The 135,241-nt window shown below is 35.9% G+C and overlaps 6 protein-coding genes and 1 long non-coding RNA gene across 14 annotated transcripts in view; 5 read left to right on the top strand and 2 right to left on the bottom strand.

Moving 5' to 3' along the window:
• LOC130054772 (uncharacterized) overlaps positions 1-1,208 on the bottom strand; it is a 5,001-nt gene extending 3,793 nt beyond the window's left edge. The window contains exons 1-3 of the long non-coding RNA XR_008803102.1: positions 766-1,208; positions 121-511; positions 1-43 (exon numbers count right to left, since the gene is read on the bottom strand). The exon at positions 1-43 is cut by the window's left edge and continues 195 nt beyond it. This is a non-coding gene — a long non-coding RNA (uncharacterized LOC130054772). The remainder of the gene's footprint in view (positions 44-120; positions 512-765) is intronic.
• Positions 1,209-17,128: 15,920 nt separating this feature from the next.
• On the top strand, positions 17,129-19,303 carry LOC130054920 (uncharacterized). Its single transcript, XM_056166024.1, has 2 exons — positions 17,129-17,207; positions 18,210-19,303. The coding sequence occupies exons 1-2, from the start codon at positions 17,129-17,131 to the stop codon at positions 19,301-19,303; spliced, it is 1,173 nt and encodes a 390-aa protein (XP_056021999.1).
• An 8,839-nt stretch (positions 19,304-28,142) lies between these two features.
• Positions 28,143-71,247, top strand: LOC125650096 (signal-induced proliferation-associated 1-like protein 1). Of its 6 annotated transcripts, none has more exons than XM_056167203.1 (26): positions 28,143-28,242; positions 33,454-33,530; positions 37,331-39,378; positions 45,462-45,607; positions 46,955-47,146; positions 47,340-47,415; positions 49,366-49,464; positions 50,226-50,329; positions 51,009-51,166; positions 51,387-51,493; positions 51,692-51,826; positions 52,158-52,255; positions 52,368-52,513; positions 52,665-52,779; positions 54,477-54,727; positions 55,528-56,067; positions 56,958-57,199; positions 64,092-64,132; positions 64,348-64,714; positions 65,940-66,081; positions 66,227-66,383; positions 66,663-66,841; positions 67,220-67,395; positions 68,270-68,405; positions 68,543-68,636; positions 70,090-71,247. In XM_056167203.1, exons 3-26 carry the CDS (start codon positions 37,962-37,964, stop codon positions 70,231-70,233), a joined length of 5,262 nt encoding a protein of 1,753 aa, XP_056023178.1. In that variant the 5' UTR covers positions 28,143-28,242; positions 33,454-33,530; positions 37,331-37,961; the 3' UTR covers positions 70,234-71,247. The 6 variants fall into 6 exon arrangements, with proteins under 6 accessions (XP_056023178.1, XP_056023180.1, XP_056023182.1 ...); XM_056167205.1 differs by having other exon boundaries at positions 28,158-28,242; positions 66,666-66,841; XM_056167202.1 differs by lacking the exon at positions 28,143-28,242 and adding an exon at positions 32,658-33,015.
• Positions 71,248-78,123: 6,876 nt separating this feature from the next.
• LOC125652728 (ribonuclease Oy-like) lies at positions 78,124-96,254 on the top strand. 2 transcript variants are annotated; one of them, XM_048882111.2, is made up of 10 exons: positions 78,124-78,305; positions 78,564-78,622; positions 81,730-81,796; positions 84,428-84,483; positions 86,982-87,057; positions 90,447-90,514; positions 90,778-90,891; positions 91,311-91,359; positions 93,400-93,471; positions 93,567-96,254. In XM_048882111.2, the coding sequence occupies exons 2-10, from the start codon at positions 78,570-78,572 to the stop codon at positions 93,738-93,740; spliced, it is 729 nt and encodes a 242-aa protein (XP_048738068.2). In that variant the 5' UTR covers positions 78,124-78,305; positions 78,564-78,569; the 3' UTR covers positions 93,741-96,254. The 2 variants fall into 2 exon arrangements, with proteins under 2 accessions (XP_048738068.2, XP_048738067.2); XM_048882110.2 differs by having other exon boundaries at positions 78,136-78,444.
• A 3,102-nt stretch (positions 96,255-99,356) lies between these two features.
• On the bottom strand, positions 99,357-103,737 carry LOC125652725 (KIF-binding protein-like). Its single transcript, XM_048882100.2, has 2 exons — positions 102,902-103,737; positions 99,357-100,406 (listed from the first exon to the last, which is right to left on the bottom strand). Exons 1-2 carry the CDS (start codon positions 103,688-103,690, stop codon positions 99,450-99,452), a joined length of 1,746 nt encoding a protein of 581 aa, XP_048738057.2. The 5' UTR covers positions 103,691-103,737; the 3' UTR covers positions 99,357-99,449.
• A 142-nt stretch (positions 103,738-103,879) lies between these two features.
• Positions 103,880-123,348, top strand: LOC125652727 (cytoplasmic dynein 2 light intermediate chain 1-like). The gene is made up of 16 exons (XM_048882109.2): positions 103,880-103,957; positions 104,142-104,194; positions 114,571-114,626; positions 114,791-114,825; positions 115,191-115,260; positions 116,600-116,688; positions 117,135-117,321; positions 118,807-118,875; positions 119,081-119,158; positions 119,531-119,610; positions 119,811-119,881; positions 120,418-120,463; positions 121,745-121,796; positions 121,940-122,032; positions 122,175-122,255; positions 123,132-123,348. The coding sequence occupies exons 1-15, from the start codon at positions 103,947-103,949 to the stop codon at positions 122,250-122,252; spliced, it is 1,068 nt and encodes a 355-aa protein (XP_048738066.1). The 5' UTR covers positions 103,880-103,946; the 3' UTR covers positions 122,253-122,255; positions 123,132-123,348.
• Positions 108,638-114,554, top strand: LOC125652730 (uncharacterized). 2 transcript variants are annotated; one of them, XM_048882113.2, is made up of 4 exons: positions 108,638-108,836; positions 108,977-109,057; positions 109,136-109,416; positions 109,665-114,554. In XM_048882113.2, exons 1-4 carry the CDS (start codon positions 108,638-108,640, stop codon positions 109,770-109,772), a joined length of 669 nt encoding a protein of 222 aa, XP_048738070.1. In that variant the 3' UTR covers positions 109,773-114,554. The 2 variants fall into 2 exon arrangements, with proteins under 2 accessions (XP_048738070.1, XP_048738069.1); XM_048882112.2 differs by having other exon boundaries at positions 108,638-108,842.
• Positions 123,349-135,241: the final 11,893 nt, after the last annotated feature.

The raw sequence follows: 135,241 nt of genomic DNA, 5'->3' as shown, positions 1-135,241 counted from the left end.
TTTCTAACATTAGTGGCCCACATTGCCATCTTTCTGCCATGGCCTGAAAAATTCAAATAAATTTAAATTGTGTAAGATATAAAAATAATAATGTGGTTAATATTGAAACGTTATAAGTACCTGCAATTGTGTTTGTTATATTCTTTGTGGAATCCATTTTCAAGATTGTGCCAAACTGGGATGTTATAGATGCCTTGATGTAATCCAGTGTGTTTATAACATCCAGTTGGGGCGGTGGTTGGAAATGAGGAACGCCTACGAAACCCTTGTGAGCAGAATATTTGAATCTCTTGCAGTTGGAGAAGTAGCTCTCTAAGCTGGTGACATACTTCTCTCCATACTGCTCCTCTACCGAGTTGCACACAGCACTGCTACTGTTTTCCAGTGTTCTTTGACGTAGAAGCCCGACAACCCTCATATCACATGTATATTTTGAAGTTAAAATGCATGGAAATTGATTTCTGCTGGTATTATCAAGCTGCTTTAATATACACTCACTCTAACTGATGACCTAGAATGAAAAGAAAGAATTTTATCAGAATACAATATTTACCTGGAAAATATAATATATTACCTTCATCAAATAGAGAGTAACAGAATACATAAGACCAAAATCAATGAAACAGGTGATGGAGGAGGCAATGTCAGAAAAAGGACAACACTCCTATCTCCTCTTGTCCAAATGTGACAACCATAAGAGGGAGAAGGGAAAGAGGTTAATTTACTTTTAAGCTTAAAAAGAATGCAAATTCAGAAATAAATTACCTTTTTGGAGCACTTCGGGCAACTAAGGTACTCGCCTGCCATCTTATAAAAGGTGTCTACATACAGCATCATCCGGGTTTTTTTATGGACCCCTGCATTTATTAATTTCCCATTGCAGTCTTCCTGAGGACAACAAAGGGGTCCGTGAACAAACAAGTTGATGGTACAGGGGTTTCAACAGTCTCGATTGAAGTCAGCATTTCGCAAATTCTATGGTCGTTATAACGATTTAGTTCGTCAATACAACCTATCATTGGGTCAAATGCTGTCTGACGTGTTTCATACCGATTGTCAAGTCGTTCTTGGCACACTGATTTTGACTGCAGATAAATCCGTTTACCTGATCAGGATATGGGGCTCACGGCGGGTGTGACCGGTCAACAGGGGATGCTTACTCCTCCTAGGCACCTGATCCCACCTCTGGTGTGTCCAAGGGTCCGTGTTTGCCCAACTATCTATTTTGTATTGCTTGTAGGAGTTACGAGATTGATCACTGTTCATTATCTTCACCTTTCATGGAAAAAGATGGCCGGGCATCCGCAGGAAAAAACGATGTACAAAGTAGCGATCAGGCTTGTTCAAGACACTTGCTGATAGGCTTGGCTGTGGTGGCTCATACCAGAGCTTGGATACTCTCGTAAAGTCATATTCCGGACACCTTTTCCCCAAGTTTGAAAAAGGTATCGGAAATCCACCTATGGTCTACATCAGGCAGTGTCTTCTTCCAACCAGCCAGAGTGTGTGAAAGAGAGTGATGTTTATTAGGTCTACTACAAACGAAATACATATACAGTGTAAATATAGTGAAAAGTGTACTTGAATCAAACAATGAAAGTTTAAAAACATTATGGGGATCAAATGAAAAAGGTAAAATGATGCACTGGTATGGGGATTACTAACTTACCTCTACTGCCTGCTGATTGGGCATCAAGATCATGCTCAAGAGGGGTAGATGTTGTGGCAGACACTGAAAGGTAAATTATCATATTGTCAAAATGTGTAGAATGGCATCACGATGCCTGAACTCACTCGTTTAAAGAATACACAAAGATTACATAGTCTTGGCTCTGTAGTGGAAGTTGCATATGATGTGGCAACACTAGCCGAGGCTATCACCGAGGGCCGAGGCTCGAACAGCAGCAGACGCTATCTCTGAGGGCAAGGCTAAAACTCGCTGATAAATGTCAGGAAGACAACAACAAAAAGAATTATTAGAAATTCAAATTTCGGAAAAAATAAAATGATAATTTACCTCTTCTGATTTTGGAGCTGGGAAACTTGTACAGTTCGGGTAGACGGTTCAGCAAACACTGAGAAGTAGAGTATCATATCATTGAAGTGTGTAGTGTGGAATTACATGGCTTGAAACCTATCACTATAGGAATACACAAGCTTACATTGTCTTGGTTCTGCAGTGGGAGTTGCACATGGTGTGGCAACACTAGCCGAGGTTGTCGTTGAAGCCCAAGCAAAAGCAGCCGGGTTGTGGCCGAGGGTCGAGCAACAGCAGTCGAGGTTGTGGCCGCGGTTCCAGCAACAACAGCTGAGGTGGCCAAGGGTCCAGCAACAGCAGCTAAGGTTGTGGCTGAGAACATAATAAAATATAAACATGAAATAATTCTCTTCTACTCAAGATGCATTAAAAGTACATAATAAAACAAAAGGAATAAGTTTGCTTTATGATTATTTCCTGCATTACTTTTAAGCTATAAATTACCATACACATATGGAAAATTAATCTAAACAATGTAGATGTAATTTACCAGATTCTTGCAGAAGCTTTCTTTTCACTTTACTACCTTGAGCTGTAGGAGACGGTAAAACACCACAAATTATGCAAATTATAAAAATCCTTCATGTGAAGGTAAGAAATTAATTGCTAATGCAAGTGTACAAGTCATTCCAATAATGAATCTAAAGTATGAAAGTACTGAAGAGTGGTTAGCATGCTCTTCCTACTGTAACTGTATATGACAATTCCTTGTGCAATTACTGTGGTCAACTGATAAAACTTGTGTGATGTCACTGATTGGTCATGAGCGAGGCAGGGAACCAGTTATATTAACCAATCGTAGGAAGCGCTTTGTCAGCATTTGGTTGAGTAAGCTAGAGATAAGATACAGTGACAGAGTTTAGCTAATCGCTTAAAAATTGGCACACTTGATTTTTATAATAAATCAATAACAATTTATGAGTGCCTTTACACTACTAATCAATCCTATTGTTTTGAAAATAGTTCAAGTATATATTTAACTATTAAATCATACATTATTTCATCTGCAGGGATAGGCATTCACTTTTCATCTCACTTGCCCTGTCAACCAGTAATTCTAATTATCTTAATTATCTCTCTCTGTCAATTGGTGATACAGTATGATCTACTAGAATGGGCCTTTGCTATAATCTGACGGCTCGGTAAAGAAAACAACACTATAGGAAGTTGGGTTTTACTTTTTAACATTCTATATTCATCAAGCTTAACACAATTATTATAATAATAATATTTCCTACTAAAAATATCACTTGCCCCATCGGGCAAGCGTGTATTGAGTTTCACTTGTCCGAACTGGGTTTTCACCTGCCTCGGGCAATCGGACAACCGTTAATGTCGATCCCTGATCTGTTTTAACCAAAATTATTTGATTTCAAATCGATGTTTACAAATAACGGCGTCACTCTGCCATTTCAAGTGACAGTCACGTGACCAGTTCAAACTTTCAGATCATCGGTGGTCTTATCTGTAAAGCTGTGTATTTTGTTACAACAGTACCGTGCCATAAGTTTAATAGAAATAGAAATATCAAACACCTCTTAGTAATTCGTTGTTTTACGCTCTTTCAGCCTTAAACTAGACAGTTGCGTATGAGTTAATACATCATGTTGGGATTCCCCTGACCCACGTGGGTCTATTAATAGACGTCTAACACTGTATAATTTATGCATTATCTGGAACACCTTGGGCCTTTCACCGAAAACACCGTGTTTTGGGTGAAAAGCCTGAGTTTTTCCGGATGATTTATATATGTACCACACTATATTTACTTTCTAAATAATATTCTCACTGTTTTCTTTTACATGCAGATGTTTTCAAGCATGTAATTAAGGGAAAATTAATAACTTTATAACGTAATTAATCTGCTTTAAAAGTAATTATGTAGAAAAATAATACATGAACATCGGGTCATACAGTTTTAAGCAAAATACAACCACTTCTGGCCACAGCATCACACCTATACAAAAGACTACATCAATTCACTTGTAGTCAGGCCTGGGGTCAGTTACTTTGAAATGTAATGCATTAAATTACAATTACATTGGAATTTTCACCATTACAATTACTTTCATTCATATAAGTAATTAATTAAATTACAATTACTTTGCTAAAGTAATGAATTACATTACACATTACAATGAGAGAGAAAATACAAAGAAAAATTTATGAACACAACTTATTTGAAGTTAACTTTTAAATTAGATTATAAATAAGTATACTAAAAATTCCCATTAAAAAATCATTTGAATTATTCATAAATGACCATTGAATGAACACGTTAAAAAAGAAATACTGTATGTCTTTATTTTAAACAATGCATTTTTAATGTATCATGTCTTTAAAATTCTCAATCATTGTCATTGAAATAAGAAATTATATGTTCAAATGTAATAGAAAAGTAATGGTCATTACCACAGGCAATTGCATCGCTTGGGGTCGAATTTACTATATAAAGTATATAGTAAATTCGACCCCAAGCGATGCAATTGCCTGTGGTCATTACTGGCATTTTTATGAAAGTAATGCATTACATTACAATTACTCGTAATTCAAAAGTGGGTCCATTACACATTACACCTCATTACTTTAAAAAAAAAAATGTAATGATTACAATGCATTACACATTACCCCAGGTCGGCTTGTAGTGTACTTCATTCATTGCCATAATAAGTTTTCAGTTTAGTTTATTTCTTACTACTGTTTACAGTAGAGTAAAGATTAAGGTTTCAAAAGAGTTTTAAAGATCGTTTTCATTTTCTGAAATAAAAAATTTCTTATCTCTTAAAACTTCACAATTTTGAAGCCATATGGCAATGGTGAAACTCTCTTAACTTAGATATTTCACATGAGTATTCCTTGTGACAAGACCTTTCCGTGGGTACCAACATTTTTGACCCCGTGACCTTGACCTTGGAGTTTGACCTACTTTTTGAAATTTTTAACCTTGCTAATAACTTTTGAACAATAAGTGATAGAGCTTTGATATTTCACATGAGTATTCCTTGTTACAAGACCTTTCCGTTGGTATTGAACCTTTTAACCTTGACATTTGACCTACTTTTATTTTAATTTTTTTACATTGGTCATAACTTCTAAATGGTAAATATTAGAGCTTTCATATTGTACATGAGCATTTCTTTTGACAAGATCTTTCTACTGGTACCAAGATATTTGCCCTTGTGACCTTGGCCATCTTCGGAATTGGCCATTATTGGGGGCAATTGTGTTTCACAAACAAATCTTGTTAATATGAGAAACTATCATCATTCAATGCATAAATTATGTTTGTGAAAGACTTAAAACAAGAAATTTACGTATGGCCACTTTCATCGAACAAATTAAATCCAACATTTTCATTTCTTTACCCATGTCAGAATATTTAATTTGTTCGTTTAATGTGACCAAACTGAAATTTTGAATTTAAGTTCCAAAATTTGTCATTTTTAGAGAAAAATGTGCAAACGTCACGTGTTATGACATGTACGGCAGAATTATGACATCACAGAATCAACATTTTGATATGATTACATTTACTACAATGTTTATTGACAATATTTAGTGCAATATTTGTTTGTTAAGTGTCATAATTTTTCATAAAAGTGCAGGCCGATGTTGACCCTTCGTGGCTCTAGCTCTTTGAACTTTCCTTGCCCAGCAGTTTTTGAGATTTTTAATTTACTCCTCCTTTTTTGTGATTATCTCCCCTTTAAAGGCAGCATGACCCTTCATTTCAACAAACTTGAATTCCCTTCACGCAAGGATGATTTGTGCTAAACTTGAATGAAATTGGCCTGCTTGTTCTGGAGAAGATTTTTTTATAAGAATATTTTTATATAAATACCCTTAACTAATTATTTTATTGAGCTTAATTGAAAGTTATACTCAGTGAATTAATTTGGCTCTTTATATATATATATATATATATATATATATATATATATATATATATACTACCCATCATAAATAAGTATGCACAAAAGTTTTTTACACATTTTGTCATGAAATATATGCAATATAATGAAAAAGAGCCAGGAACGAGGATCCTCTTGAGGAGTATACCCAACTTACCCCATAGTAATATCTAACTCTGAAAGAAACTCATTTTTTGGCTAAGTTTGAGGGGTTTTTTTATCCTTGGATTTTTAGGGGGATCTTTACCCTGGTCCGAGGGGCAATGTTGGAAAACCTACCCTCCCAAAATTGCAGCCCGATCCTCCATCTTGGGGGGTGGGGAGAGACTTTTCATTTTTTTGAAGTCACCCCACTTACCCCTCCGTCGCCTAACCCTGGTTAACCCTAACCATTTTTTCGACCCCCACCCCGGGTGTTAAGCCCCCCCCCTCAGAGACTTTTTCGGGGTGAGGTTCTAAAGAGCGGGCCCTGCCCTGCGGATCTGGCAAGTTTCGCCCCTGAAATCACTCGAGAAAGGGGGACAGGATGACGTTAGACTCAGGTCGCCACTTGCCCTTAAGGTGCAGGATCTGCCCTCAAAGGGTTTTTGGAGGGTTGTGCCCCTTTAGAAAAGGGGGCTGAACCCCTTTTTTCGACCCCAAAGGGCCCCCAACATTTCAGGTCGGCTCCTAGAAGGATATTACAGAAGAAGTCAAAGGCGACGGGTGACACTCCATTTACTTCCCGGAGGCCTTGTGGGGTGGTCTTGGCCCCTAGCCCTTATTTTCCACCACGGGACAATAGAGTGGAGCCAGGCCATGTTGGGGTGCAAAGGGGTCCTCGGCAGCCCCAAAGACTTGGGCTCAGTGAAGAGTCTAAGTCGCCGACTCGCCCCCAAAGGGTGGGGCTAAGGTTGGGGTCAGACGGACCCTTTGCCCTTGACCCAGGCCCCTGATTTTTGGGGCCCGCATTGCACTATCCTATCTAGATTGTCCCTGTAAAGAACAAGCCGATCCCTCAAAGGATGTGGGAGATGGCGTCTTTCAAAAAGGGCCGATTTTTGCCATTCGGGGAATCCAGTCCTGACCCCATATCTCCGTTACCCTGTACGACTCGAAGCTGTCCTTTGGAGATCTGACAGGGGACGTTTTGGGGGCCCATCTCACTTGAATTTCAATTCCCTAGCACGAAGGCTTCTAGGACTTCCGGCCCTGCAAAAAAGTCAAAAATTCGACTTGGGCCCTACTTGGCCCTTGATTTCAAGGGGCCAAATTTCCCCCATGGGAGTCGAGGGCGGTCCCTTAAGAGGACCCTCGCAAAATTTGGGACCCTGCAACCCCCTCGACCTTAGGGCAACGACTCTTAGAAAAAAGGTCGAAAATGGAACACATGGGGTCGATTGGGGAGTTGTTGTTACAAAACCCTTCAAGGACAGACAATGCCCTTCAAGGGACGGGTAAAGCAGGGATGGGGCTCAAAAGGGGCCAGAACTCAGTCTTCTCGCACGCTCGGTTTCAGAGTTACGCCCCCTCCAAAATGACCCAAAATTCGAAGGTCACCATATGGGCCCTTCGACCCCAAGGGGCCAACAGATCCCATGAGGGGCGACTCCCAGCCCTTTTAAGGGTCCTCCGGTAATTTCAGCTCTGTAGCCCCATCGGTTCCGGACCCTCGAAAAAATGACGTTGAGGTGAAAACCGGAAAGGGACAAAATGCCTACTTTTCCAAAAAAAAGGGGCTCACTGGCCCCGGACCGGTTGGGGTCGCGGCTCCGAAGGGCCCTTAAGCTCATACTAGAACCGGCAGCCCCAACAACCCCTCCCAAAAAAGTTATTAAAAAAGATGATCACTCGTGCAAACAATGCTTGCATGGGGCAAATTGGTCCCATGGGGTCCGAGGGGCACCCCATGGAAGGGGCCTCGAACCGATTGGGGGCCCCTTGCCCCATCCATTCACGAGCACCAAACCTTAAAACAAAAGGAGTACTCCCCAGGGGATTCCCGTTGACCGGAGGGGCCAGGTCACCACATGGGGATTTCGGATCGCCCCCTTCCGAGGGCCCCTCTTTCGAATTGGGGACCCCTTGCCCCAATTCGTGAGGTAGCCATTTCATCCCTTTGAGGTAGCCATTTCTGCCCTAAACACTTAGAAATACTTCAGGGTAAATAACAGGTAGCCATTTCGGCACTCATAGGTAAAAATAGTAAAAAATGTAGCCAATTTTGCCTTCTAAGTAACCTCGGAACCCCGCTAGGTAACCACAATTGCTCCTTGAGTAACCGATTGGCCTTCAAAATGTAAACGTTATTTCCACCCTTTTTTCAAGGGGTCATATATCCTAAACGGAAGTACTTGGCAACGCCATCTTTTCAGCCGATTCTCACTGGGGTGGAGTCTATCGACTCTGTAAAGGTCAACTTCGAATGAGGTAAAATGAGAGACATTCATTCTATGCAAAAAGTCTCTTTTTGGGCCGATTTGCAAGAGCGATATCTCAGTACCAGAAGTAGGTAGGAACTCCATCTTTGCAACATATTGTTCCCTTAGAACGGACAGTAAATGCTGTGCAGGACAATTTTTAAATAATTTTTTTAATGGGAAAAACATTACTCTAAATATTTCGGAGATGGCAATGTTTACCCTTTTTATAGGGGTCATATCTCAACACCGGAAGTACTGACCGATCCCATCTTTTCCGCCTATTTCCACCTACTCATGCTCCATCTAATGTGTAAAGGACGTCTTTTCAGTGTTAGAAACGAACGAGTTATTATCCTTCCAATAAAGTGCATTTCATGAGGTTTTTTTCGGAAAACTTGCAAAATTTCAATTGCTCATATCTCTGCACCGGAAGTAAAATAATTGCTTTTTTTTAAATAAAATAATGATCGCCTTGGAACCTACTATCGACCATGTGAAGGGGACGAAAAAGCAATGCGTTTTCGGGGGTCTACGACGTCGTTTTAAAAAAAAAATCTTTACATTTTTCCAGAAAAAAACCGGATTTGCCTTCTTCCCCATATCTCTTGCTTTTTGGGTTTTTTAAAATTATGTTTTCATGCTCTTTCGCCTTAAATTATAGTTGGAACTAGTTTTCATAAGGATTTGGGGTGTTTTGGGTGAATTTTGTTGGTTAGGGTTAGGGTTAGACTGACAGTGTAACCGAGAGCTATATAAGGCCGGAAAAAGCACAATTCAGTCATTTGATGTTCGGCAGGCGAGATGGATGCATCAACCGATCTGGACCAAACCTCGAGTATGACATGGAGGATTGCTTGAAGGCTCCGGCACCGTGCAAAGAGTCATGGTCTTCCTCTTCGGAGTCCTCCTCCGCCTTGAAGCCTCCTACATCATTCCCTGAGTTCTCATAATCCTCCTCTTCGAGCAGGCAAGAGTCACCAGCCACGAAGTCACCAGCCACGACAAGGAAAGCATCTCCTTCTTCAGAGTCCTACTCTGCCTCAAAGGCTCCTGCATCATTCCCTGAGTCCTCGTCTTCGTCCTCCTCGACAAGGCAAGAGTCATCAGACGCAACAAGGAGAGCCTCTTCCTCTTCGGAGTTCTCCTCCGACGACGAGTCCAAGTATGCGAGGGATCGCTCCTACGGCATTTTGAAGGGTCCATACAACATCGTAACCCTGCCTTCGACATCAGGGACAAGGACACCCTCTTCGTCTTCGGAGTCCTCCTACTCATCTTCATCCGAGGCCGATCCTACCACATCAGAACCAGAGCCCACACAACACCAACCTCGACCGAGACAGCGCCAGAGGCCCCCAGTGCGGGTACGACCGACTTGCCGCTGTACCAAGTGCAACGCAGTCGTGGTGAATTTGCCGCGTCACTGACGGCAAGTTCACAGGAGGGAGCCGCCAGCCAGACCCACCCCCATGAAGAGTCAGGGATGCCACCTTTACCGAGAGTGCCCGGTGGGAGGGTGCCACAAGGCTGTGGCATGCCTCGGTCAACACCTGACAGCGGTACACAAGATACCAGCAGGAACCATGCGCAAGCAACTTGTCAAGAGGGGAGGACCTTCACCGCATTTCACACGGGAGGACAGCTGCAGATATGGCCACCTCTGGATCCAGCGAGGGCCAACACGCAGGGCAGGTAGGAAATCTTTCTGCTATATTTTCTTCTTCTCATCTCTTATTGGTCCTGGTGCAAGGGGGGGGGGGGGCTTATTCTGATGTTGATTGTACATCCAGGACATGGTAAGGTCACTCTTCTTTTTTTCTGTTATAGGAAAACCAGATTGGAGAGGATGATGGATCGACCCTCCTCATCCGATTACTCCTCCTCCTCCTTGTCGTCGGATACCTCCCCTGAGCGCCAGCATCTAACCCTAACCCTGGGGAAGAGGACGAGGGACTCCCTTTCGATGTCCAGAAAGAGATCGAGGTTCACCTCCATACCAGCAAAGACAAGGTAAGATCATGCTTTTCTGGACTTACAAATTTTTATCCCCCAACTCAAGTAGCCAAGTAGCCCTGCAAGTAACCACTTTAGCCCTACAAGTAACCAGTCTTGCCGTCAAAGCAGCACCATATGTCCTCAAAGTAACCAATATTGCCCTAAAAGACTTTGAAATTTTTTCCCCACAATGAAGTAGCCAAATAGCCCTGCAGGTAACCACTTTAGCTCTACAAGTAACCAGCCTTGCCCTCAAAGCAGCACCATTCCGCTAGCAGAGGTCCAGGGACCGCCAGTGACCTGCATAACACCCCCACCCCAGCGCACGTCCACCCTGGTGATGACCACGTAAGAGCATGCTTTTCTTGACTTAGAAATTTTTATCCCCCGAATGAAGTAACCATGTAGTCCTGCAGGTAACCACTTTAGCCCTACAAGTAACCAGTCTTGCCCTCAAAGCAGCACCCTATGCCCTTAAAGTAACCAATGTTGCCCTATAAGACTTGGACATTTTATTCCCACCATGAAGTAGACAAGTAGCCCTGTAGGTAACCACTTTAGCCCTACAAGTAACCAATCTTGCCCTCAAAGCAGCACCCTATGCCCTCAAAGTAAACAATGTTGCCCTAAAAGACTTGGACTATTTCCTAACTCTAACGACATATCATTTTCTTCTTTTAGAGCGACCCTTCCGCACTTTGTTAGCGAGGTGCAGGGACCGGGAGCCACCTTGAAAACACCCCGACCCCAGACAGCAGCAGCCCACCCACGACCAGCCTCTCCGCAAGTCCCCTCCGATGTGACAGGGTTTATGGCAGGTCAGTACTATTTGTCCATTTTCTTACCATCATTAAGTATTTACGCAGCAGGCATTGGGATCGGGATACGTAGTCTACATTTATTTTCAACATTCACTTCTTTTTCAGTACCCCTCCTCCGACGTTATTTTCGCTGGCTGATGTCAGCGGAGATGGGGAAACCACACCCTGTGGGATACCAACATAGCAAGCAGACCTTCCACATCTGGACCCACGTTCGTCAGGGGGAAGACTACGAATTGCACGCCCTCCTGGACGTTCAACGCGTTAAAGACGACTGGATGCAGACAACAGTTGGGATATTCGCCCCAGGTACTATCAAATCCTACCTGGGATCCCTCATCCAGTTCCTGGAGTTCACGGTGTCCACCCACAGGGCCGAGGACATTGACCAGACGGAAAGGGCCATCTCGGAGTTCAAGAGGACCCAGAAACGCCTGCATCGGCGAGCCCAGCAGAGGAGGTCTGAGATGGAGGTGAAAGCCGTGGGTGAGTTCCTTTCTTTTATTGTTGTCTGATATTTGTGTATATGTAATTCCATCATTTATTCATCTCTGCTTTCCTTACAGCCAACATGGTGACACCGGAACAGATCGTCGAGGTCCTCAACTCAAACTACGTCCGGGCAATCAACATCAGACTTTCCAAAGCAAAGACTTTCACCAATGTTGATGTCCTTCGACACGTCAGGAACTTGATGATGTTTCGCATACTCATCGATAACGGCCAGAGGATAAGAGCCCTGATGGCGATCACTCCACAGGTCGTAGCAGACGCAGAACTCAGAGAGGAGGGAGCGATACTAACGGCAAGTTATTTTTCAAAGATTACTTAGTTACTTTTCTTGATATTGATTGGCATGTTTGTAATGATTTCTTTATTGACAGGTCGCCAGGCACAAAACGGGTTATGTGGCGCCTGCCGTTCTCGCCATAATGGAACCCTTATGGACCATGCTTCGCAACTTTATTACTGGCTACCAGGGACTGGCAGGGTATAATTCCAACAGGATGCGAGAGGAGTCCATCTGGATCACGCTGGACCAGATTAATGGACCCGTCCGGTCACTTTCTCGACAGGGTGTTTACTCAGGACTCAACCAGGTATGGCGTGCGGTGCACAGACAAGAGAACCCGCTCTCCGCCTCCCAGTACCGGAAGGCAGTGGCGACATACACGCGGCAGACTGATCCTTGGATCCGGGATATGCTGGCCCGACATATGTCCCACGCCCCGGGGACAAGCGACAGATTTTATAATCTTGCCAGGGCCAGAGACTCGGCCTTCTTCGTGGCGGTCAAGATTCAGGGAGCCATGACCGGGCGGTCGAGGCCCCTGCCAGAGGTAAATCGTTTCTTCCAATGATTGAATTGTGTAATACTTTCTTGAAAACTTCGTTATTTTTATTTCATCCATTTCTGGTTACAGAGCCAACGTTTCCAACCCTCCTCCGGGTCAGCCTTCACCCCCTGCTCTGCCTCGGTACCAGCAAGCGCCTCGGCAACCCAAACATCGCAAGCGCAAGTCGACCCACCAGTCCCCCCGCCGACACTTCCAGAGGTAAGACTCTAATCTTGAACAGGTTCCTTTATCATGACAATGATAACTTAGGTAACCCTCTATAGAGGAATCAGACAAGGTTGTCCATTGTCTGCCCTGCTTTTTATTTTTGTAGCAGAAGTCCTTGCCTGTAATATTAGATCAAATAAAGATATAAATGGGTTTAAGATCAAAGAAATGAAACAAGAAATAAAAATAGTTCAGCATGCTGACGACTGTACGATTCCTATTAAGAATGAAAAATCATTACAAATAGCGTTAAACACAATTGATATTTTTTGTACACATTCAGGATTAAAACTAAATAAAGATAAAACAGAATGTTTATTATTAGGAAAGCTTAAAGGAACAAAAAAAGAAATTCTTAATCTGAAAGTAAATGAAAATTCAATTAAAGCATTAGGTATCCACATTGGTCATAGTAAAGAAGAGTGTTTTGAAAAAAACTGGATACGGTATCAAAGAGATATAGAAAAATTATTAGATTCATGGAGAACCAGAAAACTTACAATATTTGGAAAATGCTGCATAATAAACTCTTTGGCAATATCAAAATTAGTATATGCAGCAACTTTATTACCAATTCCTGGTGATGAATTTATCAAAGAAATAAATAAAATAATATTTAATTTCATTTGGAATAAGAAAGACAGGATTAAAAGAAACACCCTGATAGGAGATAAACTAAAAGGAGGAATACACATAGTTGACTTAAAATCCAAATTCAAAGCGCTTAAAGCATCATGGATCCCAAAAATAATATCGTGTAACCATAAATTAAAAGACTTTTTCCAGAGCTTCTGTCAAAGGAATCAATATGATATTTACTATCTATTAAAGACAAACGACTCATTTTTGAGTGAAAGTGGAATGTTACATAAATACATACCCTATTTTTATAGAGAAATTATTACATATTTCAATGAAGCTAAGGGCAATTCGACAACATTACAATTTTCCCAAAATATTTGGAAAAATAAAAGATTTACTTATAAAAATGAGACACTTTGTTTTACAAATTGGATGAAAAGTGGTGTTTTAAAAGTAGATGATCTGTTTAATGAAATTGGATTCAAGGATATTACTGATTTTTCAAATCTTACAAACAAACATAACTGGTTGTGTGAATATAAAATACTAAGAAATGTTTTTAATAAAATAAGTCATAAGACAGAATACCATATAGAAAAAGAAAACGTGTTTTTATTTAAAAATGGAAAAATTGAATCTATAATTGGCAAATCTTGTAAATTCTTTTACGACATTTTTGTTGATGACAAGTTTCAAAGATCATATATGGAAAGTATGTGGGAAAAGACTTTTATGTTGGAAAAGTCAGACTGGACTAATATTTATAGAAATAATGTATGTAAAGTTGTTGATAAAAATGTTGCTGAATTTAACTACAAACTTTTGCACAATCTTTTATGCAACAATTATCTACTTAGCAAATGGAAAAAAGATGTTCATAGAAACTGTACATTTTGTGCTGATGTCATTGAAAACAATGCACATTTAATTTTTGAATGTCAAAATGTAAGACAGATATGGAATACTGTTGAAATGGTGCTTGAAATTGACATTCGATGGAAACATATTGTTCTCGGCTTTTTTCATGAAGATAATCCTAAAGTGCATACATTTAACTTTGTGATTTCATATATTGCTTTCAGAATTTACAAAAGTAAAATGATGTTAAGACTTGAAAACAAAACTGAAAGTGTGAATAATCTCTTGATACAGGTTAAATTAGACTGTTATAGAACATACTTAACATTAAGAAAATCAAAGTACGATTTCCTAGATCACAAATTATTTGAGAGACTTTCTTTGTTACTTTAATGCTTTATATTATAACACATGTATTGCAATAATCTGTATGTACTATGTATCTGATATTCAGTTTCCAACAATAGCATTCTAACAGTACTTGAGGGTGACCTGTTCCTCAATACTTGTTGTTAGGGGAGTGGTGATCTGTTTGTGATTGTGTCTCCCCTGCAACAATATGGATCAATCATTGCTTTATATGTATTAAGTAGATTAGATTTTGCATACTGATATAATTTTGACATCTAAATATACTTTGCTTTTTTTTAGTTGAAAAATATTGCTATCTAGCATGTAAATCTTTTAATTGTAAAAGAAAAACAATATTATCAACTATACTGTTTGATATCATGTAGATATGTTTCTTAAATATGCATACATGTATAGTTAACACATATATATACATATATCCAATCCATGGAGCCCCTGGCACCCTAGGTGAGGATTATTCGGGGGTCTCTGCGGAGACATTACCCCCAAATATCAAATGTATGTTAGCTAGAAATAAAAGATATTGAAAGGGAAAAAAAAAAAAAAAAACTTAGGTAACCCTTCCGGGAGCATTGCATTTGGTAATTCCATTTCCATCATTTCTTCTTACAGTCCGCCTACACACTGACGCCGTCGCCGGCCCCAAGCACGTCCTGCAGCATAACCCTAGACGAGGTAAGATTCTCTCTTCTATCGAACATCTTCACTTCATTTCAAAATTACATCTTTGGTAACAGTTGTCTATGTCTTCTTTTACAGTCGTTTCCCCAGCACGGAAGGCGATCCTTCACGGGCCCTGAGGTGGACACCCTAACCAGATTGTGTAGGGAACTCATTCCCAGAGGCCACTGCGTGCAGAGCCAGGTCCGCGATACCCTCGAGAGGTCGGAGGAAGGACGCTCCCTGTTGGAGACCCTCCAGAGCAGGATGGGAGCCAGTTGGCTAAAAAGGACCACCGACCGACTGCGGACGGAGATGAGGCGGATCTCCGAAAAGGTAAGCATATTTCTTACTTTGAAAACATTACTTCCATTTTTCATCATCTTCACTAACGGTTGTTTATGGTTATTTTAGAGTGCCCTCTCCTCACAGCAGTTCCCGCAGTAGTTAGGAGTCGGTGAAGTCACACTGGACTAGGATTCGCAGACATTTTAAATTCTTGTACTATTTGGTGGTGGGTTATATGTTCTGAATACAATTTATTTTAAACGTCTTTGTATTTTTTGTCTTTTATTTCATGGGATAACGCCAATACATTGAAAGCCCCAAGAGGAACAATGGGGTCGGTCTTGCCCCAGTAGGGCTCAACAGCAAGTCTAAAAAGTTGACCCAACACACATGACTTATAAAGGGGCAAGTTGGCCCAAAAAATATCATTATTGTACCCGTTGGTCCCTCTTTCGAGTTGGTGACCCTATGCCCCACTTTCGAGAGGTAAATATTTTTGGACCTAAAACACTTAGAAAATTTGGTTAGATTTTAAGAAGGTTGTTATTCAGGTAGCCAAAATAGCCCTTAAATGTAGCCAAAATGGCCCTAAAAAACGTTACAAATACAAAACTTTCGATTGGTCATATCTCGGGACTGGAAGTACCTAGCGACCCCATTTCCTGGCCCTGCACCCTTCGAAGGACCTGCTATCGACACCCGGAAGGGCAGGTCCCTAGAGGGGCCGACAATTGGTTTGGGGTCACCCTCTTAAAAGGGTCATGCTGGGGTAGGGTTTTTAGCCCTTTGTCCCCAATTGACCCCATGGGGCCATAGAGTGGGGCCCCTTCATGTTAGCCCTCAGAAAATATTGGGGCTGACCCCATCAAGTGGGGCTCAGTCACCAGTCTTAAAATTCGTAACCCCGTTTTGGGAACCCCTGACCCCAAGGAGGCCAATTTGCCCCACAGGGGCCGAGAACGGATCCCTCTGAGGCCCCACCCCAAATAAGGGTGCTCTTGCCCCATCGACCCCAGACCTACATGTCCTCCAGTAAGGGGTGTCACTTTAGACGACTTTGGCCCCAAAGGGGCAAGTTTGTCCCACAGGGGTAAAGGGCGTTACGAGGGAAGGTCCCTCCCCAATTATGAGCCCTCTAGCCCCACTCGTCTGGCAGCTGGGGCGATTGGCAAATGAGCCAACCCTTCTTTTTTTAAGGGCAATTTTGGTTACATTTTAGGGCTAATTTGGCTACCGGAATAGGAGATTGCCCAATTTACCCCACCTTATTTTAGGGCAATTTTGGTTACATTTAAGGGCTAATTTGGCTACCGGAATAATAGCCTTCCTCCAAGATAGGTACCTCGGTACCCCCTTTTTTAGGGACCCCATTTTCTCCACAAGGATCCCCTAAGGCGCCCTCTGAAGACCCCTGGAAAGGTAGGCCCCAACAAGGTCCCCAGAAAGGGGTCAGAGTGAATTGGGATCAACCTTTTAGGAAGGAAAAGTCACTGAGGTGTTTGGGGCCCCTTGCCCCCAACGGGTCCCAGGGGGGCATTAGAGTGGGTCCAGGAGAGTTTTCAGAAGAAAAAAGTTAAGTAGCCAAGTAGCCCTGCAGGTGACCACTTTAGCCTTTTCTTTAAGGGCATCGGGCAAAATGGTTACTGCCCTAAAAGACTTAGCCATTTTCTTTCAGGGCATCGGGCAAAATGGTTACTGCCCTAAAAGACACAGGGGTCAGACCCTCGAAATGTCCGGGAAACCCCAAAAGGACCCGAGAGGGGGTGGAGTCTCCCCGGGAGCCCCGAAGGAAGTTTTCGAATGTCCTTACCCTCGGGACCGGAAGTCCCTAGGGACCCTTTTTTCAACCAGACCAGCCTGGGGAGCCCTTTACTGACCCCTTGCAGGGCAAGCCCCAACAAGGGGCAAAAAAGGGTTTGACGTCACCTCTTTCAAAGGGTGACGTCAGAAAAAGATGTCAGGCCCCTAGCCCCTAACTGGCCCCATGGGGCCCGAAAGTGGGGCCAGCCCTTTGACCCCACCCAAGAGGGTTAGGTCTGGCCCCATCGATATTGATAACCAGTATTAATGAACTTATTGTCGTAACACATTACAAATCATGTATTATTCGTTTTTGAATGAATTATTGAAGTGCTGAAATGAAATTGTTTGAGTAAACCATTTGAATCACGCTTTCATTTTATACAATGGCTAGTGTATGAGAAGAAAGTCTCAGTTTTGTTATCTATTTTTGTTACGGATTGTTAGGATTGGCCTTTCTTACGTAGTATTGTTTATGAAAGTCATCGATTAAATAACTGCTTATGAGATAAACCTATTCCATTTCCACGTAATGGACCCACCCGTGTACGACCTGTACCTCCCCCACGACAACGTCCGTTCCCGGCTCCACGAGCAAGGTTGCCTTCAGCAAGCCACTTGAAGGAAATAGTTTTTGAAATATTACCGAAAGCTTCACGTAACAACAAAGACATGCTTGTGGACAACCACGGTTACTGCTACAATTTGAAGAGGACCGTTCCTAATGGAAGGGATTGGCAGTGCGCTGTTCGACAGAAATCCATTTACTGCATGGCAAATGTAAAAGAGCGTGGCAGCTCTTTCACAATGGGAAAACGACGCCATTGCCACGAGGGGACCCCAGGCCTGCTGACAGCTAAAAAAAATTACATCGACCGTAAAAGAACAGTCAGTTAAAAATGTGTTTGTAAGCGCAGGGACAATCGCTGAGAAAGCCTTGTTTTCTCTGGGTGATGCCAACCTTCCGCCACAGAGTCACCCGAAGCTTGCCAACCTAGTTCGCATAGCTAACAGGACAAGGGAAAAGTTGCGACCCCAAGAGCCGAAGTACCCTGACTTTGTCCTGGTTGACGGCTTCCTGCCCACGGGATTCCTTAAGGCCGACATATCTTCCGATGGTCAACGCTACTTGTTATTTGCGACAGAGGAGCAACTCGACGTCCTTGCTGACCTCCAGACCTGGTTTGTTGACGGGACTTTCAAGGTTGTGAGATCTCCTTTTGTGCAACTTTTTTCAATTCATGGGTTTCTTGGAAATCAGCAGAAGCAAGTTCCCCTTCTGTTTGCTTTCATGACAAGGAGACAAACGTCGGATTATATCACAGTTTTACGTGAAGTAATCAACATCCTCCCGAGACGAGCCGTTGTGCAGACAGTAGTAGCAGATTTTGAAAAGGCAACGTGGTCTGCAGTGCGAACAACGATTCCTGGAGTGTCCCTTTTCGGGTGTAATTTCCACTGGTCACAGGCAGTCTGGAGAAAGGTCCAGGAAGTTGGTCTACAGACCCTGTACACCGATGATCGTCATGTATACACCAAAGTGCGGAACATTCTCCCCCTCCCATTCCTCCCAGTTGACATCGTGCAGGAGGACTTTACCAGCATCAAACAGGATGTAGAGTCAAATCCAGCATTGACCTCACTTGTGGCCTACGTGGAGAGGAACTGGGTGGAAAGCAACACCTTTCCAATTCCATCATGGAACGTTTATAAGAAAGACACGAGGACAAATAACGATTGCAAGGGGTGGCACAGGAGGCTTAATAATTGCGCCATGGAGTCTACGCCACCATTCTATATCCTGGTTCCCATGCTGTATAGTGAGGTTGAGAAGTTACCGCTTCAAAGGCAAATGGTGGCCGAGGGATCTCTCCAGAGATTACAGCGGAAGGAGGTCCGAGAGAGACAACAGAGTTATGAGGATTTGTGGGGGCAATATGAGGAGGGTCTCCTGACTGGACGTCAGTTACTTCAGCAGTTTTCCAAGGTCTGTGGTCCCAGGCGTGGTTGATGAAAAATATCCACAAAATTATATGACAGTATCCAAACTTTAAAGTCTACCTTCGTACTTTGAATTTACTGTTTTCAATATGCGAATAAATTTAAAATTGTTGAACCACACTACCCTTGTTATCATATTACTACTTAGTTTGTGAATGTAAAGCATCAAAGTATAATTCATTGAATTTGACTGAGCAGCACAACACATAAATAAATACTAATTGACTGATCTAATGTATGCAATCCAAACACGGCATTTTGTATCGACAATTATATCAAATACCCGATATGGATATGAAAATCAAGTTGAACCATATTTCTTCAGTTGATTATCATTAACTTACAAGTGTACTAAAATTTATAATAGTATTGTTAATCTTTTATTGTATGTACATTTATTTCAATAATGGTGAATATTCATGAAGGCAAAGTTAGGAAATAATTACGTAAATTATTTGGAGTGTTCGTATAATTCGATTCGTGGAGCGTTCATGCATATACTAAGACTTTGGCGCTTTTCTGTATATTGATATGCTTGATTATAATAATTATCATGTAATTCTTTTTAACTAGATCAATATATAACTTTTATTAACGATGGCCACGATTATTTGTGAAGGCAAAATGAAAGAAAAAAATTAGTACATCGGTACATTATTTGGGGCGTTCGTAAAGGACTATTTTCAAGTACGCTTTTTCTCCCACTGATGCCGATTATTTATACAGGCAAACTGAAAAAATAATCCAGCATATTATTGTGGGTGATCGTAATTATGACTTTACATTATTTCAAGTACTTTTTTTCAATGGTGGCGATTATTTATTATGTCAAAATGATAAACTGATCTAGTAAATTATATGGGGCGTTCGTAAAAGACTTTTGGGGCGTTCATAGTAAGACTTTGGGGCGTTCGTAATTGTAGTTTGGGGCGTTCAATATTCGACTATGGGGCGTTGTGGATTTGTTTTGGGGCGACCATAAAATACTTTGGGGCGAAATGCCGATGGGGCGACATGACTGTAACCCCATGAATTTGGTCACTTGATCAAATCCTATAACGCCCGAAGGGCGTTATAGTAGATTTGATCACGTACCAACTTCATGTCATATCCCAATAATATTCAAAAATAATATATTTTATTTCTTATATTTATATTTTCTATTTTGATTTGTGTTCTTACCGAGCTTCCATGATTATGTAGCAGATGACCAAAATAACGATCGTAGAACACAAAATATAGTTCGTTAGAGTTTTATCGAATAAAAAATTAGGAACAATATAAAAGAGAATATAAGATAGAGATATTTAATTGAAAAATGTTTTAAAAAAAGACGAAACATGTGTAAAATAAAGGTAATTTAGAGCGTAAAGTTAACTAAAATGACGACAAGAAGAGCGGAGTAAACTACATCCGTAATGTGATTTGGCGCGATCAGCGATGGAGAAACTTGTGTCGGTCTAGCTTACTAAGTTGAAAACGCTTGTTGATCACAGATTTGAACAGAAATTCAAAGGATCGGAGAGAATTGATGGTGGATATGATGGGTCAAGTTAACGTTCAGCTCTTAGTCAGGTTTTTGGAAAGAAACAACGGTATGTTCATCGTTAGGACTCGCGGTAAATGTAGCCATGCAGGAGACGATTCAAGACAGTAGGACAGATTTAGACAAAGTGCTGGTAGGTTACGTCTTTTATTTACCTTCAGTGTGTGTAAAAGAAAACAAGAGGCCCAAGGGCCTAGAATCGCTCTTCTGATAAATTGTACAACCCAACCATTTCTATTCTTAGCCTCTTAGTATTCTAAATCTTTAGTTAAATCCTAAGAATTCAAAAAAAGTAGGTCAATGTGACCTACTTTTTGGTTTACACATTTTGAGAACCCAAGAAATATCAACTGACAAAGTTTGATGATTTTAAGTCAATTAGTATCTGAATATTGAAATATAGCTGTCAAATTCCAATCGTAGGTCATGATGACCTACTTTTTGGTCAGCGAACTCCGAACATGCAAGACCCATCAACTGACAAAGTTTGATGACTGTAGGTCAAATAGTATCTGAATATATAAATATAGCCGTCCAATTCCAAAAGTAGGTCAAGGTGACCTACTTTTTCGTCAACACCCTTCAAACATGCAAGACCCAACAACTGACAAAGTTTGATGACTGTAGGTCAAATAGTATCTGAATTATATAAATATAGCCATCCAATTCCAAAAGTAGGTCAAGGTGACCTACTTTTTGGTCGACACCCTTTGAACATGCAAGACGCATCAACTGACAAAGTTTGATGACTGTAGGTCAAATAGTATCTGAAATATATAAATATAGCCGTCCAATTCCAAAAGTAGGTCAAGGTGACCTACTTTTTGTTCGAAACCCTTCGAACATGCAAGACCCATCAACTGACAAAGTTTGATGACTGTAGGTCAAATAGTATCTGAAATATATAAATATAGCCGTCAAATTCCAAAAGTAGGTCAAGGTGACCTACTTTTTGGTCGACACACTCCGTAGACTCAAGATGCATCAACTGTCAAAGTTTGATGATTGTAGGTCAATTAGTGACTGAAATATATAAATATAACTGTCAAATGCCAAAAGTAGGTCACAGTGACCTACTTTTTGGTCGATACACTCCGAAGACTCAAGATGCATCAACTGACAAAGTTTCATGATTGTAGATCAAATATTGTCTGAAATATAGTAATTTAGCTGTCAAATACCAAAAGTAGGTCACAGTGACCTACTTTTTGGTCGACATAAACCGAAGACTGAAGACGCATCAACTGACAAAGTTTGATGATCCTAGGTTATACAGTCCCCAAAATATGCATCTAAAATTGAAAATGTGAAATTTGAATATCTGCAAAATTCAAAAAGTAGGTCACTGTGACCTATTTTTTTTATAAATATGTTTCAAGGCCTCAAGATGCATCAACTTACAAGATTTGATGATTCTAAACCTCTCGGTATTTGAAATAACAACTTAAAATATATCTATAAATGATAAGCCATAAAATTCAGAAAGTAGGTCACGGTGACCTATTTTTCAGTTGACGCATTTCAAGGTCCCATGATCCACCAACTGACAAGTTTTGATGATCATAGGCTTCAAAGTGTCCAAGATATGCATCAAAATTAATTTTAAAATAAATACCTGCAAAATTCAAAAAGTAGGTCACCGTGACCTACTTTTGAGACAACTTGACACAAGGTCCTAAGATGCATCAACTGTCAAAAGTTGATGATCCTAGTCCTTATAATGACTAAAATATCAAAGATTTAAGGAAATATAAATTTAGGTCAACTTTGAAGTGACCTTGAGACCACGCCCTTTGCCCAAGGGTAATGCCTTGAACAATTTTTAATCTACAACATATCCTTATCCTTATGTGTAAGTTTGGTGATAATCTGCCCAGTGGTTCTTGAGAAGAAGATTTTTTAGCAACCACTACTTGTGTTTGTATTTTCCTGATTATCTCCCCTTGTTATAGGGTCACACCCCTCTATTTAGTATGTATGAAAGCCCTTGGGCCAATGATACCCTGTAACAAATTTGAAAAAAATTGGCTAAGGGGTTCTTGAGTTATAGCCCTTTTTCTAAAAATTTACGCACACCGCACACCGCACAAATGGCCATAGGCATTAGCTCTTTGAGCCTTTGGCTCAAAAGAGCTAATAAAAACGAACTGACGGAGTTTTTGTTCACTTGAGAAATTTCTGTTGTAGGATTTTAATGAAGACTCGCACCGGTACCCTGACATGAACATCTAAATTTTTCGAGCCTCGAAACCAGCCTCGCTTATGATCATGCCGAGTCATAGCCGTAATGGAAGTTGCCAAGAAACAACAGGTTAACTTATCATCATAAAGTAAATAGGCTTATAACTCTGTCTACATGTCTTCGCTTCCAATATCATAGAACTTTATAAAATCGCCATGCAGAAGTTGAAGACGGTATTTAAAACTGTATAAAATGAAACAACAGAATGATATGTTTAATGTTTCTCTTTTATAAATGGGTGAAATTCTTGTTTGTTTACAAAATAAAATCTGTATAAATATCCTGCTGCGTTTGTTTCTGTTATGATATCATTGCAGTGGCGGATCCAGGTTTTACGAAGGGGGTGGGGTGAGAGTGAAGTATTAGCCAAAATACTCAGCCATTTTGGGTGCCAATCTGGAATTTTACTCGCACTATTTCTATTATTTAAATTTGTGGGGGGGGGGGGGGGTCTAAATCCCCCACTGCATTGCATAAGCAAGAACCCAGGTGAAAATACAGGAACTGACTTTTGAAGCGGTGATTGTATTCATACGTAAGAACTGATCACGTGACCAAATTCATGTCATACGAAATTGAACATCGATTTCATTAGTACTGTCATATAAGGAAGTGCATCGGCAAATGTAAATATTTGTTGATATCATCGATGCATTTGAAGAGAGCAACAGTTCAATTATATGTATATAGCGCGCATCAATTCAGCAGAATAATACACGTATCAACACTTTGCGAAAGTTACGTCCCTTGTCTGCCATCTCCCGGATAAAAATCGTATTTCCCTATATTGGCCTTTGTAATTTTCCTATCTGTAGCTTTGACATCTGTTATTTTGCCATCAATTACAGTCAACTACAATAATGCCCCAGATTGGGACAACCCATTAACTTGTATGAAAACTTGGTAATTGGCTAAAATTCAAAGTAAGAACATCTTACATTTGGTAAGGTAAAGAAGGAAAACTTGGTTTTTCACCGATTGACCTTTGGCTGACCCCGCAAAGGGACGTAACTCGCGGCGAAGTGTTGATACGTGTATTAACTCCATCACCAATTCAATTCATGCGCGCAATAATTCAAAATTGAAGGTATCATTAATTATTTGAAGAGTGTTACACGCAATAATTGAGTTGATGATAACTTCAAATGATCAAATATATCTTCAATTATTTGATTGTATCTTGATTTGGCGCTTCATAAAGGACACTTGCTACAAGCAAATCGAACAAAAGTATAATAAAAACAAAAATAGCAATAGTACGTACAAACTGAATATAGTCAAGTTAACCATTTTACTGGGTATTTGTTTTCAGTGCTTTCTTGTATAGAGACACTCTATAATCGCTTGAACTTTTCACATTAGCACATGGATTAAAAAATTGCTCTAGGTGCATCATGTTGGTAAATAAGTATCAATAAATACTCTACGGTTTAGGAAACTTTCGAGCACGCCCGAATTTTTGTGATTTTATTTTAAAAATCTTCAAAAGGAAGCAAAAAATTTAATTGTAGCAAGTTACTTAAATAATATTACAAAAAGCACTAAAGCAACCCATAGCAGGAACAAATGTCATCTTCTTCGGGAAGACCTGTCCCTGACCCTGTTTAAGGACAAAAGAACTGGATTATTTATATTAACTCTCTCTCTCTCTCTCTCTCTCTCTCTCTCTCTCTCTCTCTCTCTCCCCGATGAACCTTTTAAAGTGAGGACGTCCTCACAATATCTAGAAGAGAATACACGGATATGTTATTGCAAAGGCATAAATGCACTGTGTTAGGTATATCTAAAGAGACACCTATAAAAGTTTATCTAATGCTCTCTTTCGAATTGTGGAAAAATGGTTTTGAGAGAGAATATAAGTGAGAACATGTCCCCACACCACTTGTCTTCACTAATCTAATATTTTGTATTTACATCTTTCACATGCTGGGTATCACGTTTATGGGGACGTAATTGTGAGGACAGAATTTCCTCCTTATAGTGTACTTTCTGTCCTCACAACTTCTATCAAATGATTAAAAATTCTCATCATTTACACGTTTTATCTCTCTCTCTCTCTCTCTCTCTCTCTCTCTCTCTCTCTCTAGCTGGCTGGAGTTGATCCCCAGATAGTTTCTCATGTAAACAGAGTTACTGCTCTTTTCATGCCTTGGGAGACGTTTAAAAGTTCTTTTTAAGTTTAGATTTTAATTCATTTTTATTGTAGTGTAAATATCACTATAATTCGTTCAAATTGGCCTGGTTAGCTAAGTCACTAGCAATGTAGAGACAAAAGCAGTCTCATATCCAAACTCAAATTACTACATGCACTGGTCATTTTAGTCTTTCTGTATGCATGCGAAACATGGACGCTGACAGCAGAACTGCAGAGGAAGATCCAAGCAGTAGAAATGAGATATTACAGAAAACTACTCATAGAATAAGTCACAAACGAGGAAGTCCGGAAGACTATCAACCATGTGAGCCACTATGAAGAGCTACTGGTCACTGTAAAAAAAAAAAAACAAAAAAAAACAAAAAAAAACAAGAGGCCCATGGGCCACATCGCTCACCTGAGTCACCTTGGCCCATATCTGAAGACTTTCCATATATATTTGCATGTAAAACCTAATAGTCCCTATTATGGCCCAAACTACCCTTTGCAAACTTGAATCTACACTATGTCAGAAAGCTTTCATGTAAATGTCAACTTCTTTGGCCCAATGGTTCTTGAGAAGAAGATTTTTAAAGCTTTTTCCTATATTTGTATGTAAAACTTTGACCCCCCCCCCCCCCCACTTGTGGCCCCATCCTACCCACACACCCCCACACCCCGGGGGGCCATGATTTGAACAAACTTGAATCTGCACCATGTCAGAAAGTTTTCATGTAAAAATCAGCTTTTCTGGCTCAGTGGTTCTTGAGAAGAAGATTTTAAAAGATTTTTCCTATTTATTTGTATGTAAAAATTTGACCCTCCCTTGTGGCCCTATCCAACCCCCGGGGGCCATGATTTGAACAAACTTGAATCTGCATTATGTCAGGAAGCTTTCATGTAATCTCAGCTTTTCTGGCTTAGTGGTTCTTGAGAAGAAGATTTTTAAAGTTTTTCCGTATATATTTGTGTGTAAAACTTTGATCCCCCCTTGGGGCTCCATCTTATCCCCGGGGGCCATGATTTGAACAAACTTGAATCTGCACTATGTCAGAAAGTTTTCATGTAAAAATCAGCTTTTCTGGCTAAGTGGTTCTTGAGAAGAAGATTTTTAAAGATCTTTCCTATATATTTGTATGTAAAACTTTGATCCCCTATTATGGCCCCATCCAACCCCAGGGGCCCATGATTTGAACAAACTTGAATCTGCATTATGTCAGGAAGCTTTCATGTAAATCTCAGCTTTTCTGGTTTAGTGGTTCTTGAGAAGAAGATTTTTAAATGACCCCACCCTATTTTTGCATTTTTGTGATTATCTCCCCTTTGAAAGGGACATGGCCCTTCATTTGAACAAACTTGAAAGCCCTTCACCCAAGGATGCTTTTGGTCATGTTTGATTGACATTGGCCCAGTGGTTCATGAGAAGAAGATGAAAATGTGAAAAGTTTACAGACAGACGGACGGACGCCGGACAAAATGTGATCAGAAAAGCTCACTTGAGCCTTCGGCTCAGGTGAGCTAAAAACAAGCCGAACTGGACAACTGGTATGTCCATGTCACCAGAGGTAGTGGACTGTCAAATACCATCCTCCAGGGCACTGTGGAGGGGGAATGATGACGAGAGAGACAGAAAAAGAGATGGACATGACACAACATTGCGGAGTGGATAGGGGAGAATTTCGGCACGACCCAGTCCCTAGCCTATGATCGTCACAGGTGGTAACAGTTGGTGCAGCAGTCAGTAATGCAGTGTCCCTACGACCCTAGAGGGTTGAAGAACCAATGACAGTGAGATATGGTACTATGTAATTTTTCCAAAATTGAAAGTACTCGCACCTCATCAGTTAGAGATAAAATAAAAAGTTAAACGTCAGTCTGATTAAAACCAGACCTTCAATCTCGCGCCCCCTTTTTTCTATGGACATAGATAAAGGGGGAGCGAGATTGAAGGTCTGACTGGTTAAACGTCTTCCTGCTTTCAACTTTCTCTGCTCATTCTCTACCCAGAGTTCCGTTCGCTAGGAGCATGCGTAACGCGCCCTCTGGTGAGAGAAAGTTTTGATGCTGTGTAGCAATATTCCATTATCACCTGCATGTGGTGTTTATATATCTCAACTGCTTCGATACGCAAGAGCTTGTTCTGCGTACCGTGTAATATGACAAGTTTTTAAATCGAGGCAGGCTACTGACACACAAGTTGATGGTGCAGTGGTTTCAACAGTTTCGTTTAAAGTCAGCATTTCGCAAATTCTATGGTCGTTATAATGATCTAGTTTGCCAATACAACCTATCATTGGGTCAAATCTATCTTACTTGTTTCATATACCGATTGTTAGGTCGTTCTTGGCACACTGCATGGATTTCAATTATTCCGTATACCTGCTCAAGATATAGGGCTCACATGCGACGGGTGTGACCGATCGACAAGGGGTGCTTACTCCTCCTAGGCTGCACCTGATTCCACATCTGGTGTGTCCATCATTATTCAGGGGTTCGTGTTTACCCAACTTTCTGTTTTTTATTTCATAAAGTTTTAATTCGTCTGTCCGTTATCTTTCATGCTAACCAATAAACCGTTTAAAGATGTACCAGTCAACCCGAAAGTCCACTTCAAAGGGGAGGCGAATTTCATTTAATATGTGGTAACTTTCACAGGGGCCTAAGGTGCTCGCCCATGTTAATATAGATTTCCTTTTGTTTCATTTAATTTGTTTTGTTTCATTTCGCATTTTACAGGTATGCGTATTAACGATTTTATCAGAAAAACTATGATAAAAGTATGTTGAAAAGTGACACATGTAGTTTTAATTTCTTATTAATTGTTATTTCTATATTTATGAGCAGTTTATTTACATTGTATTAGAGTAAAAGTTATCGGAAAGATAGGTGCCGAAATGCTCTGGTGCCGAAAAGGTATTGCACCCAGTAAATCGCAAGGTAGCGCTTTCCGGAACTTACCTGTGTCACGTGACTCAAACATTGATGGAAGAGAATCTAGGCTGAAGTTTGGATTTTGTTGTTGTATGTGTAAGTATTCCAGCATTTCATTACAACCACAGAGAGGGAAAATTATACATTTTAAAGAGCCAAATCTTTGTAGTGTTAATAATGTGATCCATCCATGAATGGTGTTTTTCGACTAAATAATGCTCAACTTCAAGTGTGTGTACAGTCCTCGAAATTGTATAGCATGTAATCATACAGTATTTGTTTATTGATATTTCATGTAATCAAACAGTACATGTATATTGATATTTCATTTAGAACATGAAACTGCATTTCCAACCAGTTCGCATAGTTATGTTTATGAAAACGTCTTCGTAGAGTTGGAAAACTGCATTTAATGATAATTGTACTATTGCTGATTATAGATTTAAAAGAAAAATATGTATATTGTACAGTGATATGTAAATTTCTGTACAGTGTATATAGAATCGATCAGTGTCGGTCGTATTCTGATTAATTTTCACATTTAAAAAGTCACATTTTCTTAATAATGCGTTTATAGGTATCTTTATTGTAAAGAAAATAAAGACCTGTCGATAAATGTATATAGCTCATTTACATGCCATTTTATATATATATATATATATATATATAGGTAAAAAATAAAAAAGATACACGAAGATGTTTAGTAAAGCTTTAGCGCTTTCATTTCAAATCTTCAGAAGCTTTACATTTAGTAACATAGCGACGTTACGTTATTTTATTTTGTAACGTAACATCACTATGTTACTAGATGTAAAGCTTCTGAAGATTTGAAATGAAAGCGTTAAAGCTTTACTAAACGTCTTTGTGTATCTTTTTTATTTTTTACCTATACTTTTACTGATCATTGCGAAAAGTAATTTATATATATATATATAAAGAACTATTCTATTTAGAGAAGTGGACAGACATAGCCTACATCCACTTCTCTTCACAAACCTTCATGCTTTGATTCTGGAAAACATGTCCAAATTTTCCTTTAGCTCACTACTGAATAAACTACAATAAAACTGCATGTAAAATGCATTAGTGCTGAAAACTCAACAAAAACTATGCCATACAACCTTGACCTCTTATTTCTGAATTCTGCAGATAGCTTATTTCTGAGTAACATGTTGAAATGTTCAACTTGTTACACTGAGACATGTTTGAGAGATTGTGACAGCTATGCTTTGGTTTTTCCTTGACATTCCGCTGGCACTTTTAGATTTTGCATTTATTTCATTACTGTCTTAATTATTGAACGATTTGTTTATCATTATATCATATTGATAAGAAAATTGCATTCTTATTTTGACTCTTTGTTTGGCTTTACATATTAATGCATTCTGTGTTTTGTTTCTCTTTGAATAACCTATTGAAGACACTTTTATCAAACAATGATACACTGATTCATCAAGAACATGACAACTGTCTTCACACTTCATATGGATATAATGTCAAAGCATGAGAACTTCATTATTCAAAATTTCGACCAGGCCATCATTAAAATTTTTTTGGTTTGATGTACTCCGACCCACATTTTTCAAGTCGGCTAGGTAGGTCGGTATTATTATTTTTTTTTTTTTGGAATGTCATGAAAATTAGATTTACAAATTTACTGATGTTTTCATTAAACACATAATGCTGCCAGACAGAATAGAGTTTAGAACATTCATTTTGTACACGTATATTATACACATACATGTACATCTTCCAATGTCTTCTGAAATTTTCTCAGAACGTTTTGTATTCATCACGGATGGGGACCTCAAACCGTTGTTAAGAAATAAATTAACACCCCTTTTTATTACCACCGATTGATTCTTCTATTTGTGGTTTGACATTCATAATAGTAATCACTTCAACACTTAAATGTGACCCATGAATAAGTGAATTACATGATGATGGCAATTTACAATCAGTTTTAATATTGCCCAATATTATAATTTTATTGCCGACTTCTCCGCATCGTACAGTTTGTTGTGCCGATCATGTTCCATTCGTGTGTCTCAGTTTAAGAGCAAAGTAAAAGTGCCTTTCACCTATTAAATCGTCATAACATTTAAATAATCCCATATCAAAATTTTATGCGTGCTTTTTCAGAAATATATATAGACCATCAACTTGAACGCAGACTCGTGGTCCGCCATAACTTTGGTGCGCTATCTCAGGTGATTTTTGATTTAAGTAACATGGCTTTCAAACTTTTGTACACAAATACGATCAGGCCTCGACGGGGGAGTTCGTAGCTCCTTGTTCTATCTTGTTGGTAGATAATGTGGTAATTTGGAGCAGAGATGCGGGTAGATTTGATCGTTCATATAGATAAGTGTTTGAAAAGTTCCCGGATTAACAAATGGTCATTATCAAAGTGAAAGTAGAACCGAAAGACGCCCAAAGAACATTTTGATACAGTGTAACAAAAATTCTGTAAAACAGCTATCCAAAAAAATGGCATCAAATTTAAAACTAATTTGAAGAATGTCTACTTTCCAGGGAGCAAAAAAAAAAATTAAATTAAAATTTCGAAGTGTGGAAAAAACGATTGGGTCGGGGCAAATTTCACGGGTCGGTCGGAGTACATCAAACAAATCAATTTTTATTTTAAGCCCCATCTGTATGACATTTGACATAAATTTTCTGGATTTCATGTACCTTGATTTTAAATGAATAAGCAGGACATTTATGTACTTAATATGGACATACAATTTGAATTTGATATATTTGTAATCAGATAGAGGTTTCAAGTATATTTGGTTAGATTGATTACCTTTCACTGAATTATTTCGAGGTATTCTGATGATTACATTGAAATTTTAAATATGCATATAATGAAGTAATATATAATAAGTAATATATTGTTTCATTATAATTAGACTATAGATGGTTTCATTATAATTAGAGAATACGTAATACATACATGTTCCCAAATCACACCACATCAGTCCGGGGGTTGAATACCCAAAAGATAATTTTTATACTATCTTTTTTCACCGTCATATAATTTAAAAATCATTGAGTTAAGAAAGATAGAGAGAAATCACAAATTGAATTCTAAATCCAACAATGTAGAGGGGAAAGGGTTGAGGTGTAGAGTATTCCAGTGGTCAGCTCTTGTTTGGTCAGACACCTGGATTTTATACATTTTAAAGTAGAACTTTGCACATCAGAAGTCAGTGAGAATTTTATATGTCAATTCCTTCCCAGGAAGTCTAAGTGAAATTGGGTCAGAGACTAACCAAGAATGGAAGTTAAAATCTGCAGCAGAGACTGGCACACATTTACAAGTAGATGGGGTGGGACATTGTAAATATATATATATATATATTGTCGTGTCCAGGAACACTTCGCACTATACAAATCGGAGATACATTTTATTTTCATTGTCAGCCTTGCACAACCATGCTTCAGTCTGAGTGATTGGGAGGACAGACACTGGGTTCTCGTAATGTAGATAGATCTGATGAATTATTGCATGTAATGTAAATGTGGAAAGTGATTATACATAAATGTTGCATAATTCATTTTGCAGTATGAAATTATTCTTATTATTGAGTTCGTGTTTTTGTACAGAAAAGTTTATGACTGTGTGTACTTACATGTGTAGAATTTTATAAAAATCTTGCAAAAGTTGGATCTGATGATAAGTGCCAGGGGTTAGATTTTTGAATGGATTAGATTTTGGAAAGATCTGGTTAAAGATTGCGGTCAGTCTTGGTAGAGGTGTGTCGATATGTGTGCTTAGTTTGTGTATTTTAAATGTGGTTGAAGAATTAAAGAAATTTCTGGGGGTTTTTTTGTGATTGATATAAAAAGAATATTTCTTCTATGATAATCAAATATTCCCATCATAGATGTCAGATGATGTACATATAATCTACTAGGTTAATTTATTTTGCTATCACAAGCAGATACTACGGACCATTTTACTTTGTAAACAGACGCTTACTAAATAAAGTTCCACATGTTACAAGTAACATAAGACCCTATTTCTGTCGTGACAAGTAACATCTTGTCAAAGGGAGAAACAGAAGTGTCCCGAATGGGAATATTTAAATATTGAGGTGGTATTTGATCAAGAAATTATCTAGTTAAATCCCCAATGTTCTCTCTGTACAAACAAACTCCTGACGAGGTGGGGGGCTATGTCCTCCATTTGTTCACAATGGAATGTATCCAAAAAGCAAAATCCAAATGTGACATGACAAAGGAAGAAAATATGACAGTGTTTTGCCTCAGTGATTTAGGTCTCATTTGCATAAGAATTGTTACACTGTGGAATGTGTATTTCATCAGGGCTATGTTTACCACCTAACAGTTACAAACTCTTCAGGTAATGTTTAAGAGGAGAGTATTCCATTAAAGTGTGAAAGTTAGATGAAGGTTTTCCTTCATAAACATGACGAATTTACAGAAATACAGCATTAAAAAAAGTGTATGGATCATGATAGAAATGTCCCACGTTCCAAGATGATAAGGAACTAGGAGAAATATGTCTGTGTAATCAGAAGCACTTGAATGCAATGTATGAGAGTGTTAACTGTAAATACTGAGGATATATACTAAGTCCTACAACCTTTTGATATATATGTGTGTTAGTGAGTGTAAGATTACCACCTCCACCGACAGGTCCCTGATAGTCGATCCATAATCAAACCCTGCTCTGGCCTCGGGCTGTACAGGAGCTGAAAACTCCAGAGCTCGTGTGACTAATTACTAGACTAGGACAGAAAGTTCCTAATCTTAAATCCATGTGTTTGTTTTTATTCCTTTTTCTAAAGGGATTTGTTATCCTATTACAGGATATTTATTCCTTTCAGAATTGAAATGGTAAGTATTAAAAACAGAAGGAGAAATAACCCTTGATTGACAGTGATTGAATGTTGGGTATAGAGATATTTTGACCATTGTGACGTATCTGTGTGTTTAAAGGTTTAAAAGCTAGATGCTTGTGTGAATTTGATGCACATACCATGACTGTATTAACATAGAGGATTTCCATAGAGCAAGTTTTTTCTTTGTTGATGAAAATGAAGAACTTTATGTTGAGTGTGAGGATTCTTGTACTTGTCGTGGGGAGAGATGGATCATTGATGCTTAATGTTGTGATTAGGGAGAGAAAGAGACAGCCCAAGCTTGCCACTCTCTCAGCATGCAGTGATAGCAAGGCCACATGTTCAATCTCAATACAAACCCAATTAAATCTCAATACAAACCCAATTAATGTTCTAAAACTGTGTATACAACTGTCATTTATGTTTTTTCCAGGATTAATGAATGTCAAAAGAAGTTAGTACAAAGGAAAAAGGAAAAGTGATTGGAATATTCTGAGAGCATTATTACAGGTACAAGTTCTAAATGGTGACTAGATGCTTATACATGTGTATATATATATATTTTTCTTTTTTGGTCGATCTGTGTTTCTTTGTTTATTGCCATGTGTGAAGGAGTTGTAATGAATCCATTGTTTGTTTTCCTAGCTAAGTGTGTAACAAAGACTTGGGCAGTGTGAAAGTCTGCTGTTCTCTGTACAGATACTAATATTATGATATGAATAAATCAATTTCTCGCCCCCTGGGCCCAAATAACTACTAGTTTGGATGTTCATAAATTCATCAAGGGGTCAACCAGGCTGATATTATCCAATTTGTTTGTTTTAGAGTTGACATCTGGATGTTTGATGTAGATTTTTATCAATTCATTGACCAGTTTTTGTGTGTTAGATTCCTGGGTCACTTTAACCACTATGGCTCAGGAAGACAAGATCTTTATACCAATAAATCGTGGTCTGTCAAAACAAACCAAGTATACACATTATGTGTCTGTCTTTGGACAAAATTCTCTAATTTGCTATGGTACACACATTAGACATGTATATGACACATTCTGTAATTTGCTATGGTACACACATTAGATATGTATATGACACATTCTGTAATTTGCTATGGTGTACACATTAGACATGTATATGACACATTCTGTAATTTGCTATGGTGTACACATTAGACATGTATATGACACATTCTGTAATTTGCTATGGTGTACACATTAGGCATGTATATGACACATTCTGTAATTTGCTATAGTGTACACATTAGACATGTATATGACACATTCTGTAATTTGCTATGGTGCACACATTAGACATGTATATGACACATTCTGTAATTTGCTATGGTACACACATTAGACATGTATATGACACATTCTGTAATTTGCTATGGTGTACACATTAGACATGTATATGAGACATTCTGTAATTTGCTATGGTGTACATGTATATGACACATTCTGTAATTTGCTATGGTGTACACATTAGACATGTATATGACACATTCTGTAATTTGCTATGGTGTACACATTAGACATGTATATGACACATTCTGTAATTTGCTATGGTGTACACATTAGGCATGTATATGACACATTCTGTAATTTGCTATAGTGTACACATTAGACATGTATATGACACATTCTGTAATTTGCTATGGTGTACACATTAGACATGTATATGACACATTCTGTAATTTGCTATGGTGCACACATTAGACATGTATATGAGACATTCTGTAATTTGCTATGGTGTACACATTAGACATGTATATGACACATTCTGTAATTTGCTATGGTGCACACATTAGACATGTATATGAGACATTCTGTAATTTGCTATGGTGTACATGTATATGACACATTCTGTAATTTGCTATGGTACACACATTAAACATGTATATGACACATTCTGTAATTTGCTATGGTACACACATTAGACATGTATATGACACATTCTGTAATTTGCTATGGTACACACATTAGACATGTATATGACACATTCTGTAATTTGCTATGGTGTACACATTAGACATGTATATGAGACATTCTGTAATTTGCTATGGTGTACATGTATATGACTCATTCTGTAATTTGCTATGGTACACACATTAGACATGTATATGACACATTCTGTAATTTGCTATAGTGTACACATTAGACATGTATATGAGACATTCTGTAATTTGCTATGGTGTACATGTATATGACACATTCTGTAATTTGCTATGGTACACACATTAGATATGTATATGACACATTCTGTAATTTGCTATGGTACACACATTAGACATGTATATGAGACATTCTGTAATTTGCTATGGTGTACATGTATATGACACATTCTGTAATTTGCTATAGTGTACATGTATATGACACATTCTGTAATTCATCTTATAACCTCTTTTTATGTACCTATTTTGTGTGCTGTCACTTTGACATGGTAATCATGTTCACTTCCCTTCTGTACACCATACCATGTAACGCTACACAAGTCATATCTTAAAAAGTTAAACAAATTAGGTGCTGGCTACAATGTCCATATTTTCCCCCCACTTGACATTAAGCAATTAAAAGCTATTGAGAGAATTTATAGTACCCTTCAAATTAACACTCACAGTCATTGTATTGGGTTGGTCATTGTTATCAGAATTTTTTGGGGGCCAACTTTAGGGCTCCACATACCTACAGAAATTGTTTGATCCTTATCACTGATGTGTCAATATCAACATAATCATTGGAGGAAAGAATAGACCCTGTGTGTTAAATCACAGCTGGTAAAAAGTAATGTAGGCTTTCTGTTGAGAGGCTTTTGTGTTGGAGGTGGTTATATTGTAGACTTTCCTTCACACCACTTGGTGTTGGAGCTGATCTGTTGGTTTAATGTGAGGTTTATGATGTTTTCTAAGGCCAAGAGAGGAGGTGTTCATTTTTCCCACTTCAGCTGACACTTGATATTGAGTGTATACCTAGATACATTATTGTTACATCCTGTCCAAGTTGCTTTGTCATTTCACATGTACAAACTCTTGTTGTATGTAAAATTCATGCATGTACTTTGTAGAAAATGTGGTATGTCATAGTATGACCGTTACCTTGCACAGGAAAAGCGATATGTCGATTGGGGGAAAAATTTGGGACGGAATGCAGTACTGATTCAGAGTGCTAGGGCTCTGCTGTAACTGTGCAGGAAGATGTAGACTGGACATTGTTGTTGTACACCAGGATATACAGTCACATCCCAGACCATTCCCCCGAACTCATGTTAAACAAACTTAGATCATTTTCACGTCACAACTCATTCTGAGCTTCTCTTCTCTATATTTAATCGTATTTGTATATATATGACAGTTTGTGATTTTTGGGTGTACACTTTATCATCTTCACAATTGTGGATTATTATTTACCAAGCACTTCAGCTAGTCTACAGTCCCAGCTACATGCTAGTGGAAAGGTATAAATCAGCTAGTCTACAGTCCCAGCTACATGCTAGTGGAAAGGTATAAATCAGCTAGTCTACAGTCCCAGCTACATGCTAGTGGAAAGGTATAAATCAGCTAGTCTACAGTCCCAGCTACATGCTAGTGGAAATGTATAAATTTGAAGAAGAAAGTTCTACTTTAATGGTAGATAAATTTTTCCAGTATCCATTTTGTTTGTGCTGTTGGTGTTGATGGATGAGATATCTGGAAGTAAAAGTTTTACCGAGGTAAATTGAGAGATAGAGTATAAAGTGCTGTTCTTCTAGAAACTGGTACATTTATGATGCTGTCAAACATAATGTTGATATTGTTTCAGAAGATGACAACTGGCGAGGTTAACGTGGGTCTTCAATGTAGGTTATCATCACTGGAATGTGAGAAATGCCTTCTGGATCTGTTTTACATATCATAAAAATATCTGAAATCGGTACACTGTCAATTTATTTCTAGATCTCTATATGCAGTGTGGGATTATCATGCATACATGTGATAATGACAGTTTTTTTCTGTAATAATCAGTTGTGGTTATTGTTTACTGTGAAATATTTGTAAATTCTTTTCATAGTGTGTTTAAAAATATTACTAGATGTACCTGCAGGGTTGGAATTTTCTGCCATTCATTTGATAGCATGGTGGAAGTAGATGAAGTAAAACACTGCTATAGCCACAGTGAATGAAAAATTACTGGAATAATGAATTACGCTTTGTTTTCAGTCCTAGTTGTTGTTATATTGTGTAAGTGTTGGTGTAGGTAAGGATTTGATTTTTGGGTACTACTAATCAATGTTTTATGAATTGGATAAATTTTACAAAAACTTTTTATCTATTTTCAGAACCCATGTCAGGTGCGGTAAATAAGGATTCTGGGGTGCCAGCCAGAGAAAACACAATGGTAGGCAGCTGGACACTGTGGACCTCATCTGCAAGAAACAACAGGGCCGACTGCACAGATGGGATGGAAAGCATTGCTGGAGAGTGAAGGCTTCAGGAAGTGGGAGTCGTTTGTATTCTTCAAATGATGGAATACAGGCATTTGTTTTAATCTTTGAAAAAATTTATCTTCCCAAAACACATGTTGCATGCCACAAAACAAGAGGCGACTGGAATGAGAATATACTCTTAGTTTGAAAAGTAGAAACACAGACATCAGTGTTTTATTATGAGATAGTACATCGATAAAGGATGGATAAAGATTTGAAATTTTAATTTAATGGAATTTAAGAAGCACGTGGACCTGACTTTGAGTGTTCTTGTAGATATTTTTTATCTGTGATATTATGGTTTAGAGTGAAGAGTTGACTTGTTAATGGGATGATAAATATTTGATGAAGAGCCATTCGTTTTTCTGATGGGTACATTCATACAAAGGATGCTACTGAGAGCGAGGAGTAGTATTTTAATGTTGGATTAGAAGAAATGTGTGTATATTTCCCTTTATCACAAGTGAATTTTTCTTGATAAAAAATGGCAAATTCTGAACGTGTTCCATTGGAAACCATAAGAAAACGCTCTGAGAGAGCTGTGGAATATTACAAAAACTGTGTTGTTCCTGCATATCATGGAAGGGGAAATGCAGGGTCACCAATGATAACTCAAGGTCATGATTCCATGGAAAACATGAATGGAATATATACATCACAAAATGGAAATACAGACCAAGATCCCAGGGGAACAAAAGGAGGTGTGACTTTTCAAGATTCTTCGGGATCATCAAACAGCACAGTGAAACACAATGATAGTTTTACCAGAGGGGGTCATCGGGCCACATTTCATGGAACTCATTCCTCAAAATGGAAATCAGGAAAATCTCGTTCAAAAGAAAAATCCAAATCTCCTGAGTCAGATTCCAAAAGTAAAAAAACTAGTCAGGGTCTGAGTAGAAGCAATAGCAACTTGGAAATGGACAGCATAGATTTCGATGATGCTGCTGATTTTCATAATAGCTCCATGCGAAGAGACTATGGAAGCACTTCCTCGTTAGATGTACTGAGTACAAGTGGGGATGCCAGCTTTTTTGCAATGATCAAAGACTTTGGACATAGAAACTTGGATCAAAGGAGTCCAGCTCCTGCCCAAATGCAGGAGTTCTTAAGGGGTAGAATAGACAGCAACAAAGAAAGAATAGGAGGCAGAGGGGACAAGTTTTCAAATGGTTCCACTACTCCAGACAGAGGAGGTGTAGATGATGTGGATGGAAGTCCTCGTTCAAAGAGCATGAAAATGAAAAGTGGAAAAGAGCGGAAAACAAGGTCAAAGTCCATAACAAATGACTCAAGAACAGGAAATATTCTGAACAAATTCCGAGGGAAACAAGAGGTTGAAATTGGTACAAAAATGACTGATTCCATAAACTCTGAAATAAAAGCAGAGGAGAGACTTAGGAAAAAGGCATTTGTTCACTATGATTGTCAAAGTTTGGGCTTTGACATACAGTCAGTAATCAATAAAAAGTCAAATTCAAATGTGTCTAAAAATACCTCAACTGGTGCTTCAGCAGCATCTGGTCAAGTGAGAAGTAGCATGGCAGGGGAGAGGGACGCCCCAGACATTTCTACCGACACAGACGACGGTGATGGAAAATCAAATGCCCTTGTTCAATCATGTCCATTCTTCAGAAACGAACTTGGTGGTGAAGAGGAAAGAACCATAAGTGCAGGGCGAAATGTGGCAGGCAAGTCGTCCAACAGAAACAATAATATTTCTCCAGGAACTAGTGCAATAACGTCCACCAGGTCTCCTGCGTGTTGTGGACTCTCCATTTTAGACTCTCTTCCCACTCCTACGGGACTCATCCTGGCTCATGTGGTGTTGCACCGAGGCCATGTGATTGAGTATGTTGACCATGGTTCCAGCTACTACCGACATTTCTTCTACGGATATGGTAGGTGTCATAAATTAAAACATGAAAAGATCATTTAATCATGACATACATGGTTTACGGTAGGAATTTGTAGAGATGCTTGCATATATATGTGTTTATGCAGTATACATGTATATGGCAGCAAATTTAGAACAAATTTTTATGTTTACACACACATGTGCAAGCCAGCAGGTCCAACACATGGACATGAAGGTAATAGAATAAAACAATTCTTGTTCTTCATAAATGTCATGCAAATGCTGTAAAGCTGTGGTGAATGAAGTACTTCAGAACTTTTTTATGCCTGTGTTCAGTAATGAACAACACATATCACGCCCAGTTTTACTTGTTCATTAACTAGGTATGTATAATGTTTCTCACCTGGGCCTTTATTTCATTCATAAATTGTGATAACTACCAGCTCCTGGTGTCACTAAATACCATGTTTGATATGAGCAAAGATAAAATTCACAATACATGGGGCCTAAGATAATCCTAGTGTAACATGCAATAGTGAGTTAGATACAGGTATAATGTGCATCTAGTATCTACACAGACAAATTTGGATATCGCTCATATTCTGGTACTTGTACCTCTGCTGTAGGTCTGTGCTATATTTGATCACTAAGGTACACAGACAGTTGTAATGAAAGCAGCATCACACACTGGGTTCCATGTTTTTTAAGTAAACACTTCTTCTGTAGTGCTACCACCTGTTTGTCTCAGTCTCAGACATACTGGATTGAGGAGGGGCACCTGCTGATCTGTACCAATCTCACTCTTAGGCCATGCAAAGGTCAAGGGCATTAACAACATGCATTATTCATGCATTCCATTCAATTTTATCGGCATGTTTGAAGTTATTTAATGTTCCATTTATCAATGTTTATTAGGGAGTTTGTCACCATAAATCAAAAAGACCAGGGAAACAGAGAATGCATCAGAATAAGATAAATGAGTAATTTGGATTGTACTGTATTGTAATAAGTGTAGTGGAAAGTATCTAGGTACAGTCTCAGGGTGAATCAATAGCCAGGTATGAAGTATGCCAGGAATGTCGGAGATGTGACATCTGCTACTCCCGATTCACCAAAGACGATTACTCAAGCCTTTCTCAGTGTCTCTCTACAAATAAAAAGGTGGATTCATTGATTTCAATGTTGTTGGTGGGATTTTCTTAGATTAAGAAATGGAATCATTTAACTGAAACACTGTCTGCATGTCCAAGTTTGCAAGCAGGACACAGGTCTTTTGACTGGAGGGGGGGGTGTAAATACACTTTGATGATAATTTTTTACTTGAGAAAATTTTACTCCAGGTAGTTCTATCAATTACAGTCCTGTATTGTCAATTAACAGTTGAGTGAATAAACAGATTTATTGATGTCAACATTAGACTTCTAGAACACGGTCATTTGATCTAAAGGACATGTTTCTAGATCTATAGTTATGATCAGCTCATGTATTTACTTGTAATAAATAAATCATCAAATTACAAATGCTATCAATTTGTCAAACTCAGAAATGATCAGTCAATTTTCTGTCAATAAAACATTGTGCAAGGAGACATTGATATTTTGCCCATTGTCACGTCCTCGGGGTCAAGACTCAATCGTCCTTAAAAACTGGCTGAGGAGAGGTGGGGGGTGGGCTCTTCATGCTGAAGTCCTGGATATCTTCTATGAAATCATAATATTCCTCTTTCTCTTCCTTGATTTAGATCTCTCTATCTGAGCAGTAGTTTTTCAAATACCTTGCAATCTACAGAATGCTATCAAATTCCACTGAACACATCTAGGAATGCTAGGTAGCAGATCAAGGAGAACCTATGTATATGATAAACCTCTAGTATAGTGGATTTGTATGCAGTTTATGAGGTTGAAACTAAGGTTAACATTACAGAGGGGAGAAAATTGAACTAGTTATTCGATTCTGCTATATACATAAAATATCTTTTCAAAGATTAATGGTGTGGTTTTTGTTTTTGATAATTAATCATGGTCACGAGCTGGTTTGGAATGGAAAAGTGTTTCTGCATTTCACAGGTCTGAAGAACAAGATTGTCAGTTATTCAATTCTTTATTCCTTATGCAATACAGCATATTGGTTAACATACTATTAGGTGTAAATATAGGTGACAATATGCAATGTATATCAAGAGATAGATTCTCTATTAACAACGTAAATAAAGTTCATCAAAATATATATTATGATGCCTTTACAGAGCTATGTTACATTTGAGCATATCACATTCCTATTCAAAACCATTTACTTTGATTGACGACAAAATACAAGTTCCTAGTTGTCATTCAAGTATTTTCATGTGTAAGACAATACTACTTATAGTTTTATAGGGACATGGAAACCTCAGTGCTAGGTCAAGTAAACATTTTTAAGACTTAAAAGACAAGCAGAATTCCCTTTAAAAAGAAGGGATTAAATTCATGTTAGAATAGCTGTTCTTTGAATGACGCAACAGCCGATCAGTCTTCTCAATTGTTAGTAGTGGACGGGTATTGAGATAGTGATCAACTGCAATCACAAAGTGAAGTAATGACAAATCGTCAACTTTATTCAATCTGTGACCACAGACAATCCCTCAAGTTTAATGTCATTCATTCATAGATGACCTGGAGGTACCGATTTTCTCAGTCTTTGACGTTAACCAGTGGCCCGAGGCCAGTAAATTCGGGACCTGACTTCTTAAAATATTAAACCCTGGTGTCCGGCGGGCCTGTAAATATTTTCTTATATGTTCTATATATATTACAAATAAAGCGTGAGATTGACTCAGACTAAATGTCATGACTTAGTAGTCAAATTTCGCATAGAAAAACAATCAACCATGCTGCCTTTTCTGAAGTATAGGGAGGGGGCTCGTCTGGGAAATTCAAAACCATGCCCAAGCGTATTTCACAATCACAACCATCCGATAAAAACAAAAAACCCAAAAAATTGTCGTGAGGAGAAAAAAACAAAAATTCATGCCCCATTGGACCGAGGGTAGGCCTTGGCTAACATTTGATTCTGGAGAAAACAAAATATTTTGTATGCGGTGTATACAAAACAAAGTTGAACATGAGCTGCTGATGTATCTACGAGATTAATATGTTGAAAAATAAATAATCCTTTTAATGTCAATTGTTCTCTAACTATGATAATCTTGACCTGTATTTTCCTACAGTAGAACATGCATGTATCTATATAGTGTAGAATCAGCAAATGACAAGTGGTCAGATTAGAAAATAACATTTTGGGCCTGTAAAATATTGTTCGGGCTTGCACAATTATTATACTGGAAGGCCCGAAGGGCCTGTCCTTTACAAAGTTTTTCATGAAGACTGTTTTCTTTGTACTAAATTACATCAGAATGCATGCACACTGTAAAACAAATTGTAGGATATGAACGTCATGAACATGATGAAGTATGAAAGTAAGAGAAATAGCCAAGGACATATATATGTTTTATATCTGAGACATTTAACCATACATTCCAGTGTAGAGATTGAAATCTATGAATTAAATAGACCCATTACATAATACAAAAGTACATAGAGCGCATTGACTCTTAGTTGTACTTGCTGTAATGAAAACATTTTTGGTCTTATATACATGTATTGTTTTTATTTGCATATACTCAGATACAGGATTGTCTGTAGCTATATATAGTATAATTACAATACTTACACTGTCTATAGCTATATATAGTGTAATTACAATACTTACACTGTCTATAGCTATATATAATATAATCACAATACTTACACTGTCTATAGCTATATATAATATAATTACAATACTTACACTGTCTATAGCTATATATAATATAATTACAATACTTACACTGTCTATAGCTATATATAATATAATTACAATACTTACACTGTCTATAGCTATATATAGTGTAATTACAATACTTACACTGTCTATAGCTATATATAATATAATTACAATACTTACACTGTCTATAGCTATATATAATATAATTACAATACTTACACAGTCTATAGCTATATATAATATAATTACAATACTTACACTGTCTATAGCTATATATAATATAATTACAATACTTACACTGTCTATAGCTATATATAATATAATTACAATACTTACACTGTCTATAGCTATATATAATATAATTACAATACTTACACTGTCTATAGCTATATATAATATAATTACAATACTTACACTGTCTATAGCTATATATAATATAATTACAATACTTACACAGTCTATAGCTATATATAATATAATTACAATACTTACACTGTCTATAGCTATATATAATATAATTACAATACTTACACTGTCTATAGCTATATATAATATAATTACAATACTTACACTGTCTATAGCTATATATAATATAATTACAATACTTACACTGTCTATAGCTATATATAATATAATTACAATACTTACACAGTCTATAGCTATATATAATATAATTACAATACTTACACTGTCTGTAGCTATATATAATATAATTACAATACTTACACTGTCTGTAGCTATATATAATATAATTACAATACTTACACTGTCTATAGCTATATATAATATAATTACAATACTTACACTGTCTATAGCTATATATAATATAATTACAATACTTACACTGTCTATAGCTATATATAATATAATTACAATACTTACACTGTCTATAGCTATATATAATATAATTACAATACTTACACTGTCTATAGCTATATATAATATAATTACAATACTTACACAGTCTATAGCTATATATAATATAATTACAATACTTACACTGTCTGTAGCTATATATAGTATAATTACAATACTTACACTGTCTATAGCTATATATAATATAATTACAATACTTACACAGTCTATAGCTATATATAATATAATTACAATACTTACACTGTCTGTAGCTATATATAGTATAATTACAATACTTACACTGTCTATAGCTATATATAATATAATTACAATACTTACACTGTCTATAGCTATATATAATATAATTACAATACTTACACTGTCTATAGCTATATATAATATAATTACAATACTTACACTGTCTATAGCTATATATAATATAATTACAATACTTACACTGTCTATAGCTATATATAATATAATTACAATACTTACACTGTCTATAGCTATATATAGTGTAATTACAATACTTACACTGTCTGTAGCTATATATAATATAATTACAATACTTACACTGTCTATAGCTATATATAATATAATTACAATACTTACACAGTTTATAGTTATATATAGTATAATTACAATACTTACACTGTCTATAGCTATATATAATATAATTACAATACTTACACTGTCTATAGCTATATATAATATAATTACAATACTTACACTGTCTATAGCTATATATAATATAATTACAATACTTACACTGTCTATAGCTATATATAATATAATTACAATACTTACACTGTCTATAGCTATATATAGTATAATTACAATGTCATGTGCCATTTCTGATGATCTTTCACCTTGACCTTTTATGTAAAGGTCAGATAATAGAATTTTGGGGTTAGGGGACCTTTATAAAAAAAAAAAAAGAACTATGAAAAATGAAAGGAGAGACATTAGTTTTAGTGTGTTAAAACAATTCTTCCTGATTACAATTTTTATTGGTATTTTTTGTGTAATTAGTATTCTTTCAATGTCTTTAGGTATCTGTTGCATAATTACAATACTTACCATGTCTACGTATACATGTAGATAGTGTAACTTCCAACACGATTTAAACATGGTGTCCCCTGAACTTCACATGTCCTATTTAACTATTATTCAATTTAATCACAGATTTTGTCTTTAAATGTGTTTAGTGTGCTCTATGAATTTCATTGAGAATGACAATGTTTGCTTGTCTTTACAGAGCACCAGAACTATTACGGTATTGATGATGCTGTAGGTCCAGTGTTAGGGTTAGGGTTAGTGTGCTCTATGAATTTCATTGAGAATGACAATGTTTGTCTTTACAGAGCACCAGAACTATTACGGTATTGATGATGCTGTAGGTCCAGTGTTAGGGTTAGGGTTAGTGTGCTCTATGAATTTCATTGAGAATGACAATGTTTGTCTTTACAGAGCACCAGAACTATTACGGTATTGATGATGCTGTAGGTCCAGTGGCCATTAGCATTAGAAAAGAGAAGGTGGATGATAGGGAAAACAACCTCGGACGTGCTGATTATGGATCCAACCAGTTCCGAGTCATTGTTAGAACCAGTGAAGTAAGAGAAATAAGTTGTTATTAGAACCAGAAATAAATGAACTAGAATACACCAAGCAACACATGTGTCACCGGAGCTGCAATGGTATCATCATTAAGCATGGTATATAGGAACCATCATACAAGAAATACACATGCTAAATGTCAAGTCTTATTTCTTATGGTTCCAAAATTTAAGGGTGTAACAGATGGATAGACAGACAATGAATTTAGTAATCCCTAACTCTCGCTATGTTTCGCAAGCAACAAAATGTTGACACGCATAATTTTATACAATTATACAGTAAGAAATGTAGGGTCCACATGAGTTAGTCACTGGTTTTAGCTTACCTGAGCCGAAGGCTAAAATGAGTTTTTCTGATCAAATTTGTCCATTGTCTGGTGTCGGCGTTGTAAACTTTTCACAATTTCATCTTCTTCTCCAGAACCACTGGGCCAATTTCAACCAAACATGGTACAAAGCATCCTTGGGTGAAGGGCATTCAAGTTTGTTCTAATGAAGGGCCATGTCCTTTTCAAAGGAGAGATAATCACAAAAATGTAAAAATAGGGTAGGCTCATTTAAAAATCTTCTTCTAAAAAACCAATGAACCAGAGGAGCTGAAATTTACAGGAAAGCTCTCTGACATAGTGCAGATTCAAGATTGCTCAAATCATGGTCCCTGTGCGTAGGATGGGGCCACAATAGAGAATAAAAGTTTTACATACAATATATGGGGAAAGTCATTTAAAATCTTCTGAAGAATCACTGGGCCAGAAAACTTTACATTTACATGGAAGCTTCCTGACATAGTGCAGATTCATGTTTGTTCAAATCATGGTCCCTGGGGTAGGATGGGACCACAGTAGGGGATCAAAGTTTTACATACAAATATATAGGGAAAGTAATTAAAAATCTTCTGAAGAATCACTGGGCCAGAAAATTTTACATGAAATCTTCCTGACATAATGCAAATTCAAGTTGGTTCAAATCATGGCTCTTGGGGGGTGGGGTGGGGTGTAGAATGGGGTGCCACAATAGGGGATCAAAATTTTACATACTAATATATAGAGAAAATCTTAAGATATGGGCCAAGGCGAATCAGGTGAGCGATATGGCCCATGGGCCTCTTGTTCTTTAATTCACAAAATATACAAGGCTTATTATAGTAAAAGAGATAGTGGTTAACAGTTGCAAAATCTGTTTTTCCACTGACCAGGTGTTTACCATTACATTCAGAGGACATTGATGCAGGTCAAAAGTTGGAATGAAATGAAATGGACACACTGTCCAGAAGTGATGTAATATGATGCAGTAATAGGAGAGGGGTTTCCTTGGTTGATTGGTATATGGTGGCTTATTTTACAGCTCACTACACTGCGAGGTGTTATTCTGGAGGAGGCTATCCCCACCTCAGCTAGCCGACTGGGTGGCTCCAGGACCACCACAGTCAAAGATGTCATTGAGTACATATGCCCTGACCTTCAAAGTTCATGTCTGAAGCTGGCCTCATCAAGTCAAAAATCCCTGGACCAACTCCTCAAAGTTGACCAACAGGGGGTAGGTGTAATGGGCGTCCCATATAATAAACAAATGAAAATTGTTTCTGGCATACATTTTAATCTAATCATGTTAGAAATATCCATTGTGATACACATGAAAAGCAGAGAGAGATTAAGGTTGTTATGTAGCTCTCTGTATATGAAATGATTTATATACTAACATATGATGGTAGCATGCTGATTTTCTTCAGGTGAATCAGACATACAAAGTAGGCATCATGTACTGTAAGGCTGGTCAGTCCTCAGAAGAAGATATGTATAATAATGGTAAGTTCTGTCAAAAACACTTTTATTGAATTGTATAAGAAAATGAGTGTCCTGTTTGGCAGGGTCTTCCTACGATAATAACATGAGGAAATTATCCTGCCTGGAAGCCTGCCTCAGTAATGGGATGTACACTAGGTTATGATGATACATTTCCTACCAATTATTAGATTGTTCATATGTCTTAATTAAATTGGCTGATTGAAGCCAGCAACCTCTGGAGAATTCTATATTTGTTACATGTCCTTTGTGTTTGACCCTGCCATCTGGATAACAGTAAACATGGTAAACAGGCTTTCATACTCCACAGTAACTGATAATCAGCAGGTGCAAGGGAAGAAGGAAAATTTGACTCATAAAACCTTTTTTTATGGTTTAAACTTTTTATGTCATCAACCCTATAATTTGGAAGTGACATGAAATAATTCCCTTTGTTAAATGCTGTATTTAGCCATTTTTCCTAAATTGCATTTATTCAATTTGAAAGGCAAGGACAGCAAGTCTCTGTGTAATCTGATATTGTTCATGATGTCTGTTCGATGAAGCATGAAATCGCCAATGTTTTTAAGTTGTGGGATGCTCTAATTACCTGGGGCTATATCCTACAAATAAACCTTATTTGTTGGTCTCAGTTAAGTCTGCTTCTGCTAATAACAAACTGATGTACACAGTCATATTAATTGATTTTTATTTCAAAACAATGTTTTGAAATTCTACATTTTACTGTGGGATTTTTCTCTCATCTTTATGGGGCTTTATTTCAGTATTGCTAACATAGCTTTAATCATTTTAAGTGGCACATGTCTTCTTTGGTCAGGTGAACTGACAAGTTGGCTGAAAGTATCCAAAGCTACTTGATATATTGTAGATAGTTTTATTCCGAGGTAGAGGTTTTGAAAAGGATGTCTTTTCAGACATCTCCATTAAATAAATGATGTATGATTATTTCCAGGATGGAAATTTTACCAGCAGCTCATGCCTGTTAGATAGATAAAGTCTGCTTTTCAAATCATAACATTTCTTCTAAAAATACAGAAAAGTGAGGGTTTGCAATGGAAAGATTCTGTTACAGCGAGTTCAAGAAAACACCATTAAGAATAGAATGAACAATTCAATTACTTAGTAAAGGGATTAGGTATGACCCAAAAAATGGCTACAGATTTAGATTTCCTATCATTTCTTTTTCAATCACCAATTTGAAAGAGCTCAGTGTTAAAGAAAGAAGTTTATCAACAATTGATTTAAACATCGCAGGCTTGTCAAATTCTTTTGCTTTTCATGAAAGATTCTCTGAAATTCCAAATTCTGAAAAGATATTCCCTCTTCCTGGAGTTTCTTTGTGCCTTGCTTGGCTGTACTCCAACTGATGATGTTGATTATGTATACTTTATGAAAGATTCCTGCATATAGCATCCCATGAACAGTTATCTATTAAAGATAATATTGCATAATCACACCGCTTCTAATTTTGCCACATTTTTAGAATGACTTTGCCACTTTGTTTTTGAACGTCTTGCAAACAAATATCTCCATTGAGGAGTGAATCATGAGGAGGCTGTGAAATTCCTCAGAAGATTCAATCCCTGCCCATGTATTCATAAGATTTTTATCCCTTAGATCTTTTTGAGGTGGTTTATCATTTAATTGAGGTAATTACAGGGTTATTGACAGCACAGCAGTTATTAAACAGAGTGTGCACTCCACCAAGATTGATAGAATTAGCTCCCTTAAGAGAATCCTGTGTGTATTTTGTTGATTGAAGTGGAGCATATTACATAACATACATGCATATAGGAAACTTTTCCCTATTGATTTTTTTTCACTTTCAAATTTTAAGGAATGCCTTTTTAAAGCATTTTGATAAGCTACACACAAAGTTTACCTATAAAAATAAGTTGGTTACAGAAAGTATATATATTATCTGTTATAAACATATTCATCTTCTCTTTGCAGAGCATTCTGGACCAGCGTTTGAGGAATTTTTGAGCTGTATAGGACAGAAAGTTCGACTTAAAGGTTTTGAAAAATACAGAGCACAGCTAGATAACAAAAGTAAGCCATTTATTCGATACATCGCTTACACTTCTGTGATTATTTGGTGTATATGTCTGTTACCATGGTGCCATTTGTTTTCATGAGCATCAAATTTTCTGTTGGTAAATAAATTCATGTACCACTACGCAGTTTTCTCTCTCCATAATGTTACTGGTTCTTTGTTGATTACGTGATTTTGTTGTCATACTCAACAAAACTTAATGAATAATGATGAAACCACTGTACATACTGCTTATTATGATGTGTCTTATACTCTCCTTGTTCGTGAGTTAGTGGTGTTCTTATTATGATGTGTCTTATACTCTCCTTGTTCGTGAGTTAGTGGTGTTCTTATTATGTCTTATACTCTCCTTGTTCGTGAGTTAGTGGTGTTCTTATTATGTCTTATACTCTCCTTGTTCATGAGTTAGTGGTGATCTTATTATGATGTGTCTTATACTCTCCTTGTTCGTGACTTAGAGGTGTTCTTATTATGTCTTATACTCTCCTTGTTCGTGAGTTAGTGGTGTTCTTATTATGATGTGTCTTATACTCTCCTTGTTCGTGAGTTAGTGGTGTTCTTATTATGTCTTATACTCTCCTTGTTCATGAGTTAGTGGTGTTCTTATTATGATGTGTCTTATACTCTCCTTGTTCATGAGTTAGTGGTGATCTTATTATGTCTTATACTCTCCTTGTTCGTGAGTTAGTGATGTTCTTATTATGATGTGTCTTATACTCTGCTTGTTCGTGAGTAATTGGTGTGCTTGATTTTGCAGCGGATTCTACAGGCCAGCAGTCGGTGTACACCACCTTTAATAATTGTGAGATGATGTTCCATGTGTCCACCATGTTGCCTTACACCCCAAACAACACACAGCAGGTACCACTGACCAGCGTACATGTTAATGAACAAATCATTGTATATCTAACAACAAACAGCAGGTACCACTGACCAGCATACATGTTAATGAACAAATCATTGTATATCTAACAACACACAGCGGGTACCACTGACCAGCGTACATGTTAATGAACAAATCATTGTATATCTAACAACATACAGCGGGTACCACTGACCAGCGTACATGTTAATGAACAAATCATTGTATATCTAACAACACACAGCGGGTACCACTGACCAGCGTACATGTTAATGAACAAATCATTGTATATCTAACAACATACAGTGGGTACCACTGACCAGCGTACATGTTAATGAACAAATCATTGTATATCTAACAACATACAGCGGGTACCACTGACCAGCGTACATGTTAATGAACAAATCATTGTATATCTAACAACACACAGCGGGTACCACTGACCAGCGTACATGTTAATGAACAAATCATTGTATATCTAACAACATACAGTGGGTACCACTGACCAGCGTACATGTTAATGAACAAATCATTGTGTATCTAACGTGTGTGTTAGATGTTAATGATCAAACAATTTCATGATGCCAAATGTTAAAAATTTTTGTGTACACATAGCAGCTTGTAACATCATTTCTCTATGATACTGGTGTATTGATTGCAAGGAGTTTTGTCTTTCAGTTATTACGCAAGCGTCACATTGGAAATGACATTGTAACCATAGTCTTTCAAGAGCCGGGGGCTCTACCCTTCACCCCTAAAACCGTCAGATCCCAATTTCAGCATGTTTTCATTATTGTCCGAGTCCATAATCCTTGTACAGATAATGTTCACTACAGGTTGGTCATTTATGCTATCCATTTATTCTGTCTGTTCATCTATGCAATACGAAATATCAGGATTGAAATCCAGTGCATTGAAAGATATACATGTGAAATGTTTGTGAATCTTCTCATAAATATATCCTTATTTAACTTCGCTTTGAAATCTGTTACTATATTTTTTAATTAAACATGGATACATTGATGTGAAATTATTGTATGTTGGATTCCTTTTCAGTATTGCTGTCACAAGGTCTAAGGATGTTCCTCCTTTCGGTCCTCACATCCCAGAGAATGCAATGTTCACAAGATCAGACCAGTTTGCTGAATTCCTTCTTGCCAAAGGTTTGCTTAAATATGAGTTTTCCAACTTAGACACAAGATATTTGTCTAATTTGACTGTTTATTCCTATCATTTTTGTACCTGCCCAATTTCATCTGAAAATTTGAAGTGTTCTTTAAATCAGCATGATGCCCATTTCTGTTTGTAAACTAACCCCAGTTCCTAGATATATGTGTGATTTTATTTTTGTCATTTTATAGTCATTAATGCTGAAAATGCAGCTCACAGATGTGAAAAATTCATTGCTATGGCAACCCGCACCAGAACCGAATACCTCAAGGATCTAGCTCAAAACCATGTCACCACAACCACACTGGATTCTGGCTCCAAGCTCAGTATGTTGTGTCCTTAAGTGAATGAAATATTGTAATTGCTTATATATTGACAAGTCACAATTTGAATCCATTTTTACTCAAAACAAATGAAACTGTTGCGCTGTGGTGTTGATATGTACAGCTGAAAACACTGTAGATCTTAAATATACACGAGGAATATTATCACCTAAGTTAGGGAAAACCACCACTCGCGAAATAAAATTACTGACTTTCATTTTTATATTTCTTTAATATATGTAAAAACTCTTGATCAAGTCATTTCATGATTTTAAGTATTGCATAAAATACGAAATCTATGGTAGTTAACCATATCTATGTTCAATTTTGACAGGTAAGTTTTCTCTTGGAAGCGGTCGTAAGAAAGACAAAGTAAAACAGAAAGTTGTGCCGGATATATATGCATCAGGAGCCATTATTTGGAATGTACAGGTATGTGTTTTTCTAGAGGAGACTTTGGTTTTGGATATTAAATGAAGGTTGTAGCACATGCTTGTGGGTGTGTGACTGTAAAATGACTACTAGTGATACACATCTGTTGCAGGTGGAGGACTTTGGTTCAGGCTCCCAGACAGACGCCGTGTTAGCCATCTCCTCAGAAGTCCTAGTCATTCAAGAAGAGAGCTCTAAAAGTGTTATCTTTACCGTACACTGTGGAGCCATTATTGGCTGGACAGCTCAAGCTAACAGGTCAGCAATACCCATACAGATAAAGAATTAGTTAAAACATTAGATAATCAGTAATACCAATACAGATAAAGAATTAGTTATAAAACATTAGATAATCAAACATTTTGTGATGATAATTCATCTCTTAATTTCAACAAGTTTTGTTATTCAGTATCAAGATATACTTCAATCAAGAGGAGAGTATTTTGATACGGCCCCTCAGTGGTGAGATGGAGGAAACAGAGGAGATCTGCATTCGGCTTAAGGCTGTTACTCCAGGATGTCCAGTAAGAAGTTTAACAGAATGTTGATCAGAATTTGCCATCCTTGAAAAAAAATAATCTTGTACTGTAAAGCAATGCTACCATTCAGAAATTTCTTAAAACTGTATTAAAACAAAAGTTCTTTAAATCTTAACTGCATTTAAAGGTACATACATGTATGTACTAGTGATTAAAAAGTAAATTTTTCCAAACTAACATTCTTAATGTATCTATAATGGCAAAATGTAATACCTTGTGCAACGTAAACTATTTGATTTCATCCCAGATGATAGGAATAGGTCAGATTTTTAATTCATTCTTGACTAATTTAACTCTCAGACGTCTTTAGTTGACCTTATTATACCCCCCGCAAACGAAGTTTAGGGGGGGTATACTGGAATCACTTTGTCCGTCCGTTTGTCTGTAGACGCAATTTGTCTGGAGTTTATTTCTAATACCGCTGGACATATATCATTCAAACTTTATGCACATCTTCTATATATTATGTAGTTGTGCATCTCCTATTTTCATTGAAATATTTTAACAGTTATAGAAGTTACGCACATTTTCTTTTCATTTTGGGGGTTGCGCACTTTGTCCAGAGTTTAATTCTAATACCGTTGAGCAGATTTGATTCAAACTTTATTCTCATCTTATATATCATTGCAGGTCAGTTTAGAACGTACAAATGTATTATATTTTCTCATCCACATACTGTATCTGCAATCTTGTGACTTCTCAGTAAAACATAAAGTGGCTCATGTGTGTTGAATACTTATTTGTCAGATAGTATTTATAATCTCAACTATCCCTGGCAATGGGATTCATAGTAAACTGCCTTTATTGCAGCTACTTAGAGTTGTTATACCAGTGGAAAAGATTACAATAATACCAATACTTGAGCTAATGTCATTTATTTACTGACAAAATCAATGACAAAGTAAAGTTTGCATAACATAATGATCTTTAACAAAGTGAATATAAACTAAAGACTAGAAGAGTTGATCAGGGATTTGCAATCATACAGCCTAAAATGTGCCAAATAGTATTCATTGTTTATATTAAGCATATTTTTAATATTTCATGTACTGCTGTACTGTAGAATATACACTTCTGCATTCACATTGATTGCCCTGTAGATAATGTGAAAATATCCAATGTGCTTACATTAAATATTTCCCATCATCTTATATGCCCTGCGGGGAGTATTAGTCCCATTAGGACAGTTCTAGTTTGTATAATGTATGTATTGCATGCACCTTCTTTGCACGTGATCAGAAAGTAAACAATAGCGCCGGTAAATTTTAACATCAAGTTCATCGACTGTAGATATTGAAATGAGGACATATCAGGCTAAATTCATTATGCTTTATCGTGTAAAACACTAAAGGGTAGTTAGATATGTACAGACCCAGTAATTACTGGGGAAAAGCACGTGGTATGCTAATAAGACAGTCATGTGGTCAGCACTTGGCTTGTTTCGGATAGAAAATATTCAAAAAGACCAACTGTCATTTAAAACTATTTTCATTGATATCTCAACAGCCGTAAATTTTTGTATGCATATGTAACAAGAGTTTTTTGTTTCATCTCATTCATAGAATACCTTGATATGATATCTTTATTAAAATCCAACATGAAAATTGGAGCATTGTACCTTTAATGAAGCAAAAAACACCAGTGTTTACTTTAACAATGATGTCTACTATTTTTTTTTTAAGACTGAGGAAAAAACCCTGAAGAGAAATGGCCTTGGTCAGCTCGGGTTCCACATTAATGCTGATGCCATTGTGACTGATGTTGAGAATAACAGCTTTGCTCATGAGGTGGGACTGCTGAAGGGAAGTCGTCTTGTGGAGATCTGTAAGGTGGCATCCACCAATCTTAGCCATGAGGATATGGTGGATCTGTTGAGAACCTCACAGACAGTGAAAGTGACATTGATATCACCAATGGCAGATGGAACGCCAAGGTACAGTAGTAGAGAAACAGTCAGTCAATATTATGGTTTTGCTGAGTCCCACTGACAGTGTTTGAATAGGATAACTTTATCATTAATGCATATTGATAGGTACCTGGTACTAAAGGGTATATAACCTTGCTAAATATATAAGTTGTATTATGTACAATATACAATCTAAAATACATGTATGAAAATAACATTCAGGTGGGGAAGTGGGTGTGGCTGAACTTGTTGATGTGAAGATATGATAAAATTTCTTATATAATCCAGGTCTACTCATTTTTAAACTTCTTATTTTTAAAAAGAAAAATAATTTCCCCTTCATATTTATCTGTTACTTGTAGTATAGCTAGAATTCATATCAATCATCTTTGTATCATTTCAAAAACTTATCATTTTCTAGTAATTGCTGTTTCTTTTTGACATGAAAAACATTAACAGATGCACAATACATTTTCTTATGTAGAGTAGAGATATGTATTTTATTTATTATCATAATAGTTTTATGTCTTCTACTATCCTTTGTTCATGTGTACATTTATCTTATCATTAAAAAATCGTGTCATCCATCAACATTGTTCAAAATGCATGCTTGTACTCAAGTCATATACATGTAATCATGAAATCGTCATTAACCATTACCATGTATTTTCAGTCATCAAATTTCTGTATAAATGTGTTGTTTGAGTGCTTTTTATTTTCAACTGAGAGTACTGTTGTTGACAGAGACCTCTCTGTACAGATATTTTTACATGCTATGGAATCTGTATGCACTGGGTTGTGTATTTGGTATTGATTGCTTTTGGCAGGGGTGTCACCACATTACTCACTAACTGCCGATACACGTCATTAAATACCCTCAAGGCCGCCTGCAAGGCCACACAAAATGTGCAACAGAGACAAAAAGAGGCTCTGATGGGACAAAAATCGGTCCCACTTAACTTCTTAAATGGCTCCCACCACAGTCTGTGTAAGACGTCCTCGGATTCCTCCGAGTATGCACACCAAAGACATCAGACAGACCTCAACATTTCCACAGAGATGTTGAGCATGGAGTTTTTACGAACCGAGTTTGCCAGCATTTTTTCTGGCTCCAATGAGAACTTGTACTCTCCTGATGAGCAGCCATCTCAGTTATCCAGCAGCTCGAGTGAGCAGTCATTCCATCTGCGTGACTCGCTGACCTCTAACTCAAGTCTGAGACTAGACATCCGAGATTCAAGACTGTCATCCAGTTCCAGTGAGTTTGCCACAAGTCCCACCCAGAAGGAGCCCCCCTCAGCAGAATCCCCAAGTCAGAGGGGGTCTCAGACCCTCCCTCACCACAGAAAGCCTTCAGCCCCCACTAGGTACCAGTATATCTGCATGCTCTGTCTGCTTAGTGGCTGTGGGTCTTAAAATTCTGCATGTTTATTAATTTGCATGCTTTAATAATGTTTTAATTTGCACTTGAAATTTTGAATCATGGGTCTATATTTCAGAATATCCTTTTGCAGCATTTCTTATTATTTTACAGTCTCTTTCATTTCCAATGTCGGCTGAAGTTACTTCATGTGCTCTTCATTTCCATTCATTTTTTCATTTATTGAATGCTTTATTATGTTCTCTGAATGCATATTTTGTTAAAGTAAATGTTTACTTTGTATTAGAGTAGATATGAACTGAGTTCAGGTGTTAGATGGTGGAAATGGCTTCTAGGTTTATTTTGTTCAGTATTAAACTGTATATATGAACTTTTTAAAGCTATTAATTGTGTAGGTGGGGAAACTCTTTTGCTCTTTGAAATTAGTTCTTGCAAATATTATGAATGTGCATCTTTAAATGGGTAAGGATGATTCGAATTGAATTTGAATTACAGAGAGGTGTATGTTTTTGAAATACTTCATTCTGGTCCTGATTAAATTTGTACTTCTGTATATTTCCTTGTCTGAGAACAGCTACCTTAATTCCAGGCATGATACAGCTAACATTGAACAATTTAATATGACTAAGAATTACTGACTTCACACTCTGTCAGTCCAGTGTATTTATACCACAGATATAGTACTCAATTCATCCAATGTCTACTACTTTATGTATACCTTCAGTCGTTCAATCGGTTAAAAAACCCAGTGAAAATGAACTTGATGAAAAAATTCATTTATGAGATCAGAGATCAAGTATATCAAATAAACTGAAATAAATTCTTTCCAATTTAACAACTACCATGACTAATTTTGTGATTTTATCCTTGTGTTAGGGGTGACAGACATTCTCCAGTGAAGAACCTCTTGCCTGGTTATCGTCCCATTACAACATCCAGTCTTCAGAGAGGAGCAGGGCTCCATCATGCCTTCACAGATTCATCCCTGTTTACTAAAACTGGTGGTCCTTATGATGAAGGATACAGTTCTCGACATACCGATACTCTGAGGTCAGAGGACGGGAAGCATGAGAGGTCAGGCTCGCGGGACAGTGGAGACTACCAGTATCTTAGTGGAGGTAGGGAATACCGGTAATTGATTGGTAGATTTCATCAAAACATACAAATGAAAAGGCACACTGTGGGAGCATGAGGGGGGGAGAGGGGGGGGGACTTGAGAGAAAATTCCCAACAGTTTGATTATTGTTGCATTGCTCAATGTATAAACTCTGTGAACAAACATTTTTAGCCGAGTTGCAACAAAGTTGTACTCGGCTATTGGTTTAGTGATGCGGGCGGGCGTGTTGGCGGGCGGGCGGTTGGGCGTCAACAATTGGTTTCCGGATGATAACTCAAAAAGTTTACAATCTAATCAAATGAAACTTTGATATATTGTTGGGTACCAGGTAAGGAAGACCCCTATTGATTTTGGAGAAAAAAGGTCAAAGGTCAAGGTCACAGTGACCGAATATAGAATGAAAATTTCAGAAAAATTTGGTTTCCGGATGATAACTCAGAAAGTTTAAATCCGAATCAAATGAAACTTTGATATATTGTTGGGTACCAGGTAAGGAAGACCCCTATTGATTTTGGAGAAAAAAGGTCAAGGTCACAGTGACCGAATATAGAATGAAATTTTCAGAAATATTTGGTTTCCGGATGATAACTCAGAAAGTTTAAATCTGAATCAAATGATACTTAAAGATATTGTTATGTACCAGGTAAGGAAGACCTCTATTGATTTTGGAGAAAATGGGTCAAAGGTCAAGGTCACAGTGACCGAAAATAGATTTAAAATTCCCCCAAAAAAATTAGTTTCCGGAGAATAACTTGAAAATTTTTAATTTGAATCAAATGAAACTTGGTTATATTGTTGGATACCAGCAAAGCAAGGCCCCTATTGATTTTGGAGAAAAAAAAGGTCAAAGGTCAAGGTCACAGTGACCAAAAATAGATTGAAAACTTCAGACAAATATGGTTTCTGGACAGTAACTTGAAAAGTTTAAAACTGAAATTAGTTCTTCACAATTATAAATATGCCACATCATTCCTGACTTGACAATGTATCCCATGCAACTCGGCTTATGCACCCCTGGGTGCATATATTGATTTTTAAATTATAAAATTCTAGTTTTAGTAATAATTTTTTTTTTTTTTTAATTATGGTCTATACACAAAGTAATGGCAATTCCATTTTTCATACATGAGCAGATAAAGTTAGCAATTTTCTGCTGCAGAACTGTAGTACATCTGTAGCTCTCTGGGAAAAATGCTGAAATAGACTAAAGAGCTATAGATCCACCCGCTACGAAACTGCTTGATTTACTGTGCAGCTTTTTCTGCACATGATACTGGTTTTATGTCCATATTTTTACATAGCTGCCTCATGAATTCCTATTAAACATATTTTCTCTTTACACTTATACCTTCAAACATTTATGAAAGCCCCATTTGAACTGAGAACTTACAGCTTCAGTAAGTTTGCCTGTTTCCATAGATTGCCATTTGAGGCCCTTTGGTTTCCATATTTATGTAGGTACAACAGTGTCAGTGTTGACAGTTTTCTTGCAAATATATTTTCAGTTAGATATTTTAAATAAAGTTATTCTATTTTGTATTTTTAAATAATGTAATTGCTGCTCAAGGCATAAGATCAGAGTGAAATGACTAGATGTGATAATGCAAAACTCAAATTTTTAAAACTAATTGTTTTATTTCATAAAAGAGGTGGATGTTTAATACAATAACACAGGGTATACATATCAACACTTTGCGCAAGTTACGTCCCTTGCCCACCATCTGGTGAAAAAAAAATTGTATTTCCCTACATTGGCCATTGTAACTTTCTGATCTACATGTATAGCTTTGACATTTGTTATATTTCCATCAGTTGCAGTCAGCTACAATAAAACCCATTAATTTGTATGAAAATTTAATGATTAGCTTTAATTCACAATAGTAACCTCTTACATGTGGTAAGGTGAAGAAGGAAAACTGGGCTTTTCACCAATTGACATTTGGCTGACCCAGCAAAGGGATGCAATTCATGGCGAAGTATTGATTCGTGTATTTGTGTCTGATAATTACATCATTTGGTGCGCATAGCATTTTCTAAATTTTATTCCAATTTAGTTAAAATGCTTTTTTTTTTTCTTTTTTTTTTTTTTTTTTTATATAAATTCTTTCAGGAAATATATAGTGCGAATTTATACAAACGAAATTTTGCTGTGTAGTGAAAAGATAAACCTGGGTTGAATGTTTTCTAAATGAAAAACTATGCGATAAATTGCAATTTTATATCAAAACACCAAACTGGTGGCAAAACATGCTTATGACATGAGTTTGGTTTTATGTCATTTTGAAAAACCAAGGAATTGCATCGTGATTCTTGCACAAAATGCACTGAAATTTGAAGAAGAAGAAAAGCGTGAGTGTTAGTTTTTTTGTGTGTAATTCTACCACAGTTATTAACTGCCACGCCCATTATTCTCCATTCTATCACAGTTAAAGAGATCAAAGAAATTCTGCATCCATTATTCTCCTGTATATACCGATTAATCAATAGGTGATCAAAACAGTGATACATATTTAATTTCCACAAAATAATGAATAAATAGGTTATTGTCTTAAAATAGCAGTTTAAAAATGTAGACCTATTGTATGACTTTTCTGCAATTCTACCTACTGTTTTTACACTTCATGCATTGCTAATGCAACAAAGAAATCAATAACTTATAATTTTATTTCGCTATCATAAAAGTTAATTATTGTGTGTGATACAAACAAATGACTGAAGGATCTGATGTTTGACATTCAACAAAAAAACAATTATCTGCGTACCGAAATTGATACACCTATAAACAATCATGACAATGCACAGACAAGTTGACCCTCCTCCAACAGATAATTACAACACATTGATATAATCTGTTAAAACTAAATACTCGAAATATCTTTCAAAATAGTAGACAAAACAATCTCACCTTGTTCATAAGGAAAAAACATGTACGCCGTTTTAGAAGCTGCCATGACGTCACAAAGTGACCTAATTAATAACTGTATAGAGAAATGATTGGCTGTATATTCTGAACCATAGCAAAATAGAAATAAAGTTCTTGTTTTTGTGGATGATGCAGATATATTTTTGAATGTGGTCAGTTGCTGTAAATATCCACGAAATCCTAGCCTATAGCTGGTGGAAGATTTCATTTAAAGATGAGGGCTTTATTTTGTAATGAATTTATAGCACAGAGCTGTAAATGCACCAGCTTCCCAAAGGCAATGATCTCCAAATGCTAAAGATAGTCTTGTCATCTTTGTGATGTAGGCAAGTACAGTTGTCTGGTAATTTTTATGATTCCTGGAAAAATTCCTGGGGAGAATGCGTTCACTGTTTTGTCCATCTGAGGCCAGATCTCAATATTGATCAAAATTAATGGGAATCAAAACAGTTGAAGGTATGGACTTGTGAATGTCACATGTTTAGTATTAGACAAATGAGTTTTTGGTAAAATTTGAAATTGCAGATGTCTTTAGTAGAGAGCAACTGAATGCTTTTGATTTATGGTAATGTCAAGGAGAATGAGTTTAAGAGATTTCTGGTTTTGAAAAATGGAATTAAAAATCTATATTGGGTTATATATCTATATTAATTTTTGTCAGACCACTATTTGGTCAGTGGTCAGTTTTTGGTGAAATTATCCCTAATAGATCATGAATCATATATATCTTGCTACTGACTTAGGGTGACCTAGAGTCCTTTTGTAACCTGAACTAAGCTTATACAGTGGAACCCCGTTATTACGTTCCCCCTTTAATATGTTAGTCCGCATATTACGTTGGAATTTCGAAGCACAAAACCATTTGTTAATAAACCTATATAAAATAGACCTCGTTATTACGTTGTCCTAAGATGCTGGGACTCGGTATTACGTTGCAAAAATTCCGACGAAAACGTAATAAACCCCTAATTATTCAATAGTGATTCTCAAAATAATAAGCCATTCACACCTTGACTGCCTGAGGCAGTCACCACGTAAATTTCCTGGTCTGTTTGGGGATTAGAGACGCTTGACTGATCACGCTTTGATAGATCTAGCGACATCAATACAGGTGAATACCCCGTATCGAAGCCAGTGATAAACAATTAAATAATGTTTATTTAGAAATTGTACTCTATGAAATTTACTTCATTTTTCATATTTTGATAATCAAATAAATAATTTCTCAACTACCTGCGTGTTCAGCATAGTGTGATTACCTTCGCTATTAAAACTCTATTTACGGACAGCTTTGGTACCAAACATGAAAGACAAGATTTATCGTAGCAATGTTAAAACCGCTAGGGTAACTTCTTGGACATAGGTGACTAATGGTGTTCAATTAAAAAATTGTCCGTTGTTTGGACATGCAGCTTGGGTGTTCGTAAATATCGTCCATACATACACCAATCAAACTGTCCTGTGTTATCGGCCGATTCGTGCACGGCATTTACCTCTGTGAATATTCTAAAATCCCCTGATGCGCGCGTTGTAAATGAAATCTTCATGCATCATTATATTTTTTTAATGTGGATTGCGCTTAAATTGTTCTCCGTGTTTATCGTTGGTGAGAAAAGTGTGTAAGTGTTGGGTATCGTGTGTGTTTTGTGTCTATAGTTTTGTTGTTTTTTGGATGGGATTTTTTTTTTTATTGCGTTGTGTATTGTGTAATTAGCGAACTTTATAATAACGATGTTTTGTTATTTTTTTAATACGAATGTTGAATACGAACCGGAACGAGTCATTGAGAGAAATTTACATGATGGTTTTAAAGTTGAACAAAATGGCGGTCCAAACGAATGCAGAAAAGCAACGTTTATCAAAACATTCTTATGTATCCTACACCAGAAATAAAGAAAAGGGATAAGAACATGAAGAATTATGGACATTAAAGATAAGATGTAAATAAAACAAAGTATCATAGCCTTTTAAACAAAGAAACAGTAAAGATATATTCACACACCCCTTCACGGAGTACCAACGGACAATATACAATTTCCAAACGATATTTTTAACGGATTTCACTGGGAACGTTTATTACGTTGCCCCCGGTATTACGTTATTTTATCGTGACAAAATGGAAAACGTAATAACGGGGTTCCACTGTACTTTCAGATCAAATCCATTTTTTATTTGCTTTTCTTAATACAGATGATATTAATTGAGGATCTGGGGACACACTGTCTATCTATTCAAAACATATGTTGTAAATTATACAAAGTAAAATCTTCATTCTTGGTGACCTGTCAAATTAACTAGACATTTTCAAGTTCATATGAAGAAATGTTTGTAATTGGAGTTGAAGTTGTATCTTAGCAGTGTTAAAATATATTATTCAACTCTAAGGTTCCTTGTGACCTTTAAAGGTTTACCCAATGTCTTCTATTTGAGGTGAAAATTATAGGCATTTAATCCTTTACTTTATAGTGCATATTTTTTACAAGTTAATACAAATAATTGTTTGAAAAGAAGCAGTACTTTGAATATGACAAAGTTTGAATGAGCCCTGTGAGAGAGTAATGGTCCCCTTAGGATAATTCTAATTTTTATTTTATGATATAACCATTGAAGACTATCCATTAGAATTCAAAACTGCATTTTAAAGTCCCTATGGACTTATAACTTGTGCATTTCATCACATCAAAGCTTATACGATTAAGCTGTAAATGAGTGACACATTTGATAGAGATTATACATTTTTGTATAAATCTGAAGAAATTACACATATACATGTAGATACCTCAACATGCCTATGGCTTGACTCGCTGTCTGATTTATTGAAAAGATTTAAACTTTTTTTTCTCAAGTGATTGATTGGTAAGTTTAAATGGCCCATGCAGATTTTATGATTACATTGAGTATATATTACTTTTATTATTATTATTATTATTGAGATATGAGAGAACATGTTAGTTAGAAACTTTTTCTGCTCTAAAAATCTTGGTTTGATGAGGCAGATAGAACTGTTTCAGATCAGCCCCGGGAAATTAAAAAGTCTGGCATTTACTGCTTTTTTATGGACAGAAAATTAAAAACTTTCAAAGTTATTTTAGATATAATTGAAAACTTGTGTAGTATTTTTTTTTCTTTTTGTACCTCAGAGCAAATGTGGTTTAAGTTGAAGTGTGTGTTTGTTGTGTTAAAAGTTTCTTGATTTCAGTATTGATTGATGAGATTTAATTAATTTTGTTAAGCTGCATGTATCATGTTAACACCTGTGAACAGCATGATACACAGAATGGGATCATATGTATTGTCTCAGTGTTAATGTAGGTAAGATAATAAGGTTCATCACAATGATTAGGACAAGAATTAGGAACAAATACATTTTAATATTTATGTATGAAAATTCAGACCTGTGTTCTTGACAGTTTCATAAATCAAATGTCTGGCTGTCAGTGCATGCCAGACATTTTTAAAGGCTGTTTTTATTTTGTAATACAGTAGTCAGCTAGGTTTATAATGTGCCAAAAGCTGTGTTTGGGTTAATGAAGATATCACCATTTCTAGCTTTGTTTTTATGATAAGACATTAACAGTTAAGAACCTGACTCAGGGTATTTCTGTAGTGGATTATGTTTCATGAAGCAGGTAATTTCTGTTTTTCTTATCTAGCCAAACCTGGAGAAATAACCCTCCATTTTGTGTTCTCTAACATGTATAGTGGTTGTGTTTAGAGTTAAGAATCTGTTATTGAAAACCATTGAAAGAATATCATTGAGCAGTATTTGGACATTGCTGAAGGTAGATTACAATGTGCTGTACTATTCTATTTGGAAAAGCGGTAGTAATTATGTTGTGGTATGTGGGTGACTTACAATAATTAAATGTTATGTAAATACAACATGTTTTCAAATATATACAGGATCAGTTCCCACTGCTGCTGCCAACAAAACAGCATGTATAATGTAATTTGCACTTCTGTTTTACAGCTCCTAGACCGTGGACAAGCACACGCACCACATACAATCAGGTAAGGTTTGGTGATGAAAAAAACAGATGGCTAAGTGTTCTACCAACTACTCCCTGAAATATTTTACACACTCTGAATTTTTGATAGCAGTTATTATAGATACCAGTTATTATAGATAGAAATACAATCTACATCTGTGGTATCATCTTTGAAATCATTTGTGCAATCATTTTATTAAATGCTGGTGTCATGATTGACTTTCCTTTGATATATAGATCAGGAGACAGGATCCTGCGAATTCCAGTGGTGACTCGGGTTCCTATGGGAGTTCTATTCATGGGTCTGATAGTGTTCCATCAGGCATGTCTTCGTTACAGTCTAGTAACTTCTCACGGAAATACTCTGCTCCAGGGGGAGATTATTCTGCCGTACAACATGGCAATATATCACTGGAATTAATGAAACAGACTCAGAACTCTAAGTATCTATTGAGCCAGGGTCAGGAAGGTACTGTTAGGAGTACTAATTCTAGTGTGAATCTTAGTGACACTTCATTCTCGAGTGGATCATCTCACAACTCAGGAGCGTTGCCAGGACAACGAGGTTACAGTGACCCAAGTTACCATAGCAACAGCTCCAGAGGTAAGGCTGTTACAGTAAATATCAGCAGTTTCATTTAAAGGACAGCAATTGATTACTTCTTTTTTTCTTTTGGAATGTATTCAATCAGTTTCACTTAACATAGATCTTAATTATTTGGTTATAGGTCTACTTCATTATATTGGTAATTTATGTAAATGGACCAATCTAATTAAAATCAGATCTCCTCTAACCGTTACACTGGAGATGATTCTGACAGCATTGCTTTTGAGGTCATGTTATTTCACCTTTCACACTTGACCAATCAAATGACAGCTTTCACTAACATGAAAATTTTGCTGTTATATCGAAACTGAGAAGCACGGGAGAATAATCAAAGAAGATGGCGGTGGCTATGAGTGATGTTAGAATGCCACAAAAAGTATATTTTAGCAGTAATTGATGTACAGTATCTAAGATTCTTTGATGCTGATATTTGGAATTCATTTAAACTTTTCATGGATCAATGCCTACAATCCAAATATGCTTCAGTAAAATAATTCCTGATTGGTCCTTGGTTCTTTGTCAAGCTATTGTTATTGGTCAAATATTTATTGAATTATTCATGAGACTGGGGTCAATAATTTGACCTCAAATGCAATGCTGTCAGATCCTTCTCCAGTGTAATGGTTAGAGAAGATCTGATTTTAATTAGATTGGTAAATGAACTTTCAGAGATTTTTACACCCCCATTATGATATGGCCAGGTCATTTAGTTTATTTCTGTTTGTCTCTCATTACATCATTTTTAAAAATTGTTTTCTTCACAATGCTTGCAGATGTTGAGCTGAAGATACAAGTTTATGAGTTATCGATCAAATTTAATGAAGTTTGGATTCAGTTGACAGAGTTACTGCTCTTCCTTTGATATTTTCTGTAAATTCAGTTTTCCTTGACTGTTTTCCCTATGCTTGCAGATGTATGTATTGAGTTGATTACAAGTATTTAGTTGTTGAGTTTCATTTCAGTTGAGTTACTTTCAGCAGACTTAGGGTCTGTGGAATTGAAAACTTGTTGAAATGTAGTTTTTCAGACTTTTCCCACATACTTATGACTATTAACCTTTAGTGTAGTTCATCAAACTGAGTTGCAGACCAAAGTTGACTTTTGCTCCATTTGACATGATGATTTATTGGCTACCTATTTATGTGGCTACCAGTGGGAGCATTTGTGTCATTCCAACATGTCTAGTTATTATTACATGTAGTGTTCTTCTTCTTGAATCCAGATGATTTAACCAATGTTGGTAAGAAAAGAGCAGATCCTACCTCAACAAACAGCAAAGGTCGGCCGGGGGGTCACAGAAGAACTCACCTGTCCGAGATCTCCCCTCTCAGCAGTGAAAATGGCAGTCCCAGATCATCTCAAAGGTATGACAGCTCTATTTGAAACACCAAAAAAAAGGCTCCAATTTTTATACAAACGTAAAGTGTCTATTTCCAATTCTTATTGTGATGTTGCAATATAATTCAAAATTAAAACTTGTGTACTACATTTTAAAATCTGGTGCTTTAGGAATCTAAGTGGGATGTCATCAGAGGAGTCGTTAAATACTCGTCTTCGTCCTGGAGTACATGGTAAACACTCCAAGACTCAGTCCAATGAACTTCAGGAGGACCTCAAACGCCTAATTGATATGGACATCAAAAACAGTGACCTCAGAGGAATCCTTGTAAGTTTATGGACAGAACTTCAGATTTTCACTTCATGCACAGAATGCTAACTTTAATAATGTGGTGTTTGTTCATTGCCTATACCGGCATATCATTTGTAATATGTTATTACACCATGATAAACTATGATAAAAGTGATGACACAGCACAGGTGGATGGATGAAAAAATATTCAAGTCATTAGACATTTTATCATCCCTGTGGTATTCACCCAGCCTTACCTTGATAAGATATTACTCACTATAAAACATGCCTTAAGTTGGTGTGACTGAATTTCAGCAGAACACTTCTACGGAAAGACCATCGTTTTACCTGAAGAGGACAATGTCAGATGAGAGCCTCCACAGTCAGAAAGGTGCCACTATTTCTCCCACCCGGGATGCCATGGTGGCCGACCTCATTTTCTCCACAGCCCCTCCCGTCCCTGCCCTGCCCAAGGAGGTGCTTGGAGATGCAAGGTTAGTTGAAAGACCAAGTACACTCCTTTTCTGATGAAGTTGGGCAGGCCCAGGAATCAAATGTTAAACTTTGCACATTCAAATGTTAGCAGTGTAACCACACTCGGCAAACAATATACAATCAATAATTGATGTCAATGTTGAAAAAGGATACCAGAATAAGCTGTAAACTTTCAAATGTAGTTTAGAATTTCTCCAACAAACTAATTTGAACCTCACAGAAGATAAAAAAAATTCATAAAAAGCTGCACAAAAATTCCCTCTTGGAAAAATGTAATTTTCATCTTGGCTTTAACTGATTTCATGTTTGATCAGTGTTTCTTGTTTGTAATGATACTATTTCAAGTTTTTGTCATGCTTGTGATTTTAACATTTCAGGTTGTCGCCTCGTGCAATGCTGGACAGTGCAATGGCAGCTAAAGCTCGTCAGGTGTTGAGTCGTAATGCTGCAGCCTCCCAGCCAAAGACCCAGCAGAATCCAGTCCCCCTCCCGGAGTCGGCAGCGAGTCTGGACTGGTCCAACTTAGTCAATGTAGCCACAAAGGCCATAGAAAGTAAGGACAGTTTCTTTTTGTCAGTATTAATCTTGTGTGCTTTGATCAGTTCCAATCACACATACTTCAAAGTGAGGAAAGCACTAACCATCACTTTTCCAGTACATCTGTAATATAACAGGAATGTTTGATAACTAATCAGAAATTTCTGGCTTTTTATTGAATAACTGAGTGACAATGAAAGCTTTTGTGTTCACTGCAAAATATGGTGGACAGATATGATTTCTTTGTACAATATTTTTCAATCCAGTCATCTCTCCCTATGTTTGGGTAAATTCACACCTTTACAATAAAGCACCTGTCCTACATTGTCAACCATTGGTTATTCCGGGCTTCATTTCAGTGCAGACAAAGTAGTATCTGTAGATCATTTTCATATCATGTGTTGACAAGGAGATATCTATCTGCATCATTGATGTCTCAGGTGTGTTGCTTGTTTATGATGCAGAGGATATAAGAGGAGTTAATAAAATAATCAATACCCAGGTAAACTACATACAGATGTAGACAAAGGTAGTCATGTCTGCCAAAAAGGGTAAGATGTTACTTGTGTGCTACATGATTGTAGAGTTTCTTCATTTTGGTGATATGACTTTCAAATCTTTTTAAACAAAAACTTAATAGAAAATGGCTTTCTTGTTTCATGTCTGTAAGCTACTGTGTCTCTCCACTGGATGCAGACAGCAAAGTACATTTCCCTTTCAGTGCAAAAAAAAATCAATATTTGCAAAGCTGTCATCACAGTGTATATATGTTTTAATTCTCCAGTGTTCTCTGCCAACAGTCAACTCCATACGAGTGAAGCAGTCCAACTCCATACTCTTACACTTTTTAACACAGTATAGTATGTCTTGTGTCATTTTTCTTTACTTAGGTACAGATGGATCCAAGTCCCAGAATTCCTCAGTACGGGATCCCAAAGACAGAGCCCTACCTCCTGAGCCTGTGAAACCAATGGGCAGCAAACCAAACACCAGTTGCACCAAACCCCCAACAAGTCAGACACAGGGGTAAGGAAGTCATTTCCAACACACTACTGATATTCATAAAATATTTTAAGATTTTTTTATTGATTCATTTATTTATTTATTTTTATTTGAGATCGAGAGAAATGCTCTGTCTGTAAATTTTGACCTTGCATTGACAGGAGTTCAGTATGGCGGTCTACAGTTTCCAATCCACAGCAGAGAATTCAGGAACTGGAAGCCAAAGTGGAACAGTTAGAGGTGGACCTTGATAAGGTGGGCAGTCAGTGTTGACTATGTGTTTCTTGTAAAAATTTCATTCTATTTATCAATATACCAGTGTTAAAAATTATCTCGACCTTTTTGCAGTTCAGACTCGGGGACTAGTTCCTCTTGGTAGTGGTTATTCCTCTGTCAGTCAGTCAGTCTCACTTGGTTTTCTGCACTTTTTATGCCCCCCCCCCCCCCCCCGAGATCAAAGATCGGGGGACATATATTGTTTTTGTCCTGTCTGTCATTCTGTCTGAAACTTTAACGTTGCTAATAACTTTTGAACAGAAGCGATAGAGCTTTGATATTTCACATGAGTATTCCTTGTGACAAGACCCTTCCGTGGGTACCAACATTTTTGACCCTGTGACCTTGACCTTGGCGTTTGACCTACTTTTTGAAAAGTTTAACCTTGCTTATAACTTTTTAACAGTAAGTGATGTAAGTGATAGAGTTTTGATATTTCACATGAGTACTCCTTGTGAAAAGACCTTTCCGTTGGTACTAAACCTTTTGACCTTGACATTTGACCTACTTCTAATTTTTTTTTTTACATAGGTCATAACTTCTAAATGGTAAATATTAGAGCTTTCATATTGTACATGAGCATTTCTTGTGACAAGATCTTTCTACTGGTACCAAGATATTTGACCTTGGCCATCTTTGGAATTGGCCATTATCGGGGGCATTTGTGTTTCACAAACACATCTTGTTTCATCATGTTTTAAGGAAGCTGAAATTGAGTGTATGGTTTCTACTGTATGTTTACAAATCAAGTTTAAGTTTAGTCACAGTTGAGTGATTTTATCTGGTTTATGGGACTTTGTGCTTAATGTAGTTTTCTTGACTTTACCTTGCCTTAGCTTTGGAATATGAATATTTTATGCAGTTATTGAATGAGTAGAAACAAATTAAGCTTCACTTTTGTTACAGTTTAATTATTCTAACAAATATTGGAGAACTTAGTCTCATGGTTGACTGAATTCATTCTTGTATTCTGTGTAGAGCTCTTTATTTTTATTGTGTGAGATTTATATAATTTAAGGCATGTCAATTTGTATTTGAGTCCTTCAGATTCGCTGCATCTATTTACAGGAAATTAAAATTACAATATTTCCTGGTATTAAAAAATAATATCCACTTGCTCATCCCAATATACATGGACTGTAATAATGACTTCCCTCAAATAAATAAATAGGGGGCACCGATAGGGGTCATGTATTGCATTTTGCAATACTCTCAGAATGCTTGTTGATTTCATGGCTTCTGAAGAGGGAGACTGGACGCAGCATTAAATTTCTTGTAGCTATATTCATTCTTTCATTTCTTAATCTTTTCTTCTTTAGTATTAGTTTCAGTTGAAAGTGAAAATAATGAAAATTAAACTGCAGCGAATACCAGGCGATATACAGTATATAATTCAAGTTGTAATGTTATTACGCCTTCTAATCGTTAACAGGAGAGGAAGGAGAATGCGGATCTGGAGGTAGAGGTACAGTCCCTGAGAAGAGACAATATCCGCCTTCAGGAGGAGTCCCAGACTGCCGCGGCTCAGCTCCGGAAATTTACCGAGTGGTTCTTTCAGACTATAGATAGACAGTAGGAATCAATCTATTTAAAGGGAGATAACTCGAAAAATGCTAGTGATGTTATTAAATTAAGTGTTGTGTTACTCATATTCTAGTGATATTTTAATGTGATAACGATTCTAAATTCATGAAATCCATGACTGCTTAAACTATGAAATAAAGTATTTTGATTAAGAGTGTGTTTGAACTGAAGCATTACGAAATTCAAAAGTGTTCATGTAAATCATGTGGTAACCCATACACGGGTTTACAATGTTGGTGCATTCAATTGTGAATATTCATTGTTTTCATTGACATTAGTTTTAGTTATTGTATTCATAGTTTAGACATTTGTTTACTGTGAGCATTACAATGAAATACTCGTTATGTTGTTGATAAATTCATGTGATCAAACTGTATATCGCAGATTTCATGTTAAAAGGAAAAAGAACTTCATATGCGGTTGTGTACTGAAAGCGATATTTTGTGTGTTTGTACTGTATATATCTACCAACACATGGTTTTTTCCCCACAGGAGCAAGTTTTGCCATTCATAATGCAAAAACATGAAAATCTAAATCATTTGTACATTGTGATGGAGATTCAGACAAGCATTATTTATCTTGAATTACAAGACATTTCATTGTACAACTTTAAGCCATACATGTGAATTTTAATCATACAATATTGTAAATAAAACCACTGGTATATTGTAGTATAAGTGAAACCTCTGGTATATTGTATTGTAAGTGAAACCATGGTGTATTGTAAGTGAAACCACTGGTACAATGTACTTTACACTTGGACCTTTGCACTTCTGTACTGAATATCTAGTCAGCTCACTAACTGATTCATTTTGTACATATAATAACCAGCCTGCCTTGTGATGATCTGCATACACCATTCCGTGTCGGCACATAAGTGGCCTTCCATAAAACTACCATTTCTTGTGTATTATAGCCATGTTTATTTCATTTAATAAAATGTTATATGTATATGTCTATATTTTGTATATAATGTAAATCTCTATTAAATTATCAATATTCATACATTTTCTTCAGAATGATTCGTCTCTTACAGTGGTGAGAAACATCCGGAGAAGGAAAGGGTGACCATTCCTTACTAAAACTAGACATTGTACAAAATGGGAATATGACATTATGAATGGAACCTTGCTTCACAGAAAATTTGTCCCCTTGTTTGGCAACATGTTGAGATGTAAAAGTTAATGCTTATATAAATTCAATTATTCATGTGAACTAGCGGAAAAAAGAAACTCGAGTTCGGAATTTGTAATATAACTTTTAGACACATGGACGAAATTTAATTGAATTTGACGCTGAGCTACATCCATGCACTGTGAAAATGTTCTTCAGTTCAAATTCAGTTGACCCCGCTCAACGCCGCTTGTTTTCAGCAGATTTTTCGAGAAAGCGTGCATCCGGGGTACATGTACACCATATGTGCTGGCAAATCATTACAAATTGAACACTGGAACATTACAAATCAGATACACAGCATTTCTTTTCGAAGCGAAACCCGCGATTCAATGAAGTCGATAGGGATTGGGCCATTGCTCTGATAATGCAGGGGCATTCGCAATGTCATGAAGCCCAGCAATATGGTGTACATGAGACAACATCCTGTTTAGTTAGGCGTCTCGGATCCACAGGGAGATTGGGTAACCGATTTCGGACGGCACGCCAAATTGTCGGCACTATTGGTCGGCCAGTGTGCCCAAGAGCGGTTAGGAATCGGTTGTGGACGTTTCATTTAAGGCCACGACATCCCTATGTTGGTCCGCCACTTCCACAGAGGCGATGCTAATGTTGAATGCAGTGCCTGCTTGCACGTGCACCTAATCAGTTTTGTTTGGCCCATTGGAGACGCATGTTGTTCACTAACGTGTCACGCTTTATAGGTCAGATGGACGACAACGTGTCTATTGGCGTCTTGGTGAGCGATATTCTGACGCTTGCGTAACGGAAAGCGACAGATTCGGGGGAGGGTCTGTTATGGTATGGGCAGGGATATCCCAAGGCATGAAAACATCTCCCGTGTTAATCGTTGGCAATCTTACAGCAGTAACATCGGGATCAGCTCTTGAGACCACACGTCCTTCCTCTTAATTATCCATCGACGTAACCTTACGTTGCAGTTGGGCAACGCGAGGCCCCGTGTTGATAGGGGTTATCGTGACTTTCTGGCCCAATATTTGATTGGCCACCACACAGTCCATAATTGTTCCCATTCGAACATTTGTGGGACGAGCTGGACAAGGATGGTTAGGAAGCGCGTCAATGTCCTGTATATAACGTCGCTCAACTCAAGCGGGTCCTTATTCAAGAGTGGAATAATATCCCTCAGAGGACAATAAGCACCTTGATGGGGTCAATGTTAAGGAGAGCAAGAACAGTGACTGAAGCCAGGGGTGGGCACACACGCTACTGATTCGGGTCGGGAAGCGGTGTGAGGGTATCCTTGTTTTAAAGTTATCCACGCAAACGCCGTCTGTGACAAGACAACAAAAATCATCAAAATCATTCAGTAATGATGAAATGATAAAGAAACCCAATGATGAACTATTCATCAATGAATCGTGTACAATAATAACTATGGAAAATAAACTTTTCTTTTTTCCGCTAGTATAAAAGTAGATACTAAATGACAATAACAGAACTGCTGTTTCTTTTGAAGTGATTTATCCGTAAGGGTTTTCCTAGTCTGCATTGACTGTAGCTGGGGTAACAGGAGGGTGATATTAAGTACTTGTGGCTAAAGTGGACACTTGTTGGGATGATGTAGACATTTGTGTGTGGAATGTACAATGTGAAGCTCCTTGTACTCCCAACTTGTGATCATCTTTTGAGCACAGAATTTAAGATGGTTTTATATATACACAATATGGATACAAGGGCCAAATACAAAATATTATACAAAGCACTAAAATGACCAACGACACGAACAACCAGATTGTCAAATTTTAGAGTTTGGATCAGCTCTTTGGACGAATAAGGCATGTCCTAATTCGCTCCGCTTTTAACATTGATTGGCAAGCCTAAAAATATGTAGTCTGCGTTGTAAATACGTTTGTAGATTAGTGTAGTTGTAGTGTTAGATGTATTCATATGTTATTATTCTGTTAATATTGGCCATATATTAGGTAATTCTTTTCGTTTGTCCTGAAGAAGGGACGGGTCGTCCCGAAAATTTGACAATCTGGTTGTTCGTGTCATTTGTCATTTTAGTGCTTTGTATATATGTGTGTGTGTGTGTGTGTGTGAAAACTCCAGATTTGGCACTCAAAGTGGCTGAGTATTTTGGCTAATATGTACCCCCCCCCCCTCTGTAATCTTGGATCTGCCTCTGAATTTGACACATCAGTTATGTTTGATTTATTTATATGTTGCATTTTTTAACCCCGTGGGGATCCGGGTTAGAATAGGTCCTCCGTACCCCCTTGCTTGTCGTAGGAGGTGACTAAATGGGGCTGTCCTTCGGATGGGACCGCAAAAACCGAGATCCCGTGTCACAGCAGGTGTGGCACGATAAAGATCCCTCCCTGTTCAATGGCCATAAGTGCCGAGCATAGGCCCAACTTTTGCAGCCCTTCACCGGCAGTGGTGACGTCTCCACATGAGTGAAATATTCTCGAGAGGGACGTATAACAATATTCAATCAATCAATCTTATGATTTCATCATTGAATAAATGTTACAAAATTGTTGCTTTTCTATGTTTGTGGTTTGGAAGTTGTAGTATGGTTCCGTGGAAATTATAGTACAGCTTAGCTCCTAGAAGTTATTGTATGTTGGATTTCTGTAAAATATTGCACCTTGACATCCTCTTAAAGATGTACCTGCACATCACACATGTAACAACAACTCATCTTATTTCTAGTGATTATTTCTAATTTATAATGGAAGGAAAACTTATGTATCATGCGCTAGGAATAGAAAAATAGATTCATTCCTTAAATCAGAATATAATATATGACAGAAAATCTTAATATTGTGAATTTACTGGATGATATTAATCAATATGGGAATCTTTTCACCCTGCGTTATTTTCATTTTCAAGCATTTCGTCAAAATAAAGACTATTATGAACCCCAATTTAGTAAGAAATTGAATGTCTTTTTATATTCTTGTGACACATTATCATGGTTCTTTCTCGAATCATTTCAAACCTTGAATTCAGCTCATGAAGCAAACATCCGTGCGAATTTTCTTAGGTACTCGATATTAACAAATTAATCTAAACAATATAGTATTGATATAGACAGTCAGTAAAATTCATGTTGAGATTAGATTTTGAAGGTGATACAAAACATCGGTAAGGAATTTGTAATTTTGATAAACTAGGAATACATAATCGCAGTTTTTTATTTAACAAGTCTTTTCTCAGTTAATGGTCACGGAGCCCGGTCCTTGCAATCTGATTAAAATATTAATAAATTCCTTATCTGAACTTTCATATCACTTTGTTCCTAGTGTCCTAATTCCGCGTTCTTGGTATCTTTCACTTTAGGTAACCCGCGGTCCTTTGTACCCAATTTCCTTCACCCATTGTTATAAACACGTATAAACTATCAAATATGAACCACAAGTTAAAGGCTAATACATGTATATTTAATTACATCATATATTATAGATTGGTGGAAGTACATTCACAAAAATAAAATCGGATCTCGCTCTCCTGGGTACTACTAACCAGAGTGCGCGGGTGGAATTTCATAAAATTGTGAATATTCATATGTATAGCGCTTACATTTAAACATTTTTATAAAATAACATTGCAATATTTGTCAAAGGAATTTGTTTCAGCCATATTTGGACCCGATTCCGATTATTACTAAATTTGTGATTTGAGAAAGTATTGAACGACATATAAAGACATCCGTAATTAATTTCATCTATGATTGATAGTTACCCGGAATATCAATTCATGATCTTTAATTAATTTCTTGTTATTTATTCATTTTTGATTTTAATTTACATTTATTCATTGATGTTTTGCTAATATAGTTTTAATACTATCTGTCACATAGCCATCATAATTGACCTTTATTGCTATTATACCATACCATATAATTTTTTATTGTGTACAGTGCTTTAAAGTGATTATTTGCAACCATATAAATATCATCATTATTTTGTTTAGTTGGTTTTTTTTTAAAATAAGATAAAGCATAATCTTGGAAAATTTGACACAATGCACTGGTATTTTTATGTAAATATGTACGTATATAGTTAGTTGGATTTGATCGGGCCAAACGGTGAACAATGACCTGAAACGAAAAATTTAGATATTTCTTAAAATAATGTAAACAAACACTATATTCCAGATATATATTTAGCCTGTTGGTTAAAATAAAGTAACAACACCTACAAAATGTGGTATAATATTGCAGTGAATTATGAAGTTTTACTAGCGTCCTCTGTTCAGAACTCGCTGACAAGTACCTGAGAAATCAACGAGTTTTTAACTTGACTCGCCTAGATATCTACTGAAGGAGAGCTCAGCCCTACTAGAGTACCCTAGTATCAAAATTTTGAATTTTATTCAAATAATATTCAAAACCAAAGTGCTCCTTATTATAAGTGCTCAGTTTCCCATCAATTAATTCATGTCGATTATTGTACCAGGTTTCAATGTATTTATCACAGAGTAGTTTATTTACAATTTTCATTATACTGCCTATATAATAATCTCTGAACGGATATACAATTTCAACATATTCTAGAGATTTTTCTTTTTTCTTTGACACTGTAAACCACCAGGTATTGTTACACAAGCTTTCGTCATTTGGTATTTGTCAAAATTCTTTTAAATGGTTTCAGTCTTATCTTAGCGGAAGATCACAATGTGTTAGATAGAAAGGTGTTTTGTCAGATGAAAAAGATGTTACAATAGGAGTGCCCCAGGGGTCCATATTGGGTCCATTGTACTTCATTTTATTTGTTAACGATTATCCTAAATGCCTAAAGCACTCAAATGCCTCTATATATGCAGATGATACATCTCAGGATGTTTCACATCAATCTATTGATGTTATTGAGCAAAGGTTACATGATGATCGTTTAAACTCTATGAAATGGATGGAAAGTAATAAACTTACGATGAATTTAGCGAAAACACAATGTATGTTGATTGGCACTGCACAAAAACTCTCAAAGTGTAGAAAAATGTGTATCAAAGTAGGAGATATTGTTTTAGATACTGTTAAAACGGCCAAACTTCTTGGTGTACAAATAGATGAATGTCTAACCTGGTCTGTACACATTGATTCTTTATGCAAGAAACTTTCACAGAAAATAGGCATTTTACGTCGTTTGCAAACTTTTATGTCAAATGCAGCACTATTGAAAATTTATAACACTGTTATATTTCCCCATTTTAATTATTGTTGCACAGTTTGGTGCTCAGCCAAAAACAGGGTTTTTATTGACAGACTTTTTAAGTTACAGAAAAGGGCAGCCAGAATTATATTGAAGGTGAAAGTAACTCAGACTTCTACAGCTGATATTTTTAGTGTTCTTAAATGGATGCCTGTTCATGATTATTTTGTATATAGAAAACTAGTGCTTGCTTTTAAGGTTCTTAATAACATGACACCAGAATATATGAACGTTTTTAATTTTGTCAGCCAAGTTAGTTCCAGAACAACAAGAAGTAGCGATAGTGGCATTTTATATTTACCAAAAGTTCGAACTGAATATTATAAACGGTCTTTTAAGGTATCCTCTACAATTTTATGGAATCAGTTGCCCAAGTCTGTCAGAAGCTGTGGTTCTATTACATCTTTTAAATCAGCATATTTGCAGCATTATTTCTCAAATAAGTGATATATAGATATGATGTGTATGTATGTGTGTGTATGTGTGTATGAGTATGTATGTGTGGATGTGTATGTATATATATGTGTGTATATATATGTGTGTGTGTATATATGTATATATATATATATATATATATATATATATATATATATATATATATATATATATATGTATGTATGTGTGTGTGTATGTATGTATGTATATGTGTATATATGTGTGTGTGTGTGTGTATATGTTTATTTTCCCCCCAGTGATATCGTGTGTGTATTTTATGTATATATTTTATATTATGTTATCTATTTTTCTATTCTCTCATTTATCTTTCTGTAAATATGTTTTATACAGGACCACAATGTAAACTAGTCATTTGTACTAATTGTGCTATCCTGTCTAAATAAAAGAATTTATTATTATTATTATTATTACTAGTGATGATGATTACCATGACAGTTTGTTGTTGAACTGCAAAGATTACTACACAGATAAGCATCCTTTTCAAGTACTTAAAATACATTTAGGTTTTTAAGTTTGTACCAACAACAGATGATTGATTTCAAAATATCATAATGTAGAGAAAATCTCCCCAATTCTGATAGCCTAGTACAGCAATATTTGTACTTTTCTTCTGCACACTAAGAATGCATTTAGAATAATTTTTATGAAGCTTCCCACAGTGATTTTAAAAGTTTGTCTGGATCAAATGGTGATGATTTTAATCGATTCCATTAACCTATATATCCACCCCATATTATGTAATTATATCATTGCAATATGTTTCTAAAATAGATATATATGTAAAGGCTTAAATCGATAATGGAGAGCCTTGAGTATCTGAACCATTTTTGGTATTTAGGAAACTTGTCTTTGAACATAAAAAAAATCGAAACTCTGATACATAGAGAAAAAAAAAAGGCCCCATCATTCAGTGGGTTTATTTCTACACCATTTTGATTGTGATAAGTTGTGTTCCTTAAACGTTAATAGTAAAAAATTGAATGGCAAAAGAAATATTTCATCTTGTTTACTACTGACGATTCAACTGGATATTAGAGTTACCACCCATACGTGGAGGTCTTCAATACGGGAGATAAGTAAAGCCATAGTAAACACGCAGACAGGCGACGTGATTTGCATATTACTTTGTTTATCATTTTTACAAAATTCAATGAGAGGTTATTTTACTGACATATCACAAAATGTAGGAACACCTTAATCTGGATTATCTTTTATATCATAAAGATACGAACATCGAAAAGAAGGGAAAAGGTGAAGTGTACCACGCATGTATCATGCGACGTATGAACAAAAGTTCAAGTGTTAAGTGGTGATGACTTAGCTCAGCTGTAACAGAGAAATTCAAGTTCCTGTTATTAAATTTACGCAAAATCTGTTTGATATCACGTGTGTACGTTTCAGTTATTTACTGGATATTCAACCATTATAAAATGAATTGATAGCAAAGGCCGTGTAAGGTTTGTTTACTCCAGCAGTGGAAAACTCTAAAGAAAGCCTTTATTTTTTCAGACAAATATGGAGTATATATATGGCATCTTCATCATCGCAGCGTTTCCTGTAGTTTTCACGTAAGTAGCAGGAGTAATTCACGTGTTACATATTTTGATGAGAAATGAACTCTCTCTTAATTTTTGGTACTATGTTAGTAATTCTCAGAGAATCATGGAATGGATACTTAGTTTTTGTATATAACGAGGATATAAACAATGGAAGCATAGTGTAATTTGTAAAATCAGCAAAGTTAAAATCACCCCATGCGTTTATTGTTTTTGTTTCTCCTCCCCCTAATCTTGGTTGAGATTTGGTTCAGCTGGATATTTGGACTGACACCTTCACCGAATCTCTGTTGCTCTGAATGTGTGATTTCTAGTCAACTCGTACCCTGACCGACGCATACCCAGGTCAATTCGTACCCAATAGGTCAACTCGTACCCAAAAGACAAAAGTCAACTCGTACCCAAGAATCTGCCCATAATGCAATATATCTATGCACATATAAGTGACATATCGCTTAGGTACGAGTTGTCATCAATTGAAGAGGAGGAGTCAACTCGTAACCAGATTCTTGGGTACGAATTGACCTATTGGGTATGAGTTGACCTGGGTACGAGTCGGTCAGGGTACAAGTTGACTTGACTCTGAATGTGTGGTGTGCTTTTTAATGCACCAAAATTTAGTGTTAAATCTAAAGCAAACTAGCATGGTGCCGTGCCATGCTCTTTTTGGCTGGTGCCATGCCCTTTTTAACTGCACCATGTCCTTTTTTCTCTATGAATTTTTAAAAAATATTTGTTAATATAAACAATTGTTCTTTATTTCACAAGGTTGATTGAAAAGTTTAAAATCAAGGGACCAGTTATTAACTTTTAAAGAGACTAAATGATTATTCTATTACTATCATAGTATGATACAATGAAAGTGCCCCGAAATTGTCTTGCCTTAATGAAAAGTGCCCTTTTTAACATATATATGATATGTGTGCCCTCTCTAGATCCTAGATTTAACACTAAAAATTGTTGAAAAAATCCTACAGATTGATACATCTGAACAGCAGTCTTTCATAATTCATATCTGGAAATTTATATTCAACTTCAGCTGGTTCTAGTAATTGATGTGCACTTACATGACACATCTGTTTGCTTCAAATAAGTAGAGGCACACAGTTTCCAATGATTTTGCAAAATCTTTACAAAATGTAATGACACCCATTTTCTCATGAACATACTGCAGTTGGAAACAATGCACATATGAATCTTGATAAATATAGAACATCTATGTTAACAGCTGGGAATTCCGACAGAAATGTAAGTAGATTGTAAATAAAAGAAAGAAATTTCAATTTTTGAAAATATATCAGCTAGCACTTCACGTTTGACATAGCTCATGAAGCATATAAGCACTTCATGAAGTATGCCAACATGAAGCTTCAGTTCTTGCCCTCTTACATATTTTTAAGAGATGAAGTTATTTCTTCAATAAAAAATGGAGATGTGTAATGTGTTATCGATAAATAAATTCTGCTATGAATTATTCCTCAAAACTTTCGAAGATCTCATATAAAAAAATGTAGAAGATAGAAAGTTTAATTTAGAAAAACCATTTGATTAGAGAATTAGTGTATTTACAAAAACCATATCATCAAATTGTTAATAAAAATGTTGCAGAATTTGATTATGAATTGATAGATAATATTTTGTGTAACATATCTTCCCAGTATCCAGTATGGTTCCCAGGAAGCTGAGAAAGTTCTAGATTGATATAAGGTCTGCCGGGGTAATATTGTATTGTAAAGTGCTTTGAGCAGCTGGAAAAGTGCTATATAAAACCAATCATTATTAATTATTATTATTATTATCTTCGGAGCAAATGGAACATGGTGTAGACAACAACTGTTAATGACCTAATTGTCTTAAACATCCTCATACAGAAACTTGCGACTATGTCATAGAGGCTTCCTTATTCGGAGCATAAAATGTTATATCGCTTTTGTCTTTCACAAATTTCAAATATGAGGAAAACCTGTCTATGCTGTTTGTATGTGTGATGAGGATACATGTATATAATAAAGGGGAAGCACATGGTAATTTATATTTCATGTTTATTTGTTACAGAAAATAAAAAGCGTTTGATTGTCATATATCAACACACTTCATAAAATATGACTGCGTGAAGTGTCACAGTTCATATCCTCAAGTATTTTTAAAAAACTGAAATTTATTTTTTATATCTACATTCTACTTTCATTTCTGTCAGAATTCCTAGCTGTTAAGATAGACGTATTAATTTTCTGTTCATACGTGCATTATTCACAATTGCAACACATTCACAAAGAAATGGCTATCATTACAATTATCAAAGACAAAATCATTGGAAATTATGTGTGTGTGAAAAATAAAATTCATGTTTAGTGAAGTAAATGTTTAGTAAAGCTTTATTGCTCTCATTTCAAATCTTCAGAAGCTTTACATTGAAGATTTGAAGAAAGCACCAAAGCTTTACTAAACAATTTTATGTTTCTTTCTTTACATGTAATTTACCAACAACTTGGGATTCTGTTGTATTACATATATATATCTAAAGTGTAAAAATTAAGTGAAAAAGTTTGTTGTTCTTTGATATTTTTATGAAAATGATGCAAGTTTCTCATGCTCACGACACCTGTCTGTGGACGTACTAGTAACACATGTACATAATGACTCTCATTTGATACATTCATATGAATTTATAAATTGACCACAAGTTTGACAAATGATAACATTCTTCATTGTAAAACACAGAAATAGGTTATAACTAATCATTGGAAAAGGGGTTACAGGAGTTGCAACCCCTTTCATTTTGAAAAAAAGGAGGGGGGGGGGGGAGAGAGAGAGACGTCAATTAAATAATAGGTGGCTACCATTTAGTGGCAGCTGCCAGTTAAATCGATTTTAAATTGATACTCCTGGCACCTACCGACTTCCATTAAATTTTTTTTTATGTTTCCAGTTAACTGTGACGAATGATGGAATAAAACAAGTCTATATTTTTAGTAGTACATGTATAGATATTTATACGATGTATTCTAACTTGTCTTCTTATTATGATATATGTAAGGTTTTTATGTCAAATTAAAGGGTCGGTACATTGATAAATGTAAATATATACATGATGTATAATAGAATTATTTTTGTTTTAGAGATGCTGTGGAGAGCTGGAGCTACTTTTCCTTTGCCCAGCAGTGGCCAATTGCTGTGTGTGCACAGGTACAGTCCAAATATATTCAATGATATATGTAGATAAGATAAGTTTATTCCAATTTTGGGCCCAGAAGGCATAACAGCAAGACAGCTTATAAAGAAGTAAAGAGGGAAATGTCAAGAAAATGTTTACAGCATTAACTACAGATTACATGAACTGCAAACTACATGTGGATGTAGCATGTAGGGGAAAGAAGTACATACATATATGAATTGCAAAAAAAAGAGAGAGAGAGAGAGAGAGAGAGAGAGAGCAAACATACTGAATCAGAGCAGAGTCACTTAAGAAATGAATTTTACTTTCAAAAATTCAGTACATGAGCATGAAGTGCAATGCTTCAAACCAGCATGCTTCATGAACATGTTAACATGTTCAATTCCCAGCCATTAAAATAGACATACTTTTTTTTTATCAAGATTCATAATATGTACATTGTTCACAACTGTGAAATCACATTCATGAGGATATGACCGTCATTAGAACTGGTAGAAATATGACCGTCATTAGAACGCCATTAAACTGGTAGAGATAGGACTGTCATTAGAACTGGTAGATCTATGGCCATCATTAGAACATCATTAGAACTGGTAGAGATATGACTGTCATTAGAACTGGTAGAGATAGGACCGTCATTAGAACTGGTAGAGATAGGACCGTCATTAGAACTGGTAGAGATAGGACCGTCATTAGAACTGGTAGAGATTAATAGAATCCTTCATTAGTATGAGTGTGAGATAGGGAAATTCCACTGAGGGGACAAGATTCGCAGTCTTGGACGAGGCTTTGCCGAGTCCTAGACAGCGAATTTTGTTCCAGAGGTGGAATTTCCCTATCCTGCACGAGTAAATAATGAAGGATTATTTTTCTCACATTTTAACTACAGTTTAGTGCATAAAATTAGGAGCTTTCAGAAAATTTTAGATTATCAAAATCCTCATTTGAACTTCGATGCAAAAACTAATTAGATAGGCAGAAAGAGCATACCCGAAAATGGTAAACTAAAAAACCCAAGGTTGTCCACCAGAAAGCTATACTACATTAAAATTTAAAGATAACAATCTTATGCAAAATATTTTTACTTCACTGTGTAACGTAAATCTTCACCGTGTAACGTAAATCATAGAAAATTTATGACGTCACAATCAGATGACTTCGCAGCAGTGTGAGACAGAAAAATCTCACATAGCTGTCTCACATGGGTAAAGTCAATCTCACACTGGTGATAATGTGAGAAAGGGCCGTCTTTAGAACTGGTAGAGATATGACCGTCATTAGAACTGGTAGAGATAGGACCATCATTAGAACTGGTAGAGATAGGACTGTCATTGGAACTGGTAGAGATATGGCCATCATTAGAACTGGTAGAGATAGGACCGTCATTAGAACTGGTAGAGATATGGCCATCATTAGAACATCATTAGAACTGGTAGAGATATGGCCATCATTAGAGCTGGTAGAGATAGGACCGTCATTAGAACTGGTAGAGATAGGACCGTCATTAGAACTGGTAGAGATAGGACCGTCATTAAAACTGGTAGAGATAGGACCGTCATTAAAACTGGTAGAGATAGGACCGTCATTAGAACTGGTAGAGATATCAAGAACAAAAACATTGGAAATGTAAATATGAAGAATCATCAGTCAGTCATGTAATGTCAGGATAATGGACGCGTATATTATCTCTGGCATTACATTCTAGAACCAAGTTTGAAATATCTGTTAAGAGACGTTACCATTGATATTTACAACTTGATATTCATTGTTGTTGGTGGTATAAATTTGTTCCACGTGATACTTAAATGATGCACATTTCATGACTCTGCAGGGTGATTTCAGTTAGGGCTATGTATAGATGGTTCCATCCAGTCAGTACATAAGTTACAGTAGATTTTGTATGGTTCGAGGATATTTGCCTAACTATTGGTTGTTTGAGACATAGTGTTGGGTTATGGCTATGACATCACTGTATGACATCATTGTATTACATTAGCAATGAGGCAAAACCAACAGTATCAACAAAATTCCCTGTCACAAGATCATACACGTAATGGTGATTTAAACTAAAACTGATATGAGAAGAAACAAAACACTCTACCCAGTATTGTTATTGCTGCATGAATAATATCCTCAGCTCATTGAGTAACGAATAATCAATAGATTTCACAAATGATACATGATGCTAAGATTGTTGCATATGATCCAAGTAACAATAGATCAAGGTCATGCACTGGATTTGTGTTACAATAACTTTGAAATATATGATATTCCACCTTATGTAAGAATTGCAGAATTTTTTTTATCGTATGCTTGTGTGAGATCGATTTATCATAGATTTTATATTGGCAGTCTGTATGACATCATCACATAGTTACTTAATTCCTTCAAGTGACTGTGTGCTTCATTTGAGTTGACTGTGAATGATTGATTTAAACATCAAAGGTTCTGCAATTTTTTGATTCTCATTGCATTAAAACTTTTATACCTGCATGATCTTGAAATCTATATGATTATGATGCCAATGCATGGAAATGCCTATATTTGATCTTAATTTGAAAATACACATAAAAAATTATTGTAAATTGTAATGATGGCTATGAATGCACAGATGTACTTGTAAAACATTGTTGTATTTTTAGCACACACCTTGCAAGATACCCCAATCCGTGCAAGGCTGGGGAATCCACGGATTATGGTGAGGATCTTTATACTCGATCACATTTATACAGTATTCAGATACACTGAATTCTTTAACAAATATTTTATGTCAGAATTCTGATGTCATGTAACAAGTCAGTGGCTAAACAAAGTCAGACTTCATTTCTGTGAATGCCATCATCTAAATGATGTCAGTAATCTGAATGATATATTTTCTAGGAACAATGTTTTGCATGTTATTAATAAATACAATTCAGTTATTTAGAGGCTTTATTTATCCAAACAGTTTTGTTTGGAACCAAATTAAACATGTGTCCAATCTGAAGAGACTTGACTGACACTCATGTAGCCAGAGAATATCCTGCAAATTCATATTTTAAAGGAGACCTTAGAAGTGATACAAATATTTACATTCACTGTGTGTATTCTGCTATTCCGCTTTAAAATTCTATTGAAATCCATTACTTGTCATTCACGACTATGAAGGCAGATTTTGTTTTGATCTAGTTAGATCTGGTTTTTAGTGCTGTCTGTCTGTGTGTGAATATGCACATTCTATGAACTTCGCAACTTATTTTCACTGCATCGTTGAAATTGTCGGGAAAGATATTTTCTGGTGTATTTTTCAACATTTTATTTGAATTTAGAGTAATAGAGAATGCATATCTATATTCATTGTCAGATACCTGTAACTGATCTCACCTAGCTTCTACTCAAACGAGGTCAGCCATGGGTATCAGACGATGACCAATATGTATATGATATGGTTTATTTTATGAGTTTAGAGTTTCCATCTGGACTATTTCCATTGTCCAAATATGGAAATACCAATATGAAGACAAGTCATGGTCAGGTGATCATACGTTTGAATAAATAGGTCAATAATATCTATATTTTACATACTTGAAAATACAGTAAAATATCTGCATCTCGAATATAGTTTATCTCGAATACCCCGCTTGAGTCGAAGTCGACCGCCGGTCCCAGCCATTTTCCCTATATAAATGATTTAAAAAACTTCTGATATTTCGAACATGGTAATCTCGAATACTCCACTTATGTCAAAGTATTTTCAAGATCCCATACCCTAAATTCACCTGGTTTATCTTGAAGTGCAGTAAATTTTCCGCTCTGCTTACCATATCTGGCGGTGTTAAGTCACACATTCACACCCGCGGCTACATCAATTATAATCAATGACCGCTAATCCACACGCGCCTTTTCCGAGTAGACCCAGGTCGCAATAAACGGTTCAACAGGGTGATAAGTGACGTCTTCCAACATTACGGCTATAGTTCACCGCCAATTATGAACTAACACACCCGATTCCAGGGATGGTGTTTTGAAAGACACACGTTCTATCATTAACATGTGGGGTAGATAAACTCACAAAATCGTCGAAGTACGTTTGAAGGTAAAGTTCTTAAAAACGATAACGCAATTAATAATACACGCTTCATCATTAAAACTAGTACAGAGAAAACACGAGAATTTATTTAATAAACATTTAAAAGTTTTTCATTACAATGCAAAAACTACATCCCAGTCGAGCCTGGACAGCAGTAAACTTAAAGTAAGCATACAGGTACGGTCATCTTAATTTTGAAACACATTGTGAATTCAATTGGATGTTTATTTATATTTTAAAAAACCGAAATGTTTGTCTTTGAAATTCCACAATATTAATTTATCAACTTGTTTTAAACTATAAGAAACGGCAACAGGGTTTTTGTTTATAATGCAAATCCCATACTATGCATCAGCTATCCTCCTTCAAAAAAGATATCCAAGATCGATTTTGGATATCTCGAACCCCCGGATATCTCGAAGTTTTTCCAAGGTCCCTCGGACTTCGAGATAGAGATATTTTACTGTATTTATATTTCAAAAAACAGAAAAACGTAAATATAAATTATGTCTGAAATAATTCTTTGGTTTGTTAAACTGGTGATATAGGTTGCAAACATTACTGAAAAATTGCAGAACCTGCTAATGCGGGTTAGGTATGTATTTTTTCTGCAAGGTTTATGACTTGAATACTTGGATGTTTGTGCATATATAACGGGGAAATTATAATGTTAACAGTCAACATTGTAGGTGTACTTTTATGAAAAACCACCTTTAAGTTAGTATACAAAATATTTGGTTTTTGTTTATTGAATAAGAAAAGAAAAAAGAAGCAATTGAGGAAGTCATTTTATCACTGTGTAGTAAAAGGAAAAGTTGTTTATGCATTATCTTCATAAACATTTCAATTATTGGGATCTAAAGATAAAACTTTTAAAGCCTCACATCATTTCACGTAACAAAATGCCTAGTGAAAGCAGGACATTATCGCACATAGATCCTTGTACAATCAAATCTGACTCGATTCCATCATTGTTCTTAACCCAGTACACTGGACCTTTAAGATAAAAAAAATTGAATTAAAAGCATTGCTGGAAAGTCTGGTATCAAACTGATGGATGGCAAAAAAATGTCATGTCCTTTTCTGGTTTTTATCTAAAATGTCATTGCTACCTTTTGTTATTATAGGCCATCTGCAGACTCTAAAAGTAGAGGACCAGAAAATTGTAACTCTTCGTGGCCTTTTGACATAAATGATGTCAAGGTAGGTTTCATATAAATGTCAAGGTAGGTTTCATATAAATGTCAAGGTAGGCTTCAAGACAAGTTTGATTTGAATGTGTAAGTTATGAATTAATGTATACAAGAGAATAAAGTATGAATGATGTTGCCATATTGATTATGTTACATGTACTTAAAGTCGTATTACAATCTCTGTGTCTTTTCTTAGGGAACCCTCTTATTGTCTTGGAATGCTAATAGGGTCATGGGGTCAAAGGACATAACTTCTGTTCATGAAAATGTACATGGATATATTCATATTTGCACCATAGGTTGGTTTTATAAAAAGCTTGTTAATGATTTCGTCTTGGGTCAGGGGGCCAAAGGGCACACATTTCTGTTTCTATAAGGAGATACATGTATTTTTTCCAGTGTGATGACTATTATTACCCTGGTGGGAACCTAAGTTGAAAATTCAACATTAGAACTTTGCCTTGATAGTGGACATTTGTGTTAAACAAATACTCCTTGTTAAATAATAAAAGATCAGTACATACTTCATTCTTGGTAAATGGAAAGTTCAAGGTCAAACTGTGACTGATAATGTCCAAGGTCATATATCAAGGTTAGGATCAAATTTGTCACAAATACTTGGCCACAATCTGTGATTTTTTGAGGAATTTTGTGAATGGGAAAAATCCGAAAAAATTACAAATATATACAGTGTCACGTCAGTATATCGCCAGCTTTTGTCCCAGCCTATTTTGGCGTTATATCAAGGGTGGCATTATAAAAAGTTCGACCATTTTAGTTTATCAATTTGAAAAAAATGTGGTTGATCAATTAGTAAATTATTGCCCTTTTATTGCCATCCACATATGACAAGTTATGGAAATGCATGAAATTGTTTTGCTTTAATTCTTAAAGCTTCGTTAAATAGTGGGATGTTCTCTGCTTGTGCATTTGTAAAACTCATAAATACATGTATATGTACGATCATTTCATTTGTGGTATGGTAGGTTCTACGAGGTGACCAAATACGTTGAGCATATTTTTCTGTAACACAGAAATATGACGTCACACACATCAATACACACAAAGGTCACATGATACACAAAATTTACAGCAGCTGATAGTAATTTCATTTTTCCGTTGTTTATGTGTGGGCAATCTGATTAAAATCAAACCTCTCACTTCGCTCGATACAGTCGCAGCGACTGTCCATATATCGAGCGAAGTAAGAGGTTTGATTTGAATCAGACTGATGTGTGGGCAATTCTACTGGTCAATTTCAGAGAACAATTTTTATGCCCCCCTTTGAAAAAGGGGGCATATTGTTTTGCAACTGTCGGTTGGTCGGTCGGTCTGTAGACCGTGTGTTGTCCGCTTAATATCTTTCGACCCCTCTGCTTGATAACAACCAAACTTGGTACAGGGGTTGCCCCTGGAGAGTAGATGATCCTTATTGATTTTCAGGTCACATGGTCAAAGGTCAAGGTCAAACTGCTGGTCTTTACCCCATGTGGTAGACCATGTGTTGTCCACTCGATAACTTTTGACCCCTATGCATGATAACTACCAAATTTGGTACAAGGGTTCCCCTTGTAGAGTAGATGATCCCTATTGACCTTCAGGTCCAATGGTCAAAGGTCAAGGTCAAACCTATGGTCTTAAGCCCATGTGTTGTCTGCTCAATATCTTTTGACCTCTTTGCTTGATAATAGCCAAAATTGATACAGAGGCTTTCCTTAGAGAGTAGATGATCCCTATGGATTTTCAGGTCACGTGGTCAAAGGTCAAGGTCAAACTGCTGGTCTTAACCCCGTGTGGTAGACCATGAGTTGTCCGCTCAATATCTTGAGAACCATTCACTTGATTGTAATGATATTTCATATGTGGGTTGGTTATAAAAAGAAGAGGACCCCTATTGTTTTTCAGGGCAAAAGGTTAAAGTTCAAGGGTCAATCTACTCTGGACATAGGAATATACTATCCGCTCAATATCTTGAGAACCCTTTGCTTGACAGACATCAGACTTGGTACACTGGTACATCATCATCAGAAGATGACACCTATTGATTTTGAGGTCACATGGTCAAAGGTCAAGGGTCAAACTGGACATAGGAATATATTGACCACTGAATGTCTCAAGAATCCTTTGCTTGACAGACATCAAACTTGGTACACTGGTATATCTTTAGAAGGAGATGACCCATATTGATTTGGAGGTCACATGGTCAAAGATCAAGGGTCAAACTGGACATAGGAATATACTGTCTGGTCAATATCTTGAGAACCCTTTGCTTGACAGACTTCAAACTTGGTACACTGGTACATCTTCAGGAAAAGATGACCCCTATTGAATATGAGGTCACATGGTCAAAGGTCAAACTGGACATAGGAATATACTGTCTTTCAATATCTTGAGAACCCTTTGCTTGACAGACATCAAACTTGGTACACTGGTACATCATCAGGAGAAGATGACTACTAATGAATTTGAGGTCACATGGTCAAAGATCAAGGGTCAAACTGGACATAGGAATATACTGTCCCTTCAATATCTTGAGAACCCTTTGCTTGACAGACATCAAACTTGGTACACTGGTACATCTTCAGGAGTTGATGACCCCTATTGATTTTTAGGTCACATGGTCAATCCACTCTTGACATAGGAAAATATTGTCCGCTCAATATTTTAAATTGATGATACTACTCTCAATTAAATGATGTGTGTGTGTATAACCCTTTTCAATTTTGCACCATGGGGGGCATATGTGTTTTACAAACATCTCTTGTTAAATGGTTATATAATCAAGTTACTACTGCAATTACCAATACTTACCCAATTTCATGACACACGCTAAATTCAGATTCATTCCGATTTACTAGACAGACCAATTATGTATAATTACAACTTCCAATTTGACCTTTGTACCTGAAAATGGGTGGCAGATGGCAGTAGGTGAATTTGGCATTATATCGGGGTTTTTTTAGTGTGTATGGAAATCTGTCCTACACATTTTGATTGCAGCATTCGGGGGTGGTGATAGACTGAGGTGACACTGTATATAGATACATAAAGGTATATAAAGGTATAATGCAACCACAGAATTTGGAAATGCAGGATATAATTTGTTGCCTTTAAAGGATCAAATCACAAAAATTTCAACCTGCAAAAATTCCAGTCCTATGGTATATTGTTCCACACACATCTTGTGAATGAACGTCTGTCTTTGTAAGAAGTGCAGAGGTATGCAGAATGTATTTAGCCATACCTCTTTGAACTTATTGGTGAACTAAAATAGTGACAGATGGAGTAGGCTCCATGATGTTCTTTTTCTTGTAGACATGCAGTTCTAGTACTACACTATATTCACAGAGATAGTTTTACACATATGTATATGTACTTACATCTTCATTGTTGTTTCAGCCATTGGTATCAGATCTGAAGAGGGACTGGCCAAATCTTTTTCCTGATACAAAGGAGAATAGTTTTTGGTAGGTAACTCTGATTTTTGTTCGAGAATTTACTGACATGTTTATACTGTACACAGCTTTAATTTGACTCCTGTTTATCTTAAGTAGTGAAATCTGTTTTCACCTCTAAATTGCGTATTTTGGTTTTCTTAAATTTCAAGTAATTGCTATGATTTGTTATTTTCACTGCAGTTGTAATTTCATGAATTCATTCAGAATAATACAGTAATTTTGTGACAAAATGTCAGACTAGATAATATGACTTATGGAACTTTCTGTTGTAGGAAACATGAGTGGTCTAAACATGGAACTTGTGCTATCTCCTTGCCTGCTACCTCTAATCAGCTAAAATACTTCAGTATGGGACTTCAGTTGTATAACAAGTACAACCTTACAAAGTAAATTCAATCTTCTAATTCAATGTTTACTTTATATAGCTTATTTGGCATTTATTGTTTTGATGATTTCAATTTTTAGTTTTGATAGCAAAAGCAAAGAATATTAAGGTGGATCACTACACCGCCATTTTGTATAACAGCTGGTTAAAGCATTTAATTTGAAGTAGGATTTCACCATGCAAAAAGTAATACAATCTCTCAATTTACCGGCATATTCTATGGATTTTTTTTTATAATAGAAAAGGTGTTTTGTTTGCAAATAAAAAAATTTGGGTGTAAATTTTGCTATAATTTGATGCATGATATAAATTTCTAATCAAACAGGCCAAGAAGAATTGGGTAGATGTTCTAGACCTAGTTTATTCAGTAAAAAATATTTACGAAATATTAATTAACTGAATTTGTCTTCTTTGCTTTAGAATACTCCTGAACCAGGGAATAATAACAAGCAACACAGCAGGCTACATGGTAGGTGGATTCAGACCAAAATTTGTATCCCTTCCATGTACACTTTGATTTATTTAAACAATAACATTCTTTCTTTGTTGTTTTATCAGGTGATGAAGGTAGCAATCATTGCAGAAAAATTCACAACTTGCGTTATTAGTAGGTTATGCAAATTTTTTCTGCAATGTTTGCTACCTTCATCACCGATAAAACAACAAAGAAAAACATTTTATTATATATATTTTTATGTAATTTCGTTCTAAAATATGGTTGACACAGAACAACCAATATACCCTTTGACCTTGGTGACGCTCCATATTTAGTAATGATGACGCAGACATGCGGTACCAATAAACCAGATTGAACTAGTTTGCAACAAACATGTATTCATTATTTAGGATGAAAACAATGTCAATTTCAAAAGAAATATAAGAGGAAAGATTCAGTGAATGTAAATATGAACTTATAAAAAGCAAAATATTAAATATGTACAGTTCTGAAGTTTTTTGTAGTCACATCTTGTTATCTAATAGTCAGGTTTATGTCCAAGTAAAAGTGAGTATTACATCACAATGACTGTTCCCATATGCACATAGTTGTAGTCATGTCACAAAAGCATATTTCATTACAGTTATGTTGCTCTAGAAAATCTACTGCATACAGAGAAATATCCTAGTAGATTATAAATTCAGTATCTAGATCTGTTCAGAAGTGCACAGGATTTTTCCTATGCTTTTGTTACCTTTGGGGTGTATTGAAACATGTACCCCTGATTAAACTAATTAACTATTATTTGTTATGCATACATGTGCAGCCAGAAAAACTTTGTGGACGCCGTGTATAGAGTAGTCGTTTGGATGATGGTCTTATACTTGTTACAGTAAGGACAGGTATTGTAAGGAAGATAACCATCAACACCAAGGTCAAAAGGTTGTACAGGTGATGACTCGAACTTCCATCTCTCAAAGTTCTCGGTCTCTCAAAGTGAAATCATGGTCCCAAATTTTTCTCTATATAACAGAGCCAATTTACTAGTGATCTCTCGAACGTTCAATCTCTCAAAGTGAAGTTGGGTCCCGTAAAACACATTTCATTGTTTTTCACTCTCGATCTCAAGTGGTGGTAGCGTATACCCACCATTACCCAATCTTGTAATAATTTCCACTTGGACTTTACCTGGATTTTGTTGAATGCTGGAGGATAGTGTGTCTGTGGTAGTTATGTGTTTACATGGGTGAAACATCCCCATGCTTCTTTGTGGAGGTGACAAACTTGAGTATATAATTGGCTAATTGATCAGTTTATACCTTACAATGGGGTCTTGTGGTGATTAAAATTATATAATCCAACTATGACTAAAATCTGTAATTTGTTTTGACTTGACAACGAGAGAGTAAGTTTTAGACATTACATTGTAAGTTAGAGATCTACAGACTGTTAAATTTCTCGAGTTTGTTCTTTGTGTAAAGTTACTCTAAAACACTGTTTTACTCATTCGTTAGAAGTTTTGATTTGTGTAAAGCGACATAACATTGTGCACTGTTTAGTTAGCGATAAACAAATAAATACATAAACTTAGAAATCTTTTTATTAATGCAAAATAAGGTTCTTTATTTTCATATCAAATTAACTACCTGACAAATATGAAGGAAAACATGTCAAAACGATAGGATCTTGTTGGTAAACATTTCCGGTTACTGTAAAATCTGAACCATATTTCGGACCTTCAATTTCCAAATTTCGATCTCTTGAACTCTCGATTTCTCGGAGTTTTATCAAGGTTGCTTGAACTTTGAGTTATCAAGAATCACCTGTAGTTCGAAAATAGTAGTTGATATGACAATGATGTGAACACAGAATACTATCTACAGTCCCAGGTTGTAGAACTCTGTCTTTCAGTATTAATGATACTTATTGAGTAATTCTGTAATAAGCTAGGGGAGGATCTGCTTTGCATGTGGTGCCCTTGATAATGGTCAAGCATTATGTTCTTGTACTAACACAAATATAACAGCATTACATTCTTCCGGTATTATACATAATTTATGCTCTATTTTTAAGGTTAATGCTACAGAGGCAGCTCTGAAAAGAGAACTTGGTGTGAATACTGTGGTACAGTGTGTTTATGACAAGGTATGCTGTATCAAGGGGAATAACTTTTAAAACAATTATCTGAAAAACTGTATGATGTAATTGTATTTTATATGATTTTTATCTTTTTAATGTAGGAGAAAACAAAGAAACAGTTGCTGTATGAAATAGAGATTTGTGTGAACAAGAAATTTCAGTTAATAGACTGTTACAATGATAAAACTCCCCAGAGCACCTGTCCGAAACACGAGCCAGTCTTTTACCCGCCTCTTCATGATGAAGAACTCAAGGTTGAACTCTCTGTGATCTGATTGATTTCGACCATTGTGTTTAGTTTTATAGCTCACAGTGTGTCTTCCCTTATATCAAACCCCATTGTGATCTTTTAAGAGGCTGTCCCCAAAAAAGTCAGGCAGGCATTTGCATAAAGAATATTGTGGATCAACAAAGTTTTTATTAATTTAGAATTATGAATGCACATTATGTAAAGATATTAATTAATTTTTGAACTATGGAAATATGTTGGTTATAATATCCCATAAAAGTCACAATGTAAACTATTATTTCATATGTATCTTGTAGAACGAGTTTCGATTGGTTAACAAACTGGGTGTAAATTTCCGTACACCATACTGAAGCTAGGGCTAAATAACTTAACATCACAAAGCATTGTATCTGTGCATGCTAAGAAAAAAATCATGACTTTTGTTCCATTGAACATCTTTGTCACGATTCCACACATTATGTTATTTACAACTGGCTTATTGAACATGTAAAATATCTTGCATGAATTTCTTATTTTAATCACTAAATAATTACATGCAATATCATATGGTTACATAGGAAATAAATTTTTTATTCAGGTCCTCTCGAGGTTATGTGGGGATTTATCCTGGCTTTATTTGAGACCTGTAGCCTCAGGATGTATGGAATACAGGCCAGGGTTAATCCCCGCACACCCTTGAGTGAATCTGGATAAAAAATATTATAAAGGGTAGATAAGTTGATAACTCTTGTCACTGCACTACATTTTTTTTTAAAAAATATAGCAAAAATGTACTCTGTATTACATCCAATATATTTATGACAGGAAAAAATATTACCTTTGATGAAATACATAGTAGTCAATGTAACCCCCCCCCCCCCCCCCCCCCCCCCCAAATGTTAGGTCCTGACATGAAGTGCTATTTATACTATACACAGTGTCAGATTTCAATGGACATCATCTTTTAAAAATGAATTTGCTCATATTAAAACTGGTACCTGTTGTATCTTAAGATATTTCTTAACATTCCCCAGTAGCAGTGTATGTTCTATTTTAACCTTTAGTCTATTTGATATTATATGTGATATTATGTAAATGCATTGCTAATTGTAAAATAATTGTCTTAAATGTTTCTAAAGTAAAACTTAGTGAGTTGGAAGAAAGAATTGTATTTATGGTGTAGTTTTCACCACTGTAAATAAAGAAGATACTCTTTTAATGTTGAAAGGTGTGTGGTATTAGCCCACAGGTGCTTGTTTCATAGACTTTGTAAGCTATGCTATTTATAACACATAGCTTACAAAGTCTATGAAACAAGTACCTGTGTATTGGCCCCCTGAATTGACTTTATTTTGATGAAGAGTACACACGCATGTAAATGTGGGATATTTATAGAACAAATTCTTATGATTCCAAGGTAAATAACATTATAAATGTTTACATTTCCAGAATTTCTTTTTTTGAGTTTTGTTGAAAAAGTGCACAATATTCCAGTTTCCCTTTCTGCAAACATAGGGTGCATTAGAAGATACAATACATTTTATTACAACTTGTGCATTATCACATAAAAATTAAACATGCAAGACTGATTTCTTCAGTATATCAGACACCCATGCAAGATTTTTCATGGTGAAGTAAAATTATTTGTATTGTTTTCTTTAAATTTCAATTTGATGTAGCTTATCTTTGAGCACTCTTGTGCAAACTATTTCCAGATATGATCTTTCTAACTGTCTCATTAGGGTTTTTGCATTTAAGTTCAAATGAGGATTTTTATTGTTTTGAATTTTATCAGCTTTCCCAATTAACATCAAAGTGAATGAAATGCGAGAAAATAATCCTTCATTTACTCATTTGAGATATTGAAACCCAACCTCAGGAATTTTCTGTGTTTACACCTGTAGAAATTTATTTAAAAAAAAATTCTGATGTCTACATAAACTAAATGGTTTATTTTAAAATTACATTTTTGTATAATTATAGAAAGTTTCTGTTTCATCATAATCTTTACAATGTATATGCAAAACAAATATCAGGAATTTACATTCATTGTTATGTGCCTTCAGATATGTTTTTAATGCAATGTAGAGATAAGATCCAACATAACATACAGTGAAACACAGTTATAGAGAACACACTTATAATGAATTTAATGCTTACAGTGAAGTGATTTTCATTCCCTGTAGTTTTAAAACATATTATGAACTTATTGGATATAACAATTTACATTTGTAATAAATCAAAATTGTTCTAGCACTTTGCTGTGTTTTACTGTATATTGTATATTGAATTTCAGATTGACTCATTTTTGTTCTGAATGACATAATAAAAAGGTTTCAGTTGCAAAACTATAGATTTCATATTGTATGCATGTTCTTAATTTGACTAAATAGCTGTTCAGCAATATGTGAAAATGTTAAATTGCAATCGCTATACTCCTAAAGACATGTATCTATTTAGATTAGTGGTAAATAAGATAAAAGCAAAAACTAATGTAAATATTAATTACTTTGTAAATTAAGGAATCTGCAATATTTGGGACATAAATGAAATTAGAATATTTGAGCTTTTGTGTTTTATGTGAAGGATGTGGACATTGCATGTTTGATGACTAACATTTTACAACCAACAAGAATTTTATTAGCAACAAAACTTTTCACTCATAAGTTGTATCAAATTTTAGGCAAACCTGTGTGTCTGATTTGTATTTGGCACGAAATTTTTCTGGCTATCAAAATGTTGGAATAAAATCAAGATTGATATGCCAAAAATATATGACAAAGGAATTTATACCTTTCAAATGAATAAATATTGCCAATAAACTCCGAAACGCTTTCTCCAAAGTTAATGCTTACATATCTTTAAAGAGGTATGGACATGATTTTGAGCTGAAAATTTTCAAATTTTATTTTTTCATTTTTATTTTTTACAACACTTAACTAGTTACAAGTGAGATACAGCACTCACAATTCTTTTTTATGTAAACAAGCTCTTTGCCTTGTTTTGTTAGCTCACCTGAGCTGAAAGCTCAAGTGAGCTTTTCTGATTGTCTGTTGTCCGTTCGTAAACTTTTTACATTTTCGACTTCTTCTTCAGAACCACTGGATCAATTATAACCAGACTTGGCCAAAAACATCCTTGGGTGAAGGGCTTTCAAGTTTGTTCAAATGAAGGGCCATGCCCCCTTCAAAGGAGAGATAATAAAAAAATAGGGTGGGGTCATTTAAAAATCTTCTCAAGAACCACTGAGCCAGAAAAGCTGAGATTTACATGAAAGCTTCCTGACATAGTGCAGATTCAAGTTTGTTAAAATCATGGCCCCTGGGGGTAGGATGGGCCACAATACGGGATCAAAGTTTTACATACAAATATATAGGAAAATGCTTTAAAAATCTCCTTCTCAAGAACCACTGAGCCAGAAAAGCTGATATTACATAAAAGCTTTCTGACATAGTTCACATTCAAGTTTGTTAAAATCATGGCCCCTGGTTGTAGGATGGGGGCCACAATATGGGATCAAAGTTTTGCTTACAAATATAAAGGGAAAATCTTTAAAAATCTCCTCAAGAACCACTGAGCCAGAAAAGCTGAGGTTCACATAAAAGCTTCCTGACATAGTGCAGATTCAAGTTTGTTCAAATTACGCCCCCTGGGGGGTAGGATGGGGCCACAATAGGGGATCAAAGTTTTGCAACAAATATATAGGAAAAATCTTCTCAAAAACTACTGGGCCAGGAAAGTGGAAATTTACATGAAAGCTTCCTGACATGGTGCAGATTCAAATTTGTTCAAATCATGACTCTCGGTGGTAGGATGGGGCCACAATAGAGGATCAAAGTTTTACATACAAATATATGAAGAAAATCTTTAAAAAATTTTCTTTTAAGAAATAATGGACCAAAGATAACCTTTGCAGTCGAAAGCTTCCTTGCATAGTGCAGATTCAAGTTTGTAAAAATCATGGTCCCCGGGCAAGGGATCAAATTTTACATACAAATATATAAGGAAAATCATTAAAAATCTTCTCAAGAACCACTGCGCTAGAAAAGCTGACATTACATGAAAGCTTCCCGACATAATGCAGATTCAAGTTTGTAAAAATCATGGCCCCCGGGAGTAGGTTGGGACCACAAGGGGGGATCAAAGTTTTACATATAGGGAAAATCTTCTTCAGAACTCAAGAACCACTGAGCCAGAAAAGCTGAGATTTACATGAAAGCTTTCTGACATAGTGATAGTGCAGATTCAAGTTTGTTCAAATCATGGACCAAGGTGACTCAGGTGAGCGATGTGGCCCATTGTTCCAACATGCTTCGTTCAAGATTGAATAACTTGTCAAAATTCGAAAACAAGCCATTAAACTTGCATGCACATATGAAACATCTTTGAAATTCATGCTTTTCCAAAATCATGGTCCAGATGCTGAATTTGACTTGCATTTCATGCTTCATTATTCAATGATAGGTCGTAAATATTCAAAAACATTTGTTGGATAAAAACTGAGTACAAATCATTTAGCATTAATACTGCACCATACAGAAAACGCTGTTCATTTGATTTACACCACAAAACGTGAAGTTTCTCACTCACATCAGTTAATATGTCATTGGAAATGCGGAGCACGTGCTGTTGGATATTGCGAGCATATATGCAGTGTCATTTGGTACCTTAATTAGGTACTCCAGGCACCAGTGCAATTATGTGTGTGTTAAAAGCTGCTTAATTCTGATATACATGATGCTGCCTGTGAAACAAATTCTGATGATGATTTTGATTAAATATCCTTCTTTGAAGTATGATCTATATATTTGGGTTGTTTTTTAAATTAAATAAACATGTATTTTTTTGGACAGCATTTTAGTACAATACTGTATCTATTGTAACTTTGTGTACCATCAATGCAGATTTTAAACTCTCGATTCGCAACCGGTGCCTACAATCATGAATAGGATTATTGTTCACCCATCTTATTTGCAAATAATAGTGACCATGACCTTTTATGACTTTTTAAAAATCCATAAACCTCAGCTGTTGGTAAGAGATTCATTATGTTAGGCTTTATTGCAGTAGATCAAATTGTATTGGAGATATCGAAAAACCTTGAAATATGTTACCCTGATTGGACCTCGAAATTAACATTTATAATACTTTATTGAATAAATATCAAGGAAATACATGCACCTATTCTATATTTTTCGTATCCTTCCATTTTTTTTTTAAGCAGCTGCGACATCAAAAGCATAAGTACTTCCCAGCATTTACAGCTACAGGCTTTTATGGCTCAATGAAAGTGTAGGTATTCTATAAAAAATGTTTAAATGTGAAATAATTGTAATCCATTTAAGCAGTAAAATATCATGATTACATACATTTTAAATTTAAATCTGGAAGACATTTCAGTAGTACGTGTATGAAACCCTGCTCTGTAACGAAGATGAGTGAAGGATGTATGTGTTATACACATATCTTTTGTAGTTGCAGCTTATAGGTAAATTGTACTATACATCACAGCAAATACATCGTCGGAAACCCACGGTTGATTACGCTTCGTTCCTCTCTCCATGATGGAGAGAGGAACGAAGCGTAATCAACCGTGGGTTTCCGACGATGCAGCAAATACAGCATAACTTCTAACTTCCATCTTAAAAAAAAAAGAAAACCAGTCATTAACATAATTTATTAATAAATACTAGTATATCAAGTTGTCATATTTGAATGGCTTTATTTTTGTTTAAAATTCCTTTGAATAAAATCTCTAAATTTCAGCCTCCTGTCTTATTTTCTCCATTTTGACGGGTAGGAGTGCCACCATTTCCTTACACACTTCAAGTTCGCTGTGCATGCACTCTGCGGCTTTTGGATAATTTTGGCAGTAATCTATCATATACTGGTAGCACTTCTCAGTCATCTTAATGTAATCCAATCTCTCCTTCACATCTGAAGGAAATATTTTCGAGTACAACCTTCCCATGCAGAACCAAGCTACAAGGGCTGGTCTGGTTTCCAGTTCAGGATACTCCTTGGGCAGATCAGGTTTATTCTCTTTAAAGGAATCAATATATGCCTGATACTTTTCTATGCTTTGATGAGCCAAGCTGTTAATTTTCTTCATTGCATGGACTGAAGGTTGTTCTCTCTCCTCTCTCAAAATCATATATTTGATGTCTAATATACTGCTGTAGATTTCTGCTAGTTCATATGTGAGCTGTCGAACCACAAGCAGGTAATGCTGAGGATTCAACTCATTGCAAATCTCTAACAACATGTCTATTCTTCTCTTATGCATCTTACATTGGCGATCTAAGTTTAGCTCAAAGAAAGCTAGAAGTTTAAATGCTTTGCTATGATCTTGAATAATCTCTATATAATCTGTGCATCGGCCATCAAAAACATAAAAATCTTTTGCTTCATTTAGCCAAGTCTGTACTCTTAAGAACACATTTCTTGCCTCTTCAAAATCTCGAAGAGGTTTACAGGTAATTTGTTCCTCCCGAAATGCAACTTCAAGGTTAAATTTTTCAAAATCCTTCTCGATCTGATCCTGGTCCTGTTTTGTTTCCTCTTCTTCTGATGCTTTCAAAAGTCGATCCTTGGAGAACTCGAGTAGCGCCAGTCCATACTTGGCCCAACATCTGCGTATGTCAGCCTTACCCTGCTGAAGTTTTTCCTTATCATCATCAGATACATTTTCATCCTCTCCCAAGTGTGTCTCCTGTGATGGAAAACAAAATTGTTGTTATTTTTCAGCCAAAGTTAGCAATGCTTTGTTCAAGAGAACTCGCAATAAAAGCAAAATGGCCTTGGTGAGGATTACTCCTCTTGTTAGTATAGAAATAACTAGTAAAAAGAGGAAGTCTGCATAAAACAAGAGGCCCATGGGCCACATCACTAACCTGAGTCACCTTGGCCCATATTTAATGATTTTCCCTAGATATATTCACATGTAAAACTTTGATCCCTATTGTGGCCCCAACCTACCCTCAGGGGCCATGATTTTTACAAACTTGAATCTACACTATGTCAGGATGCTTTCATGTAAATGTAAACTTCTATGGCTCAATGGTTCTTGAGAAGAAGATTTTCTCTATATATTTGTATGTAAAATTAGGGCCCCATCCTACCCCCGGGAGTCATGATCTGTTCAGAAGAAATTTGAATCTGCATTATATGTCAGGAAGCTTTCATGTAAAGAACAAGGTACGGTTGTATACATAAAAAGGCCAAAAAAATTCCTCTCTATAAAATGTGTCTGGAATTAACCTTAATCAGCGTTTTAAGAAAGTAAAATAAATGCCAGGTATACTATGTCAACAAAATCAGAATGATAGTTTTAAATGGATAGCATTATGACATCATGAATAAGACATTTCCCGCCTTTTTCTCAAAATAAGCCCGAAAACTGTCAAATGTCATACAATCAGGAAAAGATGTGTGCATTTGTCGAGCAAAATGAAAATGATATATATTGTGTATTATTTTGAGATGAAAAACATGCTTCAATATGAATTTGCTCGACGCATGCGCTGTATGTTTTCTAAAAGGAAAACCACCTGAATTTGTGGATATTTTCATTGAAAATGGCATTTTTGCAATTTTATGCCAACTTCAAGCTCTCGTCATATGACACAAATCATTTTGCTGATCAAATTGAGTGAATTTTGGGTTTGCTAAACTATTCCTTAATTGAATGCCAGGATTTGAGCTCCAAGTGAAATCATCAATATTTTGGGCCAGATGACTGTAGAAACTGTACCTACTTCTTTGTAATTTCCTACCTCAGTGGTTCTATGCATGTAAAACTTTGATCCCCTATTGTGGCCCCATCCTACCCCTAGGGGTCATGATTTGAACAAACTTGAATTTCCCCTATGTCAACAAGTTTTCATGTAGATTTCAGCTCTTCGGGCCCAGTGGTTCTTGAGAAAAAGATTTTTAAATGACCCCATCCTATTTTTGCATTTTATGGGTTTTTTTATAAACGGAACTGGAAGTCGAAACATAGTTTCCGAAACCGTTGCCGGAAAGTCACCGGACATTCGGACCAGAAATATAACGAAGTTTACCGGACTGAGAGTCCAATTACCGGACATGTCCGTCGGTCTGACGACATTTCGCTTTCACTGATTATCTCCCCTTTGAAGGGGACATGGCCCTTCATTTGAACAAACTTGAAAGCCCTTCACCCAAGGATGCTTTCTGCCAAGTAACTTAATTTGGTTGAAATTGGCCTAGTGATTCTGGAGAAGAAGTTCGGGGAAAAAAGTGAAAAGTTTACAGACAGACAATGGACAACAGACAATCAGAAAAGCTCACTAGAGTTTTCAGCTCAGGTGAGCTAAAAAGCATGTATCATGATAATGATATGTTCTATTAGACTATTACCAAGGTCATAATCACAAATCATGTGGATAAAAAGTAAAGTGTAATTCATGCTGTCACCTAACCATATATAAAGAGTATTAGAGCACTAACACCAGAATTTAATCTGAGACTCTCATACTTGTTGGGAAATTGCTTCAATCTATTCACAACAGCTATGGTGCTGTATCTTGACCTATCATCCCTGAACTGGCCTAAAATCAATAACATACTTCTTTGAACTTGGAAAAATACTAACTTAATATCAATCTGATTAAAATCAGATCCTCGATCCGCTCCTTTTTCTTCATCTTTTTTTTTTTCTTGTTGCTACACTTGTGTAGCGACAAGATGAAGAAAGAGGAGCGGACCGAGGATCTGATTTTAATCAGATTGACTTAATATTTATGTGGTGTTCTTAATACTGTTACTCTCAGTTAAATCCCTTATAAAGTTGTCAATGACCCATTATCCTTTAACAAGTGTACTGTTAACCCTAAAATAAGGCATCTTTCCTTCTCCACTTGCCAGCTCTGCAGCAAGTATGAGACTGAAAACTGGAACATTACCATAACTTACATTGTAATGATTATGACCTTGACAGTATGACATGTACTACTTTTTGGTACATTAAACTTCCTCTTTTTACCAATCATTTCTATACCTACAACACACACAATGCTTATTATGAACAAATCTGAATCTACACTATATGAGGATCATTGCTTGCTTATACACATAGACTGTTAAAATTTCAATCCCTATAAATTATAATCACGTTTCTTAGAGTGATATTCCTTTTGCTATTACATAACTTGCAATGCATTATGCTAGTAAAAATCCACTGACCTCATAAATGACTTCTGCACACGCAAGGCAATGTCGAGCCTGGGGATAATCATCTTTTGTGACAAAGTATTGGGACAATGTGGCAGCATTTATTGCCCAATCTAACGGATTATACTTGTGTGCATCTAATTGTCTCTGTAAGGTTTTATGACAACATGAAGCAGATTTCTCACTCTCATCCAATTTAGCATACACTTGAGCCATGTAGTAGAGAGTGTGTGTGTAGGAGTTTTCAAAGTTTGCATTTCTAAGATGCTCTAATTTTTCTTTTTCTTCACCATCGGGTTTTAGATATTCAGCTACAAATTTGGGGGCACCGTCCACCTCAGTCCTGTACTGAAAATACAATTCTTCTGCCTTCAGTAAATAAAAAAGGGCCTTTTCTGGGTTCCTTCTACCAAACCACAATATCCCAAGGTTGTTCAAAGCATGCAGATATATATCCGCGACATTTTTATCAAGTTTGTATTTTTCGGTCGAGTCAATAACTTTTGCTAGATATTCTTCTCCTGACTGCAGTTCTTCGGTGTCAATGTAGTTAATGCCAAGCCTCAAGTCGATGACACAATTGAGGAAAACGAGTTCCTGATCACGATCGTTTTCTGGAAATTTCTCCAGGTATGCTTTCAGCTTTTCTTTCACTTCTAAAAAGATTTCCCTTGACCTATATTTTGATCGAAATGGATCATCGTCTGGATCATCCTTTGATTCCTCGTCTGAGAGACGAATAGCCTCTTTGAACTTTTCATATCCTTCTTCCTCCAGAAAGTGTCTCCACTCGGTCGCCATACTGACTCATTAAAGATTCGGAGTGGATGATGATTTTCCCAAAATATATTATGAAAAATTGCCATCACATTAATTATACCAAACATTGAAAAATACTAGAGTTATGCTTATGATATGATTAAATTTATTGATCAACAGATAGGCCTATTTCAAGAGTTTAAAAAATATTTATGTAGACGATGACGTCATATTCACTCCGTAAATGTAAACATTTTTTTGCACGACTTGGAAACCAGAGCAAGAGTAAAGAAATATTATGTCAAAAGGGTAAAGTTGTAGTGCATACACTTTTCATAAAAAAGTTTGTATATTAAGTTTGATGATGATAATACATTAAGAATTATTAACTTCATAGAGTGGCAAGCCCAATAGATGATAATGATAATCATCGTAAGAGGAAATTCGAAATATTATGAACCGTATTTTACGTTTCTAATACATTTTTCTTAAGATTTGGCGAGAGGCTTCTTTGGGACGTTGCTATTGATCAAGCACAAGAATCAGGTAATCATTTTTATATTGTATATATGTGTTTATCAGGCAGTCATGGGGTATGTGCAATTTTAACAATAACATTCATTAAATGAATACATGTTTGATGATACAATATACATAGATGTTATGGATTTCCAATTGATTGGATCATGACAACACTGAATGAAAATGCACAATATAACAAGGATGTTGTTATGCAATATGGAAAGTAAAAGTGTAACATAGTATAAAATTATTGTCCTGAACACAGATGGCACCAGTTCGGTTCAGTCATGGTACAGCCACCTGCCAAAAGTTTATAGACAAAATGGCGGATCTAAATTCCAACTTCACGGAGCTTGTTTTTTCTTTTGTAAATTCTATATATAGATAACGGGGATTCCGTATGCATACCACATATAAGTACAGGGTCTTGTGTCGTCATATGTGATGTCATGTGTTGGTATTTATTTGATGATTGTCTGACACAAGCTTCTGAATGTAGCTTTGGGAATGTCTAAGAATTTATCACCAGCTGTGAAACAAATTGTCGTCGACAGTTACAGACAAACGGGAAATTATTCTGAAACTGCTAGGGTATTGAAAATGGAGCAGAAAACCATGTATGCTGTTGTAAAACGGTGTGAAATTCGAGGAAGTGCGGGAAATGCTAAAAAATTGGGACGCCCCAGAAAAATGGATGTCAGAGACAAGCAACAACTATTGCGGCTTGTAAAATTTAACCGTACCACTCCGTTAAAAGACATAACAGGACAATTTAATCAAGGTAGGCAAGTTCCCGTATCTGAAAGATCAATTCATCGTTATTTGTCAAAAAATAAGTACCATCGACGTGTATGCAGGAAGAAAATTAGGATTCGGGAACAAAATAGGAAAAACCGTGTGGCATGGGCGAGAGGTAAACGACGGTGGACTGTTGACTATAACTGGTCAAAAGTGATCTTCTCTGATGAATGTAAAGTTGTTTTGGGACAAAACAATCGAGTTTATATTTGGAGAAAGGCAGGAGAAGAATGGTTACCAGCGTGAATCAGCCCCGGCGCACCACCGAAACCTGCTATGAGTTTAATGTTGTGGGGATGCATTACCTGGAATGGAGTTGGCACACTAACAGAGGTTAATGGCAACATTAATGCAAATAAATATATTGATATCCTTGAAGAACAATTGCGGCCGGTTGTAGTGAAAAATTTTCCTACTAACGATTACATATTTCAAGATGACAATGCCCCGGTTCACCGTGCCCAAATTGTACAAGAATATAAACACATAAACAGAATTCCAGGTATGTTTTGGCCAGCACAGTCACCTAGCTGATGCAAATATAATTGAAAACATTTGGTTTCTGTTGAAAAATAAACTTAAACGCAGACTTTCTAATTTAAACAATGTCACTGACTTGGAGAGAAATATAAATGACATCTGGATTAACATACCCATTACTTACATACGGAACCTCTATCGATCCCTACCTTCCAGAATGTTGAAAATGATCAGATCAAAGGGATATATAACAAATTACTGAGGTAAGATTTATTCTCTTTGTAATTTCATAGCCACTGCAAATCCGTAATTACGTTGACGTTTAGACATTGACGTCCGCCATTTGTCTATAAACTTTTGGCAGTTGGCTGTACATGAGTTGTAGGAAACATATCTACATATATACAATAACAGGGGTCCAACAGACAAAAAATCAGGAGAAAAGAGAATATTATTGATTTTTAAAATAAACATATAACTTATTTAGAAATACAGAATCTATATGGAAGACATAAGTTCACAAAATCTTTCAGTGTTTGGGGCTTAAGTATGTGTATGTTCAACAATATCAATAATTTCATAACCCAAAATTTCACATGCATACAGTAAATCAGATACCACTACTTTTATACTGTCTTCCATGTCACTTTTGATAAAACACAACATGGATTACAATCAATTAACCAGTTTCATTTCATTCACCACAAACAGTTCACATATAAGTGCGGATCATAAATAGCGTGTGTTTGTCCCTGTTTTAGTGGGTATAGGTATGTGAGTAGGGAAAACCGACCATGGTTTGGACAAAACGAAAATGTGACCTAACTTCGGACAAGTTTATCCTTACGTTTTATGTTGAATAAATCATATCTTTAACATATCACGGAAATGTGTCGATCACAGCGATCGGGTTTTTTCATTTAGTTAGTGTCCGAAGGTACCACGTGACTAAAATACTTGGAGGCAGCGCTAAGATTTGAAGGTATGTATTGAGTGTTAAACACAATAAGATTGACAGATAAAGTGCAAAAGAAACCAATATGTGAATTTTTACTTTATATCTGTAAAATGCATTATTTATATTCACTTTGTAAGTCAGTAATCTTTCTCCAAATGCAACAAACACACAAGTTATTTTTTTCATTTCTTGAGAAATCTTCACTGAAGTGCAAACAATAAATCTACCTAGATTCGTACACCCTTTGACCATGGTTCGTACAATGTTCACAAAGTTTCAAATGTTTGAATCAACTCTTGTTATAGCTGAATGGAAATATTAAAAATAATTCATATATAATTGATATAAATGAGACATTTAATGATAAACACATATCAATTTGATTTTTAAAAAAAGAATACGAATGGATTGATTCTAAAAATTAAGATAAATTTCATAAATAAAGCAAATCAAATCCTGCAATTTAATTTTGATTTTTTTCTATCATTTTAAAAATTTGTTTGCAATGATAAATTGTACAATATCCGATAGATATCCGGGGTAGATCCAGGATTTCAACTTCAAAGTTGGAGGGGGGGGGGGGGGTAATTGGGGTAGGCAAGTCAAGGACGAAGTTCTCGTGGGGGCTCAGAGGGAGAGGCCCCAGGAAGTTTTTAATTTATAGAGGACAAGGATGAAGTCTTCTAAATAAACATTATTAGCATTTCTTTCAAGAGCAGTAGAATTAATCTTGATTATGACATTTTGGGCTAAAGTGGGGGGGGTAGGGTGGGTGGGGGTGGGGGGGGGGGTTGCACCCCCTTAAACCCACCACAGGTTGTGTTAGAATTTTTCACATTGAAAGAAAAGAAATACACTGTGTGTTTAGTCAGTAAAAATACATTAACAAAAACAACAACACTACTATTACTACTACTACTACTAATAATAATAATAACATTTAATTGTATCAAATAATTTTACTTCTTTTTCCAATAAACTTTTTTGTCCGATTTTGTTTTAGAAAAAGAAATGAAAAATGTCATAGTCAAAGGTGTGTATGGCGTTGGTATGCATCACTGGTGAGGGAGAGAATTAACTGTTGGGCCTGTTTATTGCGTAAGACACGAGCCAGAAAATCCCAGGGACAACAATGCTGTTGCAGTTTTAGAAGATCGTCATTTTAGAGAAAAAAGAGCTTACCTACGCCGCCCAGATGCATTTGTTGTGTCAAAATTATTTCGGAGAAATTTAATTCAGGGTCTATGTTACCTAAAGGCCAAAGGTCCAGTTGAAAGATGGAGAAGACAAACTGGCCCCGAACAGAAATAACCCTCATCGCAAGTGGAAATGCAGCGGGGCAATTATTGCCACCTCATTTTATCTTCAAAGGTAAAACCAAGATGGCACTGCAGTCCTGGGACACAGAAAATGCCCCTGACGGATCGCTACTAGGCGTATCCCCTACAGGATGGACAAAACAAGTATAACTATTTAAAGCAATATGAGCTGTATTTTAAATAATTGTTTTGTTGATTAATGTGTTATTATGATAATTTTACGCCTTTTACATTTATGGTCCCTAAAACTAAAATTAAGCATTAGATTTTATCATAAAATAAATTGTGCTATGGAATAAAAGTGTTATACATAAATCAGAAATTAATTTTTATATGTAGGTCAACTATAATGCCTCATTTCAATGCTATAGTTTATAAACTCTCCCCCCCCCCCACATTTTTTTTTTTTTTTTGGTCATTTAGATAAAAGATTACAATTTTACAATAAAACATTCCGACACCAAAATTACAGCATACGTACGAAAATTTATTAGTATATCACACTCATACACACGCACGCACACATCACACACATACGTTTTAAACAAATTATAAGTTAATATACGGTCTTCATTGAAGGGTCTTGCTTTGATGTGGTTCTCGGAAGTCTTCATAAAAAACATTGGGCCAATCAGACACCAAATCCTGATTTTTGATGGCCATGATTCTCACCATCACGTGGAGCTCATAACTGCAGCGAGAGAAAACAAAGTAATATTGGTTGAATTGCCCTTGCACACATCTAACTGACTTCAGCCACTGGACAGGTGAAAATGCTTTAATTCATGATATTGTGTCTTTTTTTCTACCCAAGAGATGATAGCATGCATAAAATTACATCCTTACTAATATTTTCACAGAACATTCTTTGGCCCAATGAACTCGAAGTGGTGAAAGAAGACGGGTGAGTTGATGGCTGAGACGGGATGTGCAGTGAACCATTCCCACTTTTTCCTATTGTTTCATTCTGTCTGGATGGAAATGGCCAGCGAATCGGCAAAAATTGTGAATGGTTTTGCTGCCACAGGTATATTTCCATATAATCCAGACGCTGTTCCAAACAAGGCATATGGACCATCTGAAGTCTACACGTGCACGAAGTCCGGCAGTGGTACTGGTATATATATATCTACGTATCTATATATATATTAAATATGTTTCACACAGAGTTGATCTTTCCATATTCTACACAATTTATATTTGGGTGGTTTTTTTTGCTGTGGAAATAAAAAACGGATGATTTTTCCCTAGAAAATGCAGACCAAAATGATACTGTAACAGACATTGCTGACACAAGTGAGAAATCAGCCCCAGACTATTCCACAAATGACGGTAAGTTATAGCTTAAAAGCAAGTTAATTGACTATATAGCATGTACATATTTTCAAAAAAATATTAATTTCCTTTCAGAATTAGCAGCAGCGTCATTGCTGGAACTCTCCTTAAGCTTAGTAGATCTTGGCTGTGTTCTGAATGAGGATGGGACTTTGGAGAAAATCCCTGTTCCACCTGGTCCTCCAGTTGAACCTTCGCCAGAAGTGGACTCCGTGTGTCCCCCGGAAATGGCCCTAGCAGCAGTCGAGTGTTCAATTACAGCTGCCCAGGGAAAATGTTACGAGGTGGTGTTTGAAACAAACCAGGAATTAAAACGCGACAGGACGTTTCAGACCTGGAAAAGGCTGAAACTAGCAGTATGCCACACTACATTTATCATTTTAAAATCCATAGCAGTTCATCTAAATATGTATTACTGTAACTGAAATATCAATCATTAATTCGGCTACAGTGGTTATTGTGTTTTCTTCAATCTCACGATCTCTGATGTCTCATATTTGGTCTCTTTTGCAACTCACAAAATAAAAAAGGGGTGGGGTTGTTACAATACTGAAATGAACAAAAATGTTTCTTTTTCAAGAATGTGTTTTGGTTGTAATTGCAGGTGAACTCGGCCGAACCTTTTCAAACCCCTGATCCTGTTATCCCATGTGAAGATGAAGACGTCCTTCCAAACTTAAAACTGTCAACTAAAGTCAAATCAAACACCTAATTTTTCATACTGACGTTTGACGAAGCTTACCGGGATAAGCTGGAAGCGAAAAAAAGGAAGGAAGAAAAAGAGAAAAAGAAAAGGGCTAACATTAAATAAATATACTCAGATTACTGGAAATAGTATTTTTATTATTATTTTGAAAAGGGTGGGGGCAGGAAATTAGCCCCCCCCCCCCCCCCCCCCCCCACTCACCTGTTGCCTCTTAACACCCGCCACGTTTACCCACGTATTTCTAAATAGCGGATATTATTCACTTACAGTATCTGTTGACGGTTGTTGCGTCCCCCACCCCCATTTTTCCTAATACTGCATTGCAAGTTATAGAGTCCGAAAATAAAACGATGCATCTGAACCTTGGTCAGATATGTTTGAACCATGGTCAAAATCGGTTCTTTTCTGTGCCATCCAGTTATTAACACATAAATAATATTTTTTGAGCTACATGTGTATATTGACATTCGATAAATCCCGAAAGGTTCCCGCAAACCATCCCTAGCAATGGCAATATTCTATTCTAACGGCATTCGGAACTATAGCCTGTTGTAAGAAAGCAAAACAAGAACTGTCCGAACCATGGTCGGTTTGCCCTATATGTATGTGTGTGCATATATGGTAAAAAGCTACAATAAACAAATACAAGTATATAAATAAAATGAAATACAAAGTCATAATGAAAAAGTTAATAAAGTTAGGTTACACTGCTACTAAAATTAGATGCATGTAAATTCACTATGTTTAAAGTGCAAATAAACTTTACAATGGTATTTAAATTGCAGCTCTAAAAAACAAAGATATACCAGAACTTGTAAAACTTGCATCGTGATTGGCCACTGTTTCTCTAAATTATAACGTTTTGGATAGTTGATCGAGTCTTTTACAGGAATGAATTCAATTCTGTGTGTGAAAGGCACACATAAATAGTCAAAATTACACAGGAACTCTCATTGTTTAATAATTAAGCTAAATAATCAAAATGCAGACCCTATCCAAGTTCAATAAACACAACACAGCAAATTTGACTTTAACATAAACAGCAGGTGCGAGCTAATGGTCAGTGCACTAAAATCAGGCATGAGAATATGATTATAAAAATAACACAAACAATGAACAATTGATTCAGCTATTCAAAACCTGATACATTTGTTAATGTATAAAAAAAAAAACCCTGAATGAAATGCAATTATAAAAATTATAAGATGAATGCACAACATTACAACTTTATCAAATAAATCTAACTGAGAATTAAACAGGAAATCAAATAATCTTATTTTTCTAATAACCACAAACATACAATGTAGCATTCTGTGGTTGTTCACATAGGCTCTTTTTTTTTTTTTTTTTTTTGCTCATTGAACTCATTGTTTCAACATATAAACCATTAGGCCACACCAATTTGTAAAATAGTTCTTCGGATTTTCAAACAAAAAAAGTGAGGCGAGAGGGTGAAATTATTTTACAAATATTATTTTTAATTTTGGAGAAAAAATTATGAGGCGAGCGAATACAAGAAATATAAATATTTTTAATTGAATTAAGTGTGATTTTAAAAAGCGGGCGCCTAAAAATAAAGATCTAAAATCATCAGATATCATTTATTTACCACATAAACTTAATATTTTTCAACTTTGTTGATATAGTTTACAATAAATAAGAAGTATTTCAAGTTTCAAAGACTTATTTTCTTCATACTTAATACATGTACTTTGCAACATTAACTGATAAGGTCTTTTTGAAGAATTTTATTTAAGTTTCATTTCTACAAACTTTCGATTCAGAGATATGCATATTGCTAGGGACACATCCAGTTTTGACATTCATTGCAAATGCAATATCCATTGCATCGCTTTGAGCATTTTCTTGAATTTTGTGAATTTGTCGTTAACTGTCGGTCTGGTTTAAAATAGTCATCGATCAGTACCCCTTGTTTGTTGTAAGAGGCGAATAAATGGGACGGTCCTTCAGATAGGACTGCAAAAACTGAGATCTTTGTCACAGCAGGTGTAGCACGATAAAGATCCCTCAGTGCCATAAGCGCTGAGCATAGGTCTAAATTTTGCAGCCCTTCACCGGTAATAGTAACGTCTTCATGTGAGTGAAATATTCTCAAGAGAGACTTCAGTCAATATATAGGCTAATCAAACAATCAATCATACGCTATCAATGTTCTCTAAATAGTGGCATCGAATAGTGCTTCAAAAGTTTCATCGGCTTCCAGTTCGATTCCAGCATAAGGAACAACTTCCAATCCAGTGTTATGAAGTATCGTACATATTAAGATAGACATCATGAATAACTTAACCGTATTACACTGTTAGGAAATTTCTCGAGAGCCCGTGCTTCTGTCATTTGTCAGCATATACATCAAGGTTATTTGTGCGCTTGTTGTAAAAACTAAAAAAAAAATATTTACGGATATTTTTGAACACGCGGGCGGATATTATTTTTTGATAATATTATAATTTGGATTTGTTACAAATAGAAGCGGCGAATCCGACGAACTAGATTACAAATTGGCATGGCCTTACATGAAGACACATTTTGTTTGTCAATCTTTTAAAAATATTACGACTTCTGTTTTGCAAATATTCACAGTAAGTTTCCATGTTCACAATAACTTCTAGATTCATTCAACGCAAACTCTAAATCATCGGCAGACTCGGCTAAAATAAATGTGTCGTCTGCATAGACCAAGATAAACATCTTCATATAGAAAAATACCAAGGAATAGTGCCTATACTAGCTCCCCTATTGATTTTGACAAGTTCAAAGGTTAAGATTCAAATTTGACATAGTGAGATAGTGTTTGCCCAGTATCTTGAGAACCTTTGCTAGACAAACATCAAACTTGGTACATTGTACATCCTACATGTAAGGAGTAGATGACCCCCATTAATTTTGAGGTTAAGGGTTAAACTACTAGACATTGTCTGCTCAATATTTTGAGAACTCTTTGCTGAAAGACATCAAACTTGATATACTGGTTCCCCCTAAATTGTAGATGACCCCCATTAAATGGTTTTCAAGTCACAAGGTCAACACTCATAACTGGTTAATTGGAAATGTTTGCTCAGTATCATGGGAGGACAAACTTAGTGTTATGGTTGCTCCTGACTAGTAGAACACCCATATTTTTCACTATCATTACAAATATTCTAAATCTATAGTTGATCCTTTTCAATATTGCCACACAAACTACAGTATCAGTAATAAAACATGTACCCTGCATAAATATCCTATTGGTCAAAAAGAAATGTAAAAGGTGACTAGAAGGAACAGTCTTAGTTTCATTACATATATAGTTTCTGTTGTGAAATGCACTTGTAAGGCTGCTACATGTATCTCACATGAAGATCTTGGTTCCTTATTGGTTTTCATGGTTAGATAAAAAAAAAGGGGGGGGGGGTCAAGGTCTTCATTTTATAGGTGTTTTTTTTTTTTTAACTTTATGAACTTTGTCATTTTGTTTTAGGTTTGTAAAGACATGTGATCTCACAGTGACTATTGCATAATTAAAGTGTTGAAAGGGTTTTAATGGAATCACTGTCCATCCATCTGGACATGATTTTGTCCAGACGTTTTCTACGAGACTAGTTCATGGATTTTCATAAAAATCTGTACACTCTTTATTACACCATGATTATTGATAAATATTGAGGTCAAAGGAATTTAGTATGAGATGGAACTTGTATCTAAGTGATACATGAATAATTTTGAAAATGAAGTCTTTCTGGTCTTCAGCTATACAATTTTTCAAATATGCTCAAATATGGATGAGCCCTCAGGGAGTACATTTGTCCTGTTATGATGGGTCTAGTTATACCCCCCAAACGAAGTTCTGGGGGGTATATAGGAATCACTCTGTCTGTCTGTCTGTCCGTCTGTCTGTCTGTCTGTGCAGATTTGTGTCCGGGCCATAACTTCTTTGTTCTTTGACTTAGGCATACCATATTTGGCTTGCAGGTAGATCACCATGAGACGATGTGTTGAGTACCTTCATGACCTCTATATGACCTTGACCTCAAGGTCAAAATTAAAGGTTTTTTACAATGGATTCGTGTCCGGACCATAACTTCTTTATTCTTTGACGTAGGCATACCATATTTGACACATGAGTATATCACCATGAGACGATGTGTCATGTACCTTCATGACCTCCATATGACCTTGACATCAAGGTCAAAATTAAAGGTTTTTACAATGGATTCGTGTCAGGGCCATGACTTCTTTGTTCTTTGACATGGGCATATCATATTTGACACATGAGTGTATCACCATGAGACGATGTGTCGAGTACCTTCATGACCTCTATATGACCTTGAACTTTGATCTCAAGGTCAAAATTTATTATAGGGTTTTGACAGTCATACCATAAGACATGGGTGTATCACCATGAGACTATGTGTCATGTACATTCATGACATCTTTATGACCTTGACCTTTGATCTCAAGGTCAAAATTATAGGTTTATGCCATGGATTCGTGTTCGGACTATATCTTCCATTTTCTTCTACAAAGGCATACCATATTTTGACACTCAGGAAAGAGGTAATTTATACCTATTAACAACACCCTTTGGGAGATAGGGGTAAGCGGGAGGTATTCTTAGTGAGCATTGCTCACAGTACATCTTGTTATAATTAGTTTTCCTTTTTTGTTGTAGTTTTCAATTACCCTACAATAATCATCACTATTTTCAGATTGAGGTATCATATATAGCTGTAGATGTAAAGAACCTAGAGTATATTATTACATTTAAATTACATGTGAAAATATTTCTGTATCACATTTTAAACAGATGATGGACCTAAAAGTGAGGATGCAGCCCTCTTCTTCATTGGAAGTAAAAATTCTGTAAGTGTTATTCCAAGGGGAGTATACTCTTGCATTTGAATAATGCATGAATGCCTACTATGTAATGTATCAGTGACTGTATTTGATTTGCCTTTATTTGACATTAATTAATCTGCATTCTTATTTATTTGACATTAATTAATCTGCATTCTTTACTGTTTCAGGGGAAAACCTCAATTATCCTCAGATTTTTAGACAGGTAATTCAATATACAAAATAAAAATATGACAAGTGTCACGTTGTTTTAATTTTACTCTTTGCAGACTTGTGGGAAATATTTCAATGTGGCTGTGGGTAGCAAGAAATGGATGTGTGTGTGTGTGTGTGGAGGGGTCTTCGACAAATTTTTACTGACCTTCAATATGAATTTCTAAAAAAGAAAATTCCAGAATAGGGGAAACTACCTCATCCCATTCTGTGTTGTATTAGAACATTTCAAATAACCATCAAATTGAATGTAATTCATTAATTAGAGTGCATACCATTCATCAATATCTTCACAGAGTTTTACAAAACTAAAGTTTTATGCAAGGTCTTCATTTCTTAATTTCATTATGTATGCAGAGATGAAGCTCCCAAACCTACTGTGGCGTTAGAATACACATTTGGTAGGAGAGCCAAAGGCCACAATATCGTAAGTGTGAAGATCTATATGTATTATATTATTGTAACATAAAGCAGTTAAGCCATGGGTATTCATAGATTTGTTTGATGTACTCATTTTTAGCTCACCTGAGCTAAAAGCTCAAGTGAGCTTTTCTGATCACCCGTATTCCGGTGTCCGTCCGTCTGTAAACGTTTAACATTTTTGACTTCTTCTCAAAAACCACAGGGCCAATTTCAACCAAAGTTGGCACAAAGCATCCTTAGGTAAAGGGAATTCTAACTTGTTAAAATAAAGGGCCAGGCCACCTTCCAAGGGGAGATAATCAAGAAAAGGTAAAAATAGAGTAGGGTAATTAAAAAATCTTCTTCTCAAGAACCACTGGGCCAGAAAAGATGAAATTTATAGATAAGCTTTATTAGGTAGTGCAGATTCTAAATTGTTAAAATCATGGCCCCTGGGGGTTGGATGGGGCCACAAGGGAGGGATCAAAGTTTTACATACAAATGTATAGGAAAAATCTTTAAAAATCTTCTTCTCAAGAACCACAGAGCCAGAAAAGCTGAGATTTACATGAAAGCTTCCTGATATAGTGCATATTCAAGTTTGTTAAAATGATGGCCCCCTTGGGTAGGATGGGGCCACAAGGGGGGATCAAAGTTTTACATACAGATATATAGGGACAATCTTTAAAAATCTTCTTCCCAAGAACCACTGAACCAGAAAAGCTGATATTTACATGAAAGCTTCCTAACATAGTGCAGAGTTAAGTTTGTTAAAATGATGGCCCCCTGGGGTAGGATGGGGCCACAATAGGGGACCAGAGTTTTACATACAAATATATAGGGAAAATCTTTAAAAATCTTCTCAAGAACCACTGAGCCAAAAAAGCTGATATTTACATGAAAGCTTTCTGACATAGTGCAGATTCAAGTTTGTTAAAAGCATGGCCTCTGGGGGTAGGATGGGGCCACAAGGGAGGGATCAAAGTTTTACATACAAATATATAGGAAAAATCTTTAAAAATCTTCTTCTCCAGAACCATTGGGCCAAAGAAGTTCACATTTACATGAAAGCTTTCTGACATAGTGTAGATTCAAGTTTGCAAAAACCATAGCCTCCAGGGTTAGGTTGGGGCCATAATAGGGACTACGGTTTTACATGCAAATATATATGGAAAATCTTCTGATATGGACCAAGGTGACTCAGGTGAGCAATGTGGCCCATGGGCCTCTTGTTACAATTGCCGTCTGTGTATGAAAAACAAATAGGGAATGGTTTTCTGTCTGTTTATTCAATTTCTTGTTTGCGTACATGTTTTTGCTGTTACGTTGATTTATAGTCTCTCTGAATATTCTGTTGGTTTAAGGCAAAAGATGTTGGTCATATTTGGGAATTAGGAGGGGGCACGTGGCTGTCTAAACTGATGGAGGTACCCCTGAATCCAGACACAATTCTGTAAGTGCTTTTATTTAGAAGTATTGCTTATATAACGTGTATCATAACTTACACATTTGTTCTTTATTCATATTGGTGTATTGATAATTGCATTGGTTTTATTATCTTGATGCTTTTATAGTTTTTGCCAAATTGTGTTATGTATGTAAATTTACTAGGTATTTTGGCAAAAATTATTTATGATAACAAAATTGTGCTTATTTCTGATATGAGTACCTATTGAAGAATCTATATCCACAGGTAATTTTTTTTTAGAAAATGAGTTCACTTGAACCTTATACATGTACTACTATCAATTGCTTGCTAAATTGATCTTTTATACTTTTTCAAAAGTACCACAAGGATGCAAATATACATGTATAACATTTTTGTTGCTTCAAGATCATATTTTAGTTGGTGTCTAGTCCAAAATCTGCAACTGCTTGTTATCGTTACATGTGTACTAGACACACCACGTTAGCCATTGTGGTAGATTTGTCCAAGCCCTCGGAGATCTGGTTCACCCTGGAGACTCTGTTAGCAGCAGCTAAGGCCAGGATAGAGAACATTCTGGCAGAAATGAAGCAGGAAAATCCCGGTCTGAAGGAGAAGTTACGCAGAAAGGCGTGGGAGAGAGTGGGAGAGGAACACTCAGTAAGGAGGACATTGTGTATTTGTGAAATATAATGTACTTTGAAACAAATAATTCAAATACGTAGAATAAAATGCAGCTTAAGTAGACAAACTACCGTATAAGCAGAATTTTTTAGGGAGGATTTAATTTTGGCATTATTAGCGAGGGTGTTGAGATCGCTAACCTTAAATATCATTGACAATTTATTCCATATCGTAGGTAATAGTCATCTTTCTTTGAAATATAAAGTCGCTAAAATTAGCTTTTGCTGAATATATGCAATCTGATTAAAACAAGATCCTGAGATCCGCTCACTTAGATCGCTACACTAGGATCTGACGTAACCCCATATAGGGTCACGTTCGCATGACCTTTCGTTAAGCCAATCAAATTGACCCTGTCGATTTATACCAATGATAATTTTTCTCCCATGAACCTTTATGTGATTATTTACGTTAGAGATGTAAAAAAAAAATTTTTTTTTTAAAAATGGCTGCGCGTTTGACAGACGACTGCACACCTGTCAAAACATGCGATTTAAACAACGTCTGTATTCTCTGCGGGTTGTCTTTCATTCAAACGCTAAAAAATCCCGATGGAGTTCACAATTCAAGGAAAATGGCTGCGATTGTTTGGTTTGAAAGAAAACATATCGCAGCTAGATGCGACGTCACAATGCACCGTTTACGTCGACTGGCGTTATATTCCTCGCGTTATTTAAGTAAACCATCTTGAAAACTATTCAATTTGTACCCGTCTCTATATTCATACATAAATCTGAGTTCACAATTAATTTAATTTGGGTATATTTCATATCGTACGTTTTGTTGTTTGAATGAACGGAATAGATTAGGCATTATTGCGAAAGTTTAAAATTCGTTAAGCGAGAATATACAAATTTACAGTGTGGAATAAACTTCGTGGGAGAGAGATTACAGCAATTTGTTTATGAATTGCCAGGAACCGCCTAAATAGCCATCATTGTCTGTATGGCGCAATCTGACTGGCTGATAGTTCTCATGAATATTCCAAGCGAAAGGTCATGCGGACATGACCCCCTATGGGGTTACGTCAGATCCTAGTGTAGCGATTGTGAGCGGATCTCAGGATCTGGTTTTAATCAGATTGTGAATATATGTTACCCATTTTAATGGGAAAATTGCTAAATTTGTGTCTTGCTAAAAATTCCACTTATATGGTTTTAAAACATATTTAGCTGTAGTCTGACATCTTATACATTTGTGGTACTTTTAAAACAATTCAAAAATAAATTTGTTCAAATTACTAAGTTTTGGGCTTATTTTCATTATGATTTAATTTGATTAGGGTCTTATCTCTTCACAGATGAAAAACTATTTAGTTTTACCACTTAACTTTTGAATATTGATATTATGAATTTGAATACATTTCAATGTTCTTTGTATTCACTAATTTGCATGCAATGTAAATGCAGTTGAATTTTATTGAGAAAATTTTATTTCCATTATAATTTGGTCATATTGCAGGACAAGGCAATGATGGACCCTTTTCTTATCCCATTGATTATAATTGGAGGAAAATACGATGTGTTCCAGGTAATTTCAGGTGTTAGTAACTGTCAAGAGAGATATAATAAACATCACATAGAAGCAAAAGCCACATACTGTATACGTAAACAACTCATTTTATTAGGCTTTAAAAATAAATAATGGGATATTTCATGAATGTTATAAACAGCCTTAAGAAAAATGAAAATAGAAGACATTTCGAAATAGTTCATAACTATTTTTTCTGTTGTAGGATTTTGATTCAGAAAAGAGGAAAGTTATATGCAAGACCCTTAGGTTTGTGGCTCATACAAATGGAGCTACATTGCAGGTAATCATTTTCATTTAGACATGTGTGCATTGTGGAACAAAGCTACAGATTTTTCTCTTGTTTTGAGTAACCCATCTTCACTAGCCAAGGGTGACGATACACAGTGTTTCTCTTCTCAAGAGAAATGAGAAACACCATGTATCTTCACCCTTGGTTTGTGGAGTCTAACCATGCATATAATATATATATATAAAAGTTAAACATTATGTTTGTTTGTGGAGTCTAACCATGCGTATAATATATATATATAAAAGTTAAACATTATGTTTGTTTGTGGAGTCTAACCATGCATATAATATATATATATAAAAGTTAAACATTATGTTTGTTTGTGACATAAATTAGTTACTGTACTTCACCTTTTCCGTGCAGTTCTTTGGTCTGAAACAGGAGCAGTTGGTAATGAGATTGAGAGGTCTGATAAGCCATCATTTGTTTGGGACAACTATGGGGTGAGTAAGAAGATGTCTGTAAGAATATATTTCTTAATAATTTGTATAATTTGTTGAAATTGCCTAATTAATTTACTTTTATGTATTGATGAATTTATTATATTTAGGTAAACACGTAATAATTGTAAATGTAGACGTAAACAGAATTTATTTGTTGTAAAATAAATGCTTCTCTACAAAATTTTTATATGATATTACAGAAAATCTCTACAAGTTGACCACAATAAACCTCTTCATGTGGCAGCAGGACACGATTCTCTACAACAAATAGGTATAGACTGGAATTTTCAGTTCAGACTTAAACATTTTTCACCATGCATTCATAGCATTGTCAATGTACATGTACATCCCTTAGCAATGATCCAAAACTCAGAGCTCTGTTAATTACCTGTTCATATGATAAATCCCACCATTCATATAGACTTGGAAAGTTTTTGATAGGCTTTATTACGAACACTTTTTCTGCAATTGTTGTCTTACATTTTACCTTAGTGGTTAAGTGGGGGACCTCTCTATCGTTGCATATGAAGATATGTGCTTCAAGTCTCAGCCGAGACATAACCATTAACTGTAATGTGACAAACATTTATTGGCACTGTATCTTTGAAATGTCCAGGAAGTAGAACTCAGCTGTTCAATTTTATAAAAATATGCTTGGAAGATGAGCTTAACTGGAACTAAATTGCTTTTTCGGAATTTCTGGATCCAGGAGATGTACAGCATTTATGATGGTATCTGTATGTTGTGTAATACATCAATACTCACTTTATCAAATGTATTTAAATTTTGTGAAAATTTGCTCAATAGGTACTCCTCCCATATCTGAACAAGACATTGGTCGAGTCCATGCAAAGTAAGTTCATTCTTTATAAGAAAAAATATTTGAGCCAAGTTTTTAAAACTGGATTTGATTTAGGACATGCAATTTCAGTGGTGGTAAGTCACCAAATTCTCCAAATAACTCCCACCCAGTTTGAAGTCCATTTAACAGTTAGATGAAGAGAAACAATGCTTATAGAGTGCCTTGTTCAGGGATGAATTATCAAATTTTGGGCTATCCATTATTACATAACAGAGTTTAGGTTTAATAACCTCTGCAGAACCTAGTCATCAGTCCCATTGATTTTTAAAATTGACATGCGATATATATATATATATATATATATATATATATATATATATATATATATATATTGTAATATGTGAGTAATTGATATATGTGTGTTAATCCATAAGAAACCTATCTCTTGAAATTGAAACTCTTGCTTTGATTTATTCATTTCAAATTTTTATACACTGTAGATTGAAATTGTTCTCTCAGAGCACAGCTCTCACAATGTTACCGTCTCACAAATGGACGTTGAATAGTGATATCTGCCAATTAAGTACTCACGTAATATAGGGAATATAGAGTAGATTGAAACCAAAATGCCAATCAAATAGCACAGTATTACATGTATTAACTGTCTGTCAAAATTACAATCAAATAGCACAGTATTACATGTATTAACTGTCTGTCAAAATTACAATCAAATAGCACAGTATTACATGTATTAACTGTCTGTCAAAATTACAATCAAATAGCACAGTATTACATGTATTAACTGTCTGTCAAAATTACAATCAAATAGCACAGTATTACATGTATTAACTGTCTGTCAAAATTACAATCAAATAGCACAGTATTACATGTATTAACTGTCTGTCAAAATTACATTCATGACGTCTGGCTAACTGAAAAAGATAGTATGGAATAGACACATCACTGGACATTGTAATACGTGTGATGTAATGTCAAAGTACATTATTCTTTACAACCTAACCTAACTCAAAAATAGAACAGCTATTTTCATTGGTTAAAAGTGCTTCAAACTAAAGAGATAACCAGTTGGCTATAAATCTTATCTCATTATTTTTCTTGCTTTCTCAAAAATTGATAAGATAGATCTAGAAGTTTGTCTTAGAGTAAACATATTCTGTGATGTGCAAGAATGGGACATGTCTGTAACCTATAATACACAATGGAGTAGTGCTCCACAATCTGTCTAATATCAAACATGTAAATACATTCAGGTATGCGGATAGGGGATTTTCATTCTGTGTGAAGATGACCATTCATTATCATTAATTACAGGAATCCCCTGCAGTTATGGAAACATGCATTCACGGGATTTTTCCCACAAGATGTAAGTTTGGTTTCTCTGTATAAATCACACTTTTGTCTCTCTCAGTACTACACGTATCACGTCTTTTAAAAAAAAATAATCTGGGTTCATGATGCATTCATATACCAAGAAATTACCTCATACACATTTGTTTTGATACACAGGATATATCAAACCCTGCCCTGGTAGATGACCCTGCCAAAGACTCCCAGTACCAGGAGGCCGCCATTGATTCACTCAGAACACAGAAAGACGAGGTAAAACTAGTATCGTCAAGATTGTAAAACATTATCATCAGTAATGAAATCATTGCAGTTTAAATGAAGTATTTCTAAAACGTGCAGAAATGATAAGAATTTAGAATGAAGAGTATTTTATTGGTATTGTATTCCTACACAGGAGTTAGAGAGATACCGTAGATTGTGTGAGAGAAGAAGTAAAGAGGCACAGAGAGCTAATGCGCAGTCAGTCTACTGAGAGGTCAGTGTCATTGTAAAAGAACTAGTTACTTTCTGCCCCAGAAAATAACTCTTATAGCAGAAGTAGATAATTATGGTTCAAAACTAAAATACCACCTTATTTCAAAATATCAAAAATAGAATCTTATCATGTCAGAATTATTGAGTTATGATGCAATGAAAATGTCTGAATTTCACACTTTCAACAATTTTAAGGGAAAATACAGTATTTTAAATTAAGTTTTTGATTGACAGATGATGACAGATTGCTCCAACACCATTTACTGATATCATTTGTAAATCATTATATCTTCAATCAGTGATAGGGCATACTTGTGCTCTATAATATTTTTAAACTTTTGCCAGAAAACTTTGGCTAAGATGTGGACTTTATCCTAAATTTAAGAGAAATTGTGGGATTTGGCTAATTACATGTATGTGACATCATAGAAAAAAATTGTAAACAGCCAATGTAATCAAGTCCTGCATGTTTTTGTCTCTGACATCATAGACACAATTGTAAACAGCCAATGTGATCAAGTCCTGCATGTTTTTGATAAGCTATTGGTTTGTTTTCTCACCGTGAATTCACCTGCATTTTAATCATTTTTAAATCATTGATGTATTATGGGGCAAATATTGTCCTTAAATGAAAGGAAATGATTTTGAAAAGTATATTTATTTCAAAATGCAGATGGATATCTGTATTTGTTTTTCAAAACACAGACTAAAAAGATAATAATGAATGAATAAGATAGGAAAAGTAAATTAAAAATACATTTGTAAAATCAGAGAAAATCTCAGATGAATATCATCATAAACTAGAAAAAATTCTAAATTAATGTAACGTTTCATTTAATAAATCAAGAATGCATTTTTAAAAAATTTTTTTTTGCAGTGCTCAGCGATGTCATCATGGACCACTTCATTCTTATCCCAGGATATGCTGGAAAACAATGAATCTAAATGCTGCATCAGATTCTGAAATATCTGAATAACTTGAGGATATTGAAGTTTACAACTTTATTCAAACTGAATCCGTCCAATTTATACATATTTATTTCTACTGTGTAGCTAGACCTGTATGTATTTGTATAATAAAGTTTTAAAAATTGTACATTTTTATGCATTTAAATGCTTTCATCATGCTTCTAAGCTGGAGATGCAAAAAATGTTTGGATGAAACTACAAGACAAACATATGTTTGTGATGCATATCTATTTAATTTTGAAAAACCAAGATCAATCAAAGCTAATCCTTCCTCTAAGATTTGATGACTTTAGTAGAGCAATGATATCCATTATGTCATTTTTCACTTTAAATCTAAAGCTTCAAAAAGAAATATTTTCATTTTTAAATCTTTTGTCTTTGATGTCTTTACAAATTGTAATAATAGCCATTTCCCCATGAATATACTGCAGTTGTAAAACAATGCGTGAGGGAATCTTCATAAATATAGTATGTCTATTTTAACAATTGGGAATTCCAGAAGAGTAAATTTAAAAGATAAACCGAAAAGCCACGAGGGTATTGATTGTGATGCTTCAATCTGGCACAATTTTGAAGTGCTTCATGAAAGTATGCCAATGTGAAGTGTCCCAGTTCATACCCTCATATATTTTTTAAAATGAAATTTATTTCTTAATTGTATTATATATCCTCCTGTACTAAATGTATTGATGTCAAGGATGAGAGGGTCTGAGCATCTTGTACACCAATTTATACTTGACATCATTTTCTTCAGTAAAACTTGCATATCAAGGCCCAGTCATATTTCTTTGATTGCCATGGTGTCCGGATAGGGCCATTTGCAAAAGCCTGACTGCGCATGAGTCACAACACGCCAACAAGCAACGCGCTTTTGCGCCGACAAGCAACGCACCTTCACAACTTTACACAACTTGCCTTCGCGCCTTCACGCTAACACAACTGTACACTTCGCGCCAACAAGCGAAGGCGCGTTGCTTGTTGGCATGAAGGCGCGTTGTGTTGGCGTGACAGCGCGTTGCTTGTTGGCACAAAGGCGCATTGTGTAAAGTTGTGTTAGCGTGACGGCTCATAAACTGGTTCCCCGCTGATTGGTGCTACACAAGAGAAGCGAGGTCAACAGCGCGTTGCTTGTTGGCGTGAGAGCGCGAAGGTGCGTTGCTTGTTGGCGTGACGGCGTGTTGTGACTAATGTACGCGCAGTCATGCTTTTGCAATTGGTCCTATCCGGACACCATGGATTGCTTAGTTACATTACTATGCCAAACTAACCAATCTCATTCAAATAAAGCAGACATGGTTGTTCGTTGGCTGTTGTATAAAGCAGGCATGGGTGTTCGTTATCTGTTGAATCGGGATGGCAAGTACGGAAATATGAAGGGTATAACAGTGACTGTGTTACCTCTGCTGAGGATCAGACTAGGGACCTCTAGCACGACTGTCCAGTGATTTACCAATCACGCTAAAGGGTTAATCACTAGCCAGAGCTAGTACATGTAAGAAGGCAATATATCTAACATCACCACATTATACCCCAAGAGAGAGAGGGAGGCGTCTGGACTCTTTGGGAGTGTCAGTGCCTAAGGGACAAAGTTTTGGGAGCAATCACTTACACCTAACTAGTCGGTGCCAAATGTAACAAGTACTATGTTGCCTCTGCTAAGAATTGAACCCTGGACCTCTGGCACGACTGTACGATTGTCTAGTGCTTTACTTTTTGAGCTACTCCAGTATTCAGAGCTAATGGGAAGACCATATATCAAACACTACCACAATCATTTTAAGATTTTTCAATAAAAATGATAGATCGTGTGTGCGAAGTCAGATCTGTACATGTAATATAGGGCGAATTTGCTGGCAAATTTTAACTAGTTTAGATTATATAGTTTATATAGTTTTTCAAACTACTTCAGCAAATCATTCTGATATACTGCAATGTAACAAATATACAAAAATTATATGCAAATGACAAAAGTGAGTAGTTTATCAATTCTACTTCAGGATAGTTTCTTTCACTAATTTTCATTTGTCAGGATGTACATGACCAATTGAATATGGTTAATTAGTGATAGTGCAGCTGTAATGGTAGCAGATGAAAATAAACTTCACATTTAATATAGCAAATATATAGAACAATTAGACGCAACATGACCTTCAAATTCATTAATTATTGATGTACATTGCACATTTACAGCCTATTGTCATATTGTTTCTAGGCGCGCCAAGTCATAAAACCAATATCAAAATAGTTGGATGAACTAGATTCTGGTGTGGGGAGAAACAAAGTAAACAGTTTCAGATCAAATCCAGTTTTAAAAATTTGGAGAACAAACGGAAAACTTACTGTATCATTTCAAAAGTAAAACGTTTACTAAAATCGCGAATTAACTTGCAGACGTCAAATAGTAATGTTATTTAATTAGCGAGTGGTACTTCAGCTAAACTACATGATATTATATATTTAGAAATATACAGTATGATAGATACACACATTCAAAACCTCGTTGAATGGGCGACAATAAATTACATACAATATTGTCAACATGCATAATGATGAATGCCTAATAAGGCTTCACGTAGTTTCGGAAATGTATGCTGATTGTTAATTAGGTCATTTTACCATTATGATTTCTAAAGTGAGCAGAAATTTTGTTATACTGCATTTAGTTTAAATCTGCTATCAATCTCGTGCACGGAATTTTGTTGCTAGTTTAAGACTTGATAATGTATTGAATGAAAAATATTCATTAAATTTCATTAATAATTAACATTGATACCTCCATTATGGATACACGAGCCAACTGTACTTACGTGACCTCTTTGTACTTACGTGACCTCTTTGGAGCGCCAAATTAACACAAACTCAAATAATAGAAGATATTTTTAATTATTTGAAGATATTATTAATTCATTTAATGTACGCTATAATTCAATTAATCAAAGATATCTACAAATAATTAATGATATCTTCAGATCTAAATTATTGCGCACATTAACTGAATTTTGATAGCATAAATTATTCTACTGAATTGATGGGCGCTAATAAATGAATTGTTTGTATCAACAATTATAGAAATGATGTTCGTTACAATTCATCTGAACAGAGGAATGATTCAATTAACACACGCATGAATTTATTGAATATGTGATATATAGTTAATTATATATCTTCAATAAAATTACTGCGTACATCAATTCAATTAATGCGCACATTAATTTAAGTAATGGGCGCAATAATTGAATTATTGCCCTCTTCAATTGAATCAATGAAAGCATGAATTCAATTGATACGCGCAATGATTCATTTATAACTCGGAACAATTATCTAAAGAGATATCTTCGATTCAATATATGGATCCACAACTGATTTAATGATTTCTTAGATTGAATTATTGCTCTCTTTGGATGAATCGATGCGCAAATTAATTCCTTATACAAAATTGTTGTCAATAATATATGAAGTGATACATTATTGACAACAATTATTATTTACTTTCAATTTCAATTTTTTGTGTGTGTGTTTTTCATCTTTTACTCGCAAGCTCGGTCCGTCTACGCGCCAAAAAACTCGGTCGTCATATTTTCCCATACAAAGTCTATAACCTATCTTTAAAGTGGAAAATTAAGAACCACTGTACATAACAGTCACCTATATGCATACCGGTATGTTTTTCAACCAAGGAACAGTGTTGTGAACATATGATATTAAATCAAACTTACTAAATACCAAAGGCCTATGTCAAAAGAGCAAAAAGTTATGGTCCGAACGAAAATGTTCCAAAAATTCTATCATTTGACCTTATTTACAAAATGTACATAAAAGGTCAAGGGTAAAAAATAATCACAAATGTCACGTGACACACTGTCTTATCATGGCATACCAAATATCAAAGGCGTTAAAAAGACAAGAAGGTTATGGCCCGGTTAACAATAATGCCCCAAAAATTTCCCCTAGGCCCCCACGTGGAATGTGCGGGGGGGGGGGGGGGGGGGGGGGGGGGGGGGTTCGATACGAATCACCTATACGCAGAGAGCAAACCTGTAAAAACTAATTACTACTTGCACTTGTTTTGGACTTATTTTTTTAAATTGTTTTTAGATTCGTTATCACCTTCTTTAGTAGTGCAAACTTTGTTTCCATAGGGGATGCAAAAACATCACTCGCACTCTTCTTTTGCGTTATGAGTCTGTAACTGGTTCCTCTAAGAAAATTACTTTTCATGAGTATTGCAGAATAGCCAAATATCTAATCTCAAAAATCAAGGTTTAATGGGTATAAGTGGTGTTGAGAGAGAGAGGGAGAGAGAGGGGGGGGGGGGTGTTGGGCATGTGCAATTCGGGAAGCTGTGGGGTGCATGGTACATGTATTCGTTCAGTTACAATAACATTTGCCACACCAATGAAAATAATGATATAAAATTACATTACAAGTCTAATCAATTCATTGTGTAAGACATACGTGTACGTCTTTTTTGGTAATTACATCAAGTTTCATTATATGTGGCGCTATTCCTTCAAAACTTGAGAAGTAAAATACAAAGACGTGATCGAGCTCTCTAGGGACTTAAAATACTACATCATAAGCATACATAATGATCCAACCGTTAAAGCCAGATTTACTGGTAGACATTTTCCCATCTTGCACTACATGTATATACTTTGGTCTTCTATACAAATCTTCTAGAATGCAAAGATAGAACATATTTATATACACTGTATTAAGCAGGTATATTCATGCATATTCTACAGACTTTTTAAAACAAAAGGATATTCATCCTCAATTTCATAATTACAGAGCTATTTATAAAGATAAATGAATGGCTCTTGAAATGTTGTTAAGACCTCTTTCTATCACTGTGGTATACTATTACAATCTAATGTTCCTGATTTGTTTTACTAGATAATATCATGCAGTGTGAATACAAATCAATAATGGTCGTAAAAAAGCATACATTTAGATGAATAATTAATATCTGCAATTAAATTTTGTTCAAACGTATCAAACAATTTTTGCTTGGTAATGGGGAAATGCCACGTACAGTTTAGTGTGTTCTGTTCATATCACAAGTTGTCTAAAAAATCTCATATTTCCCTTATTTTTATTTTTTTATTTTTTTTTTTGGTTTTTTTTTTTTATATTAGAAATCCTCAATTACTAGTATATTACTATACTATAAACAGTGCTGTCTTGATTTTCAATAACTGATACAGACTTGTCTTAAATTAATGTGTATCAGTAAGGCCTCGAATACTTCCATGTTTTCTATCTTGAAAAATAATACGAGACTTAGGAGGGCAGCTAGTGTAAAATAATATATATGCAGAGGCCTATGGCCGCCTTTAGTTCGCTAGCCTGGGACTGCTTTTAGTTCTCGAGCCTGGGACCGCCTTTATTTCACTTTAGCCTGGTACCGCCTTTAGTTCTCTAGTCTGAGACCGCCTTTAGTTCGCTAGCCTGGGACCGTCTTTAGTTCGCTAACCTGGAACCACGTTTAGTTCACGAGCCTGGGACTCATCTCGGCTGAAATTCGGCTTGGCTGAATATTTGGACTGACACCTTCACCGAATCTCAGAGCAGTCCTTCATAATTCATGTCTGGAAATTTACTTTCAGCTTCAGCCAGTTCTAGCAATTAATGTGCACTTAGGTGACACTGCTTTTCGCTTCAATTAAGTGATTTGACTGTTAAAGGGACTGGTTCACGATTTTTGAACAAAATAATATAACTCACTTAATGTTGTCAGCCAACATTTTGACCTACTGAATGCAAGAATAAAAGCAATATTTTAGCCTTAAATCTGTGTTATGTAAACAAAGACTAGAGTCTTTTTATGTAAACAAACAAACCAGTGAAATATCAATTTTGTAGTATAAAGCATCTTAATTTTGCATAATCATAAATTTTAACTTTTAGATGACACATTTTACCCGAAGAATGCTTGAAATGTGAAAGATATAATAAACTTAGATCGATATCCATTTCTTCTGAAAATTTCGTAAACAATAACATACCGCAATCTTTGTTTACAAAACAAATAATGAACTCTCTAAAATAAGCTTCTGTGATAATGTATAACCTTAATTTTTACGTGCTGAAATCATTTGAACATGTTAGGCAGTAGACTCTGGTCATTAAAAGTGAAATAAAACAAAATTTTGGGAAAAATCGTGAGTCAGTCCCGTTAAACTAACTCTCTATCACTATTAATGCTGTATTACTTACCATTTAGATATAAAAATCCCAAAATGAAAACAGGCCATACATTTTCCGTTCAAATGAAGATTTCCATGGCACAATATTTTATCTCCTGGAATTGAAGAGTTCCTATAGTCTGCTTTATCTAGTTACTGATACATCGTATCTCTACATACTTACTGGCATTTAGGTAATTAAAAAAACAAACTATAGGAACTCTTCAATTTGGGGAGATAAAATATTGCGCCATAGAAGTCTTCATTTGAACGGGAAAATTAGTGATGGTTTATTTTATGGAATTTACATATTTAGACAGTAAGTAATACAATATCAATAGTGATAGAGAGTTAGTTTAACAGTCAAATCACATATTTGAAGCAAACAGCAGTGTCACCTAAGTGCACATTAATTGCTAGAACTGGCTGAAGCTGAAAGTAAATTTCCAGACATGAATTATGAAGGACTGCTCCGAGATTCGGTGAAGGCGTCAGTCCAAATATTCAGCCAAGCCGAATCTCAGCCGAGATTAGCCTGGGACCGCCTTTAGTTCGCTAGCCTGGAACCGCCTTTAGTTCACTAGCCTGGGGCCGTCGTCATTTCTCTAGTCTGAGACTGCCTTTAGTTCTCTAGTCTGAGACCGCCTTTAGTTCGCTAGCCTGGGACCGCCTTTGGTTTCCTAGCCTGAGACCGCCTTTAGTTCGCTAGCTTGGGACCGCCTTCAGTTTCCTAGCCTGGGGCCGCCCTTAGTTCTCTAGCCTGAGACCACCTCTATTTCACTAGTCTATAGTTCTCTAGCCTGCATGAGACCGCGCCTTTAGTTGTTTTTTTTTAAGCCTGGGACCGTCTTTAGTTTTCTAGCGGGTCTAGGGAGACTTCCACCGGAATTGGGCTCTCAAGCTAAATCCATGAGTCACCCTAGCATTTTTATGTATGTTTTGTAGGCTGGTGGTTAAGGCGTTCGCTTCGCAGCCAGAAGATCCGGGCTCGATTCTCGATCTCAGCGCCGCGTCATATCTAAGAGACATTTATTATATATATAGATAGATAATGATTGCTCCTTCGCCAAGCGCCCTGCATCAGAAGTGAAAGTCACGGGTTTTTCGGACATAACCGTAACCGCGGAGTTCCCGTGTCATGGTATGACATGGAACACTCACTTCTACGACCTGAGCGTCATGCACAAAATGTGTGCACTGCGTGTCAACAACAAACAACAGAAAACAAGATTTTACTGTAGAAAATTAAATTATCGTGGTTTTTACCATTTCTACCGACGAAATCGTGATTTTTACCATTTCCACCGAGGAAATCGCCAAAGACGCAAGATGAATTTGTTTTCGGCAAATGCCTTTACCAATTTCAATTACACTGATCGTAATATGCATTGTATTAGCACCCTCTTTACACTGATCGTAATATGCATTGTACTAGCACCCTCTTTACACTGATCGTAATATGCATTGTATTAGCACCCTCTTTACACTGATCGTAATATGCATTGCATTAGCACCCTCTATCAATCATACTGTAACCACGCAACTGAAGATCGCCATATCATAACGATTTTCTGTTAATAAAGTTAAGGTAATGTATTTCATCAATATATCAATGAAATTGTTTTTGAATTGATGGCAGTAATAATTGAATAAATATGCGTATCCAATCAGTTATTGCGCGTGATAATTAGCGTATCAAATCAATAATAGTGCTCTCATCAGTGGAATGGATGCGTCTATCAATGTAGTGGAATTATTGCTCGCAAAAATTAATTTAGAGTTCGGTAAAAATGATTTGATAATCTCTTGAATTCAACTGAAGATATATCGAATTATCTACAACAATTTCGTAAAAGACATTAATGCAAGCAATACTGAATTATTTTAAAAAGAGCAACAATTCAATTAAATAGAACATCGATTCAATTGTGGATATGTTGAACTGAAAATATAGTGCTCTCTCTCTCTCTCTCTCTCGCTCTCTCTCTCTAACAAACAAACAAACAAAGAATTATCGGACGGTAAGTAATGAGATCCTTAATTCAGTTGAAGAGAGCAATGATACGATATCTGCAATAATTCAGTTGAAGGAAGCAATAATTCAATTCTAGCGCTCATCAATTCAATTGCAGATGTTATTGATTTATTTGAAGAAAGCATCAATTCAGTAAATACTCGCAATTATTTAGAATGAAAGATACCATTAATTGTTAGAAGACATCTTTAATTGATTTGTTGCGCGCATCAAATGAATTGATGTGTTCAAATAATTACAGATATCTTCAACTATTTACTTTATGCCAGTTTAGTGCTCCATAAGTATGAACGTTGTTCTTGATATTTTTTTACTAGCCTAATTAAGGTAGATACCACCCATGCCCTTTTAAAAGAAAATATCTTATTATAGATCACAGAGGTCTTTTATCCGCTCTGTTCTCTATCACACATATTATAAATCTATTATAGGTGTGATAGAGAACAGAGCGGACAAAAGGCCCCTATTGATGCACGCATTAAATCAATTATTGCTCTCATCAAATGAATTAATACGCGCATCAATTCAATTATTGCTCTCATCAATTGATTTGTAGCGCGCATCAATTCAATTGTTGATATCATTATTTCATTTGAAGAGATCATTAATTCAATTAAAGCGCACATCAATTCAGCTGAAGAATTTATGCTATCACCAATTCAATTAATGTGCGCAATAATTCAGAATTGCAGATATCATTAATAATTTGAAGAGATCTTTAATGAAATTGTTGCGCGCATCAAATGAATTGATGATATCTTCAAATAATTTAAGATATCTTCAAGTATTTGAGTTTATGTTAATTGGGCGCTACATCGATCCCACTTATGGTATATCCAGGGGTCCGTGTTTGCCCTTCTCTTAATTTTGTATTCTTTAAAGGATTTATGAGATTGATCACTTCGTTATCTACACTTGTTCAGTTCTGAATTTCTCTCCTGTGTGCAGGAATGTATAACGGAACAATAACCATTCAGGAATGTATAACGGAATAATAACCATTCAGGAATGTATAACGGAATAATAACCATTCGCATTGATAAATACCAAAGCGCTTGAAACTTAACAAAAAGGATTTGCCCACTTTCAAAAAGGTCCAAAATTCAGTAAGCAATATCATATAATGATAAAATACCCACATGTCATATCTAATTATCATAACAACACTGAAACCTATTTACAGACGATGCAAATTCATGCATGCAAAATACCAGTTTTCTTCAATTCAACATATATATTTTATTGATGAAATAAGAATGATTGGGAACAAGTACTAACAACTTACAAGTCCCTCTCCTAAAATATTACAATATGTCATGGAAGGTAATAATTAACAGGTAAAATATACAATGATTAAACGAATCTACAAGTTTCTTCTATAAATTTAAAAACAACTGAAAAAATATTTATATTAGTTTGCAGAGGCAAATTGACATCACCGCATAATAACAATTTTGTATCAATATTAACCAAGTCAAGCATGAAAAGGCGATTAAAAAGATAATTTCTAGCTCTAGAGTAATTTTTACAAGCGAAAAAAAAGATGATATACATCTTTGTTAATATGTCCACATGTACAAAATGGAGAATTTGTAATACATGTATTTTGTTTATAAAGATCATAATGAAGTATACAGTTGTGTCTTACCATTGTATGAATAATGTTGATATATATCAGTATAAATTATACTGAAATGGGTAAAAGAATTCGTTCAATATTAAACTATCTAACGCAGATTATATCAGTCACAAAATGTTAAAACTCTACTATTTTTACTGTTGTGAAACCGCTTACTAAGAGGTGTTACCATCTTTTTGTCAACAGCTCATGTTATTCCACATTTTAAAATAGAAGATAGATCAATGGATTTCAATAATAGTCCTGTATTTTTAATTTGTTACCCTGTCTTGATAGTAAAACTATTAAGAGAATAACATTTAAACATGTGTACAGTCATTTTCACAGTGATAATTTATTTGAACAATATTAAGTCGGTTTTCTACCTGGTCACTCTACTATCAATTACAAGAAACATACCATAGCATTGTGCAAAATACCGATGAAGGTAAAACGTCTTGTTTGTTTGTGTGGTATTCCAAGGTGTTTGAAAGAGTGTGACACAATGTTCTCACCTTTAAACGACAAACTTATGATAAACTAGGTGATCTTTAGTGCATGTCTACTAGTTATTCTTGTCATATAACACAAAAAAGTAACGTATAAGAATCTGTTATCGTCAAAATTATAGATATTTTTAGGGTATACGCAAGGGTTCTCTTTTAGGGCCATTTCTGTTTTTAAATATACGTTTGTTTGTTTGACGTCCTGTCGAGGATTTTTCACTCATACTGAGACATCATTATTTGTAGGTGAAGTACCACAAATTTAGATCTATACTTAGCACTTACGGTCGTAGCAGTGAGGGTTCTTTAACGTTCTAACACCTGTCGCAACACGGAACCTCTGTTTTAATGGTCATATGCAAAAGATCCGTGATTCTCACTTCTAAATGTATAAACTAAATTTCAAAACATGTGCATTCAATTTAAAAATCCCCAGTCCGTGCTGAAAGATGTATCCATGCGTTGAGTTAGCATCCACCCATTGCATTGTGACGTCAAAGTTATTTTTACTATATAACAGGTGAACATCACGAATGCTGTATATTTCATTTCAAGATTGCCAGTTAATTTTCCCCGGTCTTATTGCGCACAATCATTGAATTGATGCAAGCATCAAATAAATTATTGCTTTCATCCATTGAATTCATGGGCGCATAGATCTATTCAATTATTGCGCGCGCATCAATTCAATGGTGAGATCAATAAATGATTTGATGCACAATAATTCTTGCATATTGTGTGCGCCGTAAATCGAAGGTTTTTATAGGAAGTGGATCTGTGGCTCTCTAATCTGTCCCAATACTTTCTCATAGAGCTACAGTTCTGCAGATATTCCGAAACTGGCTGGGAAACCTTGAAAATCGGACGTTTTACAGTGTACATAGAGAAAATGACTACTACATCTTGTATGTTCAAAATTCACATCGGAAACGTGCTAGAATACTTAAGGTCTTCCGTAACAACGGAAGACCTTCTAATGATTGTGCTGGTTAAGATTATTCTTATTATTCTTTTTTTTCCCTAGACCCTAACTTTGAAGCTTCATATCTCGCTCATTTCTGCATGGATTTTGCTCAAATTTTCAGGGTTTATAAACTTTACAGAACAATTTTAAAATCTTGTACTACATTTCAGAAATTCCCTTCTGTTCGCGAGTTATTCCCCTTTGAATGAAATTTTAGGGGCTTTGGTTTCCAGACAAAGGCTCCGAGACTGTATAAGCTTGAGCAGAAAATGCATTGAAAATGAAAAGTAGGAGCATTGTAGTTGTGCACATCGTTGTTTTTTTGTTTTGATTACAGCGTTCGAAATGGTGGTTGACAGGGTTAAAAAATTAGGACGCCTAAAGGAGCAAAAAATTACACATATTTTACTTTGTATCTTTTAAACTAAAATATTTTGTTAATACGTGTAGAACAAAAGTTGTGCAAAATGTAATGAGCTTTCTTTTGATATCCCTAAAAAGGGGCTGGTCCCTTAAATTAGGGATCTGGGGATCTTCAAAGTTTTCGCTTTATAACTCAAAAACGGTAAATATTTCGATATGGCTTTCGCTGGAAAAGTTGTTCTTTAACATCTTATTGATCTCATAAGCATAATATTTTGCTCGAGTATTGTGTTATATATGAGTAAAAAGCTTGACCCGCAAACAGGTAACCGTATCATTAGGTA

Source organism: Ostrea edulis, chromosome 5 (genome assembly GCF_947568905.1).
Source record: "Ostrea edulis chromosome 5, xbOstEdul1.1, whole genome shotgun sequence".
Lineage (NCBI taxonomy): Eukaryota > Metazoa > Mollusca > Bivalvia > Ostreida > Ostreidae > Ostrea > Ostrea edulis.
The sequence above is the reverse complement of the archived record's forward strand: the minus strand, read 5'-3'. Positions and strand labels throughout refer to the sequence as shown.

What these genes read in the sequence shown, in the direction of transcription:
- LOC130054920 (XM_056166024.1), top strand. Translation starts at nt 17,129, where the DNA reads ATGGTTACTGCCCTAAAAGACTTAGCCATTTTCTTTCAGGGCATCGGG. An exon ending in CTGCCCTAAAAGACACAGGG is followed by an intron (nt 17,208 to 18,209) that starts GTCAGACCCTCG and finishes TTGTAAGCGCAG; the next exon opens with GGACAATCGCTGAGAAAGCC.
- LOC125650096 (XM_056167203.1), top strand. Translation starts at nt 37,962, where the DNA reads ATGGCAAATTCTGAACGTGTTCCATTGGAAACCATAAGAAAACGCTCT. An exon ending in GTGACCTCAGAGGAATCCTT is followed by an intron (nt 66,384 to 66,662) that starts GTAAGTTTATGG and finishes ACTGAATTTCAG; the next exon opens with CAGAACACTTCTACGGAAAG. An exon ending in AGCCACAAAGGCCATAGAAA is followed by an intron (nt 67,396 to 68,269) that starts GTAAGGACAGTT and finishes TTCTTTACTTAG; the next exon opens with GTACAGATGGATCCAAGTCC.
- LOC125652728 (XM_048882111.2), top strand. Translation starts at nt 78,570, where the DNA reads ATGGAGTATATATATGGCATCTTCATCATCGCAGCGTTTCCTGTAGTT. An exon ending in ACAAAGGAGAATAGTTTTTG is followed by an intron (nt 90,515 to 90,777) that starts GTAGGTAACTCT and finishes TTTCTGTTGTAG; the next exon opens with GAAACATGAGTGGTCTAAAC. An exon ending in AACAAGTACAACCTTACAAA is followed by an intron (nt 90,892 to 91,310) that starts GTAAATTCAATC and finishes TCTTTGCTTTAG; the next exon opens with AATACTCCTGAACCAGGGAA.
- LOC125652725 (XM_048882100.2), bottom strand. Translation starts at nt 103,690, where the DNA reads ATGGCGACCGAGTGGAGACACTTTCTGGAGGAAGAAGGATATGAAAAG. An exon ending in GTGCAGAAGTCATTTATGAG is followed by an intron (nt 100,407 to 102,901) that starts GTCAGTGGATTT and finishes TTTCCATCACAG; the next exon opens with GAGACACACTTGGGAGAGGA.
- LOC125652727 (XM_048882109.2), top strand. An exon ending in TCATTGGAAGTAAAAATTCT is followed by an intron (nt 114,627 to 114,790) that starts GTAAGTGTTATT and finishes TTACTGTTTCAG; the next exon opens with GGGAAAACCTCAATTATCCT. An exon ending in TTGTTTGGGACAACTATGGG is followed by an intron (nt 119,611 to 119,810) that starts GTGAGTAAGAAG and finishes ATGATATTACAG; the next exon opens with AAAATCTCTACAAGTTGACC.
- LOC125652730 (XM_048882112.2), top strand. Translation starts at nt 108,638, where the DNA reads ATGGCTGAGACGGGATGTGCAGTGAACCATTCCCACTTTTTCCTATTG. An exon ending in GAAGTCCGGCAGTGGTACTG is followed by an intron (nt 108,843 to 108,976) that starts GTATATATATAT and finishes ATTTTTCCCTAG; the next exon opens with AAAATGCAGACCAAAATGAT. An exon ending in AGACTATTCCACAAATGACG is followed by an intron (nt 109,058 to 109,135) that starts GTAAGTTATAGC and finishes ATTTCCTTTCAG; the next exon opens with AATTAGCAGCAGCGTCATTG.